The sequence below is a fragment of the Phascolarctos cinereus genome, unplaced genomic scaffold (assembly GCF_003287225.1).
Source record: "Phascolarctos cinereus isolate Bilbo 61053 unplaced genomic scaffold, phaCin_HiC Scaffold_726;HRSCAF=1367, whole genome shotgun sequence".
NCBI classification, from domain to species: domain Eukaryota; kingdom Metazoa; phylum Chordata; class Mammalia; order Diprotodontia; family Phascolarctidae; genus Phascolarctos; species Phascolarctos cinereus.
This window is the reverse complement of record NW_027556098.1, coordinates 352,899,874-353,044,052: the sequence shown is the minus strand read 5'-3', so window position 1 is coordinate 353,044,052 and position 144,179 is coordinate 352,899,874. Positions and strand designations below refer to the sequence as shown.

Sequence of the window (144,179 nt, the reverse complement as noted above, 5' to 3'; positions counted from 1 at the left end):
AGATTTATGGATAAGGGAGAATTTAGGACCAAAGAAGATATAGAGAGCATTACAAAATGTAAAATAATTTTGATTATATAAAATTTAAAAGTTTTTGCACAAACAAAACCAATGCAACCAAAATTATAAGGAAAGCAGAAAACTAAGAGGGAAAAAAATTGCAACAAGTATGTCTGATAAAGGGCTTATTTCTCAAATGTATAGAGAACTGAGTCAAATTTATAAAAATACAAGTCATGCTCTGATTGATAAATGGTCAAAGGATATTAACAGGCAGTTTTCGGACAAGAAAATCAAAGGTATCTATAGTCATATAAAAAATGCTCTAAACCACTATTAATCAGAGAAATGCAAATTACAATTCTGAAGTACCACCTGACACCTATCAGATTGGCTAACATGACAAAACAGGAAAATGATAAATGCTGGAGAAGATGTGGGGAAATTGGAGCAATAATGCATTGTTGATGGAACTGTGAACTGATCCAACCATTCTGGAGAGCAATTTGGGACTATTCCCAAAGGGCTATAAAACTGTGTATACCCTTTGATCCAGCAATACTACTTTCTAGGTCATATCTCAAAGACATCCAAAAAGAGGGGGAAAGGACCTATTTGTACCAAAAAATATTTAGAGCATCTCTTTTAGAGCATCTCTTTTTGTGTTGACTAAGAATTGGAAATCAAAGATATGCCCATCAATTGGGGAATGGCTAAAAAAGCTGTGGTATGTGATTGTGATGAAATATTATTGTGCTATAAGAAATGACAAGCAGGATAATTTCAGAAAAACCTGGAAAAAAATTACATGAATTGATGCATAGTGAAGTGAACAGCACCAAGAAAATGTTTTACACAGCAACAATAATATTGTTCAATGAAGAATTGTGAATGACTTGGCTTTCTCAACAATGCAATGATCAGAGACAATCCCAAATGACTGATCATGAAGCATACCATCTACCTTCAGAAAAAGAACTCATATCGATTGAATACAGACTGAAGCATGCTATTTTTCACTTTATTTCATTTTCCTTTTATTCAAGTTTTGTACAAAATGACTAATGTGTTTTACATAATTGCATATGTATAACTTACATCTGATTGCTTACTGTCTCAGAAAAGGGGGGAACAAGGAGGAATGGATAGAAAAATGTTTTTTTAAAATTGGGGGGAAAAAGTGTGCCATGGCAGCTGAAATTCCTAATTCTCTAACTTGTGAACTGTTTGGAAGAATACAAAAGTTGAAAGTAATAGAGACCCTAGTAGAAAGAGGGTGAGAGATAACTTGTAATCTATATTTATTTGTGTATTTGTGCATTTTAATTCCATTTATGGATTGGTATTACAGATGAAAACATGAACCATGTAATGCTGGTGTACAAGTGAGGTGTCCTGATAGGTATATGCATATAATGTAGACTAAAGAAGTTTTGGAATGTGAATTTGGGAACAGGGCAGCAAGAGATGTAACAACTAGAAAACACTTTTAACCTTGGGTGGGTGATGAAGGAGTTTGGGCACATACATAGGACTGAAAAACAAGTGTCCAAAGTTGTGCCATCTCCTTTAAATGTGGCACAATAAAAGAATAGTGACTCTGTATTCCTGAGTACTGGGGATCAAATCTAGCCTCTTATATCTAAAATCTACCTGATTGTGATCAAATCATTTGACTTACCTGAGCCTCAGTTTCCTTATCTGTAAAGTGAATTGCAGTAGATAGCCTCTGAGAAACCTTCCATCTCTAGGCCTTTGATCCTTTAATTCTGTATATAACAACACACACACACACACACACACACACACACACAAGACCACGCAAAAACATCATACAGTAGACTTACCAATCTCACTTTACCTTCTTTCATCCAAGAGTATTAGTTCTGCCAGAAGAATATCACATAATTAGATACACTAGACCATGGCCCTGCTTCTCTCGACTTTATTTTCCTTGCTGAAGAAAGTGCTAGTTTGCAAAGGAATCTAGTACATTTTTTGGTCTTATTACCCTTAGCTGCTACCTTGCCACTTCCATAGTTTTGCCTCTTTGGCTTCTTTACTATGCTGATACTCACAAATTAATCACTTAGGAAGTGACTCTAGTATTTTTCCACCTAATAAACAACAGACTTATTGGTTTATTGTTTGTAGAATTCTCTTCTCCCATTTAAAAAAAAATAAGATGTTTGCCCACTTTCAATCCTTGCACTTTTTTTATTCTCCTGGATTTTTAAAAGCCATTTACAATAATAAATAATTATATGCATATTAGTATCCCTGGATTCAGTTCATTCAATTCATGGAACTAAATAAATCTGAGGATGCTGTTAAAATGATGGTTTGTGAAAATCTGGGAGGTATCATGTTTTAATGGATGGAGGGCTACACTGTGTTAAGTGGTTTTTTTTTCTTTAACAAACATCTCATTTGATCCTCACAATAACCCTACAAGATATATACTATTATTGTCCTCATTTTACGGTTAAGGAAACTGAGGTAAAAAGAGGTTAAATGAGTTGCCCAGTTTGAATCTAGGACTTCCTGACTCCAAGCTCAGTAATTTATTTACTGCTCCATCAGCTGCCATGTAATATAGAGGAAGAGGATAGATAGATAGCAGAGGAAGAAAAGGTATGTCCTTTTGGAACCTTATTGTGTTCAAAGGGTTTTGAGGGAAATCAATAAGAAAAGCCCCTATGTAAAAGGAGCATCATACCTATGGTATAGGTTAAGTGGCTCAGCGTCTCCTCCTTCCCTTTGTCCCCTATGCCTTATTCCTCCATTCATCAATCTGTTGACCTCAATTTCTTGTGGTTTATATTCTCCTCTGTCTTTTCAGAAACTTTTTTTAGTTTCTAGTTCCCCTTTATAATTTTTCTTCCATCATATTATAAAATCCCCATCATCTCTATTAAGCTAGCCCATAGATATAAAATAATGTGTACATTCATGTAACCCTTTATCGTTTCCAAAGCCCTTTCACACCTACTATTTCATATTATTTTTACCAGAACCCAGAGAGGTGGAGACATGACTGGACTTGTGATTTCTTTGGTATAGAGAATGCCCGGTGAAGACATTCCCTCTCTCAAAGCAGGTCAGCACCTTTTCTGCAACCTACAGTCTTAGAGAGATCTTAGGGACCTGAGAGATTAAGTCACACAGCCAGTATTTGTGAGAGAGAACTTTGACCTGACGTCTTCCTGACTTCAAGACTGGTTACCTATGCACTATCCTATATTGCCTTCTTGGGGCAGGGATTGTTAATCCCATTTTGAACAAATGAGGAAACTAATGTTTAAGGTGTGATGAGCTTCCCAGGGTCACTTAGATAATGAGCAGAAGAATCCTCCAAACTCAACTATTCTTGTGTACTTTTCTTTTACTGTGAAGGAATTTTTGCTAAGCCTGCCCTCCTGTCTCTGAAGATGCCCATGCTGTTCACAGCTTTCAGCTACTCCCCAAAGTATCCTCAGCCAGAGAATGACCAGGGATCCCTTGCCCTCTTAAGAGCAGCTAAAACCCATAATTCTGACCCTGCAAAATCTCAAATATTTCCATTCTGAGTCCCTATATCCTAGATATGGGAATGAAAAGGGGTGAATCATACCTTATGACTACTGGCAGGCATTAATCTTAGTAGCTTCTCTTGGGTCTGTGTGTCCACGTGGAGCATGGTTCATGTATGTGTTTGTGGCTATGAATGCATTCACGACTTCATGTAAATGTGGTTCTTTGAATATACATTTGTATACGTCTCTCCTTCTGTGCATGCAGATACGTACTAATGTATATCTCTTTAGGTTTATATGTACATATGTACTGGCAGAATGACATAGTAGAAAAATCCATGGCTTTGGGGGTCAGAGGACATGGGTTCAATTCCTGCCCCTGTGACCCTGGGCATTTCACTTAATTTCCCTGGTCCTCACTTTCCTTAATTATAAAATGAGAGGGGCAGAGTAGACATTCTTTTATACACCTTCTAGCCATTCATCTATGATCCTATTCTCCTAAATGGATGTGTTTCTGCATGTTTGTATTTGTGCTTTCCTTTGTACTGTGGAAACTATTTTCATTAATGTTTGATTCATTTAGAAAAGGCCCCATTAATCTCTTGTGACCACTCCCTCAGGTTATAGAGATCTCTTATTCTTTAAGATGCAAGCTCTGTCACTGGGATTCAATTCTCTTAAGCCCAATTTCCTTGTCTCTATGGCTACCGCCATGCATGGAGATTTCCCAGCAGACTCTAACCAAATGTTAACTTACCAACCAACTTTTTTCCAAAGCCTGGAATCTTCTTTTAGTCACAAGCCTCTATAACACTGCCTCACATCTGTGTTAATCCTATATTTACCTCACCATGATCGTGGGAGGGAATATTTACATTGGGAGTGGCCTCAGGATACATAGGGACCTGGCATGGGTTAGAGAGACGGTTTCTAAGCCTGTTCCTCTGAAGTCTCTGGCATGAAAATATGTCCCTGAACAAGGGCCCCAGGAGGCACCAGACTGAGACATACATTTCCCTCTTGCCTCTCCCCCTTTTAATTTTGTGTCCAGGGGTCAGGAAAAAAAAAACCACAACAATTTCCCATGCTTCTCAGACACAGCTCTGGTAAATGGTGATAAAGGATGGCTGGAGACCAATGTTGATAATGAATGGACTTCAAGGAATTTCCTTCAAGGAATAAACTCAAGGAATTTTCATGCAGCTGAGGACATATGCTCCAATTTAGTCAATTATGTTTCTAGCTTGAATAACACACAGAAGAACCAGAGCTCCTGGAATGAGAATATAGTCTGAATGGTTAGAAAGGTATCTTTCTTCCTTGATTCTGATGGTTTTCCAATCTGGGGAATGGACTCTGGATAATTAAAATTCAAAGATATTAGGAAGACACCCGAATGTGGGTATTAACATCTTAAATATTTGAAACTTGATGAAAAACAAGATTAACAACAACACTAATATAACAAAAATGATGCAAATCACCTCCAAATTTCTTTCTTCCCTCCTCACCACAACCAGGCTGCCATTACTCCTCTAAAGATGGGAGTGAAGGAAGGAGAGCAGATAGAAGCTCCTGATACAGGCATGTATAACATTGAAATGGAGGTTATGACCACACTAGGTAGGGTTGTTGTAAGGTTTGTAAAGGTCCTTAATCAATCAACCAAAAAGCATTTATTAAACAACTACTGTTTACCAGGCACTGTGCTAGATGCTGGATGTACAAATGCAAAGATGAGAAAATCCCTATTCTTTTGTTTTCCAATTTTTAAACATTTTTATTTAAAATTTTGAGTTCCAAATTCTATCCCTGCCTCCCTTCTTCCCTTCTTCCTTCCCTGACATGGTAAGTAATCAGATATAGGTTATAATGTATAATTATGTAAAACATTTCCATATTAGTCATTTTGTACAAGAAGACTCAAATAAAAGAAAAAAATGGAAGCAAAAAATAGCATGCTTCAGTCTGTATACAATCAATATCAGCTCTTTCTCTGGAGGAATATAGTACGCTTCATCACTAGTCTTTTGGAATTGTCTTATATCATTGTACTGCTGAGAATACCCAAGTCATTTACAATTCTTCTTCAAACAATATTGTTGTTGCTGTGTACAATGTTTTCTTGTTTCTGTTCACTTCACCATGCATCAATTCATGTAAGTCTTTCTAGGTTTTTATGAAATCATCTTGTTTGTCATTTCATATAGCACAATAATATTCCTTTACAACCATATACCACAGTTTGTTTAGCCATTCTCCAATTGATGGGTATCCCTTTGATTTCTAATTCTTAGCCACCACAAAAAGAGATGCTATAAATATTTTTGTGCAAATAGGTCCTTTTCTCTTTGTTTGGATGTTTTTGGGATATAGACCTATCATCAGTAGTATTGTTGGATCAAAGAGTATGCAACAGTTTTATAGCCCTTTGGGCATAGTTCCAAATTGCTCTCCAGAATGGTTGGATAAGTTCACAACTCCACCAACAATGCATTATACTATTATACAATTTTGCCCTATCTACTACAACATCTAATGTTTTTCCTTTTCGTCACATTAGCTATTCTGATAGGTATGAGGTGGAACCTCAGAGGGTTTTTTTTTGATTTGCATTACTCTGATCAATAGAGAAAAATCTCTATTCTTAAGGAGCTTACATTCTATTGGGGAGACAATATTGACATGTCTAAGTATATTATATTAATTATAGAAATAAGTATAATAATGTATTACATTCAAATAGATACAAATATATCTATATAGAGAATAATGCAAAAATAAATACAATGTAGTTAAGTACAAGTTAGGGAGAGAGGGCACTAGTGATTGGAGGAGGAGACAAGGAAGGTCTTTGTGTAGATGGTGTTTAAGCACATCTCTTAAAGTTAATAGTTGGATTCTATGAGGTGGAGGTGAGGAAAAAATTCATTACAGGCATGGGGAATAGAACATACAAAGGCATGGAGATTAGAGCTGGAGTGTCATGTGTGATATATGGAGAGTCTTTTGGGTTGTACCACAGAGTAAAAAAAATAAGGGGAAGGGGAGCATATAGCACAGTTGGTTGAATACTGGGCCTAGAGTCAGGAAAACCTGAATGTAAATCTAGCCTCAGACACTGACTTGCTGTGTGCTGCTGAGCAAGTCATTTGATCTCTATTTGCCTCAGTTTCCTCATCTATAAAATAAGGATAATAATACACCTACCTCCCAAGGTTGTTATGATGACCATAACAACAGTGATAACATGAACTACTTTTCACTAATATTTAGAGAAACTCATGATTTCATGTATATAGCATATACTCCTAGAGATAATTCATAGCAAGAAGAAATGGTAACAACAATAATAACAGTAATGATTACAGTATTAACAGTAACCACTACTTATGTTTATTTATTTATTTTTGACCTATGATTTCATTGGTATAGGGAACTCACTAAGAGGAAACAACCTTTTCACGTGCAGATCAACACCTGCTCTGCAAAATAAAGTCTGAGAGCTGCCTGGGGGTATTTAGAGGTTTAGTAACTTGCCTGCAGCCATACAGCTAGGCTATGTCAGAGAGATTTGAACCCAGGTTGTCTTCTTCCCTCTAACTCAAACACTTTATACCATCTATTTCCAATAGTTTAGTTCTTGAATAGTAGAATGAATCTGAGAGGAAATTGAAAAGAGAAAAATGTCATGTTATACGTGAGTTCAAAATATCAACTATACAAAAACAGGATATATAATAACTACTGATAGATTACATCAATATAGTGCTTTAAGATTTGCAAAATGCTTTGCAAATATTATCGCATTTGATCCTCCCAACAGCAATGACAGAAGTTCAATTACTATCCTCATTTTACAATTGAGAAGACAGAAATTTAAATGACATGCTTAGGGTCACATAGCTATTAAGTATCTGAAGATGGATTCAAATTCAGGTCTCACAACTCCAAGTCCAGTGTACTATGCACTGTGCCACACAGCTGCCTAAGAACAAAGATGATATGGTGCAAAGTAGGTATGAGAAAGATTTAGGGATTCCAGTAGCATGCAGGCTCAATATGAGTCAACAATGCAACATGACCAAATTCACAAATATAGTCTTGGGTGATTCTATTATAAGTTCAATGCTTGTTGACTTATTTTATGTTAAATAAAAGTATTTTTAAAGATCTTAGACAAAGACAAAAATGAAAGGGACAGGGGACTATACTTAGGAGGAAAGGAAGAAGAGGGAAAACACTATTGCATGAGAGGTACATAAGATTGAGCATATAGTCATGGAGGAAGGGATGGCAAGATTGGCATCTCATTAAGCTCATTGAATATTGTTAGCATGTCCTCTGTTCACATACTTCTCTTGGCATGAGGAGTCATTTTACATAAACTATATATCTCTCCTTAATTACCTCTGATGCCAAGTTTTTAATCTTTCTTCCTTATTTTTTAATCCTCCATTCATATGCCTCTCCCCAACATTTGTTTGTTTGCTTATCTTTCCTGTCTTCCCTCTTAAACCCTACTTTATGCCTCTCTTGTCTTCGTCTCCTCCTACTTCCCTTTCTCTCATGTATTTTATATCAAAATCTGAGTATGTAATTGTGCATAACCTTTTATTATCAGATTCAAGGGAAAACAAGGTTTGTGGTATACCAATTCCTCTAGATAGGGAATAATTATAAGCAAGCAAACTCAAATGTTGGGGAGAGGCATGTATATGGAGGCTTACAAGAAAAGGAAGAGACATTAAAAACTTCAGATCAGTGGTGGTTAAGGAAGAAAGATATTCTTCATGTTTTCCACCATCAGTTCTAAGGTGCTAATTTCTCTTGCACTATCTAATCTTTCTAGTCTTTAAGACTTTGAGTCTTTAAGTTAAATGCCTTTTTAGTTTTGAGTGTAGAGGGTCACACTAGGCCCCTCCTTCCAGGGACTCCAGGTCTGGTCCAGTAATGGGCTTTGCCTAGAGTTTCCCTCTTGTCACAGGGCTGTAAGGACTTCCCCACCACCCAACTGTTGAATCTGCCTGGGATCTACCCCTTACTAATTGGTTCAGGAGCTATACATATGCTGTCTTCCTGCTATAGGTTTCATGACTAGTCTGGTTGTATTTTGCCTAGGATCTTTTTAAGGTCACCAGTGCCCACTGGATCTGGCCTGGTACACCTCAAAATTGCTCTCTCTGAGAGGCTGGGTCCGAGTTGGAGGGTATGGGGAAGGGCCAGCCTAAGGCTTTGTTTGACTCAGCTCAGAGTGCTTGGAGGAAGTGATTGGCAAATATGAGACCCCACTAATTGAGCAATGAATTGACTTAATTAACCCAACCTTATAGTAGAAATGGACTTTAAATGCCAAGGGATTTAAAATTTGATCTTTTAATTAATAAGGTAACACTGAACTTTATTGAGTGTTTGTATAGTGATATGGTCAGTCCTGTGCTTTAGAAAAATCACTTTGACCGCAGATTGAAGGATGGATTGGGGTATGGAAAGACCTGAATCAGGGTAACCAATTAGGGTATTTAAAGAGTGTAAGTGAGATGCGGTGAACAACTATGTCAGTGTACAGAAGATGGCTACATGGGAGATATGAAAGTAGAAAGAACAAGAGTTGGCAAATGATTAGGTATGTGGATGCGTGAGAATTAGAGGTTGAGAATTACATCAGGTTGCAAACTGGAGTGATTGGGGCAGAGGTGGCTCCTTTGACATTAAGAGGGAAAATTGGAAGAGATGATGGCATTGGGAGAGAGAATAAATTGTGTTTTGGACACCTGGAGTCATCTAATTCAAAATATCCAATAAACAATTAGTGATGGACAAGTAAAGCTCAAAAGAAGTGGACATATAAATCTGAGAATTCTTTCATAGTGATGGTTGATTAACCCATGGCAGTTGATGTGATCACCAAGTACAGTAGTATACAAACAAAATAGAGGACGATTCAGATCTCAAACTTGGGGATCACCTGCAGTTAATGACAATGCTATAAGTAAAAAAGACTGAGGGGACAAACATGTAGGAGGAGAACCAAGAGAGAACAGTGTCATCAAAACTGAGAGAAAAGAATATATCTAAGGAGAAGGTGATCAAGTATTCAGTGCTACAGAGAGGTCAAGAAGATGAGGATTAAGAAAAAGTCATTGGATTAAGCCAATGTCAGTGAAACCCAGTATCACTGATCAAAGGGTATGTGGAACAGAGTAAGATGTAAGAAAACTAGTAAGGGAGAATGGGACTAGGTTATGAAGGGCTTTGAATATCAAACATAGCATTTTGTATTTGCTCTCAGAAGCAATAGCGAGCCACTAGAGTTTATTGAGTAAGGAAGTGGCATGATCTCACTTGAATTTTAAGAAAATCACTGGAGTAGCTGAATGGAGAATAGATGAGAGTGGGGAGAGACTTGATGCAGGCAGACCCACCAGCAGGTTATTGTAGTAATAAAGACATGAGGAATTTAGCTACAAAGAGTAGAAAAGATATAAGACTAGGGTTAGCAGGAATGGAAGAATAAAGTGAGGTTCTTTTATCAGGATGTGGGAGATGTGGACATGTTTGTAGGCAGTAGAAAATGAGCCGGTAGAAGGAGAGAGACTGAATAATAAGTGGAAGAGGGACAATCTGTTAGAGGAGGTGGGATGGAATGGAATTATTAGAACAAGTAGATGGGAGAGCCTTGGTAAAGTCACTTAATCATGTGAAACAGGAGTGAGGGAGGAGAAAATGGTAGAAAGCACTTAAGTGAAAGGAGATGAGAAATAGGAATGTAGAGGGGGTTCACAGAAAATGGCCTCAATTTTTTTCTGTAAAATATGAGACAACTAAGTTAAGAGAGTAGGGGGAGGGAAAACCATGGGAGGTTTGAGAAGGGATGAAAATGTTTGGAAGAATCACTGTGGAGGATGGGATAGTGAGTTGATAAATGAGCTATAGTAGTATTGCCTTGTAGTAGTGAAGCCCAGTTGAAGTTATGTAGCATAGATTTGCAATGGACCCAGTCAGAACAGTTACATGATTTTCTCCACTTTCATTCAGTGTCAGGCAATGAATGTTGGTTGTGATCCAAGGCTGAGGCTTATCTGGGCATACTTGGCAGTATTATGAAGGGACCATGGATTCAAGAGAGGAAGACAGTGTTGAGTGGAAATGGTTTACCAAGAAGTCAAAATCAGGAGATTTTGTTCGAATAAGGGGATTTCAGAATTCTTGAACATGAAAGTGGTACATTTGTGTGTGATAGTAAGATCAAGGGCATGACCGTCTTTGTTTTCATCTGAGGTAGAGTGGAGGAGTAGCTCATGGGAGGTGAGTAGCTTGAGGAGTTGAGTGTTCAGGGTGTTCGAAAGAGAATCAATATATATGCTTAAGTACCCTAGTATGAGGGTAGGAGTTTGGGAAGAAAGTAAAATTGTAAGCCAGGTTTCAAACTCATTGAGGAAGGAAAGGGAGTGACCTGGACATCTATAGACAATAGCTACCAGGTTTTTATTGGGTAGTAGATATGAATGGGTAGTAGCATGAATCTCAAAGGAAGAGAGGTTACTGAGTAATGGGGAGAAACTGGAAGTAGCTAGGAATATTCCAACTCCCCTGCCTTGACCAGTGAGTTGAGGAGAATGAATAAAGGTTCAATCAATACTGGAAAGGATGGCGAGGGAGGCTGTGTCATCAGGTTAAAGCCAGGTTTCAGTAAGAGTATATGGAAGAAGTGAGAGAGGAACAGATTTAAATGAAGGAAAGTTTGTTGTCTATGGAACAGGCATTAAAGAAGGCACAGTGGGAGGGGTGGGTGGAGTTAGGATGAAACTTTGGGGTGGGAGGAAAGAGGGATGGAAATGAGAAATTGGGTAGGAAGTGTGGAATGGGGTTTAGATGATGATCTATAGGAGTTCAGAGCCACTGGGATATAAAGGGTATGATCAGGTGTGAGAATGTTCATCATTGAGTGAAGGGTGCTACCCTCTACTTCCATAGAGCACAAGTAGCAAGAAATGGAAGGGAGGGTTGTTCTTTACATTCAAGATTTTCCACATTCCATTTGGGTTATTGAGCTGGCAGCAGGAGGTAAAACATGGCTTGCTGGTACAGAGGGAAGCAGTTACTTTGAGGCTGATAGAAGATGCCTAGCCTGGCTCCAAACAATCTTTCCTTAGGGAACTCATTGTGCCAGCAAGAAGTGGAAGGTTCCATGGGCTAGCACACCTGTGCTGTATGCTGTTATGTGCAGCAGTGATGGTGCACATATTTATGAGTGAGTATGCCTCAAGTACAAGGGAAATGCTTTATTTCTACTTTTTTTACTGTTACTTCATTAATTGTCATCTGGCTGACTCATGAAGGTAAATATGTTGGTAAGGGCTCATGAGCTATGATTTTTGCAGATGTGCACACACAGAGTATCTTGAACATAGAGTAACTTTGTCCTAGGTAGCATTTGTGGTCACTCCAGGTGCTACCTAAACATAGTGTCTGCATTAAAGGGGCTTAAAATTTAGGAGGGGAATAAAACACGATGCAAATACATATAATACATCTGTTTTGGTTGTTGTTTTTTTTGTGTGAGGCAATTGGGGTTAAATGATTTGCCCAGAGTCACACAGCTAGTGAGTGTTACGTGTCTGAGGCCAGATTTGGACTCAGGTCCTCCTGATTCCAGGGTGCAGTGCTCTATCCACTGCACCATCTAACTGCCCCCTTATGATACACCTGAATGGGAAAAATGATAGAAGTCAAACATATCCTTAGGACTATTAGGAAATGTCATATTGACATTTGTCAGCTAGAATAGGAATTCTATTATTCTGGTCCAGAAATGAATGAAATCATGCAGTCAAGCCAGCTGGAATGTAAATTGAATGTAAGAAAATAGTGTGAAGGAAAGCTAGAAAGGTGGATTGAAACCAAAACTTAGAAGCTCTTGAATGCTAGAGTAAGACAATTATACTTTGTCTTATAGGTAATCAGAAACTTTTCAAGGCTTTTGATTAGGAGAGGAACATTCTCAGAGCAAGGCTTAGGAAGCCGACCTTAAAGCCATGAAGTGTAGATTGGAGGGAGGAGACAGGGAGATTGTGTCTAAGGCTATTATCATAGTTCAAGTATGATAATGAGGTCTGAACTACAATGATATCAATGGTAGTAGAGAGAAGAGAATACATGGCAAATATGTCATATAGTGGGGGAGGAGCCAAGATGGCAGAGTGAAAGCAGTGACTTGCTTGAGCTCTCCCCCAAACCCCTCCAAACACTCATAAAAAATGGCTCTAAACAAATTCTGAAGCAGCAGAACTCACAAACAGACAGAGTGAAACAAATTTCCAGCCCAAGACAACCTGGATGATTGATCAGAAAGGTGTATCGTGCCAGGACGGGGGCGCAGGCTGCAGCAAACTTGGAGCAGGCCTCAGAGGACTGAATCACAGGCAGCTGTGGAGGTTTCCAGACTCCTCAATCCACGAATACCAAAGACAACTTAGAAGGTCAGTGGGAAAAGTCTGTTTCTGTCAGTGCTCAGAGAGGAAGGCAGGGTTTCAGCTCCATTCCCCAAAAGCATGGCCCTGGGGGGGGGGGGCAGCTGCTTCCAGCCCAGACTGAGGGGAATCCAGTGGCTGATCAGAGAAGGATTGCAGGGATCTCTTTGCCAGTGCTGAGGCAGGAATCTTTTGCTTTGCCCATGTGTGGATCTGGGTCACAGTTCTGGGAGGTGGTGCTGGGGTGAGGGGAACACTGGCATGGTAGAGCTTGTAGTGGCTGTGGAGAGGAACCCCTCCTCACAGTTACAGGACAGAAAGGAATACTTGTGGTCACAGGCCAGGAAAGGAGTAAACACCTTGCCCCTTATCATACCACCTTGGAAGAACTGAAAATTTACAGGTCCCTAGAAGTATCTCTGAAAACAGCTATACAAACCCCTGAAGCTTGGGACAGTACACTCTCCACATTGGAAGCAGACTTTTACCTTAACAAAGAGTTTAAAGCTCAAGTAATTGTCTGGGATCATGAGCAAGCAGCGCAAAAAGAGTCAGACTGTATTATCTTACTTTGGTGAAAAAAAAGATCAAAATATACAACCAGAAGAAGACAACAAAGTCAAAGCTCCTACATCCAAAGCCTCCAAGAAAAATATGAATCAGTCCCAGGCCTTGGAAGAGCTCAAAAGGGATTTTGAGAAGCAAGTAAGGGAAGTAGAGGAAAAACTGGGAAGAGAAATGAGAGTGATGCAAGAAAATCATGAAAAACAAGTCAACAGCTTGCTAAAGGAGTCCCAAAAAAAATACTGAAGAAAATAACACCTTAAAAAATAGCCTAACCCAAATGGCAAAAGAGGTCCAAAAAGCCAATGAGAAAAATGCCCTAAAAAGAAAAATTGCCAAATGGAAAAGGAAGTCCAAAAGATTACTGAAGAAAATACTTCCTTAAAAATTAGATAGAGCAATTGGAAGCTAGTGACTTTATGAGAAATCAAAAAACAAATCCAAAAAATGAAAAATTAGAAAACAATGTGAAATATCTCATTGGAAAAACAACTGACCTGGAAAATAGATCCAGGAGAGAGAATTTAAAAATTATTGGACTATCTGAAAGCCATGATCAAAAAAAGAGCCTAGCATCATCTTTCAAGAAATTATCAAGGAAAACTGCCCTGATATTAGAACCAGAGGGCAAAATAGAAATTGAAAGAATCCACAGATCTCCTCCTGAAAGAGATCCCCAAAGGAAAACTCCTAGGAATATTGTAGCCAAATTCCAGAGTTCCCAGGTCAAGAGAAAATATTACAATGCCAGAAGGAAACAGTTCAAGTACTGTGAAACACAATCAGGATAACACAAGATTTAGCAGCTTCTACATTAAAGGACCTCAGGGCATGGAATATAATATTCCAGAGGGCAAAGGAGATAGGATTACAACCAAGAATCACCTACCCAGCAAAACTGAGTATAATCCTTCAGGGGAAAAAAATGATCTTCAGTGAAATAGAGGACTTTCAAGCATTCCTGATGAAAAGACCAGAGCTGAAAGAAAATTTGACTTTCAAATACAGGACTCAAGTGGAACATGAAGAGGTAAACAGGAAAGAGAAATCATAAGAGACTTATTAAGATTGAACTGTTTACATTCCTGCATGGAAAGATATTTTAACTCATGAGACTTTGTCAGTATTAGGGTAGTTGAAGGAAAAAATTATATGTATGTATGTATGATAGATAGATAGATAGATAGATAGATAGATAGATAGATAGATAGAGGGCACAGGGTGAGTTGAAGATTAAGGGGTCATATCTGGAGAATAAAATTAAGGGATGAGAGAGGATGATACTCGGAGAAGAAAGGGAGAGGTAGAATGGGGTAAATTATCTCACAAAAAAAACAGAAAAGTCTCTTACAGTGGAGGGGAAACAGGGGAAGGTGAGAGGGAATGAGGAATCTTATTCTCATAGGATTTGGCTTAAGGAGGGAATAACATACACATTCAATTGGGTATGGAAATCTGTCTTACCCTACAGGAAAATAGGGGGAGAAGGGGACAAGAGAGCAGGGGGATGATAGAGAGGAGGGCAGATTGGGAAAGGGGTAATCAGAAGCAAATACTTCTGAAGAGGGACAGGGTCAAAAGAAAGAATAAAATAAATGGGAGGGCAGGATAGGAATAAGGGAAATAGAGTTAGTTTTTCACAACATGTCTACTATGGAAGTGTTTTGCATAACTGCACATGTACAACCTATATTGAGTTGCTTGCCTTTTCAATGAGGGTGGGTGGGGAGGGAGGAAGGAGAAAATTTGAACTCAAAGTTTTAAAAAACATGTTTAAAAAATGTTTTCACATGCAATTGGGAAATAAGAAATACAGGAAATGGGGTACAGAAGTCTATCCTACTCTACAGGAAAATAGAAGGGGAAGGGGATAAGAGAAGGGAGTGGGGAGAGGTAGAAGAGAAGGCAGACTAGGGGAAGGGGTATTCAGAATGCATGCCATCTTGGGGTGGGAGGAGGGGTGAGATGGGGCAAAAATTTGGAACTCAAAAACTTGTGGAAGTGAATGTTGAAAACTAAAAATAAATAAATTTATATTTAAAAAAATATGTTATATAGTTAGATTCAATATGACCTGACAAGTGAATGAATGTGGAGGTGGGTGTGAAGAAGAGGTAAGAGTCCAACATGACTCCATATCTTCAAGCCTGGTCACCTGGAGGATGACGGTGTTAGCCACAGAAATAGAGAAGATGAAAGTAGGAGTAGGTTTGGGGAAAGAGACAAATGTATTTGAGACATGTTGAATTGGAGAAAATGGTGGAAAACTCAGGTGGAGCTATCCAGAAAGTACATTGGAGGAAATGGATACTACTTTCTTTTTTCAATAGCCTGAGTTCTTAAAGGCAGCCATTGTTACCAACAGAGATGACATCTGATTTAATCCATCTCCTTTCTCTTGAAGGAAATTTGAGAAAATCTAACAATAAGTAATTTCTTGAGTAATAAATCTAGATTTTATTATCAATGAACATAACTTTATAATTAGTTCACATGGCATGAGTGAAATATGATACTAATTGCCATAAGACATATAAAATTGTAGATAAAATAATAGATTCATAGAATCTCAGAGTTGGAAGGGACCTCAGAGATCATCTAGCCCAACTCACTTATGAACACATGTCCTTTCTAATAATACCCCAGACAAGTGATTATCCACGCTCTGCTTGGCAAATTCCAACAATGGGAAACTCACTAACACCCTGTGCCAATTTTAATCATTTGTGATTGTTAGGAAGTTATTTTTTATATTGAAGTGAAATGTGATTCTCTGGAATTTTCTCCTCTCGCATCTAGTTCTGCCCTTTGGGCCCTCTGGAATTAATCAATTCGCTATAAAGGTTACACAAGTTCAGAAACTTTTTGACCAGAATACATTCTTAAGTGGTTGATAAAATCTTTCCCTCTGTATGTATTCCCTCTGATCTATGTGTGTCTCTCTCTGGCCTGTGCCACCCCTCAGCCCATTAGGGACTTAGCATGTTGTGTGTGGACAGTGGATGATATCTTCTTGTTCTCTAGTCTTGGCAATATGGATGACACTTCCCTTTCCACATTGCTGCCTCCCTCTACTTCTTTGTGCACCGGGCCTCACCATACAGGTCTGTATCCTAAGGTACGTCCTACTCTAGTCTCCATGGCCACTTATTAATACAAAGAAACACGATCATAGACATCACAGCAAAATTTATCCTGCTCTAAAAGGAACTGAAAATGGTTGAGATAACCTGTTGTCCATGGCTAAAGAGGCCTTTATAGTACCTTTGTCCTCCCTTCTCCTCTATGTCCACTCCATAATACCACACTTTGGTCACTGATTTCATCTTCAGTTATTTTTTTCTAAATATCCCTGGTCCATTATTAGGTATCAAGGCTGTTATATATTGATACCTCTATTGCATGACCTTGACTATATCAATTTCTGGTAGAGCCATTTTAATATACATATTCACAGAACTATAGAGTAATAAACTTTCAGGATGCAAAACAAATGGGGGAAAGGAAGATGCATTTATTAAGTGACTACTATGAGCCACACACTGTACTAATTCCTTTATTTGATCCTCATAAGAACTTTGTGAGACAAGGCTAATATTATCCCCAATTATTACAGTTGAGGAAACTGAGGCACAGAGAGGCTAAATGGTCACATAGTAAGGGTCTGAAGGTGGAGTTGAACTGAGGTCTCCCTGAGTGTAGAATCAGTACTCTATCCTCTGTAACACCTCATGGCCTCTAGACAAACAAATCTGAGAGGTCATCTAGTCCAACCCATATATACAAACAAGAATCATTTCCACAAACATCCCTGATCATTCTTCTTCACTTAAATGTCTCTAGTATCTTCTAGGGCATCCCATTCTACCTACAGGCAGCTACAACGGTTATAAGGTTTTATATTTTATGTAGCCATAATCTGCTTTTTTCTATAGATTGTACCTTTTACTCCTAATATGAGTCTCAGGGATAAGCAAAATAAATCTAATCAATCTTTCAGATGACATCCTTCAGATACTTTAAAATAATTATCATACATTGGCTAAGTTTTAACCTTTCTTCCCTTTCACCATTTGGCTATTGACATCAGTGTATTACTGGGGAAAATCTAGTGACAGTGACCTTTCTGATTCTTTGTTGTTGTCCCAGCCAGTCCCCAGATCATAATGTAGAGGGGTTGGGACAAGGAGGACTCTGTTGTGGGGTTCAGCCAGTACCATTAGCTAATTCTGGGAATAGAATTTGAAGACCAGTGTAAGAACTTTGTCTATAACTGATCTAGGTCAAAAGATTATATATTTAGAGCTGGAAGGGACCTAAGGGGCCATAGATTCCAATCGCTTCATTTCACACATAAGGAAACATGTGTAAGAGGGCCAGAAAGTGACTACTAGACTAAGCTCACAAATCTAATAAATGTCTAAGGCAGGATTTGAACTAATCTTTCCTACTGCAAGTCAAATACTCTGTCTAGCTGCTGTATTACCTGGGTGCTTCAGAAATGTAGTCTGAAGACTTTGAACTACAGAGCCCCAAAGTGTTACTGAACTATTTCATATGAACTCCATTTTGACATCCATCTGAATTTGAACTTGGGTTTTAGATTCATAAATATAATATCAATTCATCTGTGAATAAGAAGACATCTGTAACTAGAAGGAGGTAGTACCAAGACAGATGGACCCTGTAAATAAAAATGTATAAAGGGAAAGGAAGGTAAAGTAGGATGGATTTTAGTAGAAATAGAACTGAACTGGGAGTCAGGAGACCTACATTCTGGTTGCTGCTCCGATACAAAAGACCTGGGTATCATTCTGGGCTTCTCATTTTAGAAAGTTGGAACTGAAATGAGAAGGAGCTAGAGTTAGAAGGAGACTTCTAATTGTAATATTCTATACAGGGGAAGAGAGGAGATGAGAAGGTGAGAAACAGAAGGAATTATCATTCTCTAACCCTTTGCCAGAGTTGTGGACCAGAGTTGTCCCCAGAGAACCCATCTCTTTCCTAAATTCTTTGATTGAGGGAGTAGGGTATTGGCTTAATTAGCCTGCAGTGCTATTCCCATCAAACTCTGAGTCACTAACTACCCAATGGTGTCCTGTGCCTTATGAGATGACAAAGAAAACCACTGAGATAAAGAGAGAACCTGGGGGAAAGTATCTTCCATTTCCTGGATAATAGTTAGTCTTTCCGAACAAAGATCTTCAGAATGCCCTCCTGAATTTGCTTAGTCCTAACTCCATAGATGATGGGGTTGAGTGCAGGTGGGACAACCACATATAGATTAGCCAAGAGGATGTGAATATATCGGGGAATATTCTGGCCAAATCGGTGGGTCATAAAGGAGAAGAATGCAGGTGTGTAGAAGCACAGCATGACACAGACATGGGAGCCACAAATATTGAGAGCCTTGAGCCGGGCATCACGAGAAGGGAGCCGAAAGACAGCGCGGAGGATGAGCATGTAGGAAGTAGCTATCAGGATCACATCCACTATTATGTTAGAAATCACCATCAGCCCATAAATGATATTAGCTCTGATGCTTGCACAGGCCAGTCGAGCAAGGCCCATGTGTTCACAATAGGTGTGGGGAATGATATGATGCCCACAGAATGGCAGTCGCAGAATAAGAAACACAAATGGGGTAACCAGAATTAGGTTCCTCCCAACAACAACTGAGGCTAATATGATGATGGTTTTGTTGGTGAGAATCACAGTATATTGGAGGGGATTGCAGATGGCCACAAAACGGTCATAGGCCATGGCCACCAAAAGAACTGTCTCCATGCCGGTAAACATGTGAATGAAGAACATCTGGATGAGACAACCAGCAAAACTTATTTCCCTCAAGCTGAACCAGAAGATGCCCAGCATCTTGGGAATGGTGGATGTTGACAGACCCAAGTCAATCATTGACAGCCTGGCTAAGAAGTAGAACATGGGCTGGTGGAGACTGCGTTCAGTTTTGATTACTAATAAGATGGTGACATTCCCCACAAGTGCAATCAAATACACGAGACAGAAGGGAAAGGCCATCCAGATGTGTATACCTTCCAGCCCTGGGATCCCTAGCAAGAGAAATGAGGAGGGATGGAATTTGGTGACATTCACAGGAGACATAGTTCTAAGCAGTAATAATAGGCCACAAGAAAGTAGAAGGGCTTGCCTCTCTTCTAAGGCCTTCTGGCAACCAGGCCCTGGAGAGACACAAAGTACATCAGCTTCAGTCAACAACAAATAATAATAACTCACATTTACATAATGCATTATTATTTACAAAATGTTTTCCTTCACAGCAACTCAATGTGATATTGAATGCAAAAAATTGGTTTTTGTTTATTTTACAGATGGAAAGCATGAAGTTTAGACAAGTTAAATTAATTTTTGAGGGCTATCCAAATAGTATAAGAGCCAGAGTGTGAATGCAAATATTTTTATTTCAAACCTAATGTTCCTTCTCCAGATTTTGCAATCTGGAGAGCTGGAATCAAATCCTTTTTTTTTTTTGCTCATAATAGTTTCTTGACTGTAGGCAATTCATTTAACTTCCCTGATCCTCAGTTTCCTCATCCTGGATAAAATTATTTATACTACTTACCTCATAGGGTTGTTGTGTGGAAAAAGTTTTCTTGAAATTGCTATGAAAATATAGATTATTACTATACCCTTGTATTATATAATATCTATTAACATAATATGTATATTTTACATGCAATACTTTTACTATACACGTATTATTATAATATTATATATTATTCATTACATCACAACTTTTCTCACTGTTCAAGAGGAAATAGGTATTTTTGAAGGTTGACAGAATTTCTTTCTCCATCCTCAGGGCGCTCGACTTCCTTCACACAGTGTGCTTAGCTTTCTTTGCCTATTATTAACATCAATATTGTTTGCCTATTATTCTTACTGCTTCTAATAACTCCTACACCAATGTCACATCCTGGTATGGAGGTGAACCTAGGTTCTCATTGATCCTCTTGGAGTACAAGGTCTGGCAGTTCTAACAAATCTGGAAAAACTTTGGATGAAGACCCAATGAGGAGGTCTATATCTATTTTCTGAGGTATAGCCTAGCTAATAGGTAATATTTAAAGTTTGTAAAGCACTTTACAGTGACTATCCTATATGATGCTCACAACAACTCTGGAAGCAGGGATACTTACAGAGATTAAGAGATTTGCCCAGGGTTGCACAGCTAGTAAGTGTCTGGGGGTATGATTTGAATTTGAACTGTGACCTTCCTGACTTCAAATCTAACATTCCATCACCTAAACCTCTTATCTAAGTTTGGAGAGGCTCATTATAAAATTGGCCACAGGTTGATGATAATGACAATGATCATTTAATTTTTTTTCTGCAGCAACTATTTGATACCCTTTAATGAAATTGTAGAGAAGGATTGAAATTCTTCCTGACAAAAATGAGAAAATCTTGATATAAGTATTCTGATTAGGAGAACAACTCTTCCAGGACACAGACTGAGTTTTCTAGTCCCCTTCGTATCTTTCCACAAGGACCTCGGGACAAGGATATATACAGAAACCTTTAGCCAGAGTGATTGAAAGACTGATGGCCAGTGGCTCATTTCTGTTACCTTAGATTAAGGAATATGGGGGGAAAGATGCGGCAGTGAGAGGAACAGCCTCAATAATGAATGGGCTGCACATATTCCTGAGCAGACTCCTAGAATAACAAAGAGTAGCAAATCTCAGTCTAGACAAATTGCATAAATCCTACTATGCTCAAAATGGACTACCATATGCATTCAGAAGAATGGATTGGAATAAGGCTGGTTTGACTTTTTTGGAGGGGAGAGATGAGGAGAAATCAGACATTAATAATGTTAGGGTATCTGGGGTTTCCCCGAGATAGTGACTATCTTCTACAGTATTTGCTTATATTTGATGGTTGATATGACAATAAAGATGGCGACTACCAAGTACAAAGATAATTGGGTGGCTATCTCTACTTCTTGTACTTCCTTTGCATTGATGTCTCTTGCTCTGTGTTCATTCTCCATCTAGATCTGGCACTCTCCTTTCTCTCACCAATATGCACTATTATTTTTTCCTTACTCTACTCATCTCCTGTTGATTCCAAATTTCATTCTACCCAAGAGAGATAATCTCTGGTGTAGGAGAAGCATAGTATCTTTCTACAGGAAGAACCTCAGGTCCCCTCAGGACCAGGAAATATCTAGTTGGACTCCATGCTATTTACTACAGGCCCTATATGTATATATGATTGTCTGACATTATCTTCTGAGAACCTTAGGCATACACACACACACATATGTATATGTACACATATACACATGTATGTTTATGTATAAATAGGCTAATATTTATATAATAGATACTATGTGATAGGCACTGTGGTAAGCACTTTACAAATACTATGTCATTTGATCCTCACAACAGCCCAGGGAGGTAGGTGCTATTATTATCCCTGTTTTACAGATGAGGAAACTGAGCCAAACAGAAATTAAGTGACATGCTGAGGGTCACATAGTAAGTGTCTGAGGCTAAGTTTGAACTCAAATCTTCATGACCCTACATTCAACTCTTATCCACTGTGCAACTTAATATATATATTATATGAATATATATTTAAAGTACTGGGAAACACCATCCCTGACCTGGAAGAGTTGCTAACCTAATCCCTATTTGAGACATGATTGTTTGTGGGGTGGGGAGAGGAAGAAAAGCACATTAACTGAATATCAATCATAAGATTACAAAGATGTCCTACTCCAGGAAGGTCTCCTGTCCTAGGAAGCTGTCAAACTGTCTTATAGGATTTATAAAATGAAAAGCTTTTAGAGATCATTTATTCTTTTTTATATAAATGAGGAAGCTGAGGATCAGAGATATTAGGACATTTTTATAATATCACATTGGAAGGAAGGAACAGAGTAAGCTCAGTTTAATTCAGTTCAACTCATCAAGCATTTATTAAGTCCTTCCCATTTTCTAGGCATTGTATGGTACAAAGATGAAACGTTATTTGACCTTAAAGGGCTTACAATCATTCTGGAGTCAGGATTGGAACTCAGATTCTCTCAGTCCAGATCCAGATCTTATTTACAGCTGCATCATCCTGCCTAAGAATCCGGTAGAAGAATATGAGACATAGATGAAAAAATAATAACCAGTTCATAAGCTAATAAGCATTTATTAAGTGTCTACTATGTGCCAGGAATTGTGCTAAGCCAGGGGCCTACCAAGAAAGACAAGAGATAGTTTCTGCTCTCAAGTAGCTCACAGTCTGACAAAGGAAACAACATGCAAACAGCTATTTGCTAATAAGCTATATAGAAGATATATTGGATTAATCATCAGAAGGAATGCACTAATATTAAGGATTATCAGGAAAACCTTCCTGTAGAAAGTAGGATTTTAGCTGAGCCTTGAAGGAAACCCAGAAGTGGGAGTGAGAACAAGAACATTCTAGGTGTGATGAACAGCCAGCACAAATGGACAAAGCCAGTGAAATATCTTCTGTGAAGAACAGTAAGTCAGTCAGAGTCACAGAATGTATGTGCATGTGAGGGTGTATGTGGAGTTTGGGGATAGGTAGGAAACTATAAGAAGACTGCAAAAGCATGAGGGACCCACATTAATAACGGCATTGAAAAAATAGAGGATTTTATGTCTTATCCTGGAGGGGATAGGGAGCCACTGGAGTTTATTGAATGGGGGAAGGGGGTGACATGATTAGGTCTGTGCTGTAGAAAGATAAATTTGAAAGATGAGTGAATGATGACCAGAGTTCGGAGAAATTTAAGACAGGAAGATCAAAGAGAAGGCTAATGTGATAGACTAGGCATGAATTAATCAGTTCCTGAACCAAAGTGGTGATAATGTCAGAGGAGAAAAAAGGACATGCTTACGAGAGATGTTAAAAAGATAAAATCAGGGCAGCTAGGTGGTGCAGGATAGAGCACCAGCCCTGAAGTCAGGAGGACCTGAGTTCAAATCTGGCCTCAGATCAAACACTTGACACTTACTAGCTGTGTGACCCTGGGCAAGTCACTTAACCACAATTGCCTAAAAGCAAAAAAAAAAAAAAGATAAAATTGACAAGATTTGGCAACGTATTGGAAATGAGTGGGGAGTGAGAGTGAAGAATTGAGGATGATACTTAGGTTGTGAACCTGGGTGACTGGCAGGATGGTGGCGTCCTTGACAGTAATAGGGAAGTTTGAAAAGGGAAAGGAGGATTTGGGGGAAAAGGCAGAATTCAGTTTTGGACATGTTAAGCTTAAGATGTCCACGGGATATCTAGTTGGAAAAGATCAGTGGGCAGTTGGAGTAGTCATAACAATACATTTCTCACATTTCTATAGTGCTTCAAAGTTTCCAAAGCACTTTAAGTATATCATTTTCATCTAACATAGGAGGAAAACACATACTATATACATTAAAGAATGAGCACTTTAGAGAATTTCAAAACAAATGGTTATGTGACATCTAAAATGGAAGACTATTATCAATGAGCAATCAGGAAAGTCTTCCTGAATGACATAGCATTTTAGTTGTGTTTTAAAGAAAGGCTGGAATTTTAACAGGTGATGAGATGGAGGGAGAGTGTTCTAGGAATAGGAAAAACATGGGCAAAGATGCTGAGCTGGAACAGCAGAGGCATGTTGGTGAGTAGGGTAATGTAAGATGATGAGAAACCTTAATGTCACAAAAAAAAAGCATTTGAGCCTCTTTTTCCACTGTAATCATTAGGGAGACACTAAAGACCTCAGATTTAATGAGTAATGTAACTAGTACTGATGCATAAGAAATATTATAGCTTAGACATGAAAGGGAAATGATGAAGACTTGGTATATCACTACAGCAATCATTCAAGGCAGATAGTAATCTGGGTCTATATTAGGTTGATGGCAGAGGAAATAGAAGAGGGAACATATATCAGAGATGTTACAAGGGTAGAATTGTCAGAAATTGGTAACTAATTAGATATGTGAGGTAAGGGTGAGAGAAGAACTGAAGATAATATGAAGGTTTCTAATATTAGAAACAAGAGGAATAGGGTTATCACAAATAGAAAAAAGTAAGGAGTCAGAAATAAGATCAGGCCTAAGTGAAAAGAGAATAAACCTGGTTGGTGTATAAGGTCTTATCTTTTAGAGTGAAAAAGGATCCTTGATCTAGAGTTGTAAGGGACGTTAGAGTTTATCTAGCCCAACCCTCTTATCTTACAGACAAGAAAACTGAGACCCAATGAGGTGTGGTCTATCCAAGGCCCCATAGATAGTAAGTGAAAGATGGAGGATATGAACCCATGTCCTCTGATTTCAGAGTCAGTGTCTCCCATGTTGAAATTGAGATACTAGTGTGAATTGAAAGTGGAGATGTCCTACAGGCAATTTGAGATGCAGACCTAGAACTCTCAAGAGAGATCAAGGATTAAAATAATAGATTTGGAACTTATATAAAAAGATGCAATAATTGAAGTTGTAGAAGTGAATGAGATTTGTAAGAAAGAGGGGAGTAAGAAATGTAAATGTTCATAGGACATATCATTAGGGAATATCTGCATCAAAAGTTTGGAAAATAAAATTATGGTATAAGGTAGGAGAGCCATGAGAATTATAGATTATTGCTTGTAGTGTTAAGTGCTGCAGAATGCAAGAATGATGAGGACTAAGAAAAGTCTGTTGTTTGTTGATTAGGAGTCATTAGAGATCTTAAGATAGTAATTTCAATAGAATGATGGTAAGGGGATAGATTCTGTGAGGTAAAAGCCAGAGGGTAAAAAAAAAAATTGAGGATAGTGCTGGATAAGGAGGAAATAGAATCACTGGGTATAAAATATTTTTATTAGAGGTGAAAAAGAAGAAAGAGATGAAATGGCAACTACATGGGATTGAAGAGTCAATGGAGATTGTTAGGGATTATAAACTCACACCTACCAGAACATATTGGTAGGAATATGAGAATAAGACAATAGTGAGGATGAGGTTGCTGCTCTCAGGAGGATCCACATTTTTGTCTTTCATACCTAGATCCCTTCATCTTTTCCTTTGTGCTATGATTGTGCATGCTATGCTTGCTAATTATTTTATAACAGACATTTTTAATGTCTGTTAATATATCTGAGTACTGTAATAAGCACTGGAGAATCCCTGAAGGAGCCTGCATTTTACTGGGCACACAACATAGAGATAAATTAGTATGATGTAAACAAAATGTTTGCTCTTAAATACCTCTTCAGTAGAAGAGATTCTCTCAGTCACTCTTCCTCAAACCTCTAAGACCCCATATTCCCTGCCCTGGACCTAGATACAGACTCTGTCTTTCCCATTCCTTACCTCTTTATTTCTCCACCCTACCATGCATTGTCTTGGAGCAGATTTACCTACCTCAATGTCTGCCTCAACGATAAATTTAGCTGCTTTCATCCAGCAGGTGAGGTCTAAGATTCCTTTGTTTTGAAGAGAGAGGTTTTTTTCCCCTAAAGCTGCAACTGGGGAGCTTTATTGAATCTCTCTGCAGTCTGTAATATGGGGTTGGGAGAATACTTGTCTCCAGACACAGGAATGGTATTACTGCCACTATTCACACATGGGACTCCTCTTCCTCACACTCAACCCCTATCACTTTTCTGAGTATATTTCTTGGGTCCTAGGAACTCTATGATTAACACTATGGCTGCTGGAGGGGAAGTAATGAGTCAAGGTAAAGGAGGAGGAAGACTAGATAGTTTAGGGGATTTCATCTCTTGTTTTGAATTCTCCTCCATCCTGCCCTTAGCAAGACTACTTTATGTGCCAGACCCTTCTACATTCTAAGAGTTGTAAACGACCTCAGAACACATTAAGTTTGTTGCCAAACCAAAAGATGAAAGTCATCTATAACATCTATCAACAGAAAGTCATTTAACTTGTGCTTGAAAACTTCTAATTTATGCACAGGTCACCTTATAGCATTGTGGTACCATCCTGAGTCCTAGGAGAATGATCACTGATGACTACCTTTTCCCAATCAGGGATCCCCTTTATGCCATTATCTTCATTCAATTATTTCTTTCCTCCTTCTGGATCCCTGAATTTTAGTCTAATGACAGGGCTTTTTAAAAAAATCCTCAGCAATTCATACTCAAGATTATCTGTGCCAATTTAGTTGAATTTTAACACCCTATACACATAATCCTACAAACTAACCAGATCATTACCCTAATCATGAGTCTTGGAAGTAGAAAATCAGAAGGCAAAAGATATAATCATCAAAAAATTAAGATAATTGATTCCTCATCACTATAATAGTAATACAATTCACTATAATCCTCCTTTCTTAATAGTGCTCAAAAAGAAATATCAGATTTTCTCACTGGCATTGCCTATTAGCACCTTGAGGACAGGTTCATCTTTCCACTGACAACTGACAGACAAGTGGATGTAGACACAGCTTGTTGGGTACTTTTCTCACTTCCTTCCCTATTTTGGAAGAGATTAAAATGGATTGAAAGAAGTTAAATATAGGTTTACCCCAAAATTGTAGAATTGTGACTATAGAGGTGAACATGTCCACCAAAATGGTACTGTACACCCCTGTGTTTTATAGATGAAGAAACAAAAGACCAGATCATACAGATAAAAAGAACTATAGTCAGAATTCTAATGCAGGTTAGTTGATTCTGAATCTATACATACTACCTGTCTATGTTTTTTAAAAATTGAGTTGGAGGGGCAGCTAGGTGGCACAGTGGGTAGAGCACCGGCCCTGAAGTCAGGAGTACCTGAGTCCAAATCCAGTCTCAGACGAAACACTTGACACTTACTAGCTGTGTGACCCTGGGCAAGTCACTTAACCCCAGTTACCTAAAAAAACAAAAAAAATTGAATTAGAGCTGAGCAAAGGATGGATTGGAGTGGGGAGACATATGAATAAGGGAGAACAATCATGAGGCTATTGCTGTTATTGAAGCATGAGGTGTGTAGGGCCTAAACTAGGGTGTTGGCCATGTAGGTGGAGAAAAGACAGGTAGGGAAGATTTTGTGAACATCATAGCAATGTGTGGAGCAAATGAGTGAGGAGAACACTAATTCTGAGCCTGGGCAACTGGCAAGTTCATAGTATTCTCCATAATAATGGAGAAGTTTGGAATAAGAGAGGATTTATTTTGGGGTGGGGGAGATGGAATGATTTAAAGATAGCAGAAAAGGATATGTTTGAAGGCAGGAGAGGATGAGCTAGTACATGAGCTATGTACATAGTATATACATACTGTATAGATTAAAGATAAAAGGGGCTATTTGGACCCAAGTCTTCCCATTTTGGAGGTCAGCTCTCTATTCACCATGCCATATCACCTCTTCAACTTTTTAAGTGGGCTTATTTTCTGTGAAATAAGAAAAAGCCCTCAAGATACCCTTGTCTGTCATGTCATTCTTTTTTATAGAAAATCTTCAAAACTCTCTCCCATATCTGCTTGGTCCTGACCCCATAGATGACAGGGTTGAGGGCAGGAGGCACGACTACATAGAGATTGGCCAGGAAGATGTGGATGTAATGGGGGATGTTGTGGCCAAAACGATGAGTGAGGAAGGAGAAGAAGGCTGGCATGAAGAAGGCTAAGATGACACAGATGTGGGAGCTGCAGGTATTGAGTGCTTTGAGTCGAGCATGCCAGGAGGGGAGGTGGAAGACAGCCTGGAGTATCCTGGCATAAGAAATGATGATCAGAAGCACATCCAGAAATAATATGGAAATATTTCCCAGCCCAAAATAGATATTGACTTTGATGCTGGCACAGGCCAATCTAGCCACACCCATATGCTCACAGTAGGTATGGGGGATGACTCTGTGCCCACAGTAAGGGAGTCGAAGCAGGAGAAATATACTAGGAGCTATCATAAACAAGCTCCTTAGGAAAACCACCAGAGCAATGAAACCAATGGTTTTGTGAGTAAGGATCATGGTATAGCGAAGGGGGTGGCAAATAGCAACATAGCGGTCAAAAGCCATGGCCAGCAGTACAATGCTCTCCATGACTGTGAAAAAATGGATAAAGAACACTTGGGTGACACAGGCTCCAAATTCAATAGCCTTCAAGTCAAACCAGAAAATTCCCAGCATCTTGGGGATGGTAGCTGTGGACAAACTCAAGTCAATTCCTGACAACATGGCCAGGAAGTAGAACATGGGCTGGTGGAGGCTTCGTTCAGTCTGAATTGTATACAGGATGGTGATATTTCCCATGAGTGCAATCAGGTATAAAGCACAGAAGGGGAAGCCAAGCAGATGTATGCACCTTCTAGTCCTGGGATTCCCAGAAGCAGGAAGAAGGAAGGATGGAACTCTGTGTCATTCAAAGAGGGCATTTTTATGGGGGCTACCAAAGATCATGATCATTTCTGAAGTATCGTCCATCTAGAGTGATAATTCACCATCTCCTTCTGGAGTCCTGAAGAAATAAAAGAAAAATGTTAAAATCTTCTGTGTACTTTTACTATTCAAGAGAATCTGATAAAGGAAGTATCTCCATCTGCTGTCTTTCCCTATCCTCTCATTTCTCTGTATCTTCAGAAACAATCCTTCAAGGATGTGGTACCATTTAATACCTATGGGTCATTAGCTGCTATTTCCTCTCCTTCCTATGGATGTAATCTTTCAGATCAGAAAAGGGGATAAAGTCAATGGGGCAATTGAGGAAGAAGGAGAGATGGGTCAGAATCACCTACTTTAAGACACTCAGTTGTTTTCTGTAGTGCTACAATCTATATCCAGTCTAAATAAATATAGGTATGATCTTGGGCATTTAACTGCTTGATTAGTGAGTCAAAATTTTTACAGGTACAATAGATATACGAGAAGCCCTGTTCTAGACACTGGGAAGAATGCAAAAGCATTAGAGGATCTGTTCTATGCTGTTGTGAATAATAGCATAGAAAGGAAAATGCTCTCTCTGTCTCTGTCTCTCTCTCACACACACATATACACATATACAGACACAATAATACAGTGTAAAGAATAGTAGGCTATCAGTCAAGAGACCCAGGTTCTAGGCCTGATCTTGTCACTGATTAGCTTTGTGGCCCAGGGGAAGTCACTTAAACATTATATGTCATGGCTTCCCCTGTTATAAAATGATTGGGTAGAACTCACTGACCTCTAATTTTTTTTTTCAGCTCTAACATTATATGGTTACTTATAAAACAAATTAGAGTAAAGGCTAAGTTAGATTTAAGTAGAAGAGGCTTAATAAAGTAAGCTTTGCACAAATTGCTCCCAAAGATATACATAAATTGGTGGAAAATATAGGAAAGGACATTGCAAGGTAGAGAGGCTGAGCAAAGGCCCAGCAGCAAGCCTTTTTAAGGAATTGGAGGAGGATGGGATTGGCCTTGTCATCCAATGAGCAGAGAAGATAAAATTAGTCAGGATTAAAGGTTAAATGGTATGACCCTCACAATTGGGTGCAGTAAGTTGCTAGAAGATCAATCATCTTGCAACATCAATGTCCCATGGGGGCGGGGGGCGGGTAGCACTGTCTGTATCTTACAATGTTACAGTGAGGACTTGACTAACTCAGCTTAGGAAGTAGAGGAGTGTGTGGGAGGTAGTTTAGGGTTAGGGATGAAGAAGTATGAATTACGGGAAAGAGGTATGAGTAGTGAGATGTCATCTGAGAGGAGAGATTTGAGAGCCAAACTAAGCAGGACATCTGCCTCTCACAGAATCCAGCTGTCATGTTGCTTTGAAGTTTTCACTTTGAGAGGCTAAATATTCCATTTTGCCCTAATGATTCATATCGGGCATACGTTCGTATTCTTTCACAATTCTCAGTCATTCCCGTCCAGTTGATTTAATTGGTACAGAAGCCACCTTGTGAGGAAACTTGTCTCCTCCATTCAATTGTGATCTTCTCAAGGTCAGGGACTGTGTTTACCTTTCTTTACATCCCTAGTGTAAAGCACAGTGCTTGTGCCACAGTAAGTAAGACTTCTCCTTCTGACCTGTCTTGCCTTCCAATCTTTCTCTGTGTCACTTACATTCACCTAGTCTCTCATTTGCTAACCTTGTTGTGATCTTGGGCTTTTTATTTTGTCCCAACTCTTATAGTCACTCAATCACCAAGCCTGCCAGTTCCCCATTCATATCATCTCTCCCACATTTGGGAGAAGCTAAATGGTGCAGAATATGGTACATCAGTCATGTCTGGCTCTTTGTAACCCCATTTGGGGATTTTCTTGGCAAAAATTGCACTAAACCACTAAAGTTCTTTGCCCTATCCTTCTCTAGCTCATTTTACAGATAATGAAACCGAGGCAAACAAAGTTAAGTGACTTGCCAAGAGTCACACAGCTAGTAAGTGTATGAGACCAGATTTGAACTCAGGAAGATAAGTCTTGTTGAATTACAGTTAGGAACATCTGAATTCAAATTGTGCCTCATACACTTACTAGCTGTGTGACCCTAGACAAGTCTTCAGCTTAATTTTCCTCACATTTAAAATGAGGGAGTTGGATTCTATTTCTTCTAAGGACTCTTCTAGCTCTAAATCAATTATAACACGTCGTTCCTTTCTAATCTGATTGGCACTGAAATGGTAAAAGACTTGATCTATACCCATGTAGCCTATTGTAATGGCAAAACTATAGGCCTTCCTGCCTCTATCATCTTTCCTTCCAATGGTCCATTTTTCTCATGGCTGAAAGAATTTGTCTTATGCATAGTTGTGGTCATAACACAACTCATTCAAAAATATCCCATTACTTCTTACTAAAAAAGAAGTGCCTCTACTGACCATTCACGGCTCCACGCAGTCTAACAATATTGTACTTTTCGAGCCCTATCTCATATGACTCACTAACAAACAAACCAAATTGCATCTTTCTACATCCCTTTAAAACACGATAAAATCTCTTAGGTCCATGCCTTTATCTAAGAATTCTGTTGGCCTTGAATTCCCTCCCCCGGCCCTCTCAAAGCCTGTTGAATTTCTGCTCACTTTTTGAAAACTAACTCAAATTCCAATTTCTCCAAAACCTAAAAACAAAAACTTTCCTTGCCTGGCATCCTATTCTTATTTGATAATTTTCCCTCTCAGACTTTATATAATCCTTTGTTTTGTAATTCTCTAATGCACTTATGTAATATTTGTGTCAAATGGGATTGTTTGTGCATCATTTGCATTTACTAGACCATAGATTCCTTGTGGTTAGGGAGTAAGTCATTTGTATCTTCTCCAGCACCTAGTGGAATGATGGAATGTTAGGGCCCCTAACAATTGTTACTATTAGTTTCCAGAATTGAACACGCTACTCAAAAGCACTAAGATCATGGGAAAGCTCAGCAGTGCTAACATTTCCCTCTTCATAAAACCTATGCTTCTGTTAATGTGATGCAATATCAAAATATATCAGTTCTTTGGCTTGCTATGTTATGCTAATTATGACTCCTGGCTTACAGTCTACTAAAATCCAAGTTCTTTTTAATATAAACTGCTGTCACATAGAAAGTATCCTGTACTTGTGCAGTTCATTTTGAACTTTAGTGCATAACTTTAGATTTTATCAAATCCAGCTGGTACCTGGATATTAATAAATCCCATCATTCATTCAACAAGCCTTTCTGAGTGCTTACTATGTACAAAGATGCAAAGATAAGTCTCTTCTGTAACATCCTTGACTAGTTCTCTAGCCTCTAGACCTCCAGTGATATAGAGAACACTGTAACATCCAAGTTATCCCATTGCACTTTGGGACTCCAGCAACCATTGGGAATTTTTTCATTGATAGCTCACAAACCTTACACTCATTGCTCCCAGGTAGTAAATAGTTCACCGGACCTGGAGTCAGAAAGTCCTGATTTGAAAGTCAGCCTCAGATACTTACACCAGTTGTGTATTCTTGGGCAAGTCACTTAATCTCACTTTGCCTCACTTTCCTTAATAAGAATATTAGCACCTGCCTCCTAGAGTCTTTGTGAGGCTCAAATGAGATAATATTTGTAAATTGCTTTACCACAGTGCCTGGAATGTAGTAGGCACTATATAAATGTTTATTCCCTTCCCCTCTTTGATCTAACAGAACAATTCCTTTCCCTCTCGTATCTGAAATCTCTTTAAATATTTGAAATCACTAATTCTTTAGGTTAATTATGTTAAACATACTTAAAACCAGGCCTTGAATAACATGATCTCCTGATCTCTCATCATATTAGTTACCTTGTTCTAGAAGGATTAAAAGTTGTAAATATTTTTGCTAAAGTCTGGCCATCATCAGGATTGACATGGATGCCAAACTCCTACATGAGGCCCTTCCTGGGCTACCTCTTCATCCCAACATTGCTCTGCATGTGCTTTCTATATATTTTATGTTTTTTTCTATGTAAACATGATTTCCCCCAACAAAATGTATGATCCTCATGGGCAGGAACTGGTTTTTGTTGTTGTTCCTGTTATTTGTTTTCTTATTTGTTTGTGTATCCCCAGCTCTCAGCACCTGGTGCCCCTGAAAACTAGTATATCCTTAATAAATGCTTGTTGAATGAATGAAGGTATGGATTCACTGTCCATTGCCTCCTCTTGCTTAGGAGAGCTCGTGTAATACAGTCAGCTCATTATTGCTTCTATTCTCCTTTCCAATTACTCTGAAAAAAAAAAGGATATCCATCACCCCTTCCTACTCTGGTACATGGATTTCCAAATGGAAAATGCATTATTCAAAAGTGAACAAATTAGATTAAAGAGGTGGTAGAGTGGGCAATATTTAATTACAAAAGACCACAGAGCTAACACCTATACATATATATTAAATATGCACTATATATGTATATATGGATACATATACATATATACACACAATGTATATGTATACATAGACGAAGGAAAGATAGATAGGCAGATAGATAGATAGATAGATAGATAGATAGATAGATAGATAGATGCATGGATAGCTAGTATGACCTTCAGAAAGGTGTAGGAGTTGCCTGAGGGACAGTAATTCTTTTGGTCTGTTTAGGACATCAAGGTCCCACAAGAGGGAGCACAATCACTGAACCTTATCTTACCAGAAACTTACAAAGTGTCAACAATGAAGATCTAACTTAATTCAGCTTGCAAAATGGAAGGGAGTTTATATTTGGGGCGGGGGGAATGAAGTGTGAACAGATAAAGATAGCAGTAGAGATAGAGATAGATGATGTAAATGTAAGTGTACTATCTACGTACATATATTTATCTACATACACTATGAATATACATATGTAGGTATGTATGTATTTATGTGTGTGTGTTCAACTCCATATATGTTTGAACTCATGTGCATTTATAAGCTCAAACCCACATTTTGTTGGTGTTGTTCAATCATGTCCCATTTTTTGTGACTCCATGGACCATAGCATGCTGGGTCTTTCTATCCCTCCACTACCTCTCTCTCTTCTTCTTTTTTTTTTGCTTGTTTTTGGTGAGGCAATTAGGATTAAGTGACTTAAGCAGCTGTCAGATTTGAACTTGGGTCCTTCTGACCCCAAGGCCGGAGCTCTATCCACTGCACCACCTTGCAGCCCCTACACTATCTCTCAAAGTCTGTCCAAGTTCATTTTTGCTGTTTCCGTGATATCCTGAACATCATCTGTCCTCTCCTTTTACTTTTCCCTTAGATAGTTCCCAACATCAGGGTTAAAACTAGAAAAAAAACAGTTTAAACCAGTTCAAACCAGTAAAAAAAAACCAGAACACACAAAAGTTTAAACCAGTTCAAATTAGTAAAAACCAGTACAAACCAATTTAAAATTTAAACCACTACAATCTGGCTAAAACCAGTTTAAACCAGTAAAAAGCAGTTCAAACTGGTTAGACTCAGATTAAAACTGGTTCAGATCAGTTAAAACCAGTTCAAGCCAGTACAGTGAAAACCAGAAAAATATAGTTCAAACCAATAAAAACAGTTTAATACAGTTCAAACCAGTTCAATCCAACTCAAAACAGTTAAAAGGAGTAAAAAACAATTAAAACAGGTTAAAACCAGTTTAATCCAGTTTAAACCACTAAAAACCAGTTTAAACCATTTAAATTCATTTCAAACCCATTCAAACCAGTAAAAATCCATTTAAACCATTTTAATTCAGTTCAAACCTATTCATATCAGTTTAAGTCAGTAAAAAACAGTTTAATCCATTTGGTGATGGATTCATGTATAAAGTCACCCTTTGAGTTATTGAAAAAAAGTGTTTTGTTACTACCTGTGAGTTATCTTGACAACTCATTTAGTCTCTGCCCTGTTTCCTTTTGTACTCCCAAATCAAACTTGCCTGTTATTCAATGAGCTATGCAAGCCTCTTTACCATGACAAAGCAATGATGCAGGGGGGAACCATACCCACATATACATATTATATGCACATATATATTGTATATAGAATTGTACACATACATACAAAAACATTTATTTATATTGTATTTATTCATACCATATTTATTGGTGCCTATTTATGGAAGACTGGTCCATCAGGAGTTATTGCAGTGTGGGTTCTAATCCAATTGCAGATACTTACTAGCCATGTGACTCTAGGTAAATTAAGTGATTTTAATATTTGTGGTCCTCCTCAGTTACCCATCTGTAAAATGAGGAGTTGAATACAATTGCTTCTAAAGTCCCTTCAGGATCTAAGTCTTTGAGTTTTTAACTACTTAAATAACTTTAAGAATTATCTATATACAAATGTCTGCCATATACAGATCTTCTGTCCTAGCTCTCTCTACTGAGATCTTGTATAGGGCATATTCACCTGGTTATCTTGCTAATATTTACCACGCAACATATATCCAAAGCAAGGCTAATTCTCTTCCTCCTGAACAATGTCCTGATTTTGCTATTTATTTTAGCTTTTCCCTCTCATCCTCATATTTAATTAATTAATGTCTCATTAATTCTATTTCCATAATATGTGTTGTATCTGTGTGTACTTGTATATAAACACATACAACACTCATATGTATATAGACAAACATGAATATCTAAATATGTATAACTAGATACATTCCTCTTGGATAAGATATATTCCTGGTATTTATAGTCTGACAGCAGGAAGAAGAGGACTAAATTACTTGATTTTAATATCTTTTTCACTGAAGATCTGTCTCTGGTTTTGGCACTCAAACTGCCATTTACCATATATACTAGGCTTCAGCCTACTGGTTCAAGGCATTGAATACTAAAATGCTTGCGCTGGAAGGAAACTTAACTATATAACTATGACTATAACAAAATGATTGGACAAAAAGTTACTTGGTAAAGTTCATGTAATTAAATTAGTGTCAAAACTGCAACTAAAATCCAGGTCTCTTGACTTTCAGTCCTCTCCATTTTTTAATGCTGCCACGCATGATTAGACGAACAAATTTAAAACCTTACCTTATCTGTGTATGAAGTTATGATGTATCTATTCCTGAAATCCAGGATGCCACTCCAGGGTTTCATCATAGCAGAGCTAAAGAACACCAGAGAAGTACAACCAAAATAATCAAGAAATAAATGTAAACTATTAAGAGAGAAGAGAGGATATGCAAATTACCAAGTCATTAAAGGTATGGCTAAAATTAACAAGGACTTGTTTTAGTCTCCTCTGGGAATTTTCTTTCTTATCAACCCTTTTCCATTAATTTTCAGGTTTCCCTCACATTATAAAGACTACCTTATACCCTTCTTCCCCCTTCAGTCATAGTTGCATTTTTCTCCCCCACATCATTGCCACTCTTTTTGAATGAGTGGTCTATATACTATCTCTAATTTTCAGTCCCTAGTTATCAACTCCTTGGTGTTTATTCCCAGCAAACCACTGCCCATTTGAAAGTAATCTTTAACTCCCTTAATGTTCGTGTATTCTCTCCATTGATTATCTCCAATTTATCTCCTAAGTAGTTGTTTACATGTTGCCTCCCTCTTCACACTGTGAGCTCACTGAGAGCTTGGAATGCGTTTTTCCCTTTCGTGGTGTCTCAAGCACTTAATCCAGTGATTGGCACATAGTAGACACTCAACAAAATTTTGATCACTTGAACAATAAATTTCTAAGTATTGAAATTGCCACATTGGGGAGATTTTCCTTCCTTTCCTTTCTCTTCATTGTCTTGGAATCAAAAGTTGACAAATAATCCACACATCCATATGACAGATGTCTGGCTTAGAGTTACTAGGTAACAGTAATAGTACTTCAATACTCTGATTATCTGTGATCTTGCTGGTGTGGATACTTAGATAGTCTTTGATAGTAGCTATAGCCGAAAAATTCATTGCCTTGAAAACAACCTAATAATGAGATTTTCCACATGTTGTTAGGATGATCTTGAGATAAGAGACATACAACTCAATAATATGAATACTGTCACTGCTCTTGCTGTGACTTCTGCTACTTCTATTATTATTGTGCAATTAATAATGATGAAAATGGTGGCAGTGATGAAGTGGCAGAAACTGCAACATCACTACGACTCACAAAAATAAATAGAACTTCATTAATAACTAGAAAGATATGGTCATGGCTATAATTGTACACCAGAAGTTCACTAGTATTAATAAATTGTCCTTGCAACCTGATCTGGGATTTCATTGGTATAGAGAAGTACAAGCTGATGAAAGCTACCTTCCCAAATGGTGGTTAGCATCTCTGCAACTTTCTTTTTTTTTTTAATAATATTTTATTTTTCCCAATTGCATGTAAAAACAACTTTAATATTCATTTTTAAAAATTGAATTCCATTTGCTATTCCTCCCCACTGCACCCTTCCTCAGATAGTAAGCAATTTGATATATTATACATGTACACTCATGTAAAACATATTTACATATTATCCATGTTGTAAAAGAAAACAGACCAAAAAAACCCATAAAAAATAAAGTGAAAAATAGTATGCTTCTATTTGCATTCATACTGTATCAGTTTTTTCTCTGGAAGTAAGAGCCCTTTACAATTGTCTTGGATCATTGCATTGCTGAGAATCACCAATTGATCACTGTATAATATTGTTGTTACTGTGTACAATGCTCTGCTTCTGCTCACTTCATCCTGCATCAGCTCACATAAATTCAAGTTTTTTTCTTAAATCATCCTGCTCATCATTTCTTATAGTACAGTAGCATTCCATTATAATTGTATACCACAATTTGTTCATCCATTTCTCAATTGATGGACATTTCCTCAATTTCCAATTCTTTTCCACCACAAAAGAGCTTTTATATATGCAATTTGTATGAATAGGTCCTTTCCACCCCCTTTCTTAATCTCTTTGAGATACAGACCTAGTACCCATATTGCTGGGTCAAAAGGCATGCAGAATTTTATAGCTATTTGCACACAGTTCCAAATTGCTCTCTAGAATGGTTGAATCAGTTCACAACTCCACCAACAGTGTATAATTGTCCCAATTTTCCCACATCCCCTCCAACATTTGTCATTTTCCCTTTCTGTCATATTAGCCAATCTAATAGTATGGAGTGGTGCCTCAAAATTGTTTTAATTTTAATTTTTCTATTTATTATCGATTTAGAGAATTTTTCACATGATGACAGACATCTTTTATTTCTTTGTCTGAAAAGTGCTTGTTCATATCCTTTGACCATTTGGCAACTTGGGAATGACTTGTATTTTTATAAATGTGTTGCAGTTCTCTCTGTATACAAGAAATGAAGACTTTACCAAAATTCCCCCCAGCTTTCTACTTTCTTTCTAATCTTGGTTGCATTGAATTTGTTTGTGCAAAATCTTTTAAATTTAATGTAATCAAAATTATCCATTTTACAGCTCATGATGCAGTCTCTTGTTTAGTGATAATTTCTTCCCTTATCCATAGATCTGACAGTTAAAATCATTCCATCCTCCCCTAATTTGCCCATGGTATCAGTCTAAATGTAAACCACACACACATTTTGACCTTATCTTGGTATGTGGAGTGAGATGGTCTACAACTAGTCTCTGTCAAACTGTTTTACAGTTTTCTCAGCAGTTTTTCTTGAATCTTGGAGTTTGACAGACATTATATTACTATGGACGTTTACTACAATGAATTGTGTACCTAATCTATTACACTGATCCATCACTTTATTTCTTAGTCAACACCACGTTGTTTTGATTATTACCATTTTAATATACAGTTTGAGATCTGGTACTGCTGGACTGCCTTTCTTTGAATTTTTTTTATTAATTCCCTTCGATATTTTGACCTTTGTTCTTTCAGATGAATTTTGTTATTTATTTTTTGTAACTTAACAAAACAATTTCTGGTAGTTTGATTGACATGGCACTAAATGAGTGTATTAATTTAGATAGAATTTTCATTTTTATTATATTGGCTCAGCTTATCCATGAGCAACTGAAATTTTTCCAATTGTTTAAATATGACATTATGTTCATATAGACTCCCAAGATTTTTATGTTGTCTACTGTTATTTTCATTATAATTTCTCTTTCTATTTCTTGCTGTTGGATTTTCTTAGCATTATATAGAAATGCTGATGCTTTCTGTGGGTTGATTTTATATTCAGCAACTTTACAAAAATTGTTAATTATTTTTAGTTTATCCTTTGAGATTCTCCAAATATACCATCATATCATCTGCAAAGAGTGGTATTTTTATTTCCTCATGGCCTATTTCAATTCCTTCAATTTTTTTCCTATTTGCTATGGCTATCATTTCTAGTACAATATTAAATAACAGTGGTGATAATTTGCATCTTTTCTTCATTGTTTATGTTATTATGAAAGGTTCTAGCTTGCCCTCATTACAGATAATACTTGATGATGGTTTTAAATAGATACTTCTTACCATTTTAAGGAAAACTCCATTTATTCTTACGCTCTCTAGTGTTTTTAATAGGAAAGGGTATTATATTGTGTCCAAAGCTTTTTCTTTGTTTCATGAGATCATCATGAGTTCTATTGGTTTTCTTATTCATATGGTCAATTAACCTGATAATTTTCCTAACATTGAAGCAGCTGTGCTTTTCTGGAATAAATATCACCTGGTTACGGTGTGTGATCCTTGTGACATATTGCCATAATCTCCTTGCTAGTATTTAACTTAATTCTTTCACATCAATATTCATCAGTGAAGTTGGTCTATGGTTTTTTTCCTCTGTTTTTGTTCTTCCTGCTTTAGTAGCAGCACCACACTTGTGTTGTAAATGAAATTTGGTAAGACTTTTTCTTTGCCCATTTTTTTCCAAATAGTTTTTATATAGTATTGGAACTAAGTGTTTTTTAAATGTTTGATAAAAATCACTTGTAAATCCATCTGGCCCTACACATTTTTCTTAGGAGTTCATTGATGGCTTGCTCAATGCCTTTTTTCCCTAAGATGTGGTTAAGTATTCAATTTCCTCTTCTAATCTGGGCAATTTATGTTTTTGCAAATATTCATTCATTTTGCTTGGACTGTCAGATTTATTGTCATGTAATTAGGCAAAACTCCTCCAAATAAGTGCTTTAATTTCTGGGGCAGCTAGGTGGTGCAGTGGATAGAGCACCAGCCTTGAAGTCAGGAGGACCTGAGTTCAAATCTGGCCTCAAACCAAACACTTGACACTTAGTAACTGTGTACCTGGGCAAGTCACTTAACCCCAATTGCCTCACTAAATAAAAAATTAAATTTAAAAAATTGCTTTGATTTCCTCTTAATTACTGGTACACTAATCTATTTCATTTTGGATGTTGGTAATTTGGTTTTTTCTTTCTTTTTTCATAATCAAATTAACCAACAGTTTGTCTATTTTATCATAAAATCAGCTTCTAGTTTTATTTATTAGTTCAATGGATTTCTTACTTTCAATTTTTTCAAGATCTTCAATTTTCAGGATTTTCAATTTAGTGTTTAATTGGAAATTTTTAATTTGTTCTTTTTCTATTTTTTTTAGTAGCACTCACGATTCATTGATCTGCTCTTTTTCTATTTCATTGATTTAAATGTTTAGAGATATAAATTTTCCCCTAAGAACTGCTGTGGCTGCATCTCATCAGTTTTGGTCCACTGATATAGTTTTACTAGTTCCTCCTCTAACTCATTTAACTTTTTAAAAAATTTGGATGCTATACCATTTGGTGCATATACTCTGCAACTTTCTTTTTTTAATTTTTTTTTATTTTTAGGCAATTGGGGTTAAGTGACTTGCCCAGGGTCACACAGCTAGTAAGTGTTAAATGTTTGGTCTGAGGCTGGATTTGAACTCAAGTCTTCCTGAGTCAGGGCTGGTGCTCTATCTATGCTCTATCCACTGCGCTATCTAGCTGCCTCCAAGTCTGCAACTTTCTTACAAAGTTGTTTTTAGCACAGAGAAGTTAAATGATTTGTCCCAGATCACATGTTTAATATGTCTCAGAAACAGGACCTGAAGCCAAGTCTTCATTTCTCCAAGGCCAGTTCTTTAACCATTATGCCACACTACCTGTCTAACTTAAAAGATAATAAATCGCTGTACTACAAATATAATCCCAAATCCATGAATTTTCCGTGAATTGTACTGCAACCAGAACATCATTACAGACAAAACTATTGTCCCAAATCCCTAAAATATAATATTGATTGAAACAATTTTAAGAATATTTTTAGTAGATGTCACCATATCAATTCCCATAGCCTTCAATCTGCAGGGAATAAAATGCTCTTTAAATAAGGTAACCTAGTAGAAGAAATGAAAATCATTTAGAAAAAGAATCATTCTATTTCCTACTAAAGCAATGATGTTTGAGTGATCATAAAGAAGCTAAGTTTACATCCCAACACTTAAGGCAGTAATTGTATACACCTGAATAATAGTTTGCCAAATATTAAAATTTTTAAAATGGGCAATAAATGCATCGTCCCAGCATCATCTATATAAACTGTTGAATAGAGGATAAGAAGAATCAGAACAATGACAACTACATAGTGATTTATGGGCCATATTAGGAATTGTCCTCTCCTACTGAAGAGGAATGGATTGGATGACTTTTCCATTGGTCTTAGGGTTATAGCTGTTTTCCTTTGACACTAAGAGAAGATTATACACTGGTGCAACATAATACAATATAACATGATGTATATTTGTGAAAAACCTCCTATGTGTTGAGAACCATGCTAAGTGCCAGAGCCCAGATACAAAGTTCAAATGAGAATCTTTCTTATCTAGTTTTGGAGAGTTCAGTGATATAACCTTCACCATTTCCAGACTCAGGTTCCTGAAACCAAGTCATCTCCAGAGGGAGAAAGGGGTGACAATGGACCAAGAGGGAAGCTAATTGGATAGGAACAGTCTCATAGACCTAAGAGAGGAGAGGCAAAATTCTGCACTCTTGTTGAGTCATCATTGCTATATTTTTGTGTCTCCAAGGTCCCTGCCAAGAAATACAGGAAACAACTGATTCTCAACTACTTCTCATTCATCAAGCCAACAATTTCCCCTGTCCTTTACTGTATCTATTCCTGAGTGACCTCTTCCCTCCACAGTTAAAGACATGATTTTAGACAACTCAGCCAGACAAACATAAACAGTGTCATGTCTCCTTTGCTTTCATTCACTTTGGACTTTGTGATTATTAAGATGTAAGGAGTAGAGACAATAACCATTTAGAATTCCTTTTCCCATCAGAATCAAACTTCCTTGTGACCCTGAGTATCCTTCCTTCATCACTCACTCTATCTTCTATCTGACTATCACACTTCAATCCAAATCTCATTGTCCTTGTCTTTCCTTTCACAAGCCCAATAATGACAATGAGTGTCTCTGGTTTGTTTTCCCAGCCCTTACCAAAGGGGTAAGGGCTTACCCTTACCAGACTTACCAAATTCAGTCAAACCTCTGCATTCTCTGAGATAAGAATCTGAACACTGCAGTCAGGTTTTATTGAGATCAGCGTATATTTTACTTTGAAGAAGGAGACCTCCTGGGAATGGCTTCCATACAGGAACTCCTTGGAGCCTAGACAATATGAACAAAGAGTACATAAGTTCCTAACAACCTGAGACCTTTGGCCACTGGGACAATCAATCTTCTTTGGTCACTAGCTTCCCACAGAGACAGAAGAAATATCCAGGGGCTTTTACTCATTCTCTCCTTTCTCCCTTTCTCACTGTTTACTCCCTCCTTTACTGTTACTTCTTCCTGTCTCCCTTTTTCTCACAGTACATTCATCTAAACAAATTGAGCCCTTCTCAATATGTGTTTTGTATAATAATTACATGTGAATATGTCCTATGTCTAATATACTGTTTATTGTGTAAGGACTGAAGTCATGATTTGATATATTTAATCCCTCCCAGAATAGGACTCTATATATTAGTGGTGTAAAAATGAAATAGAAACAGGAGCCACTAAGCTGTACATAAGGATACCCCTGTAGGCTACATATTGACTTAGAAAACCATATGTTAATATCAGTTATGTTTTATTATGTTTTTATTTATTTAGTTAACTATTTCCTAATTACATTTTAATCTGGTTCAGGTTGCTTGAAATGTGGGTTGCTTGTTTGACACCAAGCTATACATAGTTGATGACAGTAAATATTTGTTGAATGAATGAATGAATCAATCAATCAATCAAAATAGGCCACCTCACTCTTGCACAGAGACTGTTACATTAGACTAATTATAGGAATTTAGAACTCTCCTGTCACAGATGATGAGTTAACTTTAAAAAGACAAGAAAAAGGTGTCTATATTCAAATCATCAGAGAGAGAAATGAAAAGAAAAAATGAGAGAAGTAGGCATATGATGACAGGAGAAAAGAGAGAGACTGTGAGGAAAGAATTGTTGCATTAGGATGTATACATAAATGGCAACATTCTGGAGTCCCTTGAGACTGAACCTCTGATAAGGGGTGGGAGGACACTTTGACAGCAATACTTGGCTAGAAGCCCACTTCTTTTTGTCTTTATACCCCTAGCTTCCAGCACAGTGCCTAGCTGTTGGGCAATAGTCACTTAATAAACACTTGTCACATGCTTACTACATGCAGCTAGGTGGCACAGTGGACAGAGTATTGGGCCTGGAGTCAGGAAGACCTGGATTCAAATATAGCTCAGTCACTTACTAACTGTGTAACCCTGGGCAAGTTACTCAGCTTCTGTTTGCCTCAGTTTCCTAATTTGTAAAATCAGGATAATAATAGCACTTACATTTCAGGATTGTTATAAGATCAAATGAGATAATAAATATGAAGTACTTAACATAGTGCCTGGCATATAATAAGTACTATAAAAATGCCAGCTAGTATTGTCATAGAGTAGGACTTAGTATACCTTCTCATTGATTGATTCATTGACTGAATTCCATTTGAATCATTGTCATGCATTATAGAGGAAACTATGGGGCACAGTTGACTGAACATGGCATCACAAAGACCGGAGTTCAGATCCAGCTTCAGATACATACTAGCTGTGTGACTCTGGGCAAGTCACTTAACCTCTTTTTGCCTTATAAAAATAGCACCTACCTTACATAGTTACTTTGGGGATCAAATTAGATAATATTTTTTTTGGTTGGGCAATTGGGGTTAAGTGGCTTGCCCAGGGTCACACAGCTAGTAAGTGTTATGTGTCTGAGGCCGGATTTGAACTCAGGTCTTCCTAAATCCAGGGCTGGTGCTCCATCTACTGCGCCACCTAGCTGCCCGAGATAATATTTTTTAAAAAGCTTAGCACAATGACAGGTGCATAGTAGGCATTATATAAATAAATATTCCCTTCCCTATTCTCTCTTCAGAGACTACCTTATTGTTCATTTCTTAATTCAATTCAGCAAGGATTTACTAAATGTTTCAATTATTATATTCAGCTGTCAAAATGTAAGCATAAAAAGGAGGAAAAAATAGTCTTTGCATTCAAAGAGTCTACATTGTGCTTTTTGAAGCTTCTTTCTTTTTACTATGATACATTACCATCATCACTACTTCTGTATACTCATACTATGTCTACAATCCTCAACTTGCTGCATCATCATTCACTCTCTCTTTCTGTCTTCCAAAATGCAATTGCCATATGTGTGCATGGAGCTTGGGCCAGGTCTGCTGGTGTATCCATCCCACACAGAAATGGCCACAGCAGAGATAAAATAGGTAAAAAACACATAAGTCAAATTTCAATGGATTCCCATTTCTGTCAAAGGCTGACTGTGCAGGCTGATGTTGAAGTCTTCTTTGTGGGTGTGATGGTTTCAGACAGGTAGATGGCACAGCATAAAAATATGAAGTTTGGATAGGACCCCTTCCACATTGGGAGTAGAGTCCAACTTTGATTTAAAGCTAAAAGTCAAGAAATAGCTGGGGAAAAGAAGCAAAAAACAACAAAAGAACCTGACCATAAAAAGCTACTATGATGACAGAGACGATCAAGACACAAATGTAGAAGACAGTAATGTCAAAACAGCTACAAGCAAAGCCTAAGAGAAAAAAAGTTAATTGAACACAATCCCAACAAGAATTCCTGGAAGATCTTTAAAAAGCACTTTAAAAATCAAATAAGGAAGTTAGAGGGAAAATTGAGGAAATGAATTAGAGTAATTCAAGAAAATTATATAAAAAAGAGTTAATATCTTAGTAAAAGAGGCACAAAAATACTGAAGAAAATAACACCTTAAAATACAATTGGTCAAATGTTAAAAGAGGCACAAAGGTCAATGAGGAAAAGAATTCTTTAAAAAGTAGAACTGGCCAAATGCAAAAAGAGACACAAAAGCTCACTGGAAAAAAAAATTCTTTAAGAAGTAGAATTGGGCAAATGGAAGGTAATGACTCCATGAGACATCAAGACAAAAAAAACAAAGTCAAAAGAATGAAAAAAAATGGGGAAAAAAGTGAAATATCTCATCAGAAAAAAAAACAAGCAAAGCCTTACCTGGAAAATAGATCTAGAAGAAATTATTTAAAAATTATTGGACTACCTGAAAACCACAATCAAAGAAAGACCCTAAAATCATATTTCAAGAAATTATCAAGGAAAACTGCCTTGATATTTTAGAACTACAAGGTAAAATAGAAATAGAATCTACTGATCATCTCCTGAAAGTGATCCCCAAATGAAAACACCCAGAAATATTATACTCAAATTTCAGAGCTAGCAGGTCAATCCAAATACTGTACAGCCAACATCAGGATCACACATAATTCAGTGGCTTCCATGTTAAAGCAATGAAGCATTTGGAATATGATACTCTGGAGGGCAAAGAAACTAGGATTACAACTAAGAATAGCCAGCAAAATTGAATGTAATCCTTCTGTGGGGAAGTGGATATTTAATGAAATAGATGGCTTTCAAGCATTCCTGATTCAAAGACCAGAGCTGAATAGAAAATTTGATGTTCAAATACAAGACTCAAGAGAAGCACAAAAAGGTAAGAATGAAAGAAAAATCATAAAGGACTTAATATAAGGTTAATTGCTTACATTCCTACATAGGAAGATGCTACTTGTAACTCCTAAGAGATTTATCATTAATTAGGTAGTTAGAAGGATCATACTTAAACAGAAGACATGAGTGAGAGTTGACTATGATGAAATGATCTCAAAAAAAAATAAGGGTGAGAAGGGGCAGCCAGGTGGGGCAGTGGATAGAGCACCAGCCCTGAAGTCAGAAGGGCTTGAGTTCAAATCTGGCCTCAGACCAAACATTTGACACTTACTAGCTGTGTGACCCTGGGCAAATCACTTAACCCCAACTGCCCAAAATAAAAACAAAAAACAAAAAAAGAAATAAGGGTGAGAAAAAGAGATGCACTGGAAGAAAGGTGAATGGAAAGGTTGAAAGAGGAAAATTACCCCACATAAAAGGGGCATGCAAGGAAGAGTTTCTAAAGTGGAAAAGAAAATAGTGGGAAACACTTGAGCTTCACTCTCATTGAAACTAATTTAAAGAGGGAATAACACACACATTTAATTGGGTATAGAAATCTATTTTACCCACAAAAGAAGTAGGAGGGAAAAAAAATATAAGTGAAGGGGAGTGATAGAAGGGAGAGCAGATTATGGGAGGAAGTGATCAGAAATAAAATAGACTTTTCAGAAGAGACAGGATAAAAAGAGAGAGAGAGAAGGATCAACAAATAACAAAAAAGATGGTGGGAAATACTTAGTAATCATAACTGTTAAAGTGAATGGGATGAACTCACCCATGAAATGGAACCAGATAGTCAAATGGATTAGAAACCAGAATCCAACAATATGTTATTTATAAGATTCACATTTTAAACTGATAGACATAAACAGGGAAAAAAAATAAGAGATTGGTGCAAAATCTATTATGCTTCAGTTGAGGTAAAAAAAAAAAAACAAGGATGGCAATCATGATCTCACAAAGCAAAAGCCAAAATATATCCAATAAAAGAGAAAACATTTTGCTAAAAAGTACCATGGACAATGAAGCAATATCAATACCAATATATGCAACAAATGGTATAGCATTTAAATTCTTAAAGTAAAAATTAAATTAGTTGTAGGAGAAAATAGACAGTAAAATTATATTCCTGGGGTACCCAAATTTTGCTTCTCTAAATAGACAAATCTAACTATGAAATAAATAAGAAAGAAGTTAAGGAGATAAAAATTTAGAAAAGTTATATATCATAGGCTTCTGGATTGAAGTGAATGGGAATACAAAAGAGAATACATTTTTCTCAGCTCTATATAGCACCTTCACAATAACTGACCACGTATTAGGGCATAAAAACCTTACAAACAAAAGTAGAAAAACAGAAGTATGAAATGCAGCCTTTTCAGACTATGACACAATTAGAATTACATTCAATAAAGGTCAAAGTAAGCACAGATTAAAAATTAGTTGGAAACTAAATAATCTAACCTTAAAGAATGAGTAGGTCAAAGAACAAATCATAGGAAAAAATCAACAAAATTTGTGGAATGCAGCCAAAACACTATTTATGGGAAATTTTGGATGTCTAAATGGTTACCTCAATACAATAAAGAGATCAATGAATTAGGCATGTGACACCTACAACAAATTAGGAATATAACAAATTAAAAATCCCCAATTCAAAAACCAGAATTGAAATCCTAAAAATCAAAAGAGATGTTAATAAACTGAAAATAAGAATCATTGAACTAAGAAATAAAAATAGGACTATTAAAAAACAATAAAAAAGATAAACTATTAAATAATTTTATTTTTAAAAAAGAAAAATAAAATAAATCATCTCTATCAAAAATGAAAAAGATGAATTCATCATCAATAAAAAGGAATTTAAAGCAATTATCAGGAGCTGTTTTGCCTAATTATATGCCAATAATCTGACAATCTTAGTGAAATGCATAAATATTTACAAAAATATACATTGTCCAGATTATTAGAAGAGGAAATAGAATACTTAAATAACCCCATCTTAGAAAAAGAAATTGAACAAGCCATCAATGAACTACCTACTGATAAAATTGTTGGCATCATTGCAGAGTTGGCTATCTTGAGAAGTCTGTGCATGGTGGCTCCATTAATATTTCGCCTACTGAGGCTTCCATTCTGTGGAAAACATATTTCTCATACCTATTGTGAGCACATGGATATTGTCTGGCTTGCTTGTGCCACCATGAGAGTCAACATTATATTTGGACTGGGAATATTTCTGTCTTAGTATTGGATGTGGTTCTGACTGCAGTCTCTTATGCGAGAATCCTTCATGCTGTCTTCACCTCCCATCACGGGATGCCCGTCTGAAAGCCCTCAGTACCTGTGGTTCTCATGTCTGTGTCATCTTGTCCTTTTTCACCCCTGCATTTTTTCCTTTCCTCACCCACTGCTTTGGCCACAGTATCCCCATTATACTCACATCCTTCAGGCAAATCTCTATGTGGTTGTTCCACCTGCTCTTAACCCTGTCATTTATGGGGTTAGGACTAAACAGATCCATGATAGAGTGATGAATATCTTCCTGAAAAAAGAATGATGCTAACAGAGGGGGAAAAATACAACAGATGAACCCCCTTGGATTCATTCACTGAGGGATTCCAGTGAACTCTATGATATAGTGAATAGAAGGCTGACCTAGAGTGAGGAAGACCTGGCTTCAAATCCTGTTACAAACACTTATTCATTATTTTATCCTAGGTAAATATTGTAACCTCTCTAACTTTCAGATTATTCCTCTATATAAAACAATACCTGTCTCCTAGAGTTTATTTATTGAGGCTCAAATGAAATAGTATATTGTAATGTAAGTGATCAGAGAAAATTCTCAGTCCATTTTGATGAGCTTATAGGCAGGTGAGGTTTTGGATCTTTCATAATAATGGTAGTTAGTGTTTCTATGGCACTTTTGGTTTTCTAAGTGCTTTATTTGATCCCCACAACAACCCTGGTAATTAGGCGTTATTATTATTTCCATTTTATAGAGCTACTGACTATGGGAAACCACCTTTTAACTCAAGTGTTTTTGACTCCAGGACTAGTGGCCTACCCACTCTACCATCTAGTTGACAATCCATGTTGCTCTCTTGTAATATATAGACATGCTCATTGGCGTTTTGTTAAGAAGACAAAGACAACTTCTGATTAATACTAGTAACCAGGGCCGCACAGAGTGATATGGTTGACGAGACTCTTAGGAAGATGAAGTTTTGTCTGAATAGCAGCGCCTTACGTGGCCTCATTTTTAAAAAAAGAAAGACTTACGTGCTGCTATCAGTCCTCTTTTGGCTTTTTCTCTTGAGTCTCTTATTCGGACGGCATTGCCTTAGAGTTGGTGAGATTTCTCCTAAGCTCCAAGTGCACAGATTTCTCTGCTTTGGAACAAGCACATGTCTGCTTTAGAGCAGAAGCACGTGGCAAGCTATATGTGTTTGTCCAAGTAGACTGAGAGGGACCTCCAAGCCCTTAACTTCTTCCTTTCTTTTTCCTTTTTCGAGCATAGGTCAAAAACTGGAGAACAAAGACTATACTTTCTTAGACCAAGTAATTAGAGCACTATTAGGGCAGTGGTGGAATAGCAATAATTCTTACCGAAGCACGTAACAGGAACAATTATGTGCTTGCCCACATGGCAAGTTCAAGTTCAAGAATTTGGGGATTTTGCTTTTAAAAATAGACCAGATAAATAGATGGATGAGACAGAGAGAGAGAGAGAGAAAGAGAGAGAGAGAGAGAGAGAGAGAGAGACTTGTTAAGCATTTCTATGTTACATGCACTGTGTTAAATAGGAGGGATACAAGTACAATTATACAAAATTTGCAAGAAGCTTATAATTTAATTAAGAAAGACAACACATAAAGGAGAGTAAGAAGCATTTTTGGTATTAGTCCCTAATTTCAGGCCGCATCAATATGACTACAGAGATTGTGGGACTCTAGGCCACGGCCATATGTGTAAATATTCAAATGTTTTACAATCATTAAAGTAACACATAAATGTCAGGTACTGTAATGATTATGTTGAATATTTTTCAACACAATAAAGATAGGAGAGATAAGAGGGATTGATGGTTTCATTTTAATGTATTCATATTCTGTCTTGAGAAACTATAAAACATAAAACCCTGTTGTTCATGCTGAATGTTAAATTTGTTTAGAAAATATTTTTAAAGTATTCTACTCATAACAACCATGTAGTATTAGTATCATCAGTTCCATTTTATAGCTTGACACTGAGTCTCAATAAGTAAATAATATAGCCTGAGTTACACAGTTAATAAATGGACTTCAAATTAAATCACACTTTTCACTGAGAAATTCCTGGAAAATGATAATATGTGATAATTCTACCCACCTAAGAATATGAGTCCTCTTTTGAAGAGTTTTATTTCTTAGGAAGGTTTCATTCCTCTTAAACAAATATCTCCTTACAACTTTTACCCCTGCTTCTTCTGCCCTCAGAGGTCAAACCAAACCATGCAATTCCTCTGCTATTCAGCAGTTTTTCAGGTGCCTTGGGAGAGTAAGGGTCCTTGTCTTTCCAGCTACTTTGACTTATCCTCCCATGGTAAGTTTCCAATCCCCTCAGCATCCAATCTATATATGCTCCATCTAGCCAGTGCCTTTCCTAAAATACCAAGAACTGAAATCTGTATTCCAAATATGATCTGGCCAGGGCTAAGTGCAGTAGGACATTTCCTCCTATGTTATAGACATTCTTTTTCTTTTTATATAAGCTAGGATTACATTAGTATTTTTGCTTTCATGTCCCACTTAGGATTCATTTGCAATCCATTAAAACTGCTATATCTTCTCCAAATGAACATGTAAACACATTCCTCTATTCTGTTTTTTGTAACTGCTTTTATGAAACTATGTATGGGGCCCACAATAAGTGCCATTCCATTAGATTTAGTCTGTAGTTATCTTTTGGTATCATAACAGAGCCATAACTAGGAAACCTTGCTTCTTGTACTGTACAGAATAGGGTACTGGTGCTGTCAATGGGAACATAAGTATTGGGGAACTGGTCAATATGAGCACTGGGACAATTGCTCAGGAGAGGAGGTGGCTCACTCCAGAATCTAGTTGTTACTTCTATGGGATTAAGAAGGGAGGTAATCTCTGGGATAGGGTTTTAGGTAATAAGAGCCTTCAGGTGGTAATTTGAAGCAGGGGGATAGCAATGTCACATCCAGCAAAAGAACTTGAGGCAAAGTGTGTGAGCACTGTTCTCTACAAGAGAAGAATGAGCAATTCCCCTGGGTAATCTGCAATCCTGTTTGCACACCTCTAGCTCCAAGGGGTTCCAAATCATAACCCTTTCCTTGTGGGATCACAGATTCTTTTATAAATCCCCACTTCTCCATACTAATTATGGTACTAATCAGATAGATAACTGCTGAGCATCTCATAGTCCTGTCCGGGAGAAAGGATCCCAAAACTGCAGTCGAGACTGGTGAGTCTACTCCAGAAAAAAGAGTTGGGATGTGCCTGGAGTCTCAGCCCCAATCATATTGAGGAAGCAAGATGTGAATAGATGAGAAGCTTAGGTGTGGGTAGACAGGGGCAATGAGGCTGGGGAAGTAAACAAGGATAGATAAGTGGATACAGATGTGAGTGAGGGTATACATATTCTCTCACACAGTGACACACAACACTTAGACACATACACAATGGTCATCGTGCAGTTCTTGGGCAGGGGTAATGCTTGGTTGTCAGATGCTCTTCCCACTCCTGTTAAATATGTAGTTCATCTCCCTAAGATCTACTAGTATCCCACCTCCAATGAAGACTATGCCAGGTCATTTTTGCTGGTCAATCTGTTATCCATTTATCCTTGGGTTTGTGAAACAAGCATAGACACTTACATGTTCATCCTTCTAATTTTTAACCCCTATTACCTCAAACAAAAGAGTGGTCGCCAACACTTGTTACCTCATAAGATCACGAGGTTATAGGATTTAGAACTACAAAGAACCTTAAAGATCATAGAGTCCAACACTGTCCTTTAAAAAAAAGGAACTCTGAAGTCGAGAGAAGAGATATGCATTGCCCATGGTAATAAAAGAAGATGAAGAAGGGCCTCTGAGTTCAAACAGACCTCATGGGTCACATTGTTCAATGCATACCCAAATAGGAATTCAGTATCCAAAATGTCTGACAAGTGTTTTCTCAAATACCTCCAATAAAAGGGATCACACACGACATCCCAACACAGACCTTTTTGGTTTTAGATGAATCAAATTGTTAGGAAGTTTTTTCTTACACCTAAGTTCAATTTTCCCATCTGCAGCTTCTCTTAATTCAAGCCAAGGTGACATTTTCTAATTTTGGGTGCCATGTTAAACTTACCAAGTTTTCCTTACACATGGGCTGTAATTAAGAAATATGAGTTGATTTCTTGGTTGACTTGTTAAAGCCCAATCCAGTCCCAGAAGCATTCCTTAGGTACTTACTATGTGCAAGGTGCTAGAGATACAAAGACAAGCTAAAAATACTCCTCAAGCAGCATTCATTCATTCTACTAGCAGAAGCCTGTCAGGGGACTGAGATTGGATATGTGATTCCAATGACATAGCATCTTCACTAAATTTATAGCCTTGGAATAGTGCTCAGGGCACTGAGATTTGAAGTGACTTGTCTGGGGTCACAAAGCTAATACTTATCAGGCAGAGGATTGATGTAATACCTTTGTGGCTCTGAGGCCATCTCTCTACCTACTATACCATAGTTCTTATTCTATCTACTATGACATAGTGCTATAAACTGATGCACAAAACAATTTCAAGAGCAGCAAGTATACATGGAAACATAAGAGAATCAGGAATGATTTCCCCTGGGAGATGTCTTCTCAGCTGAACCATAAAGGAAATTAGAGACTCTAAAAGGGGAGCTAAGGAGGCAGCATATACCAAATATGGATGAGGTGATGCAGCGGATGGAGCATGGGGTCCAGATTCAGGAAGAACTGAATTCAAATCCTGCCCCAGACACTTAATAGCTTTGTGTCTCTGGGTAAATCACTTAACCTTGCCTGCCTCAGTTTTTTCAACTATAAATGGAGATAATAATAGCAGCTACCTCCTAAAGTTGTTGAGGGGATCAAATAAGATAATCTTTACAAAGTATTTAGTACAGTGTCTGGTGATCATAAGAAGAAGCACATAATACTTGCTTAATAAATGCTTGTTTCCTTCCTTCCATGGAGAAAAACAAATGGGAGAGTTTGGTAGGTATACAGAGATTGTGTGAAGGGGAATGGTGTGAAAGAAGCTTGAAAGGCAGGCTGGAGCCAGATTGGAAAAGCCTTTAAGAAGCTGAGGAGTTTGGGTTAGAAAGGCAATAAGGAGTCGTTAACATTTCTTCAGGAAGGGGATCAGACAGTCAGAGATGGGCTTTATCTTCTATTAAACCACAGGTCTCACAGACAAAGTGTCATCTGACAGAATTTCATTTGATATGCTCAAGTGGTTCTTTTTGTTTTGATTAATTAACACATGGCTTCCTAACATTTCTGTCCTCCCTTAATCATAAAGTCACCACAACCCCTTCCTTCACACACAAGTGTCTCCAAAGGAAAGTTAGTGTTTTATTGCACTTTCCCATAGTTGTTGAAGAAAGCATTGTTAATAAATGCTTATTATTTGTAGTCAGGAGAGTTCAGATGAAAAGCACAGGACCACACAAAGACTGCTGAGCAACCTTTATTGTTAGTCACAAGAGGAGTAGGAGAACAGCTGGTAGCAGGGACAAACTTAGTATGTGGCCCCTATGCTTGCAATGGGCAGCACAATGGGGTGGGAGGAGGGAGATATGGGGAGGGGGGGAATTGCCCATTCTCAAATCCAAGGCCTAGAGCCTTTCCATCTCAAAATTATTCATTATCTGAGACATCGACACAGTATGATACCAATGGGAGATTGCCCTATTTGAACCTGTAAAGTGAAGATATTTTCTGGATTATCTAGTAAGGACTGAGAAGTGATTTTTTTTTAAACAGATAACATTGTACTGATAAATACATTGCTAAACTTAGCACCTCCTCTTTTAAAGGACACCAGAATGGCCTCATCCTCCTGCTCCCTCTTGGCAGGAATCAACATCTGCCTTGGTGAAGGTAAAGGAGAAGAGATTCCTCTCTGTCCGCCAAATCTGCCTATTGCCTGCATGGGTAAAACAATGCATGAACCATGAACCACCATTCTCTCTCTCTCTCTCTCTCTCTCTCTCTCTCTCTCTCTCTCTCTCTCTCTCTCTTCATATATATACACACACACACATATATATATATATATACATATATATATACATATATATACATATACACAAATATATACATATGTGTATATATATGTATATATGTATAAGATACATGTGTGTGTATGTATATATGTGCATATGTACATATATAGATAGATAAGTGTAGATAGATATAGATATACATATAGATATAGATTTCTGTCAATCTAACACGTATAAAAATGGGATATCACTTTTTAGGTTCACTACTTGTTTATTGTGTCACAGGCAAAGTTTTTGAGTGTTTTGACCCTAACCCTATTTTCAACAAGTAGATGAACAATTCATATTGTATATATTTGGTCATGCAACAACCAATTAAGATGGACCATCAATATATATCTACCAAAGGTACCATGTTGAGAATTTCATAGGAAGGGGATATTGGAGAGGCTTCCATTTGGGAAATGGTACAACCTTTTAAATAACCCCAAGACTCAGATATTTATTAGGTGTGTGACTGTGGGTAAGTCACTGATACCTCTGTCTGCCTTAGTTTCCTCATCTTTCCAGGGTTACTGTGAGAATAAAATGAAATAATATTTGTAAAGAACCTTGCAAAACAAAGAGCTGTATAATTTTTATTACCAATTACTCACTTGAAATATATCTCTTGTTGATTAATCACTTAGCACTAAGTCCCTACCTCACCTTATGAAACAGTATTTATGTAATAAATTGGAGAAACTTTTTGGCTGCAAGTTTTTTCTCCTCTTTCTATTTCACCCCCGCCCATCTTCAAGATTTACATAAACACAATCACTGTCACTGCTATGATTTATTAACAATATAACCAACAATAAAACAAGGACACAAATGAATATTTGCAATATGTCAGGTGTAAGAAAGATTAAAGCCAAAGTCACCTTTAATCATTACTGCAACTAATAACTTCTTAATTCTGGAAACACTGCCACCCTTTAGTTCTCTCAGGATATCAATTACAATTTTTTTCTGAAGGATTCTTTTGATATTGCTTTCCAAGACGGGGTTGGATACGATTCTCTCAGTACGTAAGTTCTCTTAGTCCTTTTTTCCTGTTCTTTTTTCAGCAGATAGAGTGAACTGTCACACATTCATGATGGTTAAACTTTTAGCCTATGCATAGACTTCTTGTCTAACAAAAGATAAACTGTCACTATCTGAGATTTCATTTCCTTTGAACTGTAACAGTATCTCCCCTGCGGGAGGCTCATAGCCTGTGTGGAAGAGACTACTCAAGCTCATGTGGCAGAAGCATAACTCCTTAAGAATATCAGATGTATCTTTCCATGCCACACAAATCATCTACGCATCTTGTTATAGATACTATATGTATAAATGTGCTCTTCTCAAACATAATGTAATATTCAGGTAAAGGATCATTTAATTTTGCTTTTTATATCCCAGGTGTCTAGGAAAGTACCTGGCACATAGTAGGCACTTAATACACTCTTGTTGACCTATTGTATTCTCTTGAGAATTAGGAGTAGACAAGGTTAGTTTGTGAGCTGCCACAGCTATTCGTTGTGATATATTTCTTGAACTTTACGGATGTATCCCAAATGAATCTAAGTTTCTTTACATGCTCTCCTTGTAGGAGAAGATTAATTAAAATGGTAATCTTTGGGTCTGGACCTCTAATTTCATCAATCTTTAGAATTCCCGGTGTAGAACCTCTCCCCACTAATGCAAACTGACAGCTTGTCTTTCACTTATATTCTTAGTTTGGGAAGCTCTGATAGATTAAGAGATTTGACCATCATCACATTGCTAGTATGTATCATAGGAGAACTTTAACTCTGCTCTTCTGACTCCAAGGCCAGACCTTTATCCATTGTATTATACTATTGCCTCTATGCTTGTACATGTTTGCTTATAATCTATAAAGATAAATACATAGATTGTTTATTTATGAAATAACTATGTTTTATTTGTATTTCTACAGGGTATTAGTTGCAAAGGGGAACCAGGGCCAAGTCTCTTCATAGAGATGGATATTCTACCTTTGATGAGCAAAATTTGCAGCCTCCACTAAACATGCCTCCTTTCAATGACACTGAATTCCACCCCATCTACTTCTTGCTACTGGGGATCCCAGGCCTAGAACATTTCCACATCTGGATTGGATTCCCCTTCTGTTTTGCTTACCTGGTTGCAATCATGGGCAATGTCACTATTCTTTTAGTGATCAAGAGTGAACATAGCCTTCACCAGCCCATGTTCTATTTCTAGCTATGTTGGCCACTATTGACTTGGGTTTATCAACGGCCACCATCCCCAAGATGTTAGGCATATTCTGGTTCAGTCTAAGAGAGATCATTTTTGCAAGCTGTCTGACACAGATGTTCTGTATCCATATGTTCACAGCCATGGAGACTATTGTGCTTGTGGCCATGGCCTTTGATCGTTATGTGGCCATCTTCTACCCACTTCAGTATAGTATGATACTCACAGATAAGATTATTGGCATTATAGCAGCGTTGGCTATTTTGAGGAGTTTGTTAATGGTGGCTCCGCTGGTGTTTCTCCTCCTGCGGCTGCCTTTCTGTGGGCATCACATTATTCCTCATACCTACTGTGAGCATATGGGCATTGCCCGTTTGGCCTGTGCTAGTATCAGAGTCAACAGCATATTTGGGTTGGTGGATATTTTTATACTATTTTCGGATGTGATCCTGATTGCAATATCCTATGTCTTGATCCTCTGGGCTGTCTTCCGACTCCCTTCCTGGGATGCCCGATTCAAAGCCCTCAACACTTGTAGTTCTCATATCTGTGTCATCTTAGCTTTTTATTCCCCAGCGCTTTTTTCCTTTCTTACCCATCGATTTGGTAAGAATGTTCCTCAATACATTCATATACTCTTGGCCAATCTGTATGTGGTCATACCTCCTAGCCTTAACCCTATAATCTATGGGGTCAGAACCAAGCAGATTCGTGAGCAAGTATTTAGAATTTTCAGAAAAGATTCACCATGAACAGAGATAAGGGGGGGTGGGGAAGGCCTTCCTACTTTTTTTCTATCTAGTTTCACTGATTTGAAGCCTTCCCTTCGTGATTTACCTTATATACCACAGCTAAACTAATAGTTCTAACACAAAATTTAATATATACCTAATTTCTCAATATTTTTTCAGTAGTTTTCTATTTCATTAAGTCTATTCTTCTTTGCCAGGGCTTTCATGGTCTCTCATATCATCCTACTTATTGAACTGATTTTATATTCCTAATAAAAACAAAGCATATTTTAGTGAAGCCTGCTATATTGAGTAGGTAACAAAATGAATAAAATGATTTTTGCAACATAATTTTTTCAACTAACAAAAATATATTTTACTTCCTCTTGACCCACCCCATCTATGGAAAAAAAAACAAAAATGAAAAACAACAAAATCTTTATAATAAATGTACATAAAACAGATAGTTGAATTGTTCATATTCAAAAAATATATCTTATTCTGCACTCTGAATACATTTCCTCTCTCTCAAGGGATGGAAATCATGCTTCATTATCTCTCTTTTGGTAGCATGATTGGTCTTTTTTAAATCAACCTTTCTAAGTCTTTCAAAGTTATTTATCATTCCAACAATGTTTTTAATGTATAAATTGTTCTGGTTCTGCTCACTTCACTCTATATTCATTCATAAATCTTTCCATGTTTCTTTTAAAACTGTCATTTTAGTTGTTTCTGACAGCACAATAATTTTCCACTATATTAATTTATGATGAATTATGTTCATTCCCCATTCATGGGCCCCACCTTAGTTGCCAATTGTTTTTAATTATAAAAACAGTGAGTATGAATATTTTTGTACGTACAAGTCTTTTCTGCTTGTTTTGATATCAGTTAGAATACAGGCATAGTAGTAGAAATGTTGGGTCAAATGATGTGTACAACTTAGAAACTTTTGAATATAGTTCCAAATTGCTTTCCAGAATGGCTAGACGAATTCACAGCTTCACTGACAGTACCTATATGTTTTGATAGGAAAGGACCCAAGTGTATAAAAATATTTATAGTTGCTCTTTTTGTGGTGGCAAAGAATTGGAAATCAAGGGGATGCCCATCAATTGGGGAATGGCTCCACAAGCTGGGATATATGATTGTGAGGGAATCCTATTGTGCTATAAGAAATGATGAGTAGGAGAGTTACAGAAAAACCTGGGAATACTTATATGAACTGATGCAAGATGAATAAGTAGAGGGGCAGCTCTGTGGCACAGTGGATAGAGCACCAGCCCTGGATTCAGGAGGGCCTGAGTTCAAATCTGTCCTCAGACACATAACACTAGCTGTGTGACCCTGGCAAGTCACTTGACCCCATTGCTTAACCCCCCAAAAAAAATTTTTAAAAAAAGATGAAGTAGAATGTATACATTTATACGATAGCAACAATATTGTTACAATGATCAAATGTTAAAGAATTAGGCATCCTAATCAGTAAAATGGTCCTTGACAATTTTAAAGTACCCATGATAAAAAATGTTGTCCACTTCCAGAGAGATCTGAGGAGCTTTGAGTGCAGCTTGAGTCATAACTTTTTTTACCTTCTTTATGTTTCTTGCTTCTCATTGTCTTTTTTTTCATGACACGGCTAATATGGAAATACGTTTTACATGACTTCACCTGTATAAGGTGATAGATTCTTCACTGTATAAGTGATATTACATTCCGTGCCTTCTCAATGGGTGCAGGAGGTAGGAAGGAAGGAGAGAATTTGAAACTTAATTTTTTAAATGACGACTAAAAATAAATAGAAAAGTAAAAAAGGGAAAAAAGGGAAGGGCTCATAAGCAAAAAAAGAGAACCGAACAAACAAAATATTTAAAGAGACCAGATAAACGATCATGTTTAATTCCTTAACTGACAGAGGAAAAAAAAAACAGCAGAAGAATTAGATGGAGAAAAGGAATTAATTAGTAGAACTCTAGAAATAGAGAAATGGATAACAAACTGGTTGTGGTGGTGATGAGTGGGGGAGTGAAAGAGATTTCAAAGACTAGGGTTGTCTTTAGGTAGATTCAGCAAAAATAACCAAAAAAAGCATTTTTCCACAGAAGAGTTAAATGCCGACTATGTGGCAGACACTGCAATAAGTGCTAGGGAAAGAAAGTAACACACACACACACACACACACACACACACACACACACACGCGCGCGCGAGCGGCGCGCTCCCGCGCTCCTGTGCTATAGGACCTCCTAGTTTAATGGGGAGCAACAACAGGAAAACAACTAAATACAAACAAGATATAACAATACAGATCATAGACAGAAACATAGACATTAATATAGGTGAGGAGGAAATTGTTACATAAAGGGCAGATTGGATTTAATTTCAGAGGGAATGCACTAGCTTCAAGGATAATCAAGAGGGACCAGGTAATGAAAGGCTTTAAAAGCAAAAACATTTTATATTTGATCATAGAGGTACTCAGGAGTCAATGGATTTTTACTGAATATGGAGATGACATGATTAAACTTTTGCTTTAGAAAAATCAACATTGGGGGAAGCTAGGTGGGGCAGTGGATAGAGCACTGGCCCTGAAGTCAGGAGGTCCTGAGTTCAAATCTGGCCTCAGATCAAATACTTGACACTTACTAGCTGTGTGACCCTGGGCAAGTCGCTTAACCCTAATTGCCCTAAAAAAAATCAATATGCCAAGGATGGGTACACACAGTGCCTGGCACATGTGATTCACTTAATAATTGACTTTTGATGATTTTGGAGTGAAGAAGACTGAAGGCAGGAAGACTAACTGGTAGGTTATTTCAACAGTCCTGGCACAAGGTGAGGAAGGCCGGAAAAAGGTTAGTGGCACTGTCAGAAGAGAGAAAGTGTAAATGAGAGATGTTACAAAGGAAAAAATGGAAGGACATGGAAAGAGATTGGAAAGGGAGGAGGGATGAGAGCATTTGGGGAGCTGATCCCTAGGTTTCAGCCTTGGGTGGCTGAATGTTGGTATCCTCAATGGCACTAGGAAAGGTAGCAGGAGGGGAATGTTTGAGAGAAAGATAATGAGTTTAATTTCAAACACGTTGAGTTTAAGATGTCTACGGGACATAGCAAGATGTCCAGTATGAATCTGACAACACAATACTGGAGGTTAGGAGAGAAGTTAGAGCTAGACAAATAATCTGAGAATTACTTGTATGGAAATGTAAATGGAACCCCCAGGATTTAATGATATCACCAAGTAGAAAAGCATGAAAAGAGAAGAAAAGTAGGCCATGGATAGAGCCTTGGGGGCGATCCATGGTTAGCGGGCATGGCCAACAAAGGAGACTGAAAAGGAGCAGTCTGTCAGGTAGCAGAATGAGGAGAGAGCGGTGTCACACACACACACACACACACACACACACACACACACACAACAACAACAACAACCTAGAGAGAAGAAAGCATCAAGAAGAAGATGGTCAATACTGTCAAAAGGGGAGGGGTCAAAAGGAACCAAAAATTAATTTTGGGGGGGGGAATCTATATTAGAAAAAAATGTAGAAAAGCATGAACTTAACTCTCCTAACTTTAAATGTTTAAATATTCAACAATTCAAGAAAATAAAAGATAACAAATAAAATAAGAAAATAAAAACAAAACCCCACAATAACTTGTTTACTAGAAACACAACACAAAAGCTAAGACATAACGCAGAAGAAAAATGATGGAACAGAACAAAATTTGCTACACATCAGATTGTTGTTGTTGTTCAGTTGCTTTAGTCATCTCCAACTTTTTGGGCCTCAGATAGATTCCACTAAAAGCAAAAGTTGCAAAAGTATAATAAAACAAAAACAAAAGTTCACCACAAGCAAAAGCATAAAAAATGAAACTACACAATACTGAAAGGAAGCAAAGGCAAAAAGTATATCAATATTAAACATGTTCTCCAAATGCCTTACCATCTAAATTCATAAAGGAAAAATTAATTTAATTACAAGAAGACATATACAATAATATGATAATAGCAGAAGAATTTAGCATCCATTTCTCAGTTTGGGACATATCTAACAGAAAGATAAACAAAGGTAAAAATCTATAATTAAACAAATCGATAGAGAATCAAGGTAAAATTTTTATGTCATTTCATAAATGGGACTTTTAAAGCATATATGTATTTCTTGGCTTTACATGGACTCTTTAAAATAAAAATTTACCACATATTAGAACATAGAAATATTGAAAGAAAATATAAAATGCAGAAATATTAAATAGGTGTTAGAAACTGAATTACAATAAAAATTGTAGTTAGTTCCAAGAGCACAAACACCTACCTGCCCCAATAATAATAGAAGCTAGCACTTACTCAGTGGTTTAAGGTTTACAAAATGTGCTTCAATAGTATTGCATGTTATGCTAACAACCATCCAGGGGGTCTTAGATGCTATTATTATCCTCATTTTACAGATGAAGCTACTGAGGCAGAGTTAAATGACTTGCTCAAAGCCACACAGCAAGTTCATGCCCGAGGTCAGATTTTAACTCAGGTCTTCCTGACTCCATATCCAGTGTTCTGTCAACTATGCAAACTAATGGAGTGGGTCAAAGAACAAATTATGGAAACATTGAATAATTATTTGGAAAAAAAGGACAATGACAAAGAAACCAAAATTTCTGGGATATTTCAGACATTTACCAGCTGTGTAACCCTGGGCAACTTAACCCTGCTTGCCTCAGTTTCCTTATCTATTAAATGAACTGCGGAAACTGGAGAAAGACAACTCCATCGTCTTTGCCAAGAAAACCCCAAATATGGTACAAAGAATTGGAAACAACTGAAAATGACTGAACAGCAACAGCAACAAAAGGTCTCAGTGGAAAAATTGCATCCCTAAAACCTTATATTAACAAAATAGAAAAATAGGGGATTAATGATTTTAATGTGCATTTTAAAAACAGGAAATGCAGCAAATGAACTACCCAAAATAAACACAATAGGAGATACTGAAAATTAGAAGAGATATGGGTAAACCAGAAATAAAAAGACCATAAAAATAACAAACAAAACTAAAAGCTGCTTCTTTGAGAAAACTAAGAGAATTTATAAATCATTATCCCACCTGATTAAAAAGGGGATTGCAGAAAAATCAACACATTAGCAAATGAGCAAGTTGGAATTATAATAAAATCAGAAATAATACAGAAACTGCTTTTCACAGTTTTATGCTAAGAAAAATGAGAACAAAAAAGAGAAAAACTCCTTAAAAAATGAAAATCAAACTCTCCTAGCGATATGTTATAAAACTTGATAAAATAATAACAATTCCAAAGGGCTCATGATAAAACATGCTTCTCACCTACTGATAGAGAAGTTATGGCCTCAGACTACAAACTGCTATATGTTTTCTAGGACATAGCTAAAGGGGGAGTATGTTTTGCTTGATTATACAAATATTTGTAATAGCTGTTTTCTATGCTTGATTTCTCAATGGGAGGGATGGGGAGAGTTAGGGAAGGCGAAAGAGGGCAACTCCGCATTTGAAACTAAAATAAAAATTAAATTAAAATTTATATGGGATAACACTGTGGTGGGGTGAGAAAGTGGGATATTGGGAAAAATTCTGTTGACTTAAAAAAACCCCCAAATATATCAATATACATTTTAAAACACTCCTATTAAAGCTGGTTACTGGAGAGACAAAGATAAAAATAGTCCCTGCCCTCCAGGAGCTTATGTTCTACTAAGGAGAAATAATATTCACAAATAAATGAATGAATATTTGTAATCATTCACTTCATTTAAGTCCCAGCTAACAGTCTTCTTAATTAAGTCAGGAGTGAAACAAGGGTGTCCATTGTCCCCACTATTATTTAATATTGTACTAGAAATGCTAGCTATAAGCAATAAGAATGGGTGGTTGAGAATAATTTGTTCCATTGGCTGTGAAGGTAGCTTAAGTAGGTACTGTGGAGTACCTAGAGCTTGCTCAGACACCAAGGTCATTCACTGTACCCTGGGCCATTGCTAGTCATTCTGACTTTTGTCATGCCTTTGGACTTGGATGAGAAGACTCAGAAAGAGAGAAGGAGGCTGACAACTTTGTGCAATTCTACTACACCTAAATCCAATTCACATGCAAATTATAATGAGATCTGTGATGTCACTGGTCCTCTTTGAAAATGAAGCATGAACTACAACATAGCAATAACACAAGAAAAAGAAATAAATTAAGAACTGGGGAAACAAAACTATCACTCTTTGCAGACAATATGATAGTATACTTAGAGAATCTTAGAGAATCAACTAAAACTAGTTGAAACAATTAACAACTTTAGCAGAGCTGCAGGATATAAAACAAATAATCAGTGTTTCTACATATTACCAACAAAGTCCAGCAGGAAGAGACAGAAAAAGGAATTCAATTTAAAATAACTGCAGAGAATACAAAATTCTTGGGAGTCTACCTGCCAAGACAAACCCAAAAAACAGGATCATGAGGAACAAATGGATAAACTTGATTACATTAAATTACACAGTTTTTGCAAAAGCAAAACTAAAGCAACTAAGATTAGAAGGAAAGTAGGAAACTAGAAAAAAATTAGAGCAAGTTTCTCTACTAAAGACCTTATTTCTCAAATATATAGGGAACAGAGTCCAATTTATAAAAAACTGAGTTATTCACCAATTGATAAAAGGTCAAAGATATGTGCAGGTAGCTTTCAGAATAAGAAATCAAAGCTATCTTTAATAATATGGGGAAAAAATGCTTGAAATCACTATTCATTTGATATTTAGTAGTTCAGTCATGTCTGACTTTTTGTGACCCCATGGATCATAGCTCAAAGACCCTTCTACCTTCCACTATCCTTAAAGTCTGTCCATATTCATGGTTTCCATGACGTTATCTATCCATTTCATCCTCTTCACACCTCTTTTCCTTTTCCTTTCCCAACATCAGGGTCTTTTCCATTGAGTACTGTCTTTTCATTACATGGCCAAATTATTTAAGCTTCAGCTTCAGTATTTGACCTTTCAGGAAATAAATAACCTGAATTATTTTTATAAGTATTGATTGATTGTATCTTCTTGCTGTCCAAAGGACTCACAAATGTATTCTCCAGCACTACAGTTTGAAAGTGATGATTCTGCAGCACCCAGCTTTCCAGTCCAATTCTCACAGCCATACATTACTACTGGAAAAATCATAGCTTTGATTCTATGGACCTTTATCAGAAATGCAACATCTCTGCTTTTTAGTATGCTGTCCAGATTTGCCATAGCTTTCTTTCCAAGGAGCAAGCATTTTTTAATTTCATGGCTGTAATTGCCATCTGTAATGATCTTTGAGCCCAAGAATATAAAATCTGACACTGCTTCCATTTCTTCTCCTTCTCTTTGCCAAGAAGTGATGAGACTAGTTGCCAAGATCTTAGTTTTTTTTGATGTTAAGCTTCAAGTCAGCCTTAACACTCTCTTCTACCCTCATCAAGAAGCTTCTTAAGTCCTCTTCACTTTCTGCCATCAGAGTGGTATCACCTGCATATATGAGATTGTTGATATATCTCCTGGAAAACTTCACTCCAGCTTTTGATTCATTTAGCCTGGCATTTTGCCAGATGTGCTTTGCATATAAGTTAAATAATTAAGGTGATAATATACAGCCTTATTGTACTCCTTTTCCAATCTTAAACCAATCAGTTGTCCCATGTTCAGCTCTTGGCTCACATACAGGTTCCTCAGGAGACAAGGAAAATCATCTGGTACTCCCTTCTCTTTGAGGACTTGCCACATTTTGTTTTGATTCTCACCAGCTCGTTTTACAGACAAGAAACTGGGGCAGTTAAGTGACTTGCCCAGGGTGATACAACTAGTGTCTAAGTCTTAATTTGAACTCAAGAAGATGATTCTTTCTGACTTCGAGCCTGTCACTCTATTCACTATGCCACCCAGCTACCCCTTTGATTATAGAAATGCAAATTAAAACATCTCTGAGGTACCATCTCATAAACTGGCTAATATGAGAGAAAAGGAAAATGACAAATGTTGGAGGGGATGTGGAAAAATTGGTATGCTAATGCATTATTGGTGGAGTTGTAAACTGGTCCAACCATTCTGGAGAACAATTTGGACCTGTGTGCAAAAGGGCCACAAAACTTCATACCCTTTGACCCATAAATATCATTACTAAGTCTGTATCTCAAAGAAATCAAAGAAAGAAAAGCACCTATTTATTAAAGAAGATATAGCAGCCTTTTTGGTGGTGCCAAAGAACTGGAAATTAAGGGATGCCCATCATTTGGGAATATTGAGCAGAATGGTTTTAGAGAAACCTGGAAAGACAAATATGAACTGATATAAAGCAAAGTGAGCATAACCATGAGAACAGTGCACACAGTAAGAGTAATATTGTATAATGCTCAACTGTAAACGAATTAGCTATTCTGATTGAGACATTGATCCAAGACAATTCTGAAAGGATTGTAATGAAAAATGCTGTCTACTTCCAGAGAATCAACTGATGGAGTCGGAATGCAAATTGAAGCATAATTTTTTTACTCTTTATTTTCCTTGCTTTTTTGAACATGAAAATGTTCTGCATGATTTCACATGTATAATTGATATTACATTTCTTGACTTCTAAATAGGTGGGGAAGAGACAAGATAGAAAGAGAATTCAAAACTCAATTTTAAAAAATGCTAAAATAAATAACTACTAATAATTGTACTACTAATTTCACAATTCATTGTGGGGAATGCATTTTATAAAACATAAAGCAATATAGAAATGTTTAGTATTATAGGTGTGATTGTTTTTATATAAACGTTTAAAAACATAAAAAGACAGTATTAGTAAGGGCCACAATGGCAATACAAATAATAATTATTGAAAAGAGATCAGAGAAGGGAAGGTTAACTTGAATTGGAACAAGTTGGAAACTTTATAGAGGAAGCAAGATTTCAGCAGAGCTTTGAAAGATGGCTAAGTTGTGGGTAGGTACACATCTCAGTAGCTGTCATATCTGTATCACTAGTTATGGTGCTGACAAGAAAAAAAAAATTTTGTTTAAAAAAGTGGAAAGGAGAACCACATATAAACCACATATACCACATATAAAACTGTACTACAAAGCAAGTCATAAAAAAATTATCAGCAAAAAATAGAAAAGTCGATCAGTGAACCAAATTAGGTATACAGCATACAGAAATTAACAAAAATAGTAGCATAATGTTTAGGAAATCTAAATGCTGTGATTCCTGGGATAAGGGCTCACTATGTGATAAAACTGCTGGAAAAACTGGAAATCAGTCTGGCAGAAAGTTGGAGTATAACATGATCTCATAATATACACTACAATGAGCTCTAAGTGAGCACATGACCTAGATGTGAAAACACCCATCATAAACAAAACTTTTACAGAGGAGGTGTTCGTGACTAGGCCAGGGATGGTGAGGATCACAGAAGATGAAACAGATACTTTTAATTATACAACTTTGAAAATACTCTTACACAAGTAAAATGGATGCAGTTAAAATAAGGAGGAACTTATTATCTGGGGTGAAAAATCATTGCAGCAAGTCTTTCTGATGAAGATCTGATATCCAAACTATATATGGAAATTATTCTAAATGTATAAGTGTGACACCAAATTTGACATATAATTGCCATTGGATAACAAGAGGTCATTGGCGACCTTTAACCTGTCAGTTTCAGAAGCTATTCATTCATCAACCTTTTTTTTCTGGAGTTTAGGCCCAGGTACTGGAGACAACTCTAATCAGCTTACAAAAGCAAATGTTTACATTTTCAGCATGAACATTTACACCTCAGAAACTGGCAAAAAAAAAAACAGGCTTAATTTATTGTTTCATTGATTGTCTAGACTTAAGAAAGCAATGTAAAAATATTTAGAATTTAGATTAAACTTAAATTTGCATCATGCTTTTGGAAAACCAGCTGTTAGACATCTGCCAGTACACCTTTTGTTCAGTGATAAACTGTACCAGATTCATTTTGGTGAATATGAGCTCCCTGAAGGCAGAGCCCTTTTGTCCCTAGAACTTACAGCAGTGACTGATATGCTCAGTTAAGCTTATTGACTGACTGACTAAACAGGAAAATGTCTGCTCAAAATTGTGAAGTCCTAGAACCATATTGCAGTGGGAGGAGAGAAAGCGGTCAGTCAACCAATCACCAAGCATTTCTTGAGTACCCACCAATGATACTGCAGCAAGATACTATGATAATTGCTAGAAATAGTGAGTATAGAATACTTTTGGAGAAATTTTGTAGTAAAAGAATGAAAAGGAATAGAAGCCTAGCTCTAAAGGTTAGCAAGCCAAGACCTGCGTATATTTGGAAACAGTATGGAAGAAGACAGTGAGGAAGGAGAGATGGACAATAGTGATGAGAGAGAAATTATTTCCATGATGAGGCATTGCTTTTGGAGGATGGAGGGAACAGGATCAAGGTTTTAGGTGGATAAAGTTTTTCACTAGAATGAAGGGAATTAACAGAAAATAGGTAGGACAGAAAGATAATATATTCAGTCATCCCTAACCTCTGTTTAGGGAGCATGGCATCTAGAGGGAATTACTCAGCCCAATGAACCTCTGTCTATGACTCTAAGCCTGAGAGATTACATTTCCCTTCCATGGGGACTGAAACTCCAGCATAAACCTTAGCTTTTTGCCACTGATGAGCACAGTATAGAGCTCTGACAGACATCCAACAGGAACTGTTCAGTATCATTTATGAGAGGGAATCAAAGGCTATGGTAAGTCTGATCTGACCAGGGTTAGATTGGGATGAAAAGAAAAGAACTCAGGCTCAGGCTATTTAGAACAGAGAAGCAGAGGAAAGGGGAAAAGCAGATGTCAAACACAGAGGGAATGAAAGACAAGGGAAAAATAGATCAGAAGAACATGCTCATGAATCCATGCCAACAAAGTGACTATTCTAAAATCTGGGCTCCTGATATCCTGTTCTTGGTGTTCCCTTCCTCAATCTAAAATGGAGTGACCATTGTCTTCCAAGGGGATTTTTGCTTCCATTACACCGTGAATTATTTCTTATTGGTCAGAATTAAATATTGAAAAACAAATTTTCCCAAAATGAATAATAGAAAGCCTTGATGTGACTCAGGATAGAAGTCCAGGTTTTCTAATGATAGTCCTTGGAAGTGGCTATCAACTCATAAGTATTATAGGGCCTTGGGCACCAGCTACAAAAAATCCACTTGAGCAGAACAGGTCAAACATTAGCTCAGGGATCATATTACTGTATGGATGCACGTATGAATGCTTGTATGTATCTTAAAATCTCTGAGCTTAAGAGCTGGAACTTTAGAGATCAATTTACAAAATGGTGTTTCTAAACACACACCTGATCAGGTCATGCTTCTGCTCAATGAAATCTACTGGCTTTTTATGACTTTAAGCTCAAATAGGAGCTCCTTTGTTTGGCCCTGGAAGTGCTTCAAAATCTGGCTGCAGGCTACCTTTCCAGCCCTTGTTATATCAATCATCTATCTTGAAGCACGATACAGCCTAGCCAAACTAGCCCTCTGGCAGTTTCTTAGAAATTACCTTCCTATCACCACCACCATTTTCTGCACAGGCAATGCCCATACCTACAATGCACTTCCTCCTCAACTACTTCTCTTAGAACCCTTTGTTATTTACTAAGTTCAGCTAAAACACCATTCATTTCCTATTTTCAGACTTTGCTCAGCCTCTGGGGTGAGTGACGCACTCCAAATCATTTTCTGTGTATTTTGCATGTATCATAATTGTACATATATTGTCTCCTGCTATGGAATGGGAACTCCCAGAAGTCAAGCAGCCCTATTTTATCTGAACTATTTATCTCCAGTACCTAGTCTGGTCCATGACAGTGGCAAGCAATGCTTGTTGGTTGATGGATTGGCCTGGATATGGAGGAATCTTCCTTATTTAAGCAAAAGTCAAGGTCATTACCATACTCACTCACCTACTCTGTAACCCCTTTATCTGGAGTCTGTATAAACATGGTGTTTAAGTGATTTCCTCTGTCATAAATCAGATGTAGCATCCTATGGAGCAAGGAAATGCAGGAGCCTTACTTATGTTCCTTCTGTTTCCAACAGTTCCTTAAAACCACCTTTTGCTACATAGAGATCAGCCAGGTAGAGCACTCAGAGAAGGAAAGGATATAAGGAAAGAAGAGTGGCTTAAGGAATATGATTATTTCCTCTGTGCTGGAATGAATTGGGTTTAAATATGTACTTATATTTTTTTCAGATTTTTGTCTCAGTAAGAGGAGCAGTACAGAGATCTTTTTCTGGGAAGAAGGATCTATTTGTATTGATGAGAGCTGACAACAATCTGTGGCGGGATGTCCCTGAATGACACAGAATTTCACCCTGCCTTCTTCCTGTTGCTTGGGATCCCAGGACTGGAAGCCGTACATCTCTGGATGGGTTTCCCTTTTGGTGCTGTATATGTAATTGCACTAATGGGGAACATTACCATCCTCTTTGTGATCCAGAAGGATCGAAGCCTTCATCAACCCATGTTTTATTTCTTAGCCATTTTGGCCACCATTGACCTAGGCCTGTCCACAACTACCATTCCCAAGATGATGGGGATCTTTTGGTTCAGCCTAAAGGAGATTGCATTTGGAGGCTGCCTGACTCAGATGTTCTTCATCCACTTCTTCACAGTCATGGAGAGCATTGTGCTAGTGGCTATGTCCTTTGATCGATATGTTGCCATCTGCAATCCACTCCGGTACAGCACAATCCTTACCAATAAAATCATTGGCATCATTGCAGAGTTGGCTATCTTGAGAAGTCTGTGCATGGTGGCTCCACTAGTTTTTCTCCTACTGAGGCTTCCATTCTGTGGAAAACATATCATTTCTCACACCTATTGTGAGCACATGGGTATTGCCCGGCTGGCTTGTGCCAACATCAGGGTCAACATTATATTTGGACTGGTGAATATTTCTGTCTTATTATTGGATGTGGTTCTGATTGCATTCTCTTATGCTAGAATCCTTCATGCTGTCTTCCACCTCCCATCACGGGATGCCCGTCTGAAAGCCCTCAGTACCTGTGGTTCTCATGTCTGTGTCATCTTGTCCTTTTTCACCCTGCATTTTTCTCCTTCCTCACCCACCGCTTTGGCCACAACATCCCTCATTATATTCACATCCTTCTGGCAAATCTCTATGTGGTTGTTCCACCTGCTCTCAACCCTGTCATTTATGGGATTAGGACTAAACAGATCCGTGATAGAGTGATGACTATCTTCCTGAAAAAAGAGTGATGCTAACAGAGGAAAAACAACAACAGATGAACCCCCTTGGATTCATTCACTGAGGGATTCCAGTGAACTCGGTGGTATAGCGGATAGAGGGCTGACCCAGAGTGAGGAAGACCTGGTTTCAAATCCTGTTATAAACACCTATTCATTATTTTATCCTAGGTAAATAATGTAACCTCTCTGACTTTCAGATTATTCCTCTATATAAAACAATACCTGTCTCCTAGAGTTTATTTATTGAGGCTCAAATGAAATAATGTATTGTAATGTAAGTGATTAGAGGAAATTCTCAATCCACTTGATGAGCTTATAGGCAGGTGAGGCTTTGGATCTTTCATAATAATGGTAGTTAGTGTTTCTATGGCACTTTTGGTTTTCTAAGTGCTTTATTTGATCCCCACACCAACCCTGGTAAGTAGGTGTTATTATTATCTCCATTTTACAGACCTACTAACTATGTGAAACCACATTTGAATGCAAGTGTTTTTGACTCCAGGACTAGTGGCCTACCCACTGCACCACCTAGCTGACAATTCGTATTGCTCTCCTTGTAGGATATAGACATGCACATTGGTGTTTTGTTAAGAGGACAACAACAACTTCTGATTAATATAAGTAACCAGGGCTGCCCAGAGTGATATGGTTGACTGAGACTTTTAGGAAGATTAATTTTTGTCTGAGTAGCAATACCACACATGGCCTAGTTAAAAAAAAAAAGACTAACATACTGCTACTATCAGTCCTTTTTTGCCTTTTTCTCTTGAGTCTCTTAATTGGACGGCATTGATTGGGGGTTGGTGAGATTTGTTCCTAAGCTCCAAGAGATTCCTCAGCTTTGGAAAACTGAGAAGGAACTCCAAGCCCTTAATTTCTGCCTTTCTTTTTTCTTTTCTGAGTATAGGTCAGAAACTGGAAAACTGGAAAACAAAGACTGTATATTACAGCATTATCTGGGCAGTAGTGGAATAGCAGTAATTATTATTGAATCACATAACAGGGACAGATATGTTCTTGTCCATGTGGCCAGAGAGGGGAATTCATGGACAATATTCCTGAATTTCCACACTGGTGTATAGGAGAGGGCATTTTGATTTCCAAGGTAGCATGATTTTATAGAATAACCTTGTAGTTAAAACAAAAAAAAAAAAGAAAGAAGGAAAGAAAGAAAGATTTCTTGGGCAGCACCACACTTGGGGGTAAGTCATGATTAAATCAAAGTTCAAGTTTAAGAATTTGAGGATTTAGCCTCTAAAAATAGACCAGATTGATTGATGAAAGAGAGAGAGAGAGAGAGAGAGAGAGAGAGAGAGAGAGAGAGATTCTATGCATTATATTTTAAATATGCTGAAATAAATTCAGTCCTATACCTTATATCCACTTGTTATCTTCAAATATATCTTTTACCTGTGTCTATGGAAGCTATCTTTGGAGATTTCCTGGAATAAATTCTGGAAGGAGTCCAAGTAAATCAATAAGAATTTGACCTCTTAGTATCAGTCCCTTAGCTCAGACTTCATCTATATGACTCTGGGTCAGGGGCCATATATATAAACATTAAAATGTTTTGTAATAATTAAATTGCTACATTAATGTCAGTTATTATGATTATGTTGAATATTTTTCAAAATAATAGAGACAAGATAAGAGGGATTGATGCTTTGTGAGAAAACATTTCTCCCACTTTTAATGTATTCATATTGTTTTGAGAAGCTATAATACATGAAAACAAGTTCTTGCTGAATGTTAAATCTGTTTAGAAAATGTTTGAAAAATATTTTTCTCATAACAATCATGTAATATAAGTATTATCAATTCCATTTTATAGCTGACACAGTTAATAAAATGGACTTCAAATTAAATCACCCTTTTCACTGGAAAATTCTTGGAAAATGATAACACAAATATCACTCCAAGGCTTCTAATAATGGAAATATTCTACCCACCTAAGAATATGAGTCCTCTTTTGAAGAGTTTTATTTCTTAGGAAGGTTTTATTCCTCTTAAACAAATATCTCCTTACTTTTACCTATTGCTTCTTCTGCCCTCAGAGGTCAAACTGAACCATGCAATCCTCTGCTATTCAGCAGTTTTTCAGGTATCTTAGGAGAGTGAGGGTCCTTGTTTTTCCAGCTACATCAACTTATCCTCCCATAGTAAGTTTTCAATACCCTCAGCATCCAATCTGAATACACTCCATCTGGCCATTGTCTTTCCTAAAATGCTGAGAACTGAAATCTGTATTCCAAATATCGTCTGCCCAGGGCTAAGTGCAGTAGTAACATTTCCTCCTGTATTATAGACACTCTTTTTCTTTTAATGTAAGCTAAGATTACATTAGCATTTTTGCTTCCATGTCACACTTTGGACTCATTTGCTTAAGAAGCAGGCTGGAGCCAGATTGAAAAAGTTTTAAGAAGCTGAGAAGTTTGGGTTAGAAAGACAGTAAGGAGTAGTTAACATTTTTCCGGGAGGGGGATCAGATAGTCAGAGATGGCTTTATCTTTTATTAAACCACAGGCCTCAAAGACAAAGTGTCATTTGACAGAATTTCATTTGATATGCTCAGTGGTTTTCTTCATATGTTTTGATTAATTAACAAATGGTTTCCTAACATTTCCCACATCCCCTAATCATACAGTCACCACAACACTGTGTGTTGGCCTTTCCTTTACACGATTCCCTCCAAAGGTGTTAATTTTGTTGGACATCCCCATACTTGTTAAAGAAAGCTCTGTGAATAAATGCTTACTGTTGTAGTGCTGGAGAGTTCAGATGAAAGGTACAGGACCACACAAAGACTGCTGAGAAACCTTTACTGCTAGTCAGAAGAGGAGTAGGAGAACAGCTGGTAGCAGGGACAAACTCAGTATGCGGCCCCCATGCTTGCAATGGGAAGCACAAAGAGTGGGAGGAGGGAGGTGTGGGGAGGGGAGCAATTGCCCACGCTCCAATCCAAGGCCTAGCGTCCTTTCCATCTCAAAATTATACATTGTTTGAGACATAAACCCAGTATGATACCAATAGGAGATTTCCCTATTTGAACCTATAAAGTGAGGATATTTCCTGGATTATCTAATATATACTGAGGAGCAATTTTTTTTTTACAGACGACATTGTACTGATGGGATTAAGCCTTAAAATTGTTCAGAGAACATTCCTAGATATTCACAGTCAACTAACAAAATGAACTTATCTATCTATTCATTCAGTTCTAATAAAATGTTTGTTTTAAAAATACAAATTTGTTTCAACATGATTAATATATTAGGGGAAGGGTATAAGCATTTCTATAGTCCCTACTATGTTCCTGGCAGTGTGCTAAGCACTTTTTATAAATATCTCATTTGATCTTCAAAACAACCCTGTGATAGGTGCTATTATTATCCCAATTTTACAATTGAAAAAACTGAGGTTAAGTGACTTGCCTAAGCACCGGCCCTGAAGTCAGGAGTACCTGAGTTCAAATCCGGCCTCAGACCAAACACTTGACACGTACTAGCTGTGTGACCCTGGGCAAGTCACTTAACGCCAATAGCAAAAAAATAATAATAATAATAATAAGTGAATTGCCTAGAGTCACAAAGTCAGTAGGGTCTGAGGCCAGCAGAATTAAACTTAGATATTCCTGGTTCCAGCCTCAGCACTCTACCCACTGCACAACCAGCTACATCTAATATGAGGGAACAATTTGAGCATAGTATGAATTGTATATTTACCTATGTGATTTCATTTCCAAAGAGATAATGAGGACAATGAGGCTTAACTGCCCACATCTACTATTACAATTTCCATCATATTTCAGATAACCTTTTTTTTTCCTACTGTTTCATAATAACTCACGAACTAAAACTCTTCCAATGCCCACTTTCATGAGACAACTTCCAGTCTTTTTCAGGGTAAAGTGAAATATTTATTGTATAACTTCTGGTGCAATAGCAGCTATGGGTGACAGAGGGCTGTTCTGCACCCACAAATTTCATCTTCCCCCACCATTCTCTTCCACGTGCATGGTCCTTGGCCTATCAAGGCTGCTCTCTCACCCAGAACAGTTATTTTTGCCAGACAGACAACCTGGGCACAGGTCAAGCAGCAGCCTGAGACTATGGACATAAACTGCCACCATTTATTATAGAATTTATGTATAACCCATGGCACAAAGAATTATTTGAATTATACTCTTTTCATTGTCAGAGATTGATTATTCAATGTTTGGCATCTATGTGAGAGTAAGTTGGTGATAGCTAGAGATGAGAGATATCCTGATCTTCTGGCTTCCATCTTTGAAGGAGAAGACACATGTTTTTATTCTCTCTTTAGGTTCCTGAAGGAAGAGAAAAGACTGGTGGGAAAAAGCCAACGGGTAAAAGAGCCAGTAATCTCTGTCATATTCCTACCCTCAGCTTGCTAAACAAGAGATTTGGGGATCTAGCCATGAGTGAGATCTGAGGCTCTCTCCTATTTGAGATGAGTTTTCTTACTCTCAATAGGAGAGATCATTTGCTCTGTATTGTCTGGTATATATTCTTCTATGTATACTTTCTCTGATGTCTGTTTTGCTATTGATTTGGATAAATGTTTATATTTGTTATACTCTATGTATATTCATTGTGGAACTAGCACCTAGTGGCAAGAGAACCTAGCTTTGGATATATAGCTTGGGACACTTCTTCCCCATTAAAGGATAGCAATTAGGGGCACAGCTTGAACCTAAAATACATTTTACTAGACTAACAATATTTAAGGTTGCAGGTAGATGTATTTCTAACTTAGCACCTCCACTTTCCAAGGAGAACAGAATGGCCTCAACCTCCTGCTCCCTCCTTGTAGGAAAAAAAATCTGCTTTGGTGAAGGTAAAGGAGAAAAGACTATAAATAACTTTTCTTTCCCCTCTGTCAGCCAAATCCACATGTAGACTACATGGGTAAACCCATATATAGCCTACATGGGCAAACCCACATATAGCCTACATGGGCAAAACACAATACACCAATCATCACTCTACATATACATTTCTTATTAATTTAACATGTATAAAATGGTGATACCATTTTATTAAGTCCATTTCTTAACCCCCTTTTGCAATGATATGTTTTAGCTGTGAGATTCAATATCCTACTTCCATAATAAGTTCATTTAATTTTCCTTTCTTTGACAAAAGTAAATTTTTTCTCAAATTTCATTTTCTGTTTCTTTCAACAACCAAACTACAAACATAAAGTGGTATCTTATTTAAGAAAAAAAAAGTCCTAAGAATTAAATGCATTCAAAGTTGAAAAGTGACCCGTCAAGAGGTAATTCCCTGTCACTCCAGGCATCTAGTGAAGGTTGAGTGACCATTTTCAAGACTATTTTAGAAGTTCTTGTACCCTTACATATTGGATTTGAAAAATTTTCATATCCCTCACTACTATGATACTAGGACTTTGATTTTTTATGATTGACATTTTCTTCATGGTTATAATATTTTATTTTAATTTGAAGATTCATTTATTGGTTAATGCAATAAAATTAAATAAACATTTATGAATCACCTACTAAGTGCAAGCTACTGGACTATATATTAGGGATATGAGGATGGCAATGAAACAGTTCTTCCCCTCAAAGAGACTAGATTCCACTGTGAGGACAGAGCACAAATGTTTCAAAACCAGACAGTCTCATAGTTGGGCCTTCAAAGGAGAGGACATCAACAGATTGAGATAGGATGAGAATGAGTCCACAGAGGCTATTAGCCTCCCACAGGGGCTAATATTTCTTTCAGAGGAAATGAAATCTCAGGCAGTGACAGTTTCTTTTGTTGTACAGTTTCAGAGTTTAACCATCATTAACATGTCATTGTTCACTATATCTGCAGAATAATGAACAGGAAAAAAAGACAAAGAGAACTTATGTACTGCCCAAAAGTCTATAAAGCTGTGCATACCTTATGTGCATATCCCAGAAATGCCACCTATAGGTCTGTACTCCAAAGAGATAAAAAAGAGGAAAGGACCTATATGTATAAAAGTATTTATATATTTATAGCAGCTCACTTATGGTGGCAAAAGATTGGAAATAAAAGTTATGCCCGTCAATTGGGTAAGGGCTCAACAAGTTATGACAGATGATTGTGATGGAATCCTAGTGTGCTCTAAAAAATAATGAGCAGGAGAGTTTCAGAAAAACCTGGGAATATTTATAAGAATGAGCAAGGTGAAGTGAGCAGAACCAGGAGAACATTGTACACAGTAGCAACAATATTGATACAAGGATCAAATTAAGTATCCTAATCAACACAATGATCCTTGACAATTCTCAAGCACCTGTGATGAAAAATGCTGTCCACCTCCAAACAGAGATCTGAAGAACTCTGAGTAAAGACTGAACCATATTTTTCAGTATCTTTATGTTTCTTGCTTCTTACCGTTTTGCTTTGTTTATTTTGCAACGTGGTTAATATGGAAATATGTTTTACATGACTTCACAAGCAAGGTGATCATGCTGCTTGCCTTCTCAATGGATGTGGGAGGGATAGGAAGGAAAAAGAAAAAGTGGAACTTGATTTGCAAGAAAAAATGAAGAAAATAAAAGATAATCAGAGAAAAGGAAAGAGCTCATAAATGAAAAAGAAAACTTAACAAAATGTTTAGAGAGACTTGAAAAAGGATTTTTTTAATTCACTAACTGAGAGAAAAAAGCATCAGAATCAGATAGAGAAAAGGAATTGATAAGTAAAACTGCAAAAGTAGAGAAATGGAAAACAAACTAGGTATGGCGGCAATGAGTGGGAGGGGAGGAGATCTAAAGGACTAGGGTTGTCTTTAGGTAGATTGAACAAATATAGCAAGAAATAAAGCATTATTGTACAGAAGAGTTAAATGCCTACTATGTTCCAAGCACTATGCTAAGTAATTGGGATAGAAAGTAATGCACACACACACACACACACACACACACCCCATCCCTGGTCTATAGGATCTGTTTACTGGGGGTGACAACAGGCAAATAACTACATACAGGCAACATATATAGACACAAATCATAGAGATAGACGTACACATCGGTATAGTAATGATAAATAGATATATACAGGGTAACTGAGATTTAATTTCAGAGGGAATGGCCTAGCATCAAGGGGGATCAAGAAAGGGACCAGGTAATGAAAGGTTTTAAAAGTAAACTATTTTGTATTTGACCATAGAAGCCAATGGATTTGACTGAATATGGAGGTGACATGGTCAAACATGTGCTTTAGGAAGATCAATATGATAGCTGAATGGGGGATGGATACACACTGTGCCTGGCACATGTGAAATATTTAATAATTGCTTGTTGGTGACTTTGAATGAAAAAGACAAGGCAAGAAGACTAACCAGAAGATTATGCAATAGTCCTGGCATGAGGTGAAGAAAGCCAGAATAAGGTTAATGGCACTGTCAGACGATAGATGGTGTAAATGAGAGATGTTGCAAAAGTAGAAATGAAAGGACGTGGCAAGAGATTGGAGGGGGATAGGTGATGACAGCATGAGAAGATGGATGCATGCGTGATGGAATGTTGGTATGCTCAATAGTATTTAGAAAGGTAGGAGGAGGGGAAGGTTTGAGGGACATACTACTATTAGATCTATATTCCTAAGTGACCAAAGAAAAAGGAAAAGGACTCATCTGTACAAAATTATAGAAACTCTTTTTTTTTGTGGTGGCAAAGTTTGGAAACTGAGGGAGTACCATCAATTAGAGAATGGATTAACAAGTTATATGGATGTGATGGAATATTCCCGTTCTATTAGAAATGATGAAGAGGACTGTTTCACATGAGTCTGGGAAGACATGTTTGAACTGATGTGGTGTGGTGAGCAGATTCCAGAGGACAATTTGTAACACTAAAAACAATATTACAGAGACAAACAATTTTGAATGACTTGGGAACTCTGATAAACACAATGACCAATCATCATTCCAAAGCAACTCATGCTGAAATATACTGCCACCTACTGACAGAGAAGTGATGGAGTCGAATACATATTGAGATATGTTTTCTTGGACATAAAGGGAATTTAGTTTTGCTTCATTATACAAATGTTTGTAAGAGTGGTTTTGTTTACTTGGTTTTTCAATGGGAAAGATGGGAAGAGCTAAAGAATGGGAAAGAGGACAGCTCTTCATTTGAAACTAAAATAAAAATTAATTTTTTTGGCAAGGCAATTGGGGTTAAGTGACTTGCCCAGGGACACACAGCTAGTAAGTGTGAAGTATCTGGTCTGAGACTGGATTTGAACTTGGTTCCTCCTGATTCCAGGGCCAGAATAAAAATTAATTTTAAAAAATTATGTGGTATGATATTCTGGGTGGAGGAGAAAGTGGGATACTGGGAAAAATTCTGGTGAGTAACCCCCCCCCCATATCAATAGACATTTTGAAGCATTTCTATTGAAGCTGGGTACCAGGGAGACAAAGACAAAAATAGTCCCTGCCCTCCAGGAGCTTATGTTCCACTAAGGAGAAATAATGTTCACAAACAAATGAATTAATGAATCGATATTTGTAATCATCACTTCATTTAAGGTCCAACTTAAATGATTGTTTCTGCACTAAATGGTCCCTGATACCCTCTCTCCCAAGAAAAAGTTATTCTGCTTCAAATTCTCCTAGAACACTTTTTCTGAACTTCTTTTGTTTTGATCTCATTTTACCTCTCTAAATGCCTATTTGTGTACATCTAATACTTATCCATATTAAAATAGAGACAATCTTTCTTTGTTTTTCTTTTTGTACCTGGAGCAGCTCCTTTTAATTGGTTTTAGCACAGGACATAGAATGTATCCAAGCACTACCACTTTATAGAGAAGCGTTGTAACCACCAGGAAATGACAGAGTCACTAGATAGAAAGTTTTTGGAATTACAGTGCAATAATTGGGAGTAAAGATTCTTTCCTTCCTTCCTTTCTTTCTTTCTTTCTTTCTTTCTTTCTTTCTTTCTTTCTTTCTTTCTTTCTTTCTTTCTTTCTTTCCTCCTTCCTTCCTTCCTTCCTTCCTTCCTTCCTTCCTTCCTTCCTTGCTTCCTTCCTTCCTTCCTTCCTTCCTTCCTTCCTTCCTTCCTTTTTCTCTTTCTTTCTTTGTAAAGACTCTTTCTACTTGGGCTAGAAGCATAAACACTAGAAGCCTTTTCCACATCCTTACACCTGGGTCCAAAAGTCTCAGAGCTCTTTGCTTAGGGACCTGGCAACTTTTCCTGGTAGTCTAATCCCCAGGGAACTCTGATAAAAAGAATGCTCCTGAGGATTTGTGGAAAGAGAGCAGCTGCAGCATGAATCTTGCATTTTTAAGTCTGGACAGATGTGGAACTGAGTCAGGTGCTGGGCTACAGCATCTGAAACTTGGCCATAGTCAAGGCTGGTGAGTTGACACTTGTCAAGGATGTGAATCAAATATAAGAGCCTGGAAAGGGAGGATGCTAGGTAGGACATGGATCTTTGGGTGAAACAGAGCTGCTGATCTCTTGACTCTAAGGTTTTCTCCTAAAAGAAGGAAAGGAGAACTCCATGGGACATTTCGAATCTAAAAGTTTTTATGGCCTGTGATAACCCTTGACCCTTCTCCCCACTCCTTTAGAGGCATAAAGTGATGATGTGTCAAGCAGTGATGGTTTGGGAGGGGAGAGTCAAGCATGACCAGGGATAGAAGTTTCTCTAGCACTCAAATTCTTTCACATGACAATCATTTAAATATAACAACATCTTTTTATAGATATGCAAAGTTTGTTCTTACAACAGCTTTGTGACATAGGTGGTTTATTATTATTATTATTGTATCCATTTTAAAAGTGAGGAAACTGACGCCAGAAGATATTAAATGATTTAATGTCACATGAGGAGTGCCAGTGTTTCAGCAGAGTAGGGTCACTGTTTGTTATAATATATCAAGGATTAGGTTATGGATTATATTAAATCATGAGTTCTTAACCTTTTTGTATCATGAACTATTTTGGTAACCTGGTGAACTCTATGCACCTTTTCTCAGAATAATGTTTTAAAATCATAAAATAAAACACAGAGGAGTAAAAAGAAACCAGTTACATTGAAATTAAGTTATCAGCATATTAAGAAAATGAGACCACAGGTATCAAATACCTGTACTATGTCTAATCTATCAATCAACAGGCTTTTATTAAGCATCTACTATATTCCAAGCAGGTACAAAAGAAGGGAAGGAAATCTGCCTATTAAAGATTACCTTTTATCAGAGAGACAATTTGTACCCATATAGGTCGATATAAAATTCATATATACAAAATAAATGTAAATAAATATAAGGTTTTTAGGGAAAGAAGGGGATTCTATGCATAAGAGTTGAGGAGGACCTGAATTTTAAGTGTGGGAAATGCCCAGTGCAAAGGCATGGAGATGAGAGATGCATTGCCCTGTGGGAGAAACAAAAAAGCTACTTTAGCTAAACTGCAGAGCACGGAAAAGGGGAATAATGTATAATGAGACCAGAAAGATAGGCTGGAACTGGCTTGTGAGAGGTTTTTAAAGTGTATCTGAAGAGTTAATTTTATTCTAGAGGCAATGGGGAGCTAATCCAGTTTACTGAATATTTTGTGTCCCCAGTACTTAGCACTGTGCCTGTCACATATCAAGTGTTTGATAAATGTTTCTTGACTGACTGATTTAGTAGGCTATGGGAGGGACTTGTAGAGAGTAAGTTTTATGTTTAAGAAAATAACTTTGATAGCTGTGAGAAGGATGGATTAGAGGTGGGACAGATTTGAGGCAGGAAGGTCAATTACGGAGCTATAATAGCCCAGGTGAGTATCAGTCAATCAGCAACATTTATTAAATGCCTATTCTGTGCCAGGTACAATACTAATGAGGGCCTAAAATAAAGTGGTGGAATTCAGTCAACAAACATGATGGATTTTACAGTCTAGAAGAGAATGACTTTCTCTCAAGTTCCCATCAGTTACATTCCCCCTACCAGGTTAGAATCAAGTCCAAAGTAGTAGTTCTTATTCTTTCTTTGAGCATGGGGAATACCTATAAACATTTGACAAAATCCAATAGAACAATTTGTTCCTCCCAGAGAAATTCCCTGGTAGTATTTATTAATTTGCAAAACTTTTCCACTTTTCTAGATATGACTTCAATAAATACATTATAAACATGGGGAAAGAATAACTCAGGGTTTAATTGCAACAGATCTGCTGGGGAGATAGGAGTGGACTGTTCTTCTTCAAGAAAAAATGACAATGTGGCTATGGGTAGGAAACTGAGCTCTGCAATACATAGAAATTAATTCCCTTATGTCCCTCCAGTCCTAAAAATTGATTCATACTCCAAGAGTTGGAAGGTACAACATAGGTTGTTATGGCCACCTCAGTACATCCAGTCTGGACAGATCCTAACTCAGACAAAGGAGTTTCTCTTGGTAACAGAAACCAGGTTTTCATACTATTGACTCCCAAAATATAAAATCAGGGAAGTCATCACAATAGCTAATGGCAAGCCTTCCTGGTACAACTGAAGCCCATTTCATCTCTTCCAGTTGTCAGTGAAGAAGAAAGCAGTGAATTTAACTCATTGTGATGATTACAATGGGACCACGGCAAAGTTGAAGACAAATTTGGGAGCATCTAAGCAATTCAGAGGAATGGAAACCCAAAAGAGAGATTATGGCATCAGCATACCATTTAGATAATACGATCAATTCAACACAAGATAATGATCCATGTAAAGCACTGAGGTAGGCACTTGAAATATGAAAATGAGCTCTGCCTTCAATGATCTTATAATTAAAGATGTTATAAATTAATTGAGTAATGTGAGGTTATATGATACTGACATGGTTTGTCCTTCAGTATTCTCTCATACTTTCAGAAAGGAGATTTATACATTTGAAAGGGCTCCAGACATCAAGTAGACACACATATATAAATTATAAAATGTGAGAATTTTTTCTCTACCACAAGGTCTATTTCGTGTATGTTATAGTGACAGTAATTGATCACAAATAACTTGACCAATGACTTTTTCATTATCATTGTGGATGAATGCTTTGAGGAGTTTGAAAGGAAATAGTAGACAGTGTCTGTGTTTTTGGTTTATGGTCTAACGGAGGAAGGACAAAATAATGGAGTTGAATCCATGAAATAGAAACATAAATAATTATAGCAACTTCGTGGAGTTAAGTATGTGGAGAAATCTACTAATGTCCAAATTAGCTAGAAGGGGCCAGAAAAAAATAAAAGGAATTGTCTAACACTTATATGTCAACATAGAACGTTAACAAGCATTTAGTCAGTGTCTACTATGTACCAGGCACTTTGCTGAGAAGAGGAGATATAAAGCAGATAAAAATTAGTTTTTGCCCTCAAAAAGCTCACAATTTATGGGGGAGGAGGACGAACATGTAAGCAATTATATACAAAATGAGATATATGAAGGATATATAATGAAGTTAATGGAAGACTAGATATTTTATTTACTTATTTTAACATGTTAAGGTTATTAAAATAGTTTTGGTTTTGAATTTAAAACATAACATTTAATTATTTTAACCTAAAGCATTTTAAATGATTCATTTTGAGTACCAGATGGTTTCCCACTGCCATCCCTGATTTGAAAGGTGGGATGGAGGTCAGTAGGCTATGAAGGTCTTTGAATGACAGCGGATTTTATATTTGATCATGGAGGTAATAGGGAGCCACTTCAGTTATTGAGGTTGTGTGTGTGTGTGTGTGTGTGTGTGTGTGTGTGTATTTGTGTCTGTGTAGGTAGTAACATAGTTGTACCTGTGCATTAGGAAAATCATTTTGGGGGCTGAATAGAGGATGGATGGGAGTAGAGAGAGACTTGACAGGCAGCCCCATCAACAGGCTATTGCAGTCACCAGGCATGAGGTGATGAGAGCTTGAACTAGAGCAGTGTCAGTCAGAGGAGAGAAGGGGGAATACTTGAGATATGTTACAAAGGGGAACTCAACAGACTTTGACAACAGATTGGATATGGTGTGTGTAAGAGAGAGATAGTGAGGAGTATAAGGTGACACATAGATCATCTTGGGGAAATGAGAGAGTGGTGATACCCTTGATGATAATAGGCAAAATGAAAGGGAAGGGTTTAGGGAGAAAGATAATGAGTTCAGTTCTGGACATATTGAGTTTAAGGTGACTGCTAGACATTCAATTTGAGATGTATAAAAAGTAGATCAAGATGCTAGACTGGAGGTAAGCAGAAATGAAAATTAAATCATACAGATGATAATTAAATTAGTGGGAACTGAGGAGATCTCCAAGTGAAGTAGTATAGAGGGAGAAGAAAAGAGGACCCAGGATAGATCTCTTTGGGACACTTATAGTTAGAGGGAATGATCTGATTGAAGATTCAGCAAAGGAGGAGTGGTCTGACGGGTAGGAGGACAACCAGGACAGAGTATCCTGAAAACCAAGAGAGAAAAGAGTATCAAGGAGAATTGGGTAATCAAATGTATCAAAGGCTGCAAAAACGTAAAGAAAAATGAAGATTGAAGAAATGTCATTGGTTTGGCAATTAAGAGATCCTCAGGGGTCAGCTAGGTGGCACAGTAGATAGAGCTCTGGCCTTGGAATCAGGAGAACCTGAGTTCAAATCTGGCCTCAGACACATGACAATTACTAGCTGTGTGACCCTGGGCAACTCACTTAACCCTGATGGCCTCACTAAAAAGGAGAGAGAGAGAGAGATCTTTGGTAACTTTGCAGAAAGCATATTCAGGGGAATGATGAGGTCAGAAATTGAATTGTAGAGGGCTAAGAAAAGAGTGAGAGGAGAGAAAGTGGAGGCTCCTATTGTACTTGGCCTTCTCAAAGAGTTTGGCTATAAAGTATAAAAGAGATACAGCATGATAGAAGGAGTGGAAAGATCAAGTGAGGGTTTTTTGAGGATTGGGGAGGCATGAGCATGTATGGGGACAGTAGGGAAGGAGCCAGTAGACAAGGAGAGAATTAGGATAAATGAGAGAGTGGGGATGACTGAGGGGGCCATCTGTTGGATGAGATGAGATAGAATGAAATCACTTGTGCAGGTAGAGGGGCTTACCTTAGTAAGGAGCACAGCCACCTCTTTCATATGAGATGGGTGAAGGAGGACATAGCGGCAGAAGGCATCTGAAAGATGAGAAAGAAGGGAGGGAACTCATTGCAGCAATATTTATGGGCTTTCAAACCACAATGGGGTGTGTTGGAGCCAGCTCTAACCAGTGACAGCCCATTGTTAAATTTTCAGTGCAAGCATTTACATCTCAGAAATCAGTAATGCGGATTGTGTATACTTTAAAAAGTGTTAAAGCAAATTGAACTTAAACCCACGTTTGCATATATTTTTTCTGGGAGACTCCAGTTGATAAACATTTATTAGCAACCTATGTATTGCTTTATAGACATTGCTTGAGCTCAGTGGGAATGTAGTAGGAAGTTAAGGAAAAGAAGTCATCATCAGCTGGAGACTGGTAATTTTAGGCTAATGATGATGATGATGGTGATGATCATAACCGATATTTACATAGCACTTTAAAGTCTGCAAAGTATGTCCATGATCTTATTTGTACCTCATAACAGCCCTGAAACCATATAAAGAATATCATGGCTTCCTTTTATATTTCTATGCTTAAAACATAATAGGCACACCAGATATGGTTTCTCCATCTCCAGGATCCACGTTGTACATGTAAATTTAATTTTCATAAGTGATATCACATTATGAATGGACTAGGAAGCTTGCTATTATAAATATCTTTCTAAAATAAAGAACCACTCTTTAAATACTCTATATGTACATCTGTTCTTATGCAAATCATGCTTGCTCAATGAGGTAAAATGATACTCTACTATAAATTCTATGCACAAGTATTATTTGCAGTTATTCTGGCTTATCTTTGATGTGAAAAAGGAATTGAGAATAATAGTGATAGCTCATACGTGTAGGGTGAGTTACAGCTCTCCATGAATAGGTAGTAAAGTGGGTGAAAAATTCCTTATCTAATGACAAATCTGTCTTTACTACTGTTGACACTTACCTGTGGTGGTTTTGATAAGAATAGTGACAAGCGTAGTCAACAATGTATCAGATTTAGTGCACTAAAATTGGGACTATGATGATGATAAAAAAAAAAAGAAGAGATATTTTTGTTTCCTGGCTCAAGCTTCCCATTATACAGAAGCCCTACTAGCATATACTCCTGTGTTTTTACCCATACAATGTCTCCTGGCCCATGGAGGTCATAATTCTAGCATGGCCTTAATGTTTGCCATATAAGAATTGGGTGGAGGAGATGGAGATGTTTAGGCTGGAGAAGAGAAGATTTGGGCTAGAGAGGAATGGATTAGCCTTCTAGCTAACTTCAAGTGTTTGAAGAGCAGTTATTTGGTAGAAGCAATGCAACTAAGATAAATATGTACCTGACTCTAAGGGACTGTTCTTCTTGACCCCAGGGGACAGAGCCAGGAGCAATCAGTGAGTGGAAACACCATGGAAGAAAACTTGGTGTTGATATAAAGAAAGTTTTCCTAAGAATTAGAGCTATCCCAAGGTTTCATGGACTACTTTGGTAAGTAGTGTGTTCCTTCTCCCTGTATGTCTCTTCCAACAAAACCTTGATGATTACTTCTTACCTACTTGTGAGGAGATTCTTGTTAAATAGAAATTGGACTAGATGACCCATTTAAGACGTGGCCCATCATGAGATTATGTTAATGTCAGAAGACCGAAGGGCAAAAGAGAAGGAGCTCATCCTATTCCTGTAAAGTGGTTTTAGAGAAGACAGTTAATGAAGTATACTTTTCACTCAACTCTTTGGGGCCTCTCCATCTTGCTCCTGGGAAACTCATTGAGAAACTTCATCATCCTGCATAACAGGATCAGCTTTGGCAAACACACCTCATCAGTACCTCTGCCTCTTTGATTGTAGTTTGGAGTAATGAGTTCCAAACCCTTCGTTTAAGGGGGCAGCGAGGTGGCGCAGTGGCTAGAGCACCGGCCCTGGAGTCAGAAAGACCTGAGTTTAAATCCAGCCTTAGACACATAACTCTTACTAAGCTGTGTGATCCCGGGCAAGTCACTTAACCTCCATTACCCAACAACAACAACAACAAATCCCTTCATTTAAAACCCACCCATCTCTTCACTTCCCAATCGGATACGCTACTTTGACTTCTCCATCATGGCCCCATGCCCAGACACCTTTTTCTCCTTCCTCTTGATTTTCAGTTTCCTTTTTTGTATTATCTTCCCCATTATATTCAAGCTTCTTGAGGTCAGGGATGGTTTTTGTCTCATTTGTGTCCCCAACATTTACCACAGTGCCTGTCACATGGCAGGCACTCAATAAATGTTTCTTGACTGACTGTGTTCCTGAAGGAAAAAATCTAGAGATGTTTGCAGACTGGAAGGGAAAAGAAACAAAACAAAGTATGGCATTTTTTTTACCACATTTGATCTATGCAAAATTATTGATAAATATGAGACTATGTGTTGCTAAACTATATAGTTATTCTGCTGAAATTCCACTCTATAAGAAAGATGGCTAAAAGGTATGACACAACAAGGGTTAGTTGTAAGGACATTTGAGTTTGGAATAAGAAGCTCTGGAACAGATACCAGTTTCCCTTAGGTTTACATGTACAACCTAGGAAAAGTCACTGCATCTTACTGGGCTTCAGTTCCTCATCTGTAAAATGTTGCTAAATGAATTCTAAGGTTCTTTTCAACTCTGGATCTTATTAGATTATGGCTGTTAGAATTAGAAAGCTGTGAAAGGAATATTCACGGCATCAATCTAGCTGATTTTTCTCCCCTTCTCTCAGAATCTCAGAATTCAAGAGTTAGAAGTCAAGTAAGCAAATATTCACTAAGTACATATGATGTGCTAAGCATTTTGATAAGCACTGAGAACATAAATGCAAAAACAAGTCAATTTTACCTTAGTAGCTTCTTCTGTATACATCCTTCCCTTTCTCTACTCTACCAATATCTTGATAGAGGGCCTTATCACTGTATACCTGGGCTAATACTATCACCTCCTGATTGGTCTGCCTACCAGAAATCTCTGCATACTTCAATGCACCCTCTACTCAGCTGACAAAGTGATCTTCTTAAAATGAAGATATGACCATGTCCCTCCCTCCACCATCAAACCATTTCCTAAACTCCAGCGGTTCCCTATGTCTTCCAGGTTTAAATACAAAACCTTCTTTTGGCGTTCAAATAATAAGCTCTCTTTCATACCTTTCAAATCTTCTTACACCTTGTATCACCCCACGTACTCTATGATCAAGTAGCAGTGACCTCCTTGTTCCTTCAACAAGATGTTTCATCTCCTGACTCCAACCATTTTCACTGGCTGTTTCTCATACCTGGAGTGTTTTTCTTCTTCATCTCTACCTTCTGGCTTCCCAGTCTTCCTTTCAGCGTCAGGTAAATCTCTACTTCCACAGGAAGACTGTCCTGATCTCTCTTAACTCTAGTGTCTTCCATATGTTGGTGAACTTTAATTTGTCCTGTCTATAACTTCTTGATACATACTTGTTTTAATGTTGTCTCACCCATAAGACCGTGAACTCTTTGAGAATAGGGACTGTATTTTGCCTTTCTTTGCATCTTCAGTACTTAGCATAGTGCTGGCACATAGTAGACGCTTAATAAATGTTTACTGACTAACTGGTTCTAGGGAACTTACATTCTAATGAAGTAAGGCACCGTATAGAAGGGAGGTAAAAAGCAGAGGACCCAGGGAGGTAGGGAGAAAGATACATGGATAGGGGCAGGTGGTGAAATTAAGAGCCAGTAGGGGAGCCAGTAAAAGAGAAGGAGATGTGCAAGTGTACCTGGTTGAACTACCCATTCATCCATCCATCCATCCATTCATCAATTCATTCATTCATTCATTCATTCATTCATTCATTCATTCATTCGTTCATTCGTGTGTTCATTTGTTTGTTTGTTTGTTTGTTTGAGAATTATGAAACTCAGGCACACATAGAACACAGAATTTGTCAAAGGTCATGTAGTTAGTTAAAGGTAATGAATAGAACCTGGCTCTCCGTATTCCAGTTACATCATTCTATGAGCTTGGTGTAAATATTCTCCTCCACAGGCCAAGCAGTTAACAGTTCATACTCTTTTATATTCACTCTTAAGCTTGTTGGAAGGGACAGTAGAGGACAGGGAGTTGAAGGAATAGTTTTCTATCCTTTAGGCTCCAAGAAAAGAATGAAGTTCATAATGTATTCTTTGTTTCTTCTTATTTCCTTTACTGGGAAGACAGATGTGTTCATTCAGGACACCTTCCTGGGAGTTAAAGCCTCAATGTAATGAGTATAGCCACTGGAAGACTCTGGCAGGATGTCCTTTCTCAATGACACTGTATCCCATCCTTCTTCCATCTTGCTGCTGGGCATTCCTGGGCTAGAAGCCATGCACATCTGGATCGGTTTCCCTTTCTGTGCTATGTATCTGGTAGCAGTATTGGGCAACATCACCATCCTGTTTGTGATCAAGACTGAGCAGAGTCTGCACCAGGCCATGTTCTACTTATTGGCTATGTTGTCTGTGGTTGATCTGGGCTTATCTACAGCCACAATACCCAAAATGCTTGGTATCTTCTGGCTCCATTTAAAGGACATGAGCTTTAAGGGCTGTGTTACTCAAATGTTCTTTATCCACATGTTCACAGGAATGGAAAACCTATATACTTGTGGCCATGGCTTTTGATCGTTATGTTGCCATTTGCCATCCTCTCCAGTACGGCACCATCCTTACCAATGAAATCATTGGCATCATTGCAGGGATGGCAGTAGTAAAAAATTTTGTTTTGATTGTTCCATTGGTGTTTCTGATTTTTAGGCTTTCTTTCTGTGAACACCATGTCATTCCCCATACTTATTGTGAACACATGGGAATCGCCCGACTGGCCTGTGTTAATATCAGGGCAAATGTGATCTTTGGGTTGTTTCTTGTTTGTATGATGCTTTTAGATGTGGTTCTAATTGCTGTTTCCTATGTGAAGATTCTTCATGCTGTCTTTAGGCTCCCTTCCCGAGAAGCTCGACTGAAAGCTCTTAACACCTGTGGCTCCCATGTAAGTGTCATCTTAGCCTTCTTCACTCCAGCATTTTTCTCCTTCATGACTCATCGCTTTGGACACAATGTCCCCCATTATATCCACATCCTCCTAGCTAATTTGTATGTGATCATACCACCTGCACTCAACCCTATCATCTATGGAGTCAGGACCAGGCAGATCCGGGAGAGGGTTGTAGCAACACTCTTCATATGGAAAGATCAAGGTTAATCAAATTAGCACTGGAAAAATCTTTGAGAGCTCTCCTTCTCCCTCAAGAGAAAAGAAAAGCATGTATATCTTCTTTAATGAAAGAAATATGATCTTCAAAATTAGTTATAAAGTAAATTTATCTTAACCAATAATTCCATGTAATTCCATAAACTTTGACATGAAATTGGAAATTTGTTTTTACAAAAATTGCGCCATTCCCCTCAAATAAATAAAAGTTACATAGGAGAATATAACAAACTTTCCCTACAAATATGATTTTTAAAATTATGATAGAATATTAATAATATTCAAGTCCCCAAATACAAGTAATCTCATAAATTTAAAATAATACATTTGAAATTCTTTTGTAACTAAGATTGTTGATTAAAGCCTAGTTGTGTTTAAAATTCCCATAAATTATGATATGATGATGATGATCTTAAAATCACCACTACCACCACCACCACCAGACTTTGGAAGGATCCAGTGAATTAAGGCCTGACAGTGATATGAATTTATAATACTGTGTGTGGATGCATAAGCTATTGTAGTTATTCTCAACCATATATTTGTGAAGTTCTATTTTGATTTCTAAATGTGGGGAGAGTACCTTAGATATGAGCTGGTTCTAATCAACTGAAATATTGGAATATCTTAATTTCTCTGAAAGGTTACAGAGGAGAGAGTGAGTCTGGAGTCATGGAGTAATTTCCATGTGGAAAAATAAATAAAGGATGAATTTCATAATAATATAGTCATTGACAGTTATTCACAGTCCTTAGGACTTTGGCTTTGAGAATTAGTATTCCAGTTATTCGTGACTGTTTTTTGACAGGCTTACTAGAATGTCAAATGAGGGAAATGTTGTACACTTAATATATCTATATTTCAGATAACCATAAAATAAAATTCTTAGACTGTTTCTATGGACAATATGGAGAAATTTGGGACAAAGATAATACAGCTAGGAGATAAAAGGGACAATTTTGATTACATGAAATTAAAAAATAATCAATGTTTTTGCAAAAGAAATCCAGCACAGCTCTGATAAAAGGAAATCAATCAGAAAAAAAAAATCATTACATCAAATTGCTCTGATAAAGGTTTCCTTTCTGTGTTATATTCAAATTTATAAAAGCAAGTGTCTTTTTCCAATTGATAAATGGCCAAAACTATGAACAGGCAGTTTTCATCACAAGAAACCCAAGCTATCAATGATCTTATCAAAAAGACCTTAACTTCTGGAGCCAAGATGGTGAGTGGGCAGGAACTCATCCAAACTTTCCCAAATTCTCCTCCAAGCAACCTTGAAATAATTCATCAAAATTAATTTTGGAGCAATGAAACAGTTTTCCAGCCCAGAACACCTTGAAGAGTCATCAGAAAATGTGTGTCTTCTCTTTCTCTGTTGCTGCTAACTCGAGTGGGAGACAGAAGCTCCCAGATATTTTCAAAATTTGGCTTCACCCATGAACCACTGCCATGGCCAAGGAAGGCATTGCTGCTGGAGGTGTAATGGACATTAACATCACTCTACAAAAAGTGCTGAAGAGCACACTCATCCACGATGGCCTAGCTCATGGAATTTATGAAGCTGCCAAAGCCTTGGACAAATGCTGAGCCCATCATTGTTTTCTTGCTTCCAGTTGTGATGAACTTATGTATGTGAAATTGGTTGAGGCCCTGTGTGCTGAGCACCAAATCACCTTGATCAAGGTTGATGACAGCAAGAAGCTGGGCCATTGCTTTGCAGTCCAGTTCAGTTCAGCCAGCATTCCCCAGTCCCTCACTCACAAGAAGTGGGACTTCCTATTTCCCTTCCTCCCTACCCTCAGTTCCCACAGTGCCTTCAGGGCTTTTTCCCCTAAGGGAAGTTTCTGTCTCACCTAATGGAACAATCAGGGTGTGTTTCTGTTCTCCATTTCAGACCTCATTCAGGTCAAAGAGAAACTGGGGTAATACTTAGGAAATCCCACTAAGTTTACTGAGGGCTGTAGGGATGTGTCTCTACAATTTGAGCTTTCTTGGGGTGGTTTGCATATCCTCTTCTCCACCTGTTGTACCACTGAGGAGAAGAGGAAAATCTGGGAACGAGCCCAAAAATTTGGGGATTGTTTGGCTATCAATGACTCCAGAAAATACCCCCCAGGAACAGCTGCTGTTGCCCCAAAACAACAACAGCAACAAAAAGAAACTGGGTGAATGGGTAGGCTTCTGTAAAATTGACAGAGAGGCAAAAGCCCCATAAAGTGGTTGGCTGCAGTTGCATTGTTGTGAAGGACTATGGCAAGGAGTCTCAGGCCAAAGACGTCATCAAAGAATATTTTAAATACAAGAAATGAATAAATAAAAGCCTTGATTAATTTGGAAAAAAAAAAAAAGGAAGAAAAGGTCTGCCTCACTAGAGTGGGAGGAGAGACTGGCTCAGTGCAACTGGAGCCTGAGCAAGATGGAAGACCATACCTGGTGGGATAGCAGAGAGGCCCTGGGCTACGTGCAAGCCACCACGTAAACCTGAACTCCAATTCAAGCTGCCAGTAAAGCCTTGTCCCACAGAGAAAGTCAGCAGTGGGGCCCTGAGGCCTGATGCAAACAGCAAGGCCCCGAGGCTTAGCATAAGAAGCTTGGCACAGTGCTCTCTCCAATTCAGGAAAAGAGCCTAAATTAACCATAAAGTGAAAAGTCATGAAATAGGCTGGAAAAGGAGCAAAAAATAATAAGAACCTGATCAAAGAAAGTTACTACAGTGACAGGGAAAGTCAAGGGACAAATTTAGAAGAAGACAACAGTGTCAAAATGGCTACATGCAAAGCCTTAAAGAAAAATTTGAATTGGTATCAGACACAAAAATAACTCCTGGAAGAGCTCAAAAAGGATCTTAACAATCAAATAAGAAAAGTAGAAGAAAAATTGTGAAAAGAAATAAGAAAAATGCAAGAGAATCATGAAAAAAGAGTCAACACCTTGGTAAAGGAAACATAAAAAAAAAAACAGGAAAAGGTATTTAAAAATTCACCAAACAAAACAACTCCTCAAAAGTAGAACTGGCCAAATGGAAAAGGAAGTACAAAAGCTAACTGAAGAAAATAATTCTTAAAAAAGTAAAATCGGTCCAGTTTTTGGGATAAAAAGTCATTATTTGACAAAAATTGTTGGGAAAACTGGAGAACAATAGGACACAAACTAGGTATAGATCATCTCACACTGTATACCAAGATGAGACAAAAAAGATGACACCATGAGAAAATTAGAGGAGCAAGGAATGGTGTATTTGTCAGATCTGTGGGGAGGGGAAGAATTCATGGCCAAACAAGAGATAGAAAGCATTACAAAATGTAGCTAATTTTGATTGTATTAAATTAAAAGGCTTTTGTAGAACAAAATCAATGCAACTAAGATTAAAAGGAAAGCAGAAAGCTGAGAAACAATCTTTACAGCAAGTGTCTCTGATAAAGGCCTCATTTGTCAAATATGTAGAGAAATGAGTCAAATTTATAAGAATACAAGCTATTCCCCAATTGATAATTGGTCAAAGGATATGAACAGGCAATTTTCAGATGAAGAAGTCAAAGCTATCTATAAGCATATGAAGACGTGATCTAAATCATTTTTTATTGGAGAAATACAAATTAAAACAACTCTGAAATACCACCTCACATCTATTAGACTGGCTAGTATAACAAAAAAATAAAATGATAAATGTTGGGGATGATGTGGGAATTTGGATACTAATGCATTGTTGGTGGAGTTGTGAACCAATCCAACCATTCTGGAGAGCAGTTTGGTACTATGCCCAAAGGGCTATAAAACGGTGCAATACCATTTCTAGGTCTGTATGCCAAAGAGATCATAAAAAAAAAGGCAAAAAGGACCCACATGCACAAAAATATTTATAGCGGCTCTTTTTGTAGTGGCTAAGAATTGGAAATTGATGGAATGCCCATCAATTGGGGAATGGGTTGAACAAGTTGTGGTACATGAATGTAAAGAAATGCAATTGTTTCATACAATATGATGAGCAGGTAGATTTCTGAAACACCTGGAAAGATTTACATGAACTGATGCTGAGTGAGGTGGGTAGAACCAGGAGAACATTGCATACAGTAATAGCAACATGGTGCATTGACCAACTTTGATAGACTTAACTCTTCTCAGCAATGTGATGATCTAAGATAATTCCAAAAGACTCATGATGGAAAATGCTATCCACATCCAGATGAAGAACTATGGAGTCTGAATGCAGATTGAAACTTTTTTTTTTATTTACTGTGTTCTTTCTCATGGATCCCCCTCCCCCTTTGATCTGTTTCTTCTTTCACAACTGTGACTAATATAGAAATATTTTTGCACAATAACACATGTATAAACTATATCAAGCTACCTATCATTTTCAGAAGAAGGGAGGGGAGGGAGAGATGGAGAAAAATTTGGACCTCAAAATCTTGTAAAAATAAATGCTAAAAAGTTTTCTTGGAGGGGCAGCTAGGTGGCACAGTGGACAGAGATCTGGCTTTGGAGTCAGGAGGACTTGAGTTCAAATCTGGCCTCAGACAGTTGACACTAACTGTGCAGCCCTGGGCAAGTCACTTAACCCCAATTGCCTCACCCAAAAGGAAAAAAAAATTTGACATGTAACTGGGGAAAAATAAAATACTATTTAACTTAAAAATAAATAAAATATGTAAACAAAAAAAGTAAAATTGGGCAACTGGAAGCTAATGACTCCATGAGACATCAAGAAATGATAAAACAAAATCAAAAGAATGAAGAAAATAGCAAAAAAAAAAGTGAACTTTCTCAGTGAAAAACAGACCTGGAAAATAGATTGAGGAGAGATAATTTAAGAATTATTGGAGTATCTGAAAGTCATAATAAAAAAAAAGCATGAATATAATTTTTCAAGAAATTACCAAGGAAAACTGCCCTGATATCCTAGAACCAGAGAGTAAAATAGAAATCTAAAGAATCTACCAATCACATCCTGAAAGATATCCCAAAGTTAAAACTCCCAGGAATAATATTGCCAAATTCCAGAGCTCACATGCCAAGGAGAAAATACTGCAAGCAACCAAAAATAAACAATTCAAATATTGTTGAGCTATTGTCAGGATCACACAAGATTTAAAGGCTTCTACCTTAAAAATCAGAAGGCTTGGAATATGATATTCTGGAAGGCAAAAGAGCTAGGATTAAAACCAAGAATCATCCACTTGGCAAATCTGAGTATAATCCTTCAGGGGGACAATGGACATTTAATGAAATAGGAGACTTTGAAGCATTCCTGATGAAAAGTCCAAAGGTAAACAGAAAATCTGATCTTCAAATGCAATACTTAAGAGAAGCATAAAAGGTAAACAGGAAAGAGAAAACATAAGGTTAGACTGTTCATATTCCTACACAAGAAGATGGTACTTGTCATTCGTAAGAACTTCATCACTATTGTGATGATTAGAATGAGTACACATAGTCAGAGAGTGTAGGTGTGAGCTGAGTAAGATGGAATGTTATTAGAAAAAAAACATAATTAAGGAGTGAGAAAAAGAATTGCACTAGGAGAAGAGAGAAAGGAGAGATAGAATGGGGTAAATTATCTCACATAAAATGGGGTGACAGATCTATTATAATGGAGGAAAAGATGGGGGGGATGGTGGGCAACCTTTGAAACTTACTCTCATCAGAATTGGCTCAAAGAGGTAATAACCTACACACTGAGTTGGATACAGAAATCTATCTTACTCTATAAGGAAGTAAGAAATGGATAAGAGAAGATGTCAAGGGAGATTAATGGAAGGGCAGATTGGGAGAGGTGGTGGTCAGAAATAAAACACTTGTGATGACAGACAGGGTAAAAGGTGAGGAGAGAAAGGATAAATTGAGGAAACTAGGATGGAGGGAAATACACAATTAGTTATCATAACTGTAAATGTGAACGGGATGAACTCACCCAAACCGACATGGATAGCAGAATTGATTAAAAACCAGAATTCTACAAAATGCTGTTTTCAAGAAACACATTTGAAGCACAGAAACATACATAGAGTAAAGGTAAGGGGCTGGAGCAGAATCTATTATGCTTCAGCTAAAATTTTTAATAGGCAGGAGCAGCAATCATAATAAAGCAAAAAAGCAAAAAAGCAAAAATTAAAAAAGCAAAAGCAAAAATAGATCTAATTAAAAGAGATAAGGAAGGAAATTTTATCTTGCTAAAAGGTATCATAGACAATGAATTTAATATCAATACTAAACATATATGCACCAAATGATATAGCATCTACATTTTTAAAGTAGAAGTTAAATAAGTTACAGGAGGAAATAGACAGTAAAACTAGTCTACTGAAAGACCTCAACTTTCCTTTCTCAAAACTAGATAAATTTAAACAAAAAGTAAACATGAAAGAAATTAAGAAAATGAGCAGAATTTTAGAAAATTAGATACAGCAGACCTGTGGAGAAAATTGAATAGGGAATAAAGGAATATAACTTTTCCCAGTGACACATGGCACCTACACAAAAATGGACCATGTATTAGGGCATAAAAACCTCACATCTAAGTGAAAAGAGTAGAAATATTAAATGCATCCTTTTTTTTTTTTTGGTTAGGCAATCAGGGTTAAGCGACTTCCCCAGGGTCACACAGCTAGTAATTGTCATGTGTCTGAGGCCAGATTTGAACTCAGGTCCTCCTGACTCCAAGGTCAGAGCTTTATCCACTGAGCCACCTAGCTGCCCCTTAAATGCATCCTTTTGAGATCATAATGCAATTTTTAAAATTTTCAATAAAGAATCATGGAAAGATAGATTAAAAATTAATTGGAAACTAATCTAATCATAAAGAAGACGTGAGTGAAGGAACAAATCATGGAAACAATAAAAATTTCATTAAAGAGAATGATAACAATGAGACAACATACCAAAATTTATGGGATTTAGCTGAAGTAGTACTTAAAGGAAAGTGTATGTCTCTAAACACATCCACAAAATAGAGAAAGAGCAGTTCAATGAAATGGGCAAGCAACTTAAAAAAAATTGAAAAAGAACGAATTAAAAATCCCCAAATTAAACAACACTTTGCAAATCCTGCAAAATCAAAAGAGAGATCAATAAAATTGAAACTAAAAAAACCATTGAATTAGTAGATAAAACTAGAAGCTTGTTTTATGAAAAATAACCAGTAAAATAGATAAACCATTGATTAATTTGGTTTAAAAAAGGAAAGAAGAAAACCAAATTACCAGTATCAAAACTCAAAGGAGTGAATTCACCACCAATGAAGAAGAAATGAAAACAATTGTCAGGAGCTATTTTGCCCAATTATACATCAAGAAATCTGATAATCTAAGCAAAATGATAAATATTTATAATAATATAAATTGCCCAGATTAACAGAAGAGTAAATAGAGTGCTTAAATAACTCCATCTTAGAAACTAAATTGAACAAGCCATCAACAAATTCCCTAAGAAAAAATCCGTATGGTCCAATGCATTCACAAGTGAATTCTACCAAACATTTAAAGAACAATTAATTTCAATATTATACAAACTATGTGGGAAAAAAAAAACAACAGGCAAAGAAAGAGTCCTTTTACAAATTCCTTTTACAAAACAAATATGATGCTGATACCTAAACCAAGATGAGCAAGAACAGAGAAAGAAAACTATAGACAATTTCCCCAAAGAATATTGATGCAAAAAATTTAAATAAAATACCAGCAAAAAGATTAGAGCAATATATCATAAGGATCATACACTATGACCAGATAAGACATACCGGGAATGCATAACTCCTTTAATATTAGGGAAAAACTATGAGCACAATTGACCACATCAATAACAAGACCAAGAGAAATCATATGATTATCTCAACAGATGCAGAAAAAGCCTTTGACAAAATACAGCACCAATTCCTATTAAAACACTAAAGATCATGGGAATCAATGGATATTTCCTTAAAATGATAAACAGTATCAATCTAAAACCATCAGGAAGCATTATCTCTAATGAAGATAAGCTAGAAGCCTTCCCAATAAAATCAGGGATAAAGTAAGGATGCCCATTATGGCCACTCTTATTCAATATTTTATTAGAAATACTAGCTACAGCCATGAGAAGGAAAATGAAACTAAAGAAGTGAAAACAGGCAATGAGGAAACAAAACTATCACTCTTTGCAGATGATATGATGATATACTTAGAGAATCCTAGAGCATCAACTAAAAAACTAGTTGAAATAATTAACAGCTTTAGAAAAGTTGCAGGATATAAAACAAACTCACACAAATCATCAATATTTCTGCATATTATCAATAAAGTCCAGCAGCAAGAGATAGAGAAATTCCATTTAAAGTAACTGCAGACAATACAAAATACTTGGGAGTCTACCTGACAATACCAACCCAAGGACTATATGAACACATTACAAAACACTTTTCACACAATAAAATCAGATCCAAACAATTGGAAAAAGATTAATTGCTCATAGGTAGGCTGAGCCAATATAATAAAAATTATAATTCTACCTAATCTACTTATTCAGTACCATATCAGTAAATCTACCTAAAAATTAGTTTTTAGAGCTAAAATAAATAATAACAAAATTCACCTGGAGGAATGAAAGGTCAAGAATATCAAGAAAATCAACGAAAAAATGTGAAGGGAGGTGGCTTAGGGGCACAAGATTTCAAATTGTATTATAAAATGGTAATCATCAAAACAATGTAGTGCTGGTGAAGAAATAAGGCAGTAGATCACTGGAATAGATTAAGTACACAATTCATTGTAGTAAGTGATCATAGTAATTCAGTGTTTGTTAAACCTAAAGATCCAAGCTTTTGGGACAAAAACTCACTATTTGACAAAAATTGCTCAGAAAACTAGAAAATAGTATGGCAGAAACTAGGCATAGACCAACATTTCACACCATATACCAAGATAAGATCAAAATAGGTATGTGATTTGCACATGAACAGTGATATCATAAGCAAATTAGGAGAGCATGAAATAATTTACTTACCAGAGCTATGTATAAGGAAATAATTCAGGACCAAACAAGAGATGAGACCATTACAAAATGTAAAATTAACAATTTCAATTATATAAAATTATGAAGTTTTTGCACAATCAAAACCAATGTAACCAAGGTTGGGAGGAAAGCAGATAATTGGGGGAAATTTTTAAAGTAAATATCTTGGATAAAGTCCTCATTTCTGAAATATATAGAGAACTGAGTCAAATTTACAAGAATACAAGTCATTCCTCTATTGAGAAATGGATTTGTTGCTCTTCCTATCAAAATCAGAACCGTTCCCAATCAGAATACAGTACTTTTTTTCTCCAAGAATAATTACAGGATCACAAGTCTAGAGCTAGAATGTCCCAAGGATGGTAATTGACTTGACCAAAGTCACATGGATGATAAACCTCAGAGGAGGAATTTGAACTCAAGTCTTCTGACTGCAGAGCCACTGTTCTTTCCCACTCTACTCTCAAAGACAGCTTATCAACACAGAATCAGAGGCAGATTTAACAAGTGGTGGTGATTGCTGATACACTACTAAGGTGTATCCAGACACCTTTTTGTTTAGATGGTTGTTGTTTAGTCATTTTTCAATGGTGTCTGATTCTCTGTAACTTGATTTGGGGTTTTCTTGGCAAAGATGCTGGAGCAGTTTACCATTTTCTTCTCCAGCTCATTTTACAGATGAGAAAGCTGAGGCAGTGTTAAGTGACTTCCCCAGGGTCACACCGCTAGTAAGTGTCTGAACTCAAATTTGCACTCAGGTCTTCCTGACTCCAGGCCCAGTGCTCTATGCACTGTGCCACCTAGCTATCTAGGTGACTTTTGCCAATTAATAAAGAGAAGTGCTCTATTCCTAGACCATATGTTTAAGATGTAATAAAAAAAAAACCCTCCAGGGTTTGTTAAGGCTGGCTTTTGCTTTTCACTTCTAATGAATCAAATGAGGACAAATGATATCTTGCAAAGAAACTTACCAAGACCAACAATAATATGTATTTATATAAACATATAATATAATATTATGTGACAATATAAAATTATTTTCAATATGATATATTATGTATATTGGTCCTGCTTATTTTACTCTTCATTATTTCATGCAAGTCTATCCATGTATTTCTAAGATCATTGACTTCATCATCTCTTATAGCACAGTAATATTCTATCACAATCATATACCACAAATTGTTCAGCCATTCTCCAGTTGACAGACATCCCTGGAATTTCCAGTTCTTTGACACCACAAAAAGAACTGTTATGAACATTTTAGAACATGTAGATTCTTTTCCTTTTTCCCTAATCATCTTGGGAAATAGACCAAGCAGTGGTATAGCTAGGTCAAAGGATATAATAACTCTTTGAGCATAATTCCATATTATTCCCCAAAATGGTTGGATCAGTTTACAGTTTCACCAAAAGTGAATTGGTGTCCCAATTTTTCCACATCCCCTTTAATATTTGTCACTTTCCTTCAATCATTTTACCCGATCTGATAGGTTTAAAAAGATATCTCATGGTTGTTTTAATTTTTATTTCTCTAACCAATAATGATTTGGAGTATTTTTTCATATGACTATAAATCATTTTGATTTCTTCATTGCAAAACTGACTGTTCATATCCTTTGACCATTTATAAATTGGGGAATGACTTGTATTGTTATAAATTTGACAGTTTTTCATATATTTGAAATACCTTTATCTGAGAAATTGTCCACAAAAATTTCCCCCCAATTTTCTACTTTCCTTCTGACCTTGGCTACATTTGTTTTATTTGTACAAAATCTTTTTAATTTAATGTAATTGAAATTATCCATTTTCACACCTCACCCTGCTGTCTATCTTTTGTTTATTCATGAATTGTTGACTTTCCATAAGCCTGATAGGTAATACATTCCATGTTCTTCAAATCTTTTTGCAATATGTCTCTTTATATCTAGGTCATGTATCCATTTGAACCTTATGTTGATAAATGGTGTAAGATTTCTGCCATCCTGCTTTCCAGCTTTCCCAACAATTTTTACTAAATAATTAGTTCTCATCCCTAAACTTAAGTCTTCACAATTGTCAAACAGAAGGTTATTATAGTTATTTGCTGCTATAAATTTTATGTCTACTTTGTCCACTGATATGCCTTTCTGTTTCTTAGCCAATACCAGATAGTTTGGGTAATTACTGCCTTATAATATAGCTTAAGATCTGATACTGCTATACCTCCTTCTTTTACATTTTTTTCATTATTTCCTTTGATATTCTTGACCTTTTGTTCTTCCAAATGGATTTTGTTATTATTTTTTTCTAACTCAGTAAAATAACTTTTTGGTAATTTGACTGGGATGGCATTGAATATATAAATCAGTTCAGGTAAAATTGTCATTTTTATTATATTGGCTTTGTCTACTGATGAAAAATTAATATTTAATATTTAAATCTGATTTTATTTGTATAAAGTTTTTTCTTCATAATTTTATTCATATAGTTCCTTGGTTTGGTTTGGCACATGTGCTTCCGGGTATTTTAAACTATCTAGAACTATTTTAAATGGGATGTCTCTTACTATCTCTTCTTGCAGGATTTTGTTGGTGACATATAGGTACACTGATGACTTGTGTGGATTTGCTTTATATTCTGCTACTTTGCTAAAACTATTAATTTTTTTAACTGTTAGATTTTAAGGTCATTCAGGGTGGGGGCTATCTTTTTTCCTGTTTGTAACTCCAGAGTTTTGCACAGTGTCTGGCTCATAGTAGGTGTTTAATAAATGTTTATTTAATTGAATTGGTGTGCAGTTAGGGTTGTGTGGAATACTGAACATGCGTACCAGATCTGTCATCTCTTTGCAATCTCTGAGAAGCCTCTTCTTTGTTACTCAGGTTTAGGTTTCTGGCTTCAAGTGGAAACTGGACAAACAATTAAGCCATCTCTTTCATTCAATTGACTCAGAGATCCTTAGAAATCCTGTTTTCCACCATCTCCTTGTTGACCTGTGGTACAGACCCTCTCATAGGTCCTAGATAATCTCTCCTGCCCCCAGTGTTTATCTAAGAGAGTTGATGGAGCTATATTCCTTCACTTACTCTATATATCCACAGTACGCCAGTTAACCATGTTACTCCCCTCCCTTGGTCTCTCTCTAAACTTCTCCTCCTTTTGTCATCTTCTCTAATTTCAGATGCACTTGTATCCTCTCTTATTTGCTTCCCTAATCTTGCCTGTGGCCGTGTCTGGCAGCAATCTGAAACACTATTTCTAGCCCTATTCATTTTATTAGATTGTCTCCTTCACAACAGGACCTCAATGACTGTTTATGCCTTACAATCTAAGATCTTCCATACAGTTTAAAATTTTTATTTTTCTTGGTTTTTGTTTTTATATTAACTTCATTTCTGAATAGCTTTATCTCCCATACTCAGAAAGCCATACTTTCCAACAAGGAATAAAAAAGAATGAAGAAAAATCAGTTCAGTAAAATCACCCAATATATCAAATGAGTTTGACAATCCGTGGCCACATCCCACAAACTCTGCAAAGAAGGGAAATTCTTTGTTTCAACTTTTCTCTGCAACCAAGCTTCTATTTATGCAATTCTCATACTTATTTACAGTTGTTAGAACCTAGAGTACCAGCTGCCCTTTAAAGAAAGAAATATAATTTCTTTCCTTATAGAAGAAAGGATTTCTTAATATCTTTTATGAAACTATTGTTCCTTTATATATATGTAATAACAACAATAATAATAGCAAGAACTTATATCACAATTTAAATGCTTTAGATGTATCATCTCATTGGCTCCTTGTAACAACCCTGTGAGAAAGATGCTATTATTAGCCCTGTTTTATAGAAGGGGAAACTAAGGCTGAGAGTTTAAGTAAATTTATCAGAGTCACAGAGCTAGTAAATGTCTAAAAAAAATTTGTACTTAAATCTTTTCTACTCAAAGTCTAGCACTCTATCCACTATACCAGCATATATTTACTTTGGATTAGTATCTCATAATGGTAGCTCAAAAGTTGAATGTGATTGGGACAGCTAGGTGGTACAGTGAATAAAGCTCTGGCCTTGGAGTCAGGAGGACCTGAGTTCAAATCCAGTCTCAGAGACTTAACACTTAATTAGCTGTGTGACCCTGGGCAAGTCATTTAACCCCAATTGCCTCACCCCCCCAAAAAAGTGAATGTGATCTACGCAGAGTTAAGATGGGCCTAATGTTTAAAATGACAGCAGTATTCTATCTTGGTCATACCATGGCTAAAGTATTATGCTTATTTTTGGGAACCAAGTATTAGGAAATATTCACAAAAATGAATTTGAGTAGGTGTGTGATTAAGAAAGAAAAATGTGGTTCGGATTCACTCCTACAATAAGACACACTCCTAGACAGAGAAGTGAAGGTAGCTTTAATTAAGATTATAATATAGGTATAGAAAAGCTAGATTTACAGCAAGATACAATTAGCAATATGACTATAGTCAGGCTAAGAATACAAAGGATATCAATAATATAAGAAAACCTCACCAATTCAGGGAAGCACCAACACCTGAAGTCCAAGCTGGGGATTCCTGGGGTACAGCTTTCAGGGTCCCGATTGGGAAAGTCCCAGGCAGAGCATCCTCTCCATGGGTGAGAATCCAAAGATGGCTTTCCCAATTAGGATTTAAGTAGGGCCTCTAACAAAGAAGGCCCTGTGCCAAAGGTGCCCATGATTCTAGTAGATGTTTTCACTTGGTCCAGGAACTGGCCAAGTTCCGGAAGCAAGCAAAACATCTTAGAATATTAATTAACTTGATATGTTCTGATGAACTGGCCACATTCCCAGAGTGTATCTTTTCCTGAGAACTGGCTAAATTCTCAGTCCAACATAGATAACCACACTCTGGCTTATAGCCCAATGTTTAGAGTCATACAGGGGACATAGAAGATCTTTCCTTATAAGATTTATCAGTCAGGAGGGTATTGTAAAAATTTAGGGATTAGGGTAGGAAAACTACTTTCTAGTCTTCCCATATTTACAGAGCTATCATATTGGTAAGAGATAGATTCATCCTACTTGGGCCCAGGGCGGCTCTAGGATCAATGAATGAAAGCTGCAGAAAGACATTTTTTCTTCACACGTAAGGAAAACATCCTAAAAGAATTATCAAAAAGTGTAATAGGTTATAAGGAGGGGTAGCAAATTCTCCCTTCCTAGAAGGACTTGACACAATTCCTGGCATGTATTGGATGCTTAATAAAAACTTGTTGATTAATTGATTATTAGAGAGCTTCAAGTGGAACTTTAGTATGGTCTAGGACCATATGTCCAGAATTCTATTTTGTTCCAATTTGAGTATTTCATTTTCTGGAGTAACCACTTAAAAAAACATACTGTCTTCTCTTCTGCCATAATGCATCAATATTCACCAATAAATAAGGGATTAATTTCAGCAGAATGGTAATTTATAGACTAACTCTGATATAGAGTAGGTGGCAGAAGAAAATGTCTTTAGTTATCAATCCCATTACCTCATAGAGAATATATGACCACAAAGGCATTCTTCATTTGTTGTGACTATTTCTGCGCCCTGGGACTATAAACTACCAAGTTCAGGAACGCTGCAGGCACAGGGGATCCTCATTATGTAAAATTTTTCTCAGGGAGGAAAGGGAGAAAGAAAGATTTCAGTCTCAATATAAACCTTTCCTAGTTGTACAGAAAAATTAGAGAAAAATCAGAGAGGTGGCAGCTGTAGAATGCTTTCCCTGAGAAAGGATTACTAATTTTCAAGGCAGTTGGTAAGTCTATGCCTTAATAGTTTTATAGATTTAAGAGAGCTCAGGGTACCAAAAATAGTAACTTAAAAGAGAGGAGAAAGACAAAAAAGCTGTAGGAACCAAGCTGTCATCTCCTAAGAAGGATAGACAAGGAGACACACAGAATGAGGTAAGAGGGTGCTTATTAATATCTATCTTATTAAGGAGACCGACTTAGTAGAAATTCAGAGGGGTATCTAGTTTATAAATGAGGAATCAGGTAGAGAAAGACTAGAAGAACACCGATGGAGGGTTTAGAGGTGGAGTGAAGAATGGTAAATTTTGTATAATTAAGGAGATATGTATGGAGGTAAGAATGTGTCCTACGTGGGGCAGAGAGCCTCAGCCAATGGCAGGACTAAGGGAATTCATTACAGTAAGAAATGTGGGAATAAGAACATAAAAGTTATGCAATAATACTTTGTTCTCCCACCCCCACCCCCACAGTGCATCTACCTCCTTCAAATCATATTTTCTTTACTGTTTGTAACTTCATTGGAAATGGAGCTAATTCTAGTCACCTGAAATTTTTCAGATATTCTAAGGTACTGCACATGGCCTGTAGAGATCAGGTTATTCAGAGAACCTCTTACTTCTGTCAGTCCAGAAAAAGGCCAAGAATGGGGATAAGAGAGAATGTTGAATCAGTGGTAGGCTACAGGAAGGCTTATGGAGGAGGAAATGCATACTTCCCTTTGGTTAGGAACAATAAAAAGGCTCCAGGTCTATACTTCATATGGATTGCTATCCATTCAAAACAAAAGCACAATGTGAGCCACATTTTCTTATTACCCAGAGAAAATTACACATACTATTAATCTAATATGGGTGGTCATAGGAAGCAAGGAGGTCAACAGAGAGACCCATTGTGAATGGACCGATCTGCTCTGCAATGAGTGATCTGAATGATTTCAGGTTGCCTTTTCAGAAAACTCCTTTCCCTCCGGAGACTGTAGGAAAAGTTGTCAAAAAAGGGAGGAGCTACTGAGAGCTCTGGGTTATAATCCAGAGTGATGATGAGCCCCTCATTGTTTGTTAAGCCTTCTGCATAGCCCAGAATTGGAATGGCAGGGTCCAACATGGCTTTATGACCTAAATACCTATCTATGCTTGATCTCTGGTCTCTACTAAATAATTCAAACCTTGTGGAGACTGGGATCAAAAGTCCTTTTCCCCTCAACTGAGGAAAATAAAATCCTGACCAACTAAACCAGCTTTGAGTTGCCACGGCTGGGCGGAGTTCTGAAAAGTGTTATTTAAAGGGAGAAACTGAAGATGAAGTGGGGATAGGAAGAGAACAGGATTCTCCTGATTATGATTTGGAAATCTCCTGGACCATATTAAAGTGGCAGTTGGTAAAAACATTTATAGACATTTCCACCAAGGATATCTTCATTGAAGGCTGAGAAAGATAGTATCATTCTACTAGATTGGAGAAGGGAGAGAAACACATGGAAAGGGAAAAATACAAAGCAGCAAAGGTTTAAGATTAGATTAGCTAAGCTTCATCTTAGTTTGTAAACTGTTTAAGGGACTTTCCTCCAATCAAATGAGAATGTTGAGCAGTTTCTCTGATTTGAAACAAAAAAGGATGCAGTGAGCAGAGAAAACAGGTTAACAGAATCTGAGACCACATGGTTTAACTCATACTTTAGCAGGAAGTCTCTCAATATAAATTCTAAGGTATGATTATCTACTTTCCACTTTAATCTTGTTTATTGATGCTGAATTCATCACCACTTGAGAGTGCCCACTCCAATTTGGGAAATTCTAATCCTTAGAAAGTTTTTTTTTCTTATGGGGAACCAAAAACTGTCTCTTCCAGAATGGGGCTTTAGGTAGGTTCAAATCCTGCTCTCACCTACTAGATAACACAGATTGTTCCTGATGATCTGATTATTTCACCTTTGAAGTATAGATTTTGGTTGAATAGAATATTGACAGAAAGATAATAAGGGAGGTATCATCTGTATGAGTAAATCAAGAAGGAAATAATACTCAAACATTTTTTCTTTTCCAGACTTCAGAAAAAAAAAGTGGTATTCTAAAGAACTAATAATCCCTGGCAAGATGCTCCCTTCCAATGACACTCAATTTCACCCCTTGTTCTTCCTTTTACTGGGAATCCCAGGATTAGAAGAGATGCACATCTGGATTGGCTTTCCTTTCTGCTCTGTGTATCTGATTGCACTCTTGGGAAACCTCACTATCCTTTTTGTAATTCAGACTGAGCGCAGCCTCCACCAGCCAATGTTCTATTTTCTGGCCATGTTGTCTACAATTGACTTAGCCTTGTCCACGTCTGTCATCCCCAAAATGTTGGGAATCTTCTGGCTTAATAAGAGAGAGATTAGCTTTGGGAGTTGTGTTGCCCAGATGTTCTTCATTCACATGTTCACTGCTATGGAGACTTTTGTGCTTGTGACCATGGCTTTTGATCGCTATGTTGCCATATGCCACCCCCTTCGATATCATATGATACTAACCAACAGAGCCATTGCTGTCATTCTAGCACTTTTGATCCTGATTAATTTCTTTCTGATATTTCCAGTGGTGTTTCTTGTCTTGAGGCTGCCCTTCTGTGGGCACCACATCATCCCTCATACCTACTGCGAGCATATGGGTATTGTCCGGTTGTCTTGTGCTAACATTAAAATCAACATTGTATTTGGATTAGTTATTATAGCTGTGATATTTGGGGATGTGATCCTTATCACTATATCTTATATAAAGATACTCCATGCTGTCTTTCACCTCCCATCCAGGGATGCTCAGCTCAAAGCTCTCAATACCTGTGGCTCCCACATCTTTGTGATCTTATCTTTCTTTATCCCAGCCTTCTTCTCTGTTCTCACTCATAGATTTGGACATAATGTTCCCGGATACATCCATATTCTCCTGGCTAATCTTTATATGGTTGTACCTCCTGCACTCAATCCTGTCATCTATGGAATCAGAACAAAACAAATCCGTGAACTGGTGCTGAGACTATTTAAGAAAGCCTGGTTTTCATCACTGTAACATGAAGAAACTAATTTATAATTTTTTCTGCGTTCTACCTCAAACGAATAAATTCAGTTATTCAGAACTGTATTAAGTAGAACACATGTTTTACAGTGGCAGACAATCTAAACATGCCATTTTAATACTATGGTTGGACAGTGGAAAATTTGGAATAATAAACTTATTTAGCCCTATGGAAAGGGACTATCAAAAAAGAAATATGCCATTAAATGGTGAAGTCTCCAGTCTATCAAGCTTGTTATCTTGTTCCTTTCCATTTCTATTCCTCTGATCTATATTAGGGACCCCTTCATTCACCAATTTTCCAGAGCAGGAATGACTGGCATATGCTATGATGATTCATCCATTGACTACAAGAAAATTTGGTCAAGAATTAATGTATATAATATAGTTGTTTTTAGTGACTTGTTTGAATGTAAAAATAGTGCATATTATTTAAATGTGGATGTCAAATAATGGTTTTAGTTACAGGGAATAATAATCACAACATAATACTCCTTGTTTAATGCTAAGAACATTTAGCTATCAAAGAAGATAACTGTTTTCCAGTGCCAACTCTCCTGCTTACCAACCTGTATCAGGTCATTTAAATAGTCATAGAATTTGGAACTACAATGAACCTTAGAAACCATTTTGTCTTATGCCCTTGTTTTACAAATAAGAAAACTGAGTCTGTTTTCCAAAGCCACAGTGATAGCAAGTAGAATAGCCTGAGTAGAATCTAGTTTCTCTCACTCTTAATCCAGTATTTCATTTTGTTTTTTTCACTCATGATATAGTCACCTTTCTGGACCAGTTTCCTGATTGGTAAAATGCAGGTTGGATGAGATGTTCCATCATGTGCCTTCTGGTCTAAGTAAAATTATACAATTCTATATTAATTCATTATTTCCTAACACAGTCTACTGTATTGATAAAAGAACATCATTATACTAAAAAGTGTGTAAGAAAATTAGACATAAAACATATGTAAGGCCTCATTTTTTTTTTAGTTAGGCAATGGGGTTAAGTGACTTGCCCACGGTCACACAGCTAGTTAGTGTTATGTGTCTGAGGCTGGATTTGAACTCAGGTCCTCCTGAATCCAGGGCCAGTGCTTTATCCACTGCGCCACCTAGCTGCCCCAATGAATCATTTTTTTTTCTGAAACTTTTCTGTGTCATTGGAATCCTTTAACTCTGTACTTTAATTTACTTAGCAAAAATTGTCCTTTTAAATCTTCAAACTAAATGTTCATTTATTAGCGCGAAAAAGTAAGAGTTGCCATGATTCAGTTCATATATTCAAATCAATGTACTACAACATATTTCTAGAACCAAAAAAGTCATAGGGATTGACAAAATACTTCAGCATTTGCCCAGTCCAAACCTAACATGAAAGGTATCTCTACTTTACCATCTTTAACACACGACTATCAGGCCTTCTTGGGGATTTTATGAGAGGAGGGATTCTTTTCAGGGATGAGATGGCCTAGATGACTGCTGTGGCCCCTTCTAACTCTAAAAAGTTTTCTATTTCTTTGAAATATATTATGTTATATCGTATGGTATTCTTGCATTCTGAATATATGATGTGAGACAATGGAACCCTTATTCTTCCTCTTAATAAAGCATCATGTAGTTTACAAGTTTAAAGGAGATGAGTGACACTATATAGGAGTTAAATTACTAAGTGTAAGAGGGGTCAGAAGAGCTAACCATTAAATTTCACAAACATTTTAAATGTCTACTACACGCACTGTTCTAGCTATTGCAGACAAAGTTAAAAACAAGACTATTCCTGAAATCAGAGAGCATGCATTTTATTGAAGAATACAGACTCCAAAGAGGTAAATAAGCAAATAGGTAAATATGAATATGCCTGAAGAAGTGTTACATGAATTTAGCAGATGGATCAGAGCAGTTGTCACTTGTGCTAAGTGATCAATTAAGATATAGATTCAGATAAGTTGCACTGAAGAAGGAATATTTTTATAGACAAAGGGATCAGGTTACATACACAAAGGACATGAAATAGTATGCTTCTTCAAGTACACATATTTGCAGCTCTTAAAATGCAGATTCCAAGAACATCGTATCTGAGACATTTTCCTCTTTATTAGTAACCACTTGATATTTGCTTATAGTCCTCATTTTTCTTGCCACATAAATGCTTTATTTCCAATTGGTATCTGTGCTTCCCAAGAACTTGCTTCAAATTGTTCAGGTCCATAATTTTCACTTGTCTTCAATAAAAAATAGGAGCAGGAGGATAAACTGCCAGAAAAATCAGCAGATGTGATGTCCCATCAAAGTAAAACACGCAAACTTATTGATGCTGCTCTGCAGTGACACCCCAAAAATCCCCCAAAAAAACAAACTGTAAGGGCTCTTTAAAGACAACTTATATGTAGAAGAACACAGTAGAAATAAAATCAAAGAGGTAGAGGCCTCAATTTTCACAGAAAGGAGATCAGAAATGGATTATTTTTGTTTTTCCTGTTTCAAAAGAGAACACACATTCTAGTGGATATTGCATTCTATTCCTGTTACCTCCTTCAAAGAAACTCCTACCTCTTGGATCTATTGTGTAGCAGAGATGAAAAAAGTGCCTTAAGTAAGTCATACAGATTGTGCTATTTGTGTCATACTTATTCTCAAATTTTTATTCATCACCTTTCCCGTACTGAAATATCATCCCTCTAATACTGATTCCATTTATTCAATTCCTCTCCATCTTTAAATTCTAGTATGATACGAACTTCTTCCAATAAACCATACTTGACTACATGGACCTCAAGTTAATCTCCACCCTGCTAAGTTCAAAGCACTGCAAAGGTCTGGTACATCCAATGGAAAGGGATTTAAACTGAAAAGTAAGGTGAGTGGAATAATAATGTCCACATGTAGTTGTTAAACTAGATACAATAGAAAGCTTGATGCAAAATGTAGGAAGGTTAGTAATAATGTTAGGAGGTAAATATGATTTCTATCACTTAATAAACTGCCTGGAAGATAGTGAGTGCTTAATAAGTACAGTTAATGGATTGATCAGAATCATGAAAACTTGATGCCCTAAAACATATCACTAGACTACACCAATGAAAGATTATACCTCTTTCCAAATAAGCTGATTGCCTTAAAGGAATGTTGGAAATGGTATTGCAAATGAGGAAGATATTAATGCACATAAGTGTGTGTATGTATGTGATTCCATGAAATTGGGGAAATACAGCGGCAAGCATTTTGATGAGGAATAGAGGAAAAAGAGAGGTTATTTTGGTGAGAATATATTATCATCTTCCAGGTTAACTGAAGGAGTTGAATGAAAATTTTCTGATGTAAACCGCAAAGCTTGCATGCATATATAATGCAATTCTTATGGAGAACTTCAATTATTTAGACATCTGTAACTGTGGAAATAAGAGTAGCCAGTACGTTATTGTTTTGTTTTGTTGACAATTTAATCTTTCAAAAGGGGGAGGAAGTAATGAAGGACAATGCTATTCCAGACCTCATTCTCACCAGTACAGAAGAACTGGTTTGGGAATGGAAATTAAACAACAACACAACAACAACAACAAACCTTTGAGAAATAATAATATTATCCTAGAGTTCCACTGGAAAGAAATGTCAAGTATTTTGCTGTTGTTGTTGAGTTGTTTCAGTTGTGACTGATTCTTTATGACACTATTTGGGGTTTTCTTGGCAAAGATACTACAGTGGTTTGCCATTTCCTTCTCCAGGTTCCTTTACAGATGAGGAAACTGAGGCAAACAGGGTTGAATGACTTGTCTAGGGCTGCACAAGTGTCTGAGACCATATTTGAACTCAAGAAGATGAGTCTTTGTCATTCCAGGCCTCGTGTTCTATTTATGATGCCACCCAGCTGCCTGAGGTCAGGTATAGTGTGAACCAAAAATATTAATTTTAGAAAATTAAATTTAAATTAGTTAAGAATCATAAGGTTACCACCTCTCATATATAGAAGGGACCTTGAAGATGACCTCTTCTAACCTATGAATTCACACGAATCCCTTCTGCAATATGTAGTCTACACATGAAGATGTTAAGTGATAAGGACACAGGAAAAGGCAACGCAATATCTAATGAGGATCCCATCATCTGAAAATATGAAAGGGAGGTCAACTCATGAGGAATGATAAGCTCTTAGAAATAACCATTTGGGTACATTGAGTCAAATTCTTTCAGTGAAGAAGAAAAGATAACACTGTTATTAATGAGAAAATCCATCAAAGAAATTAGTGCAAATGATAACATGATAATATGTGGAATTTACCATAGTCTAATAAAAAGGAGTAGCATGGTCCTGTGAAATTGAATTAGGAAGTTCAGTAGAACCTGTGGCTTGTGGTAAAGGAAATACTTCAACTGTATCCATGATCTTACTGATGTAGGTGATCTTTCCACCCATGCAGATAACAACTCATCTATACCTTTGCATCCTGTGATTTTTATCTATTCTCTTAATTTTTTCCCAGAAAAATTCTATACAACATGCTAAAGTCCTTCCACTTCTCCTCTTAATGTTCCAGAGGTACAAGTATAGTACTAAGGCAATTAATCTGTTTATCTGGGTTTGAGGATAAAATTTCAGAAGCTTGAGATGTGATCAGCTCTCATTAACACACATTGTATAATAGATTGTTTCCATTTAGTTTTATAGCTTTTGATATTATTGTAATAATAGTAATAATGAGCATTTACGTAGTACCTGCTATATGCCAGGCACTGTGCTATGCACTTTACAAATGTTATCTCATTTAATCCTCCCAACGAGATGGGTGCTATTATTATCCCCATTTTACAATGGAATAAACTGAAGAAAGCACAGGTAGGTGGCACAGTGGATAGAATGCCAGGCCTGGAGTCAAGAATATCTGAGTTCATGTCTGGCCTCAGACACTTACTAGTTCTATAACCCTGGGCAAGTCATTTAATCCTTTTTGCCTCAGTTGTTTTCATCTGTAAAATGAGCTGAAGAAGGAAATAGCAATCACTCCACTGTCTCTGCCTGAAAAGAATAATAACAAAAACCTGAAGAGGTTAAGTGATTTGCACAAGGCTACAAGGCTAGTAAATGCGAGATGGAATCTGAACTCAGATTTCCCTGACTCTGGGTCAGGCACTCTATACCTTGTGCCATCTAGCTACTTCAATACTTTTATGTTATTAAATTATGCTATCAATATTATTTAGTTCCCATTCTCTAGAAATACAATGAAATGGTTTTTTTATGTATATAGATTTTTCTATGACTTAGTAGGTAGTCAATTTTTCTATGCCTCTCTACATTTGAAAATATTTTCCATGTTTTGCTCATTTAGTTATTTCCGTATAGTTTTAAATTCTACTTTATTAAGTTTTTGACTGGTGATATAATATTAGTCATTCATTTGACTTGTCATATTTTGACTTTAGAAGATAGAGGTACATGTATTGCTCTTACTATATATTTTTTCTATTTTGTACCACTGATAATCTTTTATTAATTTAACTGTCATTGATAATTGCATATAAGTTGAGAATTATTATATACCTCTTATGGATTTTCCTTTTTACCATTATGAATCAACAATGTCTCTGTTTTTCTTTTTTTAGATTCATTTGAAATCCAATTTCTGAGATATCATTATGTGGCCCCTGCTTTATTTGAACTTAGAGTTCTATTATCTAATTTAGACTGATCTCTTAATTTTATTTGATTCTATCCTCTTACACGAAATGTATGTCTGGTAACCAACAATTTGGTGGGTCTTATTTCATGTTGTATTTCATAATTTTTTTTGTTTTAAGGAAAGAACTTAGCCATCTATATTTATTTTAGCATCATTTCCCCTATAGTTCAGGAGTTAAGTATAGCCTAATTTTCTGTACTGTTTCAGCTATTCAAACTAATAACTTCAACAAGCTACATTTCCATTTTAAACTATTTTATCTTATTCTTTCTTTATATTGAACCATATTTTTATTATTTTTACTGAAGGTAGGGTTGGGGACTGAATTGCATGCATGCCCTTGTAAGTCTTTCAACTTTTTTCAGGAGACTAATGGAGGAAAGAGAAGAAAGAGTAGAGGTAAAGCTGAACAATAGGCTTTCCCAATATTTTGGGCTAGAGAGGGGTGATAAGCATGATAGTAATTATCTAGATTTTGGTCAGCTGTAGAATAAGAGAAGGGATGATGTTGGCTTAGCTGTGGATTAGGATCAAAAACTTGGAAGAAGCCCATTGTCTGGGGTCTGCTTATGACCCACTGTAGGCTTAAACCTAAGTCAGCATGTGTGATAGGGGATCAGGCCATAGAAGTCTTCAGTCACATGAATACCCTCAATGCACATTGGTGGGAAGATGGGAGAGAGTTGGATGGTCCCCATTTTGGGGCCTTGAGAAGGCAATAACCTGATAGGTGAGCTTTTGCCTTAGCTTTCTTAGTACAAGGACACCAAGGCACTCCCTGGCCATTTCTAAATCTTGCCATCTACTCTGACTGTGCTCTTCACTTGCCCTTTCCCCAGATTTCTAGCTCCCCTTTATGTTTTTTTTAATTAGAAAGTAAGCTCCTAGAAAGGAATGACTGTTTTGCTTCCTTGTATTCCTTAGAACTTAGTATAGTGATCAGCACATGGTAAGTACTTACATATTTACATAGTGAGTACATTTAGTCAGTCAGTTATTACTTGTCAGTTAAACAGTTATTAATTCATTCAGTCAATCAGCACCAGCTCAAAGACTTCAGAACAGTAGGGATAAGTAGTTCTATAACAACAGGTACATTCTCAAATTTTGTCAGTTGTTATTCTCCAAGGTATCTCTCTGTGTCTGTGTCTGTGTCTGTCTCTGTCTCTGTCTATCTGTCTGTCTGTCTCTCTCTTTATTTACTTCTTCCTTTCAAGTGGTATAGGCATGGGAGTTAGGCATGTTTAAATAGAGTTAAACCATCTGATTTCTTTAGTTTAAACTGTGCCATATTGCAGGAAATTTGGGAGAAGAAAAGATGAATTAGCCTCATTGTCTCAAAACTCCATCCCAACCTGTAAATGTTCTATAGTTTAGCAAGTATTTATTAAGCATTCACAAATGTTTTTGGGCACAAAGTTTCCAAAATAATAAATTAAGAGGTATAAGTGCTTTACTCTGCTGCATCTGTAAAGGGAGTGCTCACGCTGATAAATTCAAAAATCCTTAGATTATTTTTTAAAAGATCTGCCTTTGACAAAGGTCTGTAGCACATGTCTAGACATGATGGAATGGGAAGATCATTAGATTTGGCAGAGTGCTTGAATTCAAGTCACATTCCTTCTGTCCACTTACTACCTATGTCATTTTGGACAAGTTATTTTACTTCACTGAGCCTCAGTTTATTCATCCATAAAATGGAAGGATTGATTTAGATATCTTGTAGGGTTTCTTCCAGATCTACAACTGAAATCTTACAATGACATAAATAACATCTCTTATCACTGTTTTGTTATGGCTTTATGTCAGGCTTCTCATTTTTTTTCCCTGATCTTATCTACTTCCTCCATTGGTCCAAGTGAACTGAACTACATGCTAAAGATTCCTTGTTTGTTTTCTGTTCATTCTTACATAATTGTTTATCAAATAGTTTTCATTGTTTTCAGATTGTGTGATCCTTTGTGCATAACTTTGATGTCACTGAGCCACTGTCAATAATATAGGAAATTCAAATTTGTTATCTAGCTTTGATGGTGGCTTCTGCTAATGTGGAACTTGGTTCTTGTATTCAATCTTCCAGTCCCTGGAGCCCTCAGAATGTATTCTGTGATCAAAGGAATTGTGAGATAAATTTCCTGCATAAAATTTGCTGCCCCTCTGGGGACTAAAACCTTGGCACTGAACTTTATACATTTGTAGTTACTGAATAAGGTCATGAATTACAGGCTTCTCCCCAGCATTTTGAAAGAAGGGTAAAAAAGAGCTATACACTTTAAAATTAGTATGGCCATTGTTCTTCCCTGGAAGATACATATACCAGAGCTGAGGGGGGGAAATAAAATTGCTTTCTATTTAAACCTGAAGCATCCAATTTATTTTGTCCTGGACCACAACATGCATATGGGGTGGGGGGAATATAAGGTCTAAGGATTAAAATTCTTGCTGAATGTCAAGACATTACAAATATATCCTTTTCCCACTCTCATATATTTACACTGGAATTGACACAAAGGTAATCTCCATATTTTTATTTTTTTGAATGAGTTGTCCCTGAGAACTTGGTTTCTTATTAATTGTGAGATTTTTTTCACTATTGAAAATAACACAATACTCTGTCCCTCTACAAAAGTCATTTTCCCAGGAGAAAAAAAATCCAGAATAGAATAGTGTAGATTTCTTCATTTAACATTAATCTTTCCTGATCAAGATCTGAATCAAACATTCCCGGATCTGCTTGGTCCTGACTCCATAAATAACAGGATTGAGTGCAGGAGGGACAACCACATATAGATTGGCCAATAGGATATGGATATAGTGAGGAATATTGTGGCCAAATCTATGGGTAAGGAACGAAAAGAGAGCAGGAGTGAAGAAGGCTAAGATGACACAGATGTGGGAACCACAAGTGTTGAGAGCTTTGAAACGAGCATCCTGAGAAGGAAGTTTAAAAACTGCCTGAAGAATTTGGATGTAGGAAATGGCAATCAGGGTCATATCCAAAAATATTATACAAATAATAAACAAGCCATAGATGATGTTTACATTGATGCTTGCACAAGACAATCGAGCAATTCCCATATGCTCACAATAGGTATGAAGAATGACATGATGACCACAATATGACAGCCGGAGCACTAAAAATACCATTGGTGTCACTAAAGAAAAATTTCTCAGGATAGCTACCCCTGAAATAATGACAATGGTTTTATTAGTGAGGATCATACTATACCTGAGAGGGTGGCATATAGCAACATAGCGATCAAAGGCCATATCCACAAGCACAAAACTCTCCATACCGGTGAAAATGTGATGAAAAACATCTGGGTGAGGCATCCCTCAAAGCTAATCTCCTTTAAGTTGAACCAAAAAATGCCCATCATCTTAGGAATGGTGGCTGTGGAGAGACCCAAGTCAACAGTGGCCAATATAGCTAGAAAGTAGAACATGGGTTGATGGAGACTTTGCTCAGTATTGATCACAAACAGAATGCTGAGATTTCCTACAAATGCAATCAGATACACAGTACAGAAAGGAAACCCTATCCAGATGTGCAATTCTTCCAGTCCAGGGATTCCCAGTAGCAGGAAGTTGGAGGGGTGGAATTCAGTGCTATTAAGTGAAGACATTCTCTGGATGCTGTTGAAATCCACTCTTACTAGAAGAGGACTCTTTCACCCTTTAATGGAGACATTACATTCATCCCATTCCTCCGTTATCTGGAGAACCATAAAGAAGACAGGTCATTTTAAAGTGACATTTCATTACTTTTGCCTAGTAAATTTATCTTGGCCATTTTCCAAATTAATACTAGCAAGATTTAACCTTCAAATAAAAGGTCAAATATGAGCTACTTTGAGTACAAATGTTGCAAACACTATAAATGCTCTAAATACTATAACTATGTGCTCCAGAATGTGTCAGAAAATAGATGTTTTAGAAAGAATTAAGATAAAATTGTAATATGTACATGAAAGTTATAGCCAACAAATAATACTCAATTTGATAAATAATGTAAAATATTATTATTATTAGCATTTCACAAAGTAAATGCATTCCCAGAATTGAATTTTTAAAAAGTATTCTAAGGTATTGTATTCCACCTCTGAGATTCTGTGATTCTCTGGTAAGCTAGAGTGTTTTCAGATGATGTAGACAAGAACTGAGGAAAATTAAACTCCACAGCATATGAGGATGGGTTGAAGGAATTAAGAATGTTTACCATAAAAAAAAAGACACCAAAAAATCTTCAAATATTTGTATAGTTATCACTTGAAAGAATGAATAGATTGGTTTTTTTCTTTCTCCCAAAGGCAAATAGAACCAATGGATGGTAGCCAAACAGGAAGATTTAACTTAACAAAAAGTAAAAAATATCCAAATGATCTGAGGTTCCAAAATTTTAAATGAGTTACCATATATGGTAGTGAATTCCTCATCACTGGAGGTATCCAGGCTGGATGATAAATAGTCTCTGAGGCCCTACACAAGTCTGAGATTCTCTATATTTTTTTATGGAGCCAAAATGCCACTTAGCTCATGGATGGCATGTGGGACTTGAAAGAAAGCATGTAAGAATTGACTAAAGCCAAAACTAGGTATGATAATCAAACCAGAGTTTTCTGTTCAAAAATACTAGCCTAAGAGTCACTGCGTTGGCTCATAGCAGTGATTCATAAAGCTGATTGACTAGGCAAGGCCAGCCACAACTCTCTAGGTTAAAATTCATCATATATTTTAGGCATTTCATCAGTCTTTTGCCCTGGGCTTTTTGATCTCAGACTTCGAATTTTCAGGACTCTGGTTTATTTGTGTGGTTCTTGAGTAGATTTGTCTCTCCTCTGGATACTATTGCTACCCTGCTTCTTCATTCCATTGATTATTTTACACAGTTGAGGACTTATAATTCTCTAGCTCCTTCAACCTACTTAGGTCAAAGTACTGAACTCTTTGCTAAGCACTGAAGAAGCCTCTTGCTTACTTTTGTCTAAGCTCTGATTTTTACTTATCACCTTTTCATTAATTCAACCTCAGTTGCTACCTCAGAGGACACCCATGCCATGAGCTCTGACCCTGGGTTGAGACTCCCTGAAGTGGATGGGTCCCTTGCTTACCATTGTTTCTGCCAAAATCATTTGGCTCCTTTTCCACCTCTTATAAGTTCAATAGCACAAAAACTTCATTCTGATATAACTCCGTCTAGTTAGTAACTGTTAGTAGGCAGGGCACTTGCATACTATTTCAGCAAAGAGTATTACCTGCCTCAGTGGGGCAGTACTTGGCCACATATCCTGAAGCATGAAATGAATAGGCTTCTGAGCTTTACCTATGATGGAGATAAACATGTTATTCTTGTTTTACAAAATACAGCACTTTATTAAAATAATTTGACAATGGAATCCAAGAAAGTAGAGAAAATAGTATAAAGCCATGTTTTAAAGAAAGAGAAACAATAGAATTTTTGTCTATGTTTTAGAGATAATGTAGACCAATATTTCCATTTTAGAGATTAAAAAAAAACTGATACTTCCAGTGGGGTTTGCATAACTTGTTGGTGATAGTATCAGGAAGAATGGATAAAAATGTATCTATCATGTGTTGATTTTCCCATTAATTTTCAAATCTCCTAATAATAGTATAAATGATCCTGGAACATGGTAGATATTTAATAAATGACTGTTGAATGAAATTGCATCATCATTTATAATTTTTCCCCCTTTCTTGTTCAAGGAGAGCTATCTTCTATTTAAGGGCACTAGGTGATGCAATAGATGATAGAGTGCCAGGCCTAGAGTCAGGAAGACTCATCTTCCTGAGTTCAAATCTGACCTCAGACACTTACTAACTGTGTGACCATGGTCAAGTCACTTAACCCTGTTTGCCTCAAGTTTTTTCCTCTATGAAATGAGCTGGAAAAGGAAATGGCAAACCACTACAGTATCTTTGCCAAGAAAACTCTAAAAGGGGCTGCAAACAGTCAGACACATCTGAAAAACAACTAAACAACAAACCTTCTATCTATTTGATTTCTTTACCAGGTCCCAGGCTTCTGCATAGCTTTCTCTTAGGTTAAGTACCTGTCACTTCTTCTACATCTTCAAGTAATACCTGCTATTTCAATTTTCCTTCAGATGACTACACACACAGACACACAGACACACACACACCAAAATAACTTAGCACCCTAATGAAAGCACAGATGACTTGACTGGTTTTTTCTCCCAGTTTTGTAAGAGGAAGAAAGAAAAATAGGCAGAAACAGAGAGAGAGAGAGAGAGAGAGAGAGAGAGAGAGAGAGACAAACTCTGAGGAACTTAGCGAGATAAAGACAGAGAAGCTATTCCCAAACAGTTTTCTGACTGGCAGCTAAATTGCTAAGTAAACTAAATCATAAGATTTGTTTTATATATTTCTCCCAATTTCCTTAGCAATAGTTCTAACTCATCCTAGATATGAATGTGCTTCTGCTATAATTCTATTATCTCAAAAGTCACAGAATATAAAGTGCAAAATAACATTTTAAAAAGAAAGTTTTAAAAGGTTTTAAATTTGATACATAAACCAGGTGTGGCAGAAATGCTGTTACTGGAGAAAGGGGTATTTTGATTCAGAATAAAGAAAAAAAATCCCTTCTAACAATGCTACTGTAGAAGAACAAAATGAACAGCTTTTAAGAGTAGTAGAATCCTCAACAATGGGCATATTCATGCTGAGGCTTAATAGTCCACTTCAAGAGGTACAGTTAGGAAGTTGGATTGTGTAGCCTCCATTCTTCCTCCACAACTCCAGATTCCATGACCATGCACCTTTAGTGTTCACAGCCAAGTATATTAATCAACCAACTTTGTAATTTTATTTTAGGTTAACAGATTAGGAACTTGTTCTCTATTTGGAAGATGAAAGAGGACACTCAGCAGAAGGGCACTCAGGGTTTGGTTTTGAGGAGAATCAGATGGAACTGTTGTAAATAAGAAGCAATTGTGTCATTTATTTCTGACTCAAGTTTATGATGACTTATTATTTAGACCTTAATGTGGTCACTCTGTCCATTTTCTTTCTCCCAAACAGCATAGAAACTTCTTGCTGCCTATAAGGATGTATAGTCTGAGGGCACAGCAAGGTTTTCTCCAATGCATCTATAAATGCTAAGAGCCTTAGAGGAACATAGAAATTCCTCTGTTTATGTATGGGATGTTACTACCTGTATTTCTCTCTCTGATAGATCCAGGTCCCTGCCCAGGTAGAAGTCTGGGATTGTGAATTCCCTCTCCTTTGTTACTATCACCCCATTATCTCCCTTAAACTAAAATCAGACTCACCAACTTTGGTTGTATACTGGCTGAATTTGTCTTACTGGAGAAACATATGTTTATATTGCAATAGAAACCACTTGGGAATCACCCCTTGAGACCAGGTCTACTATAGATGAGAGAGTCTCTAAATGCCAATGTCTGAACATCTGAAGCTGCCTGACATAGACATGGTCAAAGAGACTTAGGATCATAGGATGATAGTTTTAGAACTTAATTTTACAAGTCAGGAAACTTTAGCACAGACTTGAACAGTCATACAGCTATTGATTGTCAAGGGCTACATTAGTAGTTACCTTGGTGACTGAGACCTGTGATTAGAGTGCGCGCGCTCTCTCTCTCTCTCTCTCTCTCTCTCTCTCTCTCTCTCTCTCTCTCTCTCTGTCTTAATTTAGGTAACTGATTCTCAGACTTAAAAATCATCCATCAGAAAACCAACCAAAATGGTAGAGTAGGTGAAAATAGTACATCCCTGATTCTGACTCCTCCCCCTCCCAAACTTCCCCTTCCAGGAAAGATTTAGAAATAGCACCAGTGTCCAGACTGGGAAATTCAGAGAAAAATTCACATTAAATCATTTTTTGAACCCAAGTCAGCATAAGAAGATAGAAGCCTGTGGAAACCTGGGATCTATCCAGGAGGATGCAAAAAGGTTTCCAGTATGCAGATTAAATTGACATTTGTAGCAGTTCATTAGGGTAAGAAGTGCATTAGGATAAGAAGAGGATCCAGCAAGGTTAGGCTTGGTGCTGTACAGGACATAGGAAGAGGAACCAATTGGAACCTCTGTTGCAATTACCCCTGAGCTGGGTCACAGATCTAATGTGACTCTAGGCCTGGGACTATTTACTGGGCAAGAGGCATGAACAGAAGAGAGGAGCATTTATGTGTTTCTGATCCTGGATTTGGGTCTCAGATTCAGTCACCAGGCTGATCTGAAGCCTGAAGGTAAGTAAGGAAGGTAGAAATCACAAACCAAAGCATTTGAAGTCCTGGTGCTCTGAACATAAAAAGCTTTCCAGTTAGCTCACAGAGGCTAGGGCCAGCAGTAGTCTACTGGAGCTTCATTCAGGGCAAAGTCTACAGACTTAAACCAGAGTCAGGGGGTTGCAAAATGAATCAGGAGGTTGACAATCAGACTTTTACTTCTATCAGATTACTATGGATACATTAAAAGCCAAAAATTCTCCATTATGAGCTGCCTTGAGATCCTTGAAGAACATAGCACTTAGTATACAGATAAGGAAGAAGCAAGAGACCAAAGAATACAAAAGAGGATAAAACAAAATTCAGACATTCCTGGCACAAATTGATGTAATTAGTCCCTAATACAGACTCAGAATTTGGGAAATAAGTCTGGAAGAATGAGTAAATAAAAATATGAAAAGACTATCATGCTAAGGAGTTATTATGGTGCCAGAGATTTAGAGGACAGAAACTCCAAAGAAAAGAAGGACTTTAAAACATCTACAAGCAAACTTCAAAGAAAAGCAGAGCTTTGAAACAAAGTTAACTAAAATTCTTAAATAAATGAATTGAGTTTAAGGTACCTAAAAATTATTTTTTAAATGAAATAACTGCATTACAGAAAAGGAAAGAAATGAAATCTATGGAGACAATACTTGCAAAAAGAATTGACAAAATAGCACAAGAGGTAAAAAAATTTATGAAAGCAATAAACTCATTGAAAAGTAGAGCTGATTGATTAGAAGTTAATGATTTCCTGAAACAATAAGAAATATTGAAAGGAATAAAAAAGCGGGGGGAAAAAAGACAATTGAAGGTAACTCATACTAAAACAAGCTGACTTGTAAAACAGATCAAAAGATACAAATTAAGTAAATACTTAAGCTACTTGAAAACCATGATGAAAGGAAGGAAGGAAGGAAGGAAGGAAGGAAGGAAGGAAGGAAGGAAGGAAGGAAGGAAGGAAGGAAGGAAGGAAGGAAGGAAAGAAAACAAAAAGGAAAAAAAGAAAGATAAAGCCTGGATATCATATTTCAAGAAGTCATTAAAAAAACCAACAGCTATCTACATCTCTTAGAGCCAGAGGTTAAAGTAAAAATATAAATAATCAACTGATCACCTCTTAAAGAAACCACACGATGAAAATTCCTATGTACATCATAGCCAAAATCTAGTTTCCTGCTTTGAGAAAAAAAAATAATAATGCAAGCAGTCAGAAAGACAAAATTCAAATATCAAGAATTATAGTAAGAATTACATGATATTTAGTTGCTACCAAATTCTGGTCACATGGCCAACAAGATCGAGCATTAGACTTTTTTTATTTTTAGGCAATTGGGGGTAAATGACTTCCCCAGGGTCATACAGCTAGTAAGTTTGATCTGAGGCCAGATTTGAACTCAGGTCTTCCTGACTCCAGGGCCAGTACTCTATCCATTGTGCCACCTAGCTGCCACCTAGACTTTTTTTTATTCTCATAACCTCTCGATCCTCTTTAAAATAAGAATTACATGCAAGATATATTGCAGTTTCATATTTCTCAGTCATCTAGGACACAAGAACCCAAAAGAGGAAATGACTGAACTAATGCGAGAGACAGCTAATCCTTAACTCTTTTTTTTTGTTTGTTTTGTTTTTAGGCAATTGGGGTGAAGTGACTTGCCCAGGATCAAAAAGCTAGTAAGTGTGAACTGTTTGGTCTGAGGCAAGATTTGAACTCAGGTACTCTTGACTTCAGGGCCAGTGCTTTATCCACTGCACCACCTAGCTGCCCCTAATCCTTAACTCTTAACACTCACTCAGCATCCCATCCCCATTGCCTACCATTCTACAGCAGCAGGGTTTTGTAAACTGAACTACATATGTATAACAGAAATCAGTGATAGCAGAGTAGCAACTCTCAATATTGAAAAAGAGCTCAGCCAAAGAACTGAAGAATAGAGGGGGCAGAGTATGTGAATGGCTGTGTGGCACTCCACTAACCCTGAGGGAAAATTGCTAGGATTTAGCTGGAGCCAGTTCTGTCCCCCCAGAAGTCATTTGGGATAGAGACCTAAGCTGATCATGAATTTCCCAACATGAAGGAACTGAGACAATTTTAAGATCTAGCTCCCAGAACAACCACCATTAAAGGGGAAGGAGTCAGAGAGTGAACAATATGGGAAAGTAAGGGGAAAAGCCAAAAATTATGAAAAACATCAGGAGGAATAAAACTCAAATACCTTGAGAATAAGCAGGTAAACACAAGGAACACATTAATAACAGAAGGAAATGTGTTATCCAGATCAAGTTAAAAAGCCTAGACTTCCAGGAATAAACATTGTAAGACAGGGGCAAACGAACCAGACCCTGATGATGAAGAGGATCCTATGAATTTTCAAGAGAACATAGAACCACAATAGGATTTTCTGGAATAGTTTAAAAGATAAATATTAATTTTAAAAGCATATAATGACTCACATGGCAGAAAAGATAAGCAGAAACCAAAGAAAAAGAAAAAAGAGGAAGATAAATTAGAAGTACAGGCATACTCTGGCAATGGAGGAAGTAAAGACAAATAAAACAAAATTAGAAAAAGAAATAAAAGAAAGAATAGAAAAACTTGAATCCAAGGTGGCAAATCTCACCAAAGATACAAAATAGATTGGGAATGGAAATAACAAAAAAAGTGAAATGTAATTTGGAAGGAGAAGCAAAAACTAATAACAATCAAAGAAAACATGATGTTTATGCAAACAAAACTTATTGATCATGAAGGCAGGATGTATAGAGAAAACTTAAGGGTTATAGGTCTCCCAAAAAAACAAATCAAAATTCTTGAAGATCATAATACAAGAAAACTTTACAGAATTTCTGAATAGAGAAAAAATTTTAATCAAAAGAATCTACTTGTATTCTGGAGGTAAAAGATTACCTAAAAAAAAAAATCTAGGCTGCAAACTCTGGGACACATAGTGGTTAAATTTATCAGTATCTCCAGTAACCAATAAATTCTGCAAGCAACCAGGAAAATAATCTTTAAATATAAAGGAAAGGACATTGAAATAACACAAAACTGTTCTGCACCCATCAGAAAATCACAAAAGAAAGTGAATTAATGTGTCCTGAAGAGCAAAGGAACTCAAGATGTAAATTAAGATGATCCCTGAAAATCTGAGCATAATCATTAATGAAAAATTATGAATATTACCTTTAAAAGATTTGTTTAAATATTCCCAGAAAAAAAAGAGATCTAAAGGGATTATCTTCTCAAATATCACAGAAAACAGAAATATAAGAGTAAATAAAAATAGCAATCAAGGACAACAACAAAATAGTAACATCATCAAGACATTTCTTTCTAAATGCACACAAAGATACAAAGGGGAAAGCGAAGTCAAATAGGAGTCATGGTGGAGAAACAGACCTACAACATCACAACACCCTGCCTACACCCAGCCATTCCATGTCAGTCACACTTTAAGATGCCCTTGATCTTGCGATCTCCCACAAATGTACAATTTTCATGTTCATGATTTCTGAAATTCCCTTATTTTACCACACTCCATTGGCATTCCATCTCTCCCTCTACCTTCCCATATAGTTCTTCATTCACATGGTGACCTCCAATCTCTTGACCCCTCAGCTGTCTCCCAGGCCATCACCCTTGAACTAGCTACACTTTTTCCCATATTGACACTTTGGAGAATCTGTTTAACTCTACACAGTCCTCTTTACTTGAGTCCCTTGACCCCTTATTGTATAACTGATTGTGTCCTGCCAATTGTGCCTGTCCTGATTGAGTCCACTACAGATGTATACTATATAAACTCAACTGGGCCCACACTGTTTCTAGTCAATCTTTTTATGCCCCTCTAATTAATTAACTAACCTACTCACCATAGCAATTCTTTCTAACCTTCTCATCCTCCTTCAAACCTCTTATGACACCCTCTCCCCATCTCAGTTAAGAAACTTGCCTCATATTTTACTGAAAAAATTGAGTTCATTTGTCCAGAGCCCCCTTTTCTCTCCTCCTTAATTCACATTACCCAGATGCCCCTGCCATTATCTTCCCCTTCACACCTGCTTCATAGGATGATGAGATCTTGCTAACCAAGTGATTTCATTACTAGCTACGTAACTTTAGCTAAGTCCCTTAATTTCTGTTTTCCTGTTTCCTCAACTATAAAAATAAGGAAAATAACAGCACATATCTTCTAGGGTTGTTGGGAGGATCAAATGAGAAGATATTTTAAAGTGGTTAGCACAGTATCTGGCACATAGTAGGTGCTATATATAAATGCTTATTCCCTCCCTTCCTTTATTCCATCTTGTTTCTGCTAGCAGATTGCCCTATCTAAAATCTTCACTGTCTCATGTATCTTCAATCGATCTCTGTTTACTGGCTACTTCCTTATCGGCTAAATAGACATATTTCTCTTCCATGCTCAAAAAGACTCTCACCTTATTGTCCATTTATATCCACCCATCAGTCCATTGCTGTCACCACTTAATATTTTATATCTAGATTCCTTCAGAGGGCTGTCTATAACAATGCCTCTACTTCCTTTCCCCTCACTCTTATCTTAACTCTCTACAATCTGGCTTCTGACCTCATCATTCAACTGAAACTGCTCTCTGTAAAGTTACCATTGATCTCTTGCTTGAATGCCAAATTTAATGACCTTTTCTCAATCCTCATCATTCGTGAATTCCTTGAAACCTTTGACACTGTCAATCACCCTCTTATTCTTGATACTCTCTTCTCTCCAGGTTTTCAAAACACCACTCTTTCCTGATTCTCTTGATTTGGCTGCTCCTTTTCAGTCTTCTTTGCTGGATCTTCATCCAAATCATACGTGCTTGTCATGGGTGGCCCATAGGCCTCTATCCTGGACCTTCTTCTGTATTTCACTTCATAATATTATCTTACATGGATCTATTTATCACCAGTATGCTGACAATTCTCAAATCTACTTATCCTGTTCTAATCTCTCTTCTGACCTCTTGCATCTCCAACTGCCTACTAGATATCTAAAAATGGATGTCTTGTAGATGTCTTAAACTCAACATAAACAAAACATATCTTTTCCTCTCAAACCCTCCTCCCTTCCAAACTTCCCTATTACTATCAATGTTACCACCAGCCTCCTAGTAACCTATGCTCACAATCTAGGTGTCATTAATTTCTCACTCAACTTGACTCCCTCCCCCATATACAATCTGTTTCCAAGGCCTGTCAGTCTTACTTTTATAACATCCCTCAAATACCTCCCCACCTCTTTTTTTTAATTATTGCTCCTACTTATGTGTCAGTCCTCATCTTCTCACACTTGGACTAATGCAATAGTCTGCTAGTTGGGTCTACTTGCCACAAGTTTCTCCCTACTCCAATCTATTGTCCACTCAGTTGCCAAAATGATTTTCCTAAAGGATATATACAACTATGTTAATGCCCAATTCAATAAATTCTAGTTGCTTCCTATCACCTCTAGGATCAATTACGAATTCTTTCTTCATTCAATTCTTTTTGGCTTTTCATAACCTCCATGTTACAGATGAGGAAACAGGGAAACAGAGTTAAGTGACTTGCCCAAGGTCATTGTTGTTGTTTAGTTATGTCTGATTCTTCCTGACCCCATGTGGGTTGGGTTTTTTTTTTCTTTTTTTGGCAAAGATACTGGAGTGGCTTTCCATTTCCTTCTCCAGCTTATTTTACATGAGGAAACTAAGGCAGAGGTTAAGTGACCTGCCCAGGGTCACATAGCTAGTAACCTGAGGTTGAATTTGAACTTGGGCCTTTCTGACTCTAGGCCAGGTACTCTATTTACTTGTACCACCTATTTGTACTGTCCATTCTGTAAGTTGTCCTCTCCACAACCTGTTGTTAATGACTACATAAAGCAAAGCATATAACTTGTTTTTTTAAGACCTTCCACCAATTTAAAAAAATTATTTTTTTATTGATTTTAGCATCATATCAAATTTATTTCTGAATGAATCACTTCCTCCCCCATAATCAGGAAACCATACCTTCCAACAAAAAAATAAAAAGAAAGGTTTTTTAAAAAGCAGTTCAGTAAAACCACCCAATACAGTAGTTGTATTTCACAGTCCATGGCTGTGTCCCATCAACTATGCAAAGAAAAGTGCCTTGTCTCAACTTTTCTCCTAAGGCCAAGCTTCCTTCTATTCACATCTGCCACTTATTTTGTTCAGGTTCCCACATGATTTCATTACATATGCAATATCAGTCTGAATTTTAGCAAAGATACACGTTTGCTTTTCCTTGGGAAAATGGGATTTTTTCTCTCAGCACTTCTGACTAGTAACATGGAAAAATGCCAAAATGTGTAAAGTACAATACCTGTGAACCTCCCAACTCTACAAAGGAGTGGGTTAAGAGTGTCTTCTCATGGTTCTTCCCAGTCACGCTAAATCTTTGTAATTCTACTACATTCACTTTTGATTATGTACGTGAGTGTGAGTGTGTATATTACATTTAACAATTACATTGTTGTAGTCATTGTGTAATTTATTTTCTTGACTATGCTTACTTCTTTCTTCATCAGTTCATGGAGCTCTTCAGTGTTACTCTGTATTCATGAAAGTCATCATTTCTTACAGTGCAGTAATATTCCATTATATTCTTACACCACAATTTGTTTAGCCATTAACCAATTGATGGATATTTGCTTTATTTCTAATTCTTTGCTATTACAAAAAGTGTTACTATATGCATATTGGTGTATATGGCGACTCTCTTCTTAAAGATTACTTCCTTGGTATATAACCCCCAGTAATGAAGGAAAAGGTTTTTTTTTAAATTTTTGTGTCCCTTTATGTCTATTTAATGATAATAATAATAGTAAGCATTTATATCACACATTAAGTGTTTTACATGCATTATTTCATTGGATATATACAAAAAACCCTCTGATAGAGGTGTTATTATTATCCCCATTTTACAGATGAGGAAACTAAGGATGAGAATTTAAAGGAGATGATCAAGGTCACACAGTAAGGATGAGAGAGGATTTGAACTCAAGTCTTTCTGACTCAAAATTCAGTACTGTGTAAACTGTACCAACATCTATTTAGATGCCTTAAGTTTATGTTTCACAGTGGCAGTTCAAAAGGTTAAGATGATCTAGCCTAAATTACAATGAGCTTAGTGTTTATAATGAGGGCATTATTCTATCTGGGTCACACCCTTGTCTAAAGTGTTGTGCTAATATCTGGAGGGGAAAAACATTTTTAGGAAAGGCATTTACAATGCTGAGATTATGTAATGTAGAATGAGCAAGGTATTATGAAGACTTGCATGGGACACTTATTCCTAGTCTTCCTATATTTGTAGCTGTTATGAAGAAGAAAGGTTACTTTTTTGTGCTCAATCCCAGAGCAGATCTAGAATTAATGGATGAAAGCTGCAGAGAGGCATATTTTTACTCATTGTTAAGGAAAACTTCTGAAAAAAAAAACAATGAAAAATACAATAGACTATATGGAGTCACAGTAAATTGTACCTCCCTGTAGGTGACTGGCACAAGTTTCAGTACAAAGTGGATTAATAATCCACTTATTAAATATAATAATATATTAATAATATTGGTGATTAATAAATATTGGTGATTTATTGGAGAGCTTTGGGTGAAGGGTGGAGGATATCTACTTGTCAATTATCTTATAAATAATTCTTTTTAAATTATATGTTGGGTAAGATGTCTTCTGAAGACCCTTACAATTCAAGGACTGAGTAGTTCTACAATTATGATTCCTATGTGACAATTTAGCTTTCTACATATTTGCTACAAGCTGGCACTTGAGCAAAATTTTTTTTAACTCATTTCTAGTTTCTAGTTCAATTCAAAGATATTAAAGATGCAGGTAGTAAGTGTCAGAAAATGAACTTGAAATAAGGTATTTCTGCCTTCAAGTATAATACTTTATCTGCTCTCTTTAATCTTTTCCAAATAACAAAATGCTGGACAGCCATGGACTTGCAACAATCATCTACTGATTGATCTTTCAAGGAACAAATTCTGGCATGGAGGGACCATTGGTGTGGAGACATATGGTGTTGTGCATTGCTAATTTGAGTATGGATCCTGCCAGAATAAGCACTTTTTTATGTTCTTGTCTTCTGTCATGGTACTTCAGTATTCACCAATGGTTATGGGGTTAATTTCAGCAGGATGAAAAGTATGTATGTATGTGTATATACATATGTATGTACGTATATACATACATACATACATACACACGTGTACATATACATAATACATCTATCTATCTATCTATCTATCTATCTGTCTGTCTGTCTATCTATCTATACTTCTTTCTATATATCTGGTGTAGAGCATGTAGGGGAAGAAAATGTCTCCAGTTATCTGTCCCAATACCTTACAGCAAGTATATGACCACAAAATCATTCTTCATTCCTTGCATTTATGTCTGTGCACTGGGACTGTAAAATACTGAAAATGGGAACATAGCAGGCCCTGGGGATCCTCATTAATTAAAAGTTTTCTCAGGGAGGAAAGGGAGCAGAGGAGTATTTTGACTTCAATATAAACCTTTCCCAGTTGTACAGGAAAATTAGAGAGAAGTCAGAGTATGGGGAGCTGTGGAATCCTGTCCCTGAAAGAGTATTACTTATTTTCAAGGCAGCTGGTGAGTATGCCTTCATAATTTCAGGGTTTTAGCAGGGCTCAGAGTACCAAAAGGAGAAGAGAGAGAGAGAGAGAGAAAGAGAGAAAGAGAGAGAAGAGATAGTTGAATTCTAGGACCTAAGCAATGATCTCCTAATACACAAGGAACCATACAGAATGAAGGAGTATAGTGCCTAGGAGATTACTGCAGAAATCCAGAAGTATAGCTGGTTCAGACCAGGCAGGAATAGACACTATGGAGAACATCCATGAAGGACTTAGAGGCAGGGGTAAATCACAGCAAATTCCATGTAACTAGGGAGATAGAAACTGACTATATTTGGAGTGGAGAGTGTGTTCTACGGGTTTGGGGCGGGGGGCAGAGGGGCTGAGCTGATGAGAGTATTAAGGTAATGAGTTAGAAGAAGAAATATAAGAATACAAACAGTTCCACAATAAAAAATCTTTCCACCCTCACCAGAAATTTCTAGTTCACCCACCTCTATCAAATCTCTCATTTTATCTTTTGCCTTTTCGCTAGGCAAAAAGTTAGTTCTAGTCAGCAGAGAAGGTTCAGAATTTCTAAGGTACATGGTCTGTAGAGATGGGATTTTCTGGAACATCTTACTTCTGCCAGTCAGAAAAAAGGCCAATAAATGAGGGGATGGGTGAATGTCAAATTAGTGGTTGGATTTTAAAAGGCTGATGGGGATGGAAATGGATGCTGTCCTTTGACTGGGGATAGTAAAAAGTCTCAGGGTTGAAACTTCAAATGGGGGCTCAAAACTCCAAAGAAATAAGTTGTACCACAAAAAATGGAGTCCTAAAGTTTTAATGCCAAAGATAAGTTATTTTATTCCCGTTTTCCTAGGTATATATGTGATTTAGCACATATAACATAGCTAGCAGTTATCTCTCTCCTATCCATCTATTATCCCCATTTCCCTAAGCATAAAGCACATATAGTATAACTAGTAGTTATCCTTCTCCTATCCATCTATTCATCTATGCATCCATTTATCCACCCATCCATCAATCCATTCTTCTATTTAATTAGATTTTTTGAGCACCTACTTTGTTTATTTCATGGTATACAAATAGCATTAGGTATATTTCCTCATCTTCAGAATAAGTCTGAAGGAAGATACATGTTACATATATCCAACTATACTACAAAGAAGTTTCCAATAAAGTGGTTGGATTGTTTTTATAATTGAAAGAAGTGGAGATGATATGGGAGGGAATTCCAGATAGAGAGAACAAGATGAGAAGTGGCATAGAATTGTGACAGGCAACATGGCCCAGTGAAAGGTATGCAAGATTTGGAGTCATAAGCTCTTGGTTCAAAACCTTGCTCTGTTTTCAAACTTGAACTTGAACAAGAAACTAAATCTTTTTGAGTCTCAGTTGCTTTATTAGTAAAATGAGGGTTCGGGTTGATTCCTAGACCATTTGCTTTAAATTGTGATCCTATTACAATGTGTGCCTGGCTAAGAAGTGAATTTCATTTTGATGTGATAGAGTGATTACTTCTGTAAGATGGAAATAGCAAAACCTATAGATTTTTAATGTCATTCATTCAGAATAAAATGGCAGCAGAGGCCACCTTTTCTTACTGCTCTAGAGAACATTGCACAAAGTGACTATTAATCTAATATGGTTTGATCATGGGAAACAGGATGTCTGACAGTGATACCCTCTTTTCAGGCTGAACAATTACCTCTGCAATAAGTTATCTAGGTTAATTTAGCCAGCCTTTCTGCACAACTTCTTTCTCTCAGGGGGCTGTAGTAGAATTAACAAGAAATGGGAAAGGAAATAGGAAAGGAGTGACAGAGCTCTAGGTTATGCTCCTGAATGATTATGAGCCCTTCACAATTTGATGAACTTTCTACATAGCCAGAATTGGAAATGTTTGGACTCAATGTGACTACATGGCTTAAATACCTATTTATGCTTGCTCTGTGTTCTCTGCTAAATTATTCACAACTTGTGGAGACTGGTCTCAGAAGTACTTTTCCCTCAAACTCAGAAACAAACAAAAAAAAAGGTAAGGTAAACCAGCTGTGTCCTAGCATAGCTGAGCAAGGTTTAATAAAGTGTTAGGTGGAGGGGAAAACTGTGGACAAAATATGGGAAGAAAAAAGGTACAGAAAACTCCTGGTTATGGTTTGTAAATCTGGGCTGTGAAAGAATGGCAATCAGTGAAACATTTAGAGACTTCTCCCTAAGGATATTGCCATATAAGCATGAGGAGAAAAGTATTATTTCAGTAGATTAGAGAGGGCAAGAAGGCACACTGGAAAGGAAAAATCAAAACCAACAAAAATGTAAATACCTAGTACGGATCTAGGCAATGTAACTAAGCTTCATCTCAGTTTGTAAAATTTCAAAGGGGTCACCTGATGATCAAACAAGTTTCTTTGGCCCAAAGCAGAATAAACCTGGTGACCTGGGCAAGCAGGGTCACAAAATCTCTCGCGTTGCAAAGACCTCAGAGTTCAACAAGTTCAAACCATACCTGAGCACACTTCACCAATAATTCTGGTGTATACTTCTCCAAACTCCACTTTGAGACATCCAATGATGGGAACCTTCTACCACCAGAGATAACATATTCCTCTTTCAGAAGACTTTAATTTTTCACAAAGTTTTTTCTTATGGAAAGTGAAATTTCTTCTTTAGGATGAGGTTTTGGTGCTTTATTTGAGTTCATTCCTTCTCTCATCTAATACACATGAAGATTAACATCAATGATTAAATAATTCTTCATTTCAACTTGTAAGCTTTTAATTTTTTTATTTCAAAAGATTTTTTTTCTCCCTCTCAAATTCCCCACCATTAAAAAAATAAAGTATTTTTAAAAATAACCATATCAAATCCCACATTGATTACTTCCCAAAAATATATGTCTCATTCTGTAGCCCAATTCTACCACCTCTTGAAAGGATAGACATTGAGAGGACTATAAAGGGAGAAGATTTATTCTGTATGAATCTTGGAGAGGAAGTACTGAACACATTCAACATAAATATTGGCATACTCAACATACAATCTCTTTTTTCCTCTTCCAGACATGAGATGCACAAATGAATGGCATTCTACTGAACTAATCGCTAACAGAATGCTCCTTTCCAATGACACTCAGTTTCACCCTATATCCTTCCTTTTGCTGGGAATTCCAGGATTGGAAGAAATGCATATCTGGATTGGCTTTCCATTCTGCTCTATGTATTTGATTGCACTCTTGGGAAATCTCACCATCCTCTTTGTGATTCATACTGAACACAGCCTCCACCAGCCAATGTTCTATTTTCTAGCCATGTTGTCTACAATTGACATAGGCTTGTCCACCTCCACAATCCCTAAAATGTTGGGTATCTTCTGGCTTAACCAGAGAGAGGTTAGCTTTGGGAGTTGTGTTGCCCAGATGTTCTTCATTCACATGTTCACTGCCATGGAAACTGTTGTGCTTGTGGCCATGGCTTTTGATCGCTATGTTGCCATCTGCCGCCCCCTTCAGTATAGTATGATACTGACCAACAAAACCATTGCTATGACTATGACAATTTTGTTTATCATTAATTTTGTTTTGGTATTTCCAATGGTGTTTCTCATCCTGAGGCTGCCTTTCTGTGGTCACCGTATCATCCCTCACACTTACTGCGAGCATATGGGTATTGCCCGGTTGTCTTGTGCTAACATTAAACTTAACATGATATTTGGATTAATTCTTATAGCTATGGTATTTGGGGACGTGATTCTTATTGCCATCTCTTACCTAAAGATCCTCCATGCTGTTTTCCTCCTCCCCTCCAGGGAAGCTCAGCTCAAAGCTCTCAATACCTGTGGCTCCCACATCTGTGTCATCTTGGCCTTCTTCATCCCAGCCTTCTTCTCCTTTCTCACTCACCGATTTGGCCATAAAGTACCTGGCTACATCCACATCCTCCTGGCTAATCTGTATGTAGTTGTGCCACCTGCACTCAATCCTGTTATCTATGGAATTAGGACAAAACAGATCCGAGAACTGGTGCTGAGGGTCTTTAAGAACAACTGATTTTCATCAGTGTGTCATAGAGCAATAAATTTGCTATTTTTGTCCTCTACCTCAAGGGGGGAAATGCAGATATTTAGTGATTTACTAAATGAAAAATGGACTCTATAATGACAGACCATCCAAACACAGAGTGTCAACACTATGACCAGTTGTAATGCTAAAGCTGAGAGAGTATAGTGAATCAGCACCATGGTGAGGGATAGTGCCATGTCCCTTTTGGCTGAGGTGCTCTCTGAATGATCATAAAATTATAGGGCACCAAGTGGAAAGTCTGGACTTGAATAGAAGTCCTCCGATTCCAAATCCACTATTTTTTTTTCCAGGGAACCCGGTGTCTTTCATGGAATTTACTTATTTATTGAGATATGAAAAATGGAGGAAGAGTATAGACATTTCTGTTGGTTATAGATGGGACACTATACTCTACCACACTACAGTAGCTCTTTTATGTTATATTACCTTTTACCCCACAACAGAAAGAAGAAATTCCATCCAACCAGTCTTTTGCCTAAGCCTTTGAGAAATAAACTGACAGGGAATGAGACAGGAATTATGGCTGAAGGAATCTGCCCATTTGGAAGTTCAAAAGGAGTAGGGACAAGGATATGCCATGATTTTCAATTATTTGGGGGTCCCTACTGAAGACAGAAGTTTGCTGACCCATGTTCAATCTTCATATAATTGTATTTCCTGCATTTTTTTCAGTAAATGGAGAGCCCATAACCAAAAGGATGTTAAGAATGAAAGGTCCCCCTCTGAAAGGGGGACTGACTTTACATAGTAGGCAGAGTATCACTAAAGGCAAGACTTATTACTCACAAATCAGCTGTAAGGAAAGATATTAGTGAGTTTGAGGCTTCTCAGGAAGAAAAACACAAAGACCTCTCATAGTTAGCTTATTAATAAGTTTATTCCAAGGACAAAAATAGGGTGTCAGAAAGAGTGCCTTAACCAGAGGAGGCAGAAGTCCTGCAAGGCAACCTCTTTATCATAGTCACTCTTGGACTCCTGGCTCCTGCATTTTGAAAGCAAACTACATTCATGTGTGGGTGAAATGGAGACCACTGGCCTGACTCCAAACCTTTATTTTGAGTAGTTCATTTACTGAAGAATACTTCATGATTTTATATCTTGGGCTTGAAAGATATAATTGTCCCATGAAATGGTTTTGTCAAGGACTCAGAATGTACCAAGAAAAAAAAATAAAGCCAAGGAGAAATCAGGAACTAAGATAATGAGAAGTCAAACAACTAAGTCAAGAAATTAGTTAATCAGTCAACTAACATTTAAGTTCTTACTGTGTGTCAAGGACTGTGCTTAATGCTAAGACTATAAAAACAAGTAGAAAGATGACCCCTCCCCTTAAAGATCTTATATTCTAAAGAAGCAAAATAATACATAAAAAAGTTGAAGAGGTGAAGGGGAGTATCTAGTAACAGGGGGCATAGGTTGGGAGGTCTAGTGAAGAATGCAATATGGATAACCTGGGAGTCTTTCTCAAATGGAGATTCTAGAGGGAACCAACCAATCAAAAGGAGAGGCCACAGAGATAGAAGGTACTTCAAATGTATGAATTCCAGGGCTAGAATGAGCCTTCAGGTTGCAGAGCTGGGGCATAGTGAGCCTTCCAGATGGTAGAGCAAGTCTAGAATACAGTCTGGAGAGGAATAAATAATATTTTCTTTTTTAAAAAAAAAAGGTTCAATAGAATAAATATTTGTTAAGCATGTAAGGCCCTGTACTAGGCCCGGGAATACAAAGACAAAAAGAAAGCAGTCCTTACCACCAAAGGAACTTTCAGCCTACTAGGGGAAAAAAATGGGCACACAGATAAGTGAATACAAAACACACACAAAAAAAACATAGAAGGTCATCTGAGAACATTAAAAATATAAGCCTGTTTTGTAATAACTCTGAGGCTTTGTGGAAGAGGACGAGGATTTTGAGCTAAGACTTGAAGAAACTACCATTTGATCCATAATAATGATCCTGAGGAAGAAGAGATAAACCATCTTTCCTTAAACTCCCAGTCCTTAGCACCCACATCCTCTCTCTCTCTCTCTCTCTCTGTCTCTCTCTCTCTCTCTCTCTCTCTCTCCCCCCTTCCCTCTCCTTCTCCCTCTCCCTCTCTTTCTCTCCTGTCCCACCTTTATTGAGATGCATTGTTTTATATTATAAACATTTACTAATTATTTCCATTCTATTAGATGCCCCTTAGAACAAGGGAAGTCCATGTGGGAAAAGAAACTTAGGCAACCTGGATGTTAAATTCATGTCCAATAATAAAATTGGGAGTAAGTAGATGCCACATTAAGTCTCTGTTTGCCAAATATATAAGTTGGCTCTGGGAATATTAGAAATGCCAATGGTTGAGGTGGTATCAGGATATCTAAGGATCATCCAATATAATCCCAGTACCAAATTAACATATTGTTCTTGAATGTTTCCTAAGCAAGAAATGTCTGATGAGGCAAGAGAGGTACCTGAGGTTTTCTCTTTGAGTTTTTCATCTCCATGAAGGGGCAGGTTGGGATTTATAGTGACAAAAAGAAGTTATCTGAGCTTTTAAGTAAGGGCAGGTTAATCCACCCACATTGTGCTCCACAAGTCACTCCACATTGTGAAAATGATTGCTCTACCTGCCTCTTACGTAGTACCTCACACCTCCCTTCTATCTATGTACATGTATTTAGTGAATGAGAAGTCCATTTGTATATGAAGATCAATTCAAGGTGGTGTTAAGAGAGGTTTCATTTGACCTTCCAGATTGCCATTAGGAACATCTTCTGCTATTACTGTTGTAACCAAGGAGAAAGCTAATCTCACCTCTAACACAAATATTGTAAACTGATTACAATTACCATCCATGACCCTCCTTACAATTTCAATCCCCAGTATTTTGACTGAAGATTAGTGACACTAATCCACACCAAGTTGGGCTGCTAAGGAATCTATGATCTCCTGCCTAGTAGAAGTTAGAATGAGTGGAAGATATCCCTCTAGACAAGGCTGAAACAATATCCTTGTGACCTTCAATCATTTTATTATTAAAATTGACAGATTTCTTGATCAAAATTCTATGGTCCTCACCTAGAAAACATTCTAATTGCTTCCTATTGTGAATAAGATTAGGCCTAAGAAGTCCTCACTCCTTGGGTTTGCCATGATAAGCTGAAGAAGCATATATTCTAGCATATCCAGGCAACCTTAAACAATACCCATAATAATAGCTAACATTTATATAATGCTTTAAAATTTGCAAAAGGTTTTACATGTATTACTTCATTTCAAGCAGGTTTGTAACCTTGGCATTATTGTCACCTCCTCAATCTCCTCAACCCAAATAGAGTAAATTGCCAAGTTTACCATTTCTCCATAACATCTCTCCCATTCAATCCTTCTCTGCCTACACAGTCATCACCTTAGTTCAGGTCCTCATCACCTCCCTCCTAGAAAATAGCAAAGGCTTCCTATTGGTTTCCTTGCCTCACATCACTCTACATTCTCCACAAAGCTATTTTGCTTAAGCAGATATCTGCTGATTTCATTTCCCTAGTCAATTAATTCCACTTAATCCCTATTGCCTCTAAGATAAACTATGAATCTGTTTGACTTTTAAAGCCCTTTATCATCTTGTCTTAACTTATCTTTGCAGTGTCCCCTTCCTACACTCATTAAAGAGAGTACAGCCAAACTGATTTCTTTATTCATTACACATGACAATCCATCTTCCATTTCTGGACCTTTGACCTCATAGTTCCTCAATCCTGGAATAAATTGTTCCTTCATGTCCTCCTCACTATCTTAAATATGCAGCTCAATCCTCACCTTCTGACACAAAGTCTTTCCTGATTTACCGATTTTCTAGTATCTTCCCTCCCTGTCTTGTTTTTAACTACATTGTATTTATTTAGTAGTCATTCCATATGTATTCTATTCCCTTCCAATGGAATGGAATTTTCTTAAGAGCAAAGATTGCTTCATTTATTTTTGTCTTTGTATCTCTCAGGCCTAGCACTATGCTTGGCACATAGTAAGTGCTGAAATGATTCTTGATTAATTGATTCAATCACACAACAATTCTTGGAAATGAGTACTATAGATACCATCACCCATACCTCACATGAGGAAATAAGGGCTTAGAGAGTTTAAGTGACTTCCTTATGGTTACATAGATGATAAGTGTTGGAGCTAGGATTCAAAATCTGTTCTTTCTTCCAGCATTCTCTTCATTGCACATATATATGCACCATAGAAACCTGACATTTGTTGCTCATGGAAAAAAACCTTTTGCCAACAGATCTCCCCAGAGTATTCAAAAGTCATACAATATCTCACAATCCTATAGAATCCAGAGGAGAGGGCCCCATTGATTATGATACTGCTAGGATATTGAATTAGATAGGACCTTTCCAGCCATGAAACACTTCATGATTTTGTCCTGCTATGGTATACAAGTCTATATTGCCTGCTTTTTGGGAAAACAATTATCTTGATCATGACTCCTGAATTGGAAGGCTTCCAACTCTTGGTACCATATTATTGGAGCCATTTGACTTTGTCTAAGAGAAATTACATCATTATAGAATAGGAGTCACTCATATTCAAGGCTATCTTAGAGATCTTATACTACCACTCATGGAAGGCAAAGTGATAATATTTGGTTTTAATGGATCGTAAAAACAGAATTTACTTCAAAGAAACTCAGTTTAGGCTGCAATGCCCTTTGGGAATTATATATTTCCTCTCTGAGTGATTTGTTTTCTTGAAATGTAATTAATTAAATGAATAATTCATACAAACATTGCTGATGCAAAGCTTAGTAGGTTACAGTTTGGAATTCAAGGGGAAAAGAGCCAAGACAGAAATATTATTTCCTGATGGGGCTTGTTTAGGAAGTGGGAATGTCCTCGGTATATTCCTGTCCATGAACAGAGGATTTTGTACCTAATTATAATGCCCCTTTATATGTACATCACCTATGTGAGAAGGTGAGAAACAAAAAAAAATCTAAGAGCAATATTTATAGCTTGAATGGAGATGAGATGTTTTTGATTATGACAAAGGTTCTGATCAATTTCCTTGCATAAATGATATGCAAGGAGAGTTCTACAGTCTTTCTCCTCACCTCTATCTCCTAACTTCCCTGGATTTCTTGAGATCTAAGCTGAAGTTTTACCTTCTGCAAGAAGCAGCCCCAGTTTTCTTCAATTTTAGAGTCTTCTGTCTAATGCTATCTACAATTAACCCTGTATATATCCTGTTTGTACATAGTTTCTTGCATGTTGTCTCCCCCTTTATCATGTGAGCTTCATGAGAACAAGGACTATCCTTTTTAATTTCTTTCTGTCCCCAGGTCTTAGTACATTGTCTGGCACATAGTAAATACCAGTTGTCTGGCTGACTTATTCCACAGATATTTATCAAACAACTATTATGTAAAATCACTACACTACATGCTAGGCATACAGAGATCAAAAACAGAATGTGGTCCCATGGAGGAGATCACATGCTATTAGAACAACTAGTGGCATTTACACAGCACATTGAATTTGTGCATGCATTTTACCTGCATTAGCTACCTCATTAGAGCTTAGCACAGTGCCTGGGACATCGTAGGTAGTTAATAAATGTTTATTGACTATTGACTGACATTTTTCATTGCATCTAGATTGAATTGTCATATATCTGTTATTTTTCTTTTTTTCTTTTGTATATTATTCACGTTTGTGTTTTTTCATCTTAAAAATAAAGTTGAAAATCAGTTTCTCAAATGCTATTACTATCATCCCTTCTTTATTTGAACTTGCAAGTTGTATGGCATAATTCAGACTCTTATTTTTATCTGGTTATATCTTCTTGCATTAAATGTGTTTCATCTCTTCCCCCTAGCTTTCCTGGCTTCATTCAATTCTTCACTGAAGTCCCACCTACTATAAGAATCCTTTTCTGGTCCTCCTTAATGTTAGGGCCTTTAAAATCATCTCCAATTTATCCACGTGTATGTCTTGTTTGTACGTAGTTATTTCCCCCGTATTGTCTCCCCCATTAGTCTGGAAGGTCCTTGAGAGCAGGAGTAATTATTTTTTTGTTTTGTTGCCTTTGTGTCAAGAAACCTTTGCACAGTACTCGACATTTTGTGTGTGCTTGATAAGTGATTGTGACTTGTCTTGACTTCCTGTAAACAAAATTTTGATGGGTTTCATTTCATGTTGTATTCTGTAATTATTTTTTCTTTTAAGAAAGCAGCCATTGATGTTATTTATTTTGGAGCCATTTTTTTCTTTTAGTTTATGGTGTTTATAGTTTAATTCTTATTTCAGCTAACCAAAATAGTAATTTAAATGAGTTATACTTCCATGTTTGTGCAATATAGTAGGTGCTTAATAAATGTTTACTGATTGATCAGTTAATTGACTATTAAATCTTATACTTTCTTAATGTTGACCTTGATTTTTATTGTCTGTTCAGAAGATTGGGTGGTGCTGAACAACAGGCATACCCTATGTCTTTCAGCCCTTTTTCAGGAGGCCCTTGAGAAGTGAGGAGAAAAAAGTGGAGGTGAATCTAAGGCATGGGATTTTCAAATATTTGGGAGTTTGGAAGGATGGCAAGGCAATAAAGGAGTTATCCAGACTTTGGTCAGCTATAGCTAGAAGACAGAGGATGACCTCATGTTCAGCTGAATGTTGGCATCATGAAGGAAGACCACTGTAAGGTGTCTGAATGGAAGTGGTGATCCTAGGGCTAAGCCAATGTTATCATGCATGTAACATGTATTTGTAACATGTATATCCTCAACCCACATTGGTGGATAGATAAGAATGAAATGGATGGTCTGTATTTGGGACCCTAAGGGAGCAAAGCTCTTATATATAAGCTTTTGCTTTATCTTTACTAGATCAAGGAAACCATGCCACTTCCAGGCCATTTCCAAACCAAACAAACTGTTCTCAACAACCTCCTCATTAACCACTCCCACAGATGTCTAGCTCCCCTTTATGTGTTATTTTATTCGTTAGAATGTTAGCTCCTTGAAAGCAGTGACTGTCTTGTTTATATTTGCATCTCTAGAACTTTGCACTGTGCCCAGTACATAGTAAAGGCTTAAAATGCTTTTTCACTCACACATGCATACATACATACATACATACATACATACATACATACATACATACATTCAGTGCCAGCTTGAAGATATCAGGACAGTAGGAAACAGTAGCTCTATACTAGCAGCTAAATTATCAACCTTCATCAGATGACTTTTTTCCCAAGGCCTTTATTTTTAAAATTCTAGACTTTATTTTTTCCAAAATATAATTTTTACTTCTTCCTTTTAGGTGAGACAGGGATAGGGGTTATAAGTGTTTCTGAGTCTATGAGAGGATTAAGAAATTAAGTCATTTCCTTTCTTTCTCTTCAGCTATCTTTAAGGAAGTAAGGACTGTTTTCAAAAATGAGCAATTCACTTATTGTCTTAAATTTACCTCCAACCTCCTGACCTTTCTACAATTAAATAAGTATTTAGTAATTGTTTACATGTAAATGTTTTTGATTATAACAAAATCTCCAAAATAATCAAATAAGGGCTTTTGTTCTGCTGCATTTCTAAAAGGAGCACTCATACTGAGAAAATCACAAATCTTTGAAATATTTTTAAAAGACCTCTTTTTCTCAAAGATGTATAGCGTATGTCCAGGCATGATGGAATGGGAAGAGTATATGATTTGAAGTCAGAGAATCTGACTTCAATTTAAATTCCAGCTGTGTCCAGGTATTACCTATGTCTCCTTGGGCAAATCAGTTCACATTTCTGGCTCTCAGTTTACTCATCCCCAAAATGGGGGAATTGGTTTGGATGGCCTATAGGGTCCTTTAGAGCTCTAAACTGTGATCCTTTGATGCTCCAGATAAAGACCTCTATCATTGCTATATCATGGCTTCATGATAGATTTGTAATTTATTTAGTTTACTTTCTCCATTGGTTCAAGTGAGCTGCTGTATATGCCGATGAAAATATTGTTTCTTTCTTTCAAGAAACATAAATATTTCTAGCCAAATTGTCTCCTACATTTCCAGGTTGGGTTAACCTTTTTGCATAACTTTGATGTACTCAACCCTCTATCTATAGTCTATGAAATTAGAATTTTTTTTCTAATCTTGATAGCAGTTTATGCTGCTATGATAGTAGTGTATCTCATTCAATCTCCTAGACCCTGGACCTTCAAAATGACTGTGATCTTAGAATTGAGAAATAAATACACCAGCCACTCCAGTAGTTGTCCTGTGGCATTAACCTTTCTAGTACTGTACATGAATGAAGCAGGGAATAGGCTACCTTCTTTTCCCTAGCATTTTGTGAGAGTAGTAAATAGAGAGCAAAACAAAAGTTCATTTTACAAAAGTTAATACGCATAATGCCATTCCATGGAGAATACATACACCATATAATCCTGAAGCATGCAATTTATTTTCTTCTGGGCCAAAAAGTGAATGTGTGAACATATAGATTCCAAGGTCTGAAATTAGTGCCAGGTGTCCATAATAATACATTATAAGCATACATCCTTTTCCCACTCCCATACACTCACATTGGAATTGCCACAAAGGGCTTCTCAATGTTGTTGTTGTATTGAATTGGGCTGTCCCTGAGGATCTGGTTTGTAATTAATAAGATTATTTTCCACCATTGGAAATAGCACAGTACTCTTTCCCTCTACAAAAGCTGTTTTCCTGGGAAGAAATAGAACAAAATAGTGTGGATTCCTTTGTTTAGCATTAACCTTTCTTTTTGAAGATTTGAATTAAACATTCCCGGATTTGCTTGGTCCTAGCTCCACAAATAACAGGATTGAGTGCAGGAAGGACAACCACATATAGATTGGCCAAGAGAATATGAATATAATAAGGGACATTGTGGCCAAATCTATGGGTGAGGAATGAAAAGAGAGCAGGAGTGAAGAAAGCTAAGATGACACAGATGTGGGAACCATAAGTGTTGAGAGCTTTGAAATGAGCATCCTGAGAAGGAAGTCTAAAAACTGCCTGAAGAATTTGGATGTAGGAAATGGCAATCAGGGTCATATCCAAAAACATCACAGAAATAAATATATGGGTATACATGATGTTAACATTAATGCTGGCACAAGACAATCTGGCAATTCCCATATGCTCACAATAGGTATGAAGAATGACATGATGACTGCAATATGGCAGGCAGAGGACTGAAAATATCACTGGTATCACTAAAGAGAAATCCCTCAGGATAGCTATCCCTAAAATTGTCAAAATGGTTTGTTGGTGAGGATCATACTATACCTGAGAGGGTGGCATATGGCAACATAGCGATCAAAGGCCATAACCACAAGCACAAAGCTCTACACACCAGTGAAAATGTGGATGAAAAATATCTGAGTGAGGCATCCCTCAAATATAATCTCTCTTAAGTTGAACCAGAAAATGCCCATCATCTTAGGAATGGTGGCTTTAGAGATACCAAAATCAACGGTGGCCAATATGGCCAGAAAATAGAACATGGGTTGATGGAGACTTTGCTCAGTATTGATCACCAACAGAATGCTGAGATTCCCTACAAATGCAATTATATACATAGCACAGAAACGGAAACCTATCCAGATGTGCAATTCTTCCAGTCCAGGGATCCCCAGCAACAGGAAGCTAGAGGGGTGAAATTCTGTGTTATTAAGTAAGGACATCCTCTAAATGCTGTTGTATTCAACTGTCCCTGGAAGGAGAGTGTTATTCCCTTTAATGTAGACACTGCAATCATCCCATTCCTGTGTCATCTGGAGAACAATGGGAAAACAGACTCATTTCATTACTTTTGCTTAGTTAATTTGTCTTGGTCATTTTTTCCAAATGAACGTGTTCTAATTAACATTGACTAACAAGAATTAGCCTGCAAATGAAAGGTAGGTTGAAAAAGAAATGGAAATAGAAGCATAGAAATTCTTGAATCCAAA

At 37.0% G+C, this 144,179-nt stretch overlaps 4 protein-coding genes and 7 pseudogenes across 4 annotated transcripts; 7 read left to right on the top strand and 4 right to left on the bottom strand.

The window, feature by feature from the left end:
- Positions 1–18,736: 18,736 nt before the first annotated feature.
- On the bottom strand, positions 18,737–20,266 carry LOC110200506 (olfactory receptor 52E4-like). Its single transcript, XM_020975885.1, is given in 2 exon segments — positions 18,737–19,679; positions 20,247–20,266. Coding segments are annotated over 2 exon segments (963 nt in total).
- A 7,701-nt stretch (positions 20,267–27,967) lies between these two features.
- Positions 27,968–28,905, bottom strand: LOC110200510 (olfactory receptor 52E8-like; annotated as a pseudogene).
- A 15,734-nt stretch (positions 28,906–44,639) lies between these two features.
- On the top strand, positions 44,640–48,446 carry LOC110200540 (olfactory receptor 52E8-like; annotated as a pseudogene).
- Positions 48,447–56,226: 7,780 nt separating this feature from the next.
- On the top strand, positions 56,227–57,167 carry LOC110200541 (olfactory receptor 52E8-like; annotated as a pseudogene).
- A 12,338-nt stretch (positions 57,168–69,505) lies between these two features.
- Positions 69,506–70,440, top strand: LOC110200509 (olfactory receptor 52E8-like; annotated as a pseudogene).
- Positions 70,441–88,793: 18,353 nt separating this feature from the next.
- Positions 88,794–89,742, top strand: LOC110200542 (olfactory receptor 52E8-like; annotated as a pseudogene).
- Positions 89,743–91,206: 1,464 nt separating this feature from the next.
- LOC110200504 (small ribosomal subunit protein eS12-like) lies at positions 91,207–92,066 on the top strand (annotated as a pseudogene).
- A 14,530-nt stretch (positions 92,067–106,596) lies between these two features.
- LOC110200543 (olfactory receptor 52E8-like) lies at positions 106,597–107,547 on the top strand. Its single transcript, XM_020975915.1, has one exon. It carries the CDS (start codon positions 106,597–106,599, stop codon positions 107,545–107,547), a length of 951 nt encoding a protein of 316 aa, XP_020831574.1.
- An 8,368-nt stretch (positions 107,548–115,915) lies between these two features.
- On the bottom strand, positions 115,916–116,853 carry LOC110200490 (olfactory receptor 52E4-like). The gene is given in 2 exon segments (XM_020975876.1): positions 115,916–116,538; positions 116,541–116,853. Coding segments are annotated over 2 exon segments (936 nt in total).
- A 16,407-nt stretch (positions 116,854–133,260) lies between these two features.
- LOC110200508 (olfactory receptor 52E8-like) lies at positions 133,261–134,196 on the top strand. Its single transcript, XM_020975886.2, has one exon. The coding sequence runs from the start codon at positions 133,261–133,263 to the stop codon at positions 134,194–134,196; it is 936 nt and encodes a 311-aa protein (XP_020831545.1).
- Positions 134,197–142,974: 8,778 nt separating this feature from the next.
- On the bottom strand, positions 142,975–143,912 carry LOC110200513 (olfactory receptor 52E8-like; annotated as a pseudogene).
- Between the last annotated feature and the right edge of the window lie 267 nt (positions 143,913–144,179).

Bases quoted from the DNA above. Each gene is read 5' to 3' on its own strand.
- LOC110200543 (XM_020975915.1), top strand. From the start codon at position 106,597: ATGCTCCCTTCCAATGACACTCAATTTCACCCCTTGTTCTTCCTTTTA.
- LOC110200508 (XM_020975886.2), top strand. From the start codon at position 133,261: ATGCTCCTTTCCAATGACACTCAGTTTCACCCTATATCCTTCCTTTTG.